At 43.6% G+C, this 144179-nt stretch overlaps 1 protein-coding gene across 3 annotated transcripts; it reads right to left on the reverse strand.

Moving 5' to 3' along the window:
• Positions 1-10412: 10412 nt before the first annotated feature.
• BASP1 (brain abundant membrane attached signal protein 1) lies at positions 10413-66311 on the reverse strand. 3 transcript variants are annotated; one of them, XM_047870805.1, is made up of 2 exons: positions 66099-66311; positions 10413-12003 (listed from the first exon to the last, which is right to left on the reverse strand). In XM_047870805.1, exon 2 carries the CDS (start codon positions 11992-11994, stop codon positions 11323-11325), a length of 672 nt encoding a protein of 223 aa, XP_047726761.1. In that variant the 5' UTR covers positions 11995-12003; positions 66099-66311; the 3' UTR covers positions 10413-11322. The 3 variants fall into 3 exon arrangements, with proteins under 3 accessions (XP_047726761.1, XP_047726771.1, XP_047726780.1); XM_047870815.1 differs by lacking the exon at positions 66099-66311 and adding an exon at positions 40598-40799; XM_047870824.1 differs by lacking the exon at positions 66099-66311 and adding an exon at positions 37776-37797.
• Positions 66312-144179: the final 77868 nt, after the last annotated feature.

Here is a 144179-nt window from a genome sequence, read left to right on the forward strand (position 1 = left end):
ATTAAAAAATTTGATCATCAAACATGCTGGAGTAAAATAGCAGTATTTTTTAGAATGCAACGTAAGTGAAGCATCTTTTGGTATGACTTAGGTAAATGAAGAATAGTAAGGATTTGTTTTGTAATTATGTCTAATTATGTCTAATTATTGACATATAATGGAGACATAGGTATTTGCTCAGGTATAGCATGCTAGTGCCTGCTATAACTGATGGCAATTGTGAACACATTTTTTTCCATTAAGGAAAAAAAGATAACATGGTTCATGAGGTCTCTAAGAGAATCATGTGTGTTTCCACTGGAAGTTTACTAAATCACTATGCACATCATATAAAAAAAAAAGATAATATTTATGTTACTTTACTGTAGGTTTTGCCAGAATAAGTTTACTCTCTACTTAATAACTTTAAGGTATTAACTTTAACTTAGTAACGTTAATGGACTGATTATAGACTTGGTATGTAAACTCCTAGTGCCTTGTTTTAACAAATGATAAAGCTATCCAATAATTATTAGTTGTCTTTAGAGAGACCTAGAGAATTAGGTAAGAAAACACCAGCTCCTCTAACCAGCATATAGCAGCTAACTCAACAACCTCCTATGGGACCTTCAGAAAAAGGCTGAAACTTAGATTCTGAAACAGATGTCAAATTTCCAAAACTCATGAAGAAACCAACAATCAATTACTTGGTCCAAAGAATATTAAGCAAATAAAGGCCTTTCTTCTTGCTTTTGTTTTCTCCAAATGTAAATGGAAAACCAGTATTTTTGGCGAGATCGCTCTGAGGATATCGGTTCAATTACTACCCGATCCCATGTGAAGACTATTGGGGATCCACTGGAATCTGTTCAGAGATAGGGAGCTTAGTGATTCAATTCCACTGAACATCTCCATAAAATAATAATGCTTGGCTTGAATCTGTGATTCGCAGATGATTTCATTTATAATATTTGAATTAGGACAAGCATTTACATCCTTCCTTCTCCAAATGCGATTTGTGTTTTAAATTCGTTAATAAGGTAATAAATTACATTGCTACCAAATACAGGGTTGGCCATATTAATTGAGAGAGTCAAAACTGGCCAGGCATGACACCGTTTCAGTGGTTCCAGGACGATCTTCCCTACTAATACTATCCTGCCCACCCAAAGTCACCTGACTCTCCCCCTAATAACTATTTCTCCTCTGCCTGACCATTTATCTGAAATGGGACAATTGAGAGTCATTTTTACTTAAAAACTTCGTCTCATTTTAAAAGGCAAATAGGTCTGAGAGAGGACGTTCGAAGTCATATCATGTAAATCATTTACGTCTCGACAAATATTCTTAAGATGCTTACTAAGTGTGAGGCAACATTCAAAGCACTAGAGACAAGGAAAGGGGAAGGAATGTCCCTGCCCTCAAGTTACTCAGTCTAGTGGGGAAGAATCACATGCCCATGAGTCAATGTAATGTAAGTTGATGTTGGCTATGAAGGAGCTGTCTGCCAGAAACAATGGGACCTCATGAGTTGTTACACTCCAGTCTTCTTGAGTCAGAAATGCTTCAGAATGACTGACAGCTGGAGAATAAGTAGAAACCTACAGACACTGAGTGATAGGGGGTGGTGAAGGCAAGAAACACACGGAGGCAGGGACTGTGAAGGCACAGAAATCTACAAACATCTAAGGACAGAGCGGTGAAAACAGGTGAATTTAAAGAAGGCCAGTAAACCTGGAGTTTGGGGAACATTTTGAGAAATAGGAAGAGACATAATGGCACATTTTCTTTGATCCCTTACTAGGTTCCAGGTCCTGTGCTTTAGATCCGTTATGTCACTTGATCTCGGTGACAACCCCATGAGTTATTATTCCAATTTTACAGATAAGGAGGATATAGCACTAAGAAGTTAAGTAGCTTGCCCAAGGTCGCTGTGCTTATAAAGTCTCAGAGGTCGCTGAGCTCCTAAAGTCTCAGAGACAAGCTTCAAACCTGGGGGTCTGCCAGCATCTTCTAAATGTAGGTTGCAAGAGAGGGAGGGTCGAGAAGCAGAAAGTCATCGGAGGTCTTCAGAGAGATTGCAGGTGATCAAAACAGTGTGCCGAGCCCAGGTGCAAAGAAGTTCACCCACCTGTGCTTTATTTGAAGTCTAACTTACAAGGTCGAGTCAAAGTGAGGGATAACTTAGAGAAAATGAAGCGCTTCCTCCTTTCTGCTCATTTGGGCAGCATCTACTTCCAAAAAGACACCACCCAGAGCTATTCAGGAGCAGAGTTAATCGCCTCCCTACCCATGGCTTGGAAGGACTTCACCCCACGTCTTATGAAACAAAACCTATGGCCATTAGGGCCAGAACTCACTGTCCTCAAAGGGAATGGTAGAGCCTAATCACTATCTCACATCTCCGGTCATCAGTCAACACCCAACTGTCAGCTATCATGGGCCCTCTCTTGCTTCAACACCATCACTCTCAGAATGCATTCTGCTTCCTTGCCCCAGACTTTGCTTGCCTTCCCCCCCGCCTCCCAAACTCTGCCGTTACATGCCCTGGAATCACAGCATCATAGCAAGAAAAATCCTTTTTGCTCTCACCCCTCGTCTTGGGGCACCCCTTCCATGTCCTTGCTTTAACTGAAGCATCTGAGCACATGATATGGTATATCCACAGAATGAATGTGAAGACCAAAGCAGACTTAATCCATAACAGATGATTTTCCTTCCAAAGATAAATTGATCATAAAAATCAGGGGAAGGGGAAGGATGAAATTGCCTCAATCTTGACTGTCCCTTGTTCCAGAGGGAAATGCAAATCCTCGTGGTACATCCATTCAATGAGCACTTACGTACTAGGCATGGCACTAAACATGACCTTCAACTCTCACCACAAGCCCCTGATACAGGAATATTCTCTGGGTCTCAGATGACCATTCCGAGACTCCAAAAAGTTAAATTTGTCCCCAGGTCACAGAGCCACCTGAGTATAGGGTTGGGACTCCAATGACTTCACCTGCCATGTCTTCCTGTTGCATTTTGCTGCATAGTTTAGGTAGGACCATCAGGCCAGAGCTTAAGGCCCTAGCCTTTTTAAGGAATAGAAGTATATCATGGATGTTCATGGAGTACATCACGAGCCAGTTTTTTCTAGGTCTTATTGAAAATAGTCACACCAACTCCATTGTTGTTTATTATTTCCTTTTTTTTTTTTTTCCCAAGGAGGTAAGTAAGCCTCACGATGTCAAGGGCGTTACTCAAGATGAGAGTATAATCCACAAACCCCAGACTTTAACCCAGTGTCTTTACAATCGTGTGACAATTACACTATCAAAGCAAAGCCCCAAAGAAGGGCTTTACAAAACTCTTCCTGTCCTTCCACCTTCCATCAGAACTGCTGAATCAAAGTCATGGCTGGCGGCCTGGGATGTTTGTATTTCAACATCCAAGAAGATATTACGTAGCCAGGTTGTATGGCATTCAGGAGCCACAGCCCTGCCCTCCGGGTCGGAGTTTCTGGTGGAGAGACATTCAAGATGCTCCTTTAATAAGCATTCTACATCAAAAACTATTTCGAATTATCTTGGATCCTGAACATCGCCTCCTATCCTTCCCGGATCCAGATAAATGGAGGCGGGGAGGAGACGAGTAAAAGACAGGTAAGTTCCAAGTAAACTATCTGTCTTCCTGAACACATGGATAAGAAGGGTTATGCAGAGTCAGAAGGAAGTGTATTTAAGAACTACACACTTAAAGGAAGGTGGAGGGGGACAAAATGGGTGAAGGGGAGTAAGAGGTACAGGCTTCCCGTTTGGGAATGAATGAAGCACAAAAGAGAACTACACATTTAAGATGTACGTAATTTTTATAGTTCTGGTCCAGTATGAGCATTTACGTCAAGGGAAGGAAATAAGGAGGGAAAGAGGCAGGGAAGGAGCGAGGGAGGGAAGACGGGGACATTATCACTTTAGAATTTAATTAGCTGGGCAAAAAAAAAAAAAAAAAAAAAGGTAGAAACCTTGACGGGAAAGACAAAATGCGGAGGAAACAGAATAAGGAAGAGAGGAAACAAAAGAGACAAAGTCATAATGAGGTTCGGACTAGCATCTGAAATGTAACCAGCTCTTTTTCTGATGTATTCTAATTAGCTTGTCTTCGACTTGCGTTATTTGGGGTTTTGTTGCTTTTACGGGTGTGTGTTTTATTTTGAAGACAGAGGCTTTGCTCTGAATGTCAAAGGCAATTTCAGCTCCTGCAGGAGAAGGCAGCTGAATAGGTAGCAAGCAAAATATAGTCTCCATTATACTCAGCTAAAAAAAAAAAAAAAAAAAAAAAGGAAAAGAAAAAGAACCCTCCGGGGAATTTGCATACTAGTCAGACTTTGGTGGCTGCAGTGGGTGGTTCCGGCTGAGAGGCAGCTCTATTCTTAGATGTCTGAGCAGGAGGATGGAACTCGGTCACTGCTGCTATAGGACCTTTAGTTAGTTCTTTTAATGGGGTACACCTGTCAGGTCAAATTTCCCCAAATTGCGTAAAAGACGATTGTAATCAGATATGTCATCCTGTTTTTTTTATGGTGAATCTCAAAACAGGGCTGTTTCTGTCGGTAAAGTACTAAAGCTGTGGCCTTTCCCTTTCCTTAATGAGTGTGGTTTTTTTTTTTTAAGGAGGAAGAATTTTTTTTTTTATTTTCCTCCCCATTCTTTTTGCCAATAAAAGTTTATTACAAGTGAATATATTTTCCTCAAGGTAAAATAAATAAATAAATAAATAAGATGCCTTTTTCCTTTCAGTAACAACATGATGGGGCTGGCTTTCCGGTGGTGTGACCCTTAAATACAATCTAAGCAACATGAAGGATTAATTTATTCTGTCCTAAGGCAGGTCTTTGGTGCCTATTCCAGCACATTTTGTACTTCGATACATTTGTAGCTTAAAAGCCCCAAAGAGGGGCGCCTGGGTGGCCCAGGCGGTTGAGCATCCGACTTCGGCTCAGGTCATGATCTCACAGTTTGGGGGTTCGAGCCCCGCATCGGGCTCTGTGCTGACAGCTTGCTCAGAGCCTGCAGCCTGCTTCAGATTCTGTGTCTCCTTCTCGCTCTCTGCCCCTCCCCCGCTCATGCTCTGTCTCTCAAAAATAAATAAATGTTAAAAAAATTAAAAAAAAAAAAAAAAACAGCCCAAAAGACAGTGAGGCTTCCAATAATAAGACTTTCCTACCAGGGATGGGAGCTCAGTCTTTAAAAATTTTTTAAAAAATTTATCAGAATATTTATGTGAGTGTTATAAAATAGATTTCTTTAGTTTTAAATTCTTTTAATGTTTATTTATTTATTTTTGAGAGACACAGAGCACAAGTGGGGGAGGCACAGAGAGAGAGGGGGACAGAATCCAAAGCAGGCTCCAGGCTCTGAGCTGGCAGCACAAAGCCCAACACAGGTTCGAACCCATGAACTGTGAGATCATGACTTGAGCGGAAATCAGATGCTTAACTGACTGAGCCACCCAGGCTCCCCCAAAATAGATTTCTTTTTTATGTTTTCATTTACGTTTCTACACCCACGGCTTCAGGAAAGCCTGCAGCCTAACAGGCTTTGCTTTCATTATCTGGAACTCTGGCTCAGAATTAGGAAAAGATGAGAAGTTCCCCAAACAGCACTTTTATTGAGGCCCCTTTACCCACACTCTCTTAAATCCTGGGATATCTAAGCAAAAACATATGTGAAGAGAGCAAATGAGCACATTCTCTAAATGATTCTAAATGGGTGCCCAGCTTCATCGTTTTGTCATTTGACAATTGAACACGTTGAATTAGCTCCTGGGGGAGCTAAAACAAAAGACTTGGATCCATTATATGAGGCCCAATTAATTTATAAATGAGTGATATTAAAAGCGAACTTTCTGGACTCAGAGAGCAGCTCAGGAGAAACATAAAACCGCCCTTTACAGGGAGAAAAATGAGGAACACGTGTGATATTTGGACCTTAAAAAATATGAAGGTCAAGTGTCCATGAGATGGAGATAGATGATATTGGTGTTTGATGGATTGTTTCAGTGTGCACAGTCACACTGAGTGTTCTTTTTAAAGATTCTAGTTGTTTTTCAAAAAGATACTCTGGGAATTTACTTAAGTATGTATATGAACAGAAGAATACAGATGGAGAAAGAAAATTACTCTTCATAAAATGAGGACTGAGAAAGACTCAGAAATGTATGAAAACAATGGTTTCGGAAGGTGGCTCAGTTGGTTGAAGGTCAGACTCGGGCCTCAGGTCTTGATCTCTGGGTCTGTGAGTTCGAGCCCCGCGTCGGGCTCTGTGCTGACGGCTCAGAGCCTGGAGCCCGCTTCGGATTCTGTGTCTCCCTCTCTCTGCCCCTCCCCAACTCGTGCTCTGTCTCTCTCTGTCTTTCAAAAATAAATAAAGGTTAAAAAAATTTTAAAGGACATAAAAAATAAAACAATGGTTTCTGGGACTTTGAGATTTCATACATTATTAAGAAAAATCTCTATCATTAAGAGGGCATGAAACATACAGGCTCAGGATAAGGAATAGTTTTTGTTGTTATTGTTGTTTTTAAACCAAAGGCATGTGTCTTCACGAAAAACTCCCTGCGTGGCCCTTTTCACTTTTCCACTAGCAGAGAGGGTAAAAGATAAAAATACATCAATAATAATAATAATAATAACAATAACACCCTGGCTAAATAGCAGTCCCTGAACTAAATGCTTAAAATATTAACTACTTGGCAGGCCGAAAACAGTGTCAGCTATTAATGAAGCAAATCTTGTCTCCTTTTATGAGGATGCATATAAGAGCTCATGTGACTAATATCACAACTGGTTAGCGATAGCATTTTTTGGTATATTCTTAAAATTATCTTCTGAGCATTCAGCTTTCAATATTGAGGAAATTGGTTACAAAGTAATGATCAAAATTACCCCACGGTTACTCTCAAAAAGCAGAATAGAAATCAAAAGAATGAAGATTAACCTCATCAATTTTGAGACAAGTTCGTCACCAAAATAGTAAATTTTACAAACAGCAAATTTTTCCCCATAAAATCTGAGTCCCCACTTGACTCAAATCAGCTGTGTGCCACAGCCTTCTACCTGTAAAGGAGTGTCCCAAAGCCAACTCTGACAGTGGACATTAAGCGGTAGGTTGGGTGAATCCTTCAATGAAGATAGGGTGTTTCATTATGCCTTGATGTTTCATGTGATGAAGATTAAGGATTTCGGATGCCCTATGAAAACAAACTTTGTGTAGCTGCTGGCACTTCCCAACTTACCCAATTCAGGCAGCTGAATGTCTGATCTTGCCAGCACCCAAGTTGACCACCAATTCCCTGTTGTATGCTAGACCCTGGGTCTTGACCCCACTGAAAGATAGGGGACTGTCCAAGAATGGGGAATGGTGTTCCTGTATCATGACCATGTGTGACCTCTGCCTCAATGGGCAGTCCCAGGCTGAAGACGGTCTTCTAGGGCTGAGGCCAGGTAGGGCCACTCCGGGATGCCTGGTGCTCCCCAGCTCTTGGGACTTGGCTCCGTTCCCATCATGCAGAGTCAGTGTCAGCTACTAAATAGGACCTTCAGGGTGGAGGGACATAGCTGGTAACCTCGGACTAGTTCATTTTGGTTCCTGTGTTTCCTCTTTGCAGTATGCACATAGGTCCCCAACAGGTATTAGACCCTGGAACCCTTCGTTCTTCAGAGGAGACGCTGTACTCGTGGGAGCTAGCGGGCCAAGTAGGTGGTGAGGTCCAAACAGTGCTAACTTGACTGCGAAGCACAGCCTGGGTATTGCATTCCCTTCATTTTATATTGTTCACGAGGAGGGAACAATCTAGGTTAATCCAAATTTAACATGGATTGCCCAATTGTTCCCTTCCTGGCTAGGCCAAATACTCCCACACATACGACACTTTCTGCTGAATATCTGATTTCAGACTACATCTTAGGCTTTCTTAAGAATGGTAAAATTTGATGTCATGAGCCATAGGTAGGTTAAAAGTCGGATTTAAATATTTTGGTGAGCACATTCCTGATGGTCTTTAATTGCTTGCACACAGTTTGAGTAGAGTCAGAAAAGAGAAAAAAAAAATGCATACTTGGTTCAGATTTTAATTCTTCTATACGTTACCCAACACATCTAAGTGTAAGAAAACTGAGAAAAAATGTCTCCTTAGTTTCACTTATCCCTGAACAGTGATTTATTGTAATAAACACTGATTCAGGAGGCTGATTTGATTATTCTAATCACCAAAAAACCTAGCGAATTTTTTAATTAAAAAAGGGGATGAATGGGGCGCCTGGGTGGCGCGGTCGTTTAGGCGTCCGACTTCAGCCAGGTCACGATCTCGTGGCCCGTGAGTTCGAGCCCCGCGTCAGGCTCTGGGCTGATGGCTCGGAGCCTGGAGCCTGTTTCCGATTCTGTGTCTCCCTCTCTCTCTGCCCCTCCCCCGTTCATGCTCTGTCTCTCTCTGTCCCAAAAATAAATAAACGTTGAAAAAAAAAATTAAAAAAGGGGATGAAGAGACAGTGAATATATAACATATTGCTTCCACCGATGACATTTATCTGTAAGAAATGCACAGTATTTAATATTAGTAACCGTATAAATGTCCCCCAAGGTTCACTGAATCTGTGATCTCCTCACCACCCCCTACCAACCTGCCCCCAAGCTATTTTATATATGCCCGGACACCTTGTAACAACGTGGGCATTCCTCTGCTTTTTTTCCTCCCTAAAAGAGTTGCTTGGTGGTTAAGGTGTTTACGTCTTTCTTGTATGCTGTGCTCTCAAGCATTAAGAATTCAAATTCATTTCACTATAGAAACAAGAACCAAAAGTCCCCAAAGGCGATCATAGGCATGAATTGAACCCAAGAGGTATAATATTTGCCCTGTATTCGGTTTCACCATTTCTTCTTCCAGAATTATCCTCTGACAACATCTTAGGTGTGGTACACACGACAGATCACTCAGAAGTTAACTGGGGCCAATTTCTTTAACCCGCAGGGACAGCACCAGGTTCGTCTGTATCTGCTGTATCACTTAAGTCTCTTTGAGAATTAACAATCCCAGTGTACTGGCCCTTCACAAGTCCCATAGAAATTTTCCTATGGTAGGGTGTGAAATCATATTTGTAACTCTGATTAATTACCACCCAATGCCACTCCTTGCCAAAACCTGTTGTTTAACTGATTCAATCATGAGAAATCTTTTTGTGGCTAGGGTTAAGTTCATTGTTAAGGGTTTTACATCTGAGATTTAGCTTCTAGAATCCAGTTGGAAAAGACCCAACTTACTACCAAGAGATTCAAGAGACAATTCCTTATTTTGTGTTACAGATGGATGAGCACACTCTAAAAGTCACTGCTTCTGCCAGTTCTCCAAGCCTTTCCCCATCTACAGAATATATGGAATCAGAGCAAGCTTTGGGGGAGAAATCAAGGATGAAGTTGACGTCACATACATTGATGGGTATCTATCCATCCTGTAACATTATTAGCAGGCATATACACAAACTACTAAATATTTCCGAAGTGACAAGGGTCTTTCCTTAGAGATCATAAAGCCTTCACCCTCTTGTAGGTAACACAGGGAGACCTGGAGGTTAAGAGACTGAAAAGTCATACAAGACATTAGCGGCAAAACCAACAGAGGAATCCGGTCACCATGAACTGTTCCACACTTGGCTTTCACAGAGCTGCTATCTCACTGCCTCCTCACAGCCCTTGGGTCCTCTGTCCAGGCTTTGTCATGAATACGATAAGTAAAGGGCTAAAATAATATGATCATCAGTGTTTTCACAACGTACATAATAGATGATATTTTTCCATAGGATCTTCTAATTCTCTTTCCCAGCCTTCAAGATCAACTCTGCTTACTGCTTCTTGTTTTATTCAAAAATACTTGTTCTGGGGGCACTTGGGTGGCTCTGTCAGTTGACTGCCCATCCCTTGATTTGGGCTCAGGTCACGATCTCATGGTTTGTGGGATGGAGCCCCGAGTCGTGCTCTGCGCTGACAGCGTGGAGTCTGCTTGGGATTCTGTCTCTCCCTCCCTCTCCGCCCCTCCCCTGCTCATGCTCTGTCTCTCACAATAAATAAACTTAATATATATATATTGGTAAATAAACTTAATAAACTTTATACATATATATATATATACATTTGTTCTAAGTAAATTAATAACACCCCATGTTATAAGGTATATATCCAGAGTCACTTTTTAGTTTAGCCTCTCCAAGATAATTTAGTGACACTGATCCACCAGCTAATTTTTTAAACAGATAATGTTCACCAAAGTGAGAACATACCGCTTTATACTTCTATCCAAATACCTCCAGGAAAATGCCCAAGAGAGCACTCTATTCTCTAATGAGGTAATAACCAAGGAGGAAGGGGCCATAAAAGAAAACCAATAGTCCTCATTACTTCTTTTTAATTGTTTAACTTTATTACTGTTGCACCATTTATACAATTACATATAATTTCAATGCATCCATTGTACATTTTTTTGTTTTTTTTTTTATTTTTATTTTTTTTTCCATTTTCCAATGAGCGGTGTGTTGGTGCCTGTGACACAGAATGGAAGAGAAACCAGAACTGCAATGAACGCAGACTTTTTTTTTTTTTTTTTCATTTCCACTGACCAATAAACAGAACTACAGGTGCACCCAACCACGGACATGCATTAACTCGTCATGAGAAATCTAGGGAGGCTAAGTAGGATGAGAGAATGTTTGTTACTCCCAAAAATACCTGGGGAGGAAGAATGGAGTCTTGGCATCGAGATACGTGTGGACAGGCTAAGAGGGCTGTCTGAAAGTTGGCATTCATCCACAACATTAAAAAAATATCAAAATAAGAAAAGCTGTAAATTAAAAAGAAAAACACAGAAAATACTGCTTTCCGAAAGATCTGATTGCCTTGGCCTAGGCCCTGTGGGCAGAATCAAACGCATCACTCCCAACCCCCTTGCAGAAGACAAGATATTCGGATCTTAGCGGCGGAGTGCCTGTGACAGCAGTTCAGGTACAAAAATTGTACTGTACTTTCAGACATTGATCTTTAAAATCCAGGACTGATTGGTAAAGTTGACTGAAGGTATATTAGATATTTCCCCACAAAAATACTATTTGGATTCTCCCCACCCCCTCCCTCCCTCGATGGGACAACATCCTTTTTTTTTTTTTTTTCTTTAATCTTGGGCAATACATATCATTACTTCGGATTTGAAACGAGTTAGTATAGGAGAGAGAGAGAGAGACAGAGAGAGAGAGAGAGACACAGAGAGAGAGAGACAGGCGGTGGAAGCAGACTCGGTTTCCATAGGCTGTCCTTGTTACTCCTTGACTGCTACGGTTTGCTCGGAGCTGGCGGGCGCCTCGGCCGCCTTGACCTCGTCCGCGGGGGCTGCGGGGGCCTGGGCCTTGGCCGTGGAACTGGGTGCTTCCGTGGCTGCGGGGCTCTCCTTGGACGACGGCGCAGCCTCGGTGCTGCTGGGTTTTGAGTCTGAAGCCGGGGCCCCGTCACTTTTCGTCTCCTGCGCGGCAGGAGCTGCGGGAGCCTCAGTCTTGGTGGGTTCCCCGGCCTCCTTGCCCTTGTCGTCGGCCTTGGCCTCCGCGGGCGCCTCGGGCTCCGCGGCCTTGGGGGCGTCGCCGGCCGCGGCCGCGGCCGCGGGCTCGGGCTCGGCGGCCTTCGGGGGCTCGGGCTTGCCCTCGGCCGCCGCCTCCGTCTGCTCGGGCTCCGCCTTCGGGGCGTCTTCCTTGGCCGCGGCCGTGTCTTTGTCGCCTTCCTTGTCTTCGGGCTTGCCGGCCGCGTCCTGGCCATCCTTGTCCGGCTTCTCCTCCTTGCCCTCCTTCACCTCTGTGGTCTCGGCGGCCGCCTGGGCCTCGTTCTCCTTCGGGGTTCCCTCCTCTTCGGTGCCTGCACCCTCGGCCTTCTTGTCTTTGTCCTTGGCCTTCTCATCATTCACATTGTACCCCTTCTTCTTCTTGCTCAGCTTGCCTCCCATCTTGGAGTTCTGTAACACAGCACAACACGACACAACACAGAAGCGTTACTGGTGGCTCCGGAGGGAATGGCTTTGCCCACCTCCCCACCCCTGACCTGGCAGGCTGAAATCCTAACCCCGTGCCCTGAGACGATAGCGCTACGAGGTGGGGCCTCCGGGAGGTGATTAGGACCCGAAGGTGGGGCCCTCCGGGTGGGACTGCAGATGAGGGACTCCCACGTGGCTCCCCAGCCTTTTCCCCACGTGAGGAGCAGCCAGGGGACCAATCACGACCAGTCAGAAGTGGGCTTTCCCTTCACCACACCTGCCTGCACCCCCAGCTGGGACTTCCCAGCCTGCACAACTCTGAGAAAGAACCTTCTATTTATGAGCCACCGGGTCTGACTGTTTAGCAGACAGCATGGACCAAGATGCTTCTCAGTAGGAAAACTAAAAGAAGCTTCCGTTTACAAAGGAAACAGCTCCGGACGCTACTGAACTGTGCACTTTATTCCTTCTTAAGTTTATTTATTTATTTTGAGAGAGACAGTGAGAGCGTGAGCAGTGGAGGGGCAGAGAGAGAGGGAGAGGGAAAATCCCTCGCCGTCAGGGCAGAGCCCAGCCCCGTCTGGAGCTCGAGCACGAACCATGAGATCGTGACCTGAGCCAGATGAAGAGTCCCACACTTAACTGCCTGAGCACTCCCCCCCCCCAAGCGCCCCAGAACTGTACCCTTTAAGACAGGTTACTGCAGTCAATTTCATATTTTGCCACAGTTAAAAATGACAAAAAAAATGAATCTGAAAAAGAGCCCAGTTAGAGAGTGTCTGGTTGCAGCAAGTAGAGGAAATAATAAACTGAGATCAAAGAATCCGTGATGAAATGCTAAGTGTGTCCATCGAAAAGAGAAGGGGCACAGTATTTGTTTCTTGTCTGCTTTCCGACGTCCAACGCAAACACTAGTGAACGCTTGTGTACAAAATGGCAGAGGCAGGCAATTTATCTTATTTTAATTTCTTTCTAATGTGTATTTATCATTGAGAGACAGAGAGACACAGAATCGGAAGCAGGCTCCAGGCTCTGAGCTGGCAGCACAGAGCCGGACCTGGGGCTCGAACTCCAGCTCACAAACCGGCAGATCGTGACCTGAGCCGAAGTCGGACCCTTAACCGACTGAGCCACCCGGGCGCCCCCAGAGGCAGCCGTTTTAGATCCATAGTGCTGCCCGGAAGAGGCTCCATAATCTTAAAATACTTGCCAGAGAAATGGTACAGCTGTAATCAAGCACAAATGACAAATTCCTAGAAAAGAATCTCAAACTACCAACTCTTCTCCAACTTAGCTATTCAGCTATATGCTCATATCGGCACACACATCTCCAAAGACAAGCAGCATGTGGCCTTTCTGGTTATCGAGCCGGACCGGTTAAAGGAAAACTACCACCCAAGAAATGAAAAGCCTACGCAGTGTCTCTAATTATATTTGCTTTTTCAGTTGTTCCAGACTTGTATTCATTGCCTTTCCAGGTATTTTTGGCTTACATACTTCCATAGCAATCTGAAAATGGCCTTCATTATCAATTATCATAATCAATAACCTGATTAGAATTCCAACTAACTCAATGGTCATTAACAGGCTTTTTCCACTCCGAGTGAAGTCCCCAACTTCCTAGAGGCTTTTGATTCTGGCCTCAGAAACTGTGATTGTACTTGAACCCTCAACTTTTCTTCCATAGTACGAAAGCAAATCCAAGTAAATAATAAATTATAAATTTATAAATAAATTCAGTCTAGAACCATTGCCAGAAATAAGCGGGCATGCTATTTTTTTCCAAGTGCATGTTTATGCCATCATATATCAGTGGGAACCCACTGACCTGTTGCTCTTTAGAGGAAATTTGGTTGCTTTTCCTTGATGAAGCATGGAGCAGATTGAATGTCCATGTATTCTTCAGTCCTCACCATTAGGAAAGTCCAGGAGAGAGAAGGCCTTGCCCTGGGCACCAGTGGAGGCAGAATTAGAACGTTCTTGTGGCCCAGTCACCTTTTTTTTTTTTTTTTTTGTCATTAATGTCATCCATTTAGAACAGAAAATTTTATTCCTTACACTTCTTGGAATCATAATTCATGACCGTGAAATAATCTACATTTATCTTATTTAAAAGCAGGGTGTTGGGTAGGAGAGTGCTATGCTTTGGTCAAAATTTGTCTCTGTCTGCTCATTTCCACTCTATATGTGAATTTCCTGTCTGGAATGCATTTAATGGTTGAAGGAGGAAAAAAGCAATAAGCTGAAAGATGACTAAAATAATGTTCCTAGTCTGAAGGAAGGCCTTTATTATGTTATGAAAGAAAGAATTAATCTTATGTAGCTTTAAAAAAAAAAAGAATGGCTTTTGGTCATGATCCACTTCGGATATCCAATGGGATCTATTTGACTTAATTTTTGGTTATTTCTCCCTCAGAAGTGGGGGCAAACATATAGGGTAAAAATACAATTAAACCCATTCTAATCTCCTAAACAACCACAAAGCAATAAGTGAAAACATAAAGAGATAAGTTGGACCAGTGTCTTAAGTTGTCGTTTACAACTCTTTCATTGAGTTCTCAATTAGCCAGTATGCAGGAATGTCAAAATAATTTCAGCTCTGCTATTTCAAGATATATTCTGGTTCATGAGGTTAGAGCTAAGAAACAGAAAACCTGACAGGCCTGCCTTTTCTATATATTCTCCAATTCTATCATAGAAACCTATACGCCAGTTTAGAAGTCACGGAATAGAAGACGAAGTGGAAATGTGGGGTGCATTCTGCCCATAACATAGGGGTGCCTCTTTGTGAATACACAGCATGAAATTCTATATAGCTATCCCCAGAGGCTTAAAGCTATGTTGGTCTACAAACCTAAAATCTGTGTTACTAAAATTGGTTTTCTGAAACACAGGGCCACTTTCTATTCTTTAAACCCAGCTGTGATTCATTTCTGGGCAGGAAATGAATGTACATAATCAAGTTGTAAGAAAGTCTCCAACCCTATTTGTTTTTTCAAACACAAAGTTAATAAATGCCCCTACATTTGGCTAATTTTCTTACATTAGTTATAGTGGGGTATCCGAGGGAGGCTTATAGAATCCACCAGAACCCTGGAAAAGCAGGGAAGTCCGGTTATTTCCCAAGACCACAGGGGTGAAAACCTTGCACATACCGAGGGGTAAATTAAAATTACAATTTAAAATCTAACGGTTTCCTGCGTGTCGAGCACAATCCTAATCCTAAACACATTACGAGATTCTTTCATTTAACCTTCTCAATAGTACCACAATGTAGTAAGTATACTGTTAGCATCCTCTTACCCATATGGAAATTCTAACTAACGGAGGTCATGGGGCAGGACTAGAAGCAAAAGCCAAATCCAGCATGTAAGGTGAGAAGGCACCATCCAAGAGGTCAGAGGGAAGTTCATGAGCAAGCTTCCCACAGGACAGAGCTCATCTCAGGAATGTTACCCTCCCTGGGTCACAAGGTTGGTGCCGACGTGGGGTGACTCAGAACTCAAGATGTTGTCAAGATAATGATGAAATTCTGAACTTCAGATACTCTCTGCCCATAAACTTTTCATCACCCCATTTGTCAGTGGGGCTTTGTATCAGTATCCTTAAAAAAAATGAGAGCAGTGGGTATGCGTTTTAATTACATCTCTCATAGTTTTACTTCTAATTTTGAGAGAAATCAGTTGGTGTAGCAGGTTGTGAGTTTAAACATCTAAGTTAAAAAAAAAAAAAGCAGTTAAAATCAAAAATCAGCAGCAAATAACCCCCCCTGGAAATGATTTAAACCTCAATCTGAGCTACAGTGAAGGCTAAGCCTACCTTCGCATTTCTCCACATCTGGAACATTCACTAGCCATTAAAAACTCAGACCCACGCTGATGCACTCAACTGACCTCATAGTGTGGATACAATAACCAGACACTTAAGTTGATCTCTTACCAGAGTTGTCCTTTAAAATTACAAGACAATTCGATGTCACCGGGGCCAAAACTACACAGTAACGGCTTCAACGTGGCGTAGAAGATAACTAGCGGTCAACAACAACCGAAGAGACTGTACTGTGTTAAATCTGGAAAATCCTGTACAAGAATTATTTCACGGAGTGCCCTCGTGTTGCGTCATGGGTGACTCCTAAGATGTTGCTAATGAATCCCAACTCCTCAGCACACCTGCCCTGAATCCTTGCAAGTCACTTAACCTCATTGTCCTTCCATTTCCTCTACAGAAAAAAAAAAAAAAAAAAATGTCAACCTTAGGGGAATTTCGTGGGAAGCATCGGTATAACGTTTGACATTTCACGGGCCTGCAAGAAACGTTAAATTCCCTTCCCCGTCATTTAATTTTGCGATTCCTAGGTAGGTCTGTGCTTGTAAACCCCATGAGAATAGTAGAACACGGGCTCCACACACACAGGCACAGTAATCAAAAGACGATTTAACAATATTTCGAAATGTCACCAAGAAGATTTTTGGTATGTGAGTTTCAAGCTTGCTCTTGCCGACTGGGTGGATGTGGAAAAGGAGTTGGTACACCTATCTGTTGTCATCATGTTGCTGAGAGTAAATTTGTCTACTCTTTGGATGTGAATGTTCTATGCACCTAAGATTCTCAAGAGGTTACAAGTCTTTTTTAAAAAGATCAACAGTCTGTGATAGCAAGAAATTATTTTCTAGACAGAAGTAAAAATTATAGACCGGTCACCAAATCTAATGACTCCTAATTTGAGCTGGGTACCAGAGCGACCACGGAAGAAATATTATTTCATCTTCCTACCATCTCTTCATCATTTGTTCCAAGGAAACAAGGGAAAATTCCGTTTCAGTCATCGGGATGAAGGCAGAACCCAAATTCTGCAGTTAAAATCCATTTATTGCCTATAATACACGTGGAAGGCCAAAAACTTGATCGACGCCTTAGCGCAGCTAATAAGCTAAACAAATTGCTTAGGAGAGAAGGTCACACTGTCAAATGCCCCCTTTTTTTCCCAGCATTCTGTGGAGGACTTTTTTTTCTTTTACCAAGTACCAACACGTTCATACTTTTAAGGTCCGAACATGGTGTTTTAAATCTCCCACAGCTGTCCTGTGACTTACTCCCCCAATAAAAGCAAACCTCTCTCTAGTTAATTAATCCCACGTGGCTATAAACAAATATTCCAGAGAATTCAAGTTCTGCTTGTTGGTGAAAAGAGGAGAGAAAGGGTCACTCTAGCACGGTTCGCCGATCAAAGCGACTGACACGTTTCTTTGTTGGCAGCTAATGACTTTTCCTAATAAGTAAGCGTGTATACTCATGAACTTTCATGACAATTCCAAAGGTGTGTTTCTCTAACGTCTTCAAGCGGATGAAGGCACGTGAAAGAACAACTCCCTAGCTAGGCAGGCAAGGTGAGATGATGGGTTCAGGCCTCAGAAATAGGTACATGAAGTAAAGTAATAAATGGCCTAAAAATTAGATTTTAATTCTTTCTCCAAACATCCTGTTGAATCTTGAAGCTGACAAGCCCTTTTTTTATAGAAAACAAAATCCTGCTTACAAGCTCATGTTCAACTATGAAGTTGAAGACTATACGTATCTATAAAGAAATGTGACCCCATATATCGCCACTATAACAAACCTTAAAAAAATGACTCTGGGGCGCCTGGGTGGCGCAGTGGGTTAAGCGTCCGACTTCAGCCAGGTCACGATCTCGCGGTCCGTGAGTTCGAGCCCCGCGTCGGGCTCTGGGCTGATGGCTCAGAGCCTGGAGCCTGTTTCCGATTCTGTGTCTCCCTCTCTCTCTGCCCCTCCCCCGTTCATGCTCTGTCTCTCTCTGTCCCAAAAATAAATAAACGTTGAAAAAAAAAATTTTTTTTTAAAATGACTCTGACTCTTGACAGCTTAAATTTTACATTAAAAAAAAATTTGTTTGGGGGATTAAGGGCAAGAAATAATTTGAAAGGTTATGTTGTAGTCAACATACTCTAATAGAGATGATCTCCCCTACAAGGTTCTCCCAAGTCTTTGTTCCTTTCACTCCAGAGAGCCTATCAGGGAACATGGAAGATGCTTCTTAGCCATTCAAATCACCTAAGTCATGTTTATTTTGTACACACAACCCGCAGGGCACACCGGGTCAAAATCACCTCTGTACAGAGCTGAATTATCACTTAATTTCATTAAGTAACAATTCTTACAAACGCTAATATGATCAGCGCATCCAGAACTTTCCTGATGGGCACTTACATTTTTTTCTTACCTTAAAACAAACCAATCCACCATCAGCACAGCCTCCTAGCCTCCTGAATTAAAATCTGGTCTTTCATTTTGAGACAATGAAGGGAGAAGGGCTGAGGACAAAATGTCACTTAGAAAAAGGTTAAGTAAATTATAAATCTTTTAAGACACATCAAAAACAAGCCCCCTCGCACTCAGTATGAAAGTTTGCTAAAAGTGGCAAGCATGCAGAGTGCTGGTCCCAGCTGTCAATAATTTGCTTAAGAGTCTGAGCAAATCACCTTCCCCTCTGGGTCTCAAATTTCCTATTCAGTAAAATGAAGATATTTAAAGTTTGTGCTCTTGGTGGGGAAGGTGGAAATGTGTGCATATATTTTATGAAGGCTTATGACACTAACAAAATGCTATGTGTGTGAAAAATGGGTTATGATCAGTGCTATGGTCGGAATGTTTGTGTCCTCCCCAAAATTCGTAAGGTGAAAGCTCATCTCTGAGGTGACGGTATTAGGAAGCAGGCCCTTTGGGAGGTCCTGGGCATGGAGCCTTCACGAATGGGATAGGTGCCCTTATAAGAGACCCCACAGAGCGCTTCAGCCCCTCCCACCACATGAGGACAGAGGAAGAAGTCGGCACTAGGCCCCAGAGCCCAATTATGCTACACCTTGACCTTGGAATTTTATTGCCTCTAGCACTGTGAGAAATAAATTCCTGTTGTTTATAAGTCACCCAGTCTATGATACTTTCTTATAGCAGCTTGAACAGATGAAAGCCATCAGTAAAGCTCTATATTCCTGCTAATTATTATCATAAAAACTTGCACACCACCTTGCACCCTGAAGATTGACATCCAGTTGGTTTCCTGCTATAGTTGGATTTCTTTGTAGATATAATTAATGTACGATAAATGTTCAGTACCTTCAACACACGTGAAACTTGTTAAAAGTTAGAAATAAAAACTTACAAGACAACATCCAAGTATTGACCAAAAAACATTTTCTGATGTTTTCAATTACACTTAGGATATGTTTTCAGAATAGTGCGTCAGCTCCGTAAGTAATGAGTGGGGGCAGAACTGAACCCTGAAAACACTTCAGATGAAGACGTAACTGTCAGAAAAATTACGCTTCGTTAGTTTTGCTCATGCAGAACTATTTCATAGCGTTGTGTTTATAGAAGACGCTCAGTTGTTTCCCTTGACCTACTTTTGATGGGTCAACTACCAACCCTTGGTGGTCCTGCTGGCCAAGATGTGCCCTATGCCAAACTCTAAGAAGAAGCACTTTCTAGAAACAATCAAACGCTAACCATCTCCCCTTTTATGCAATGCTAAAAATATTTTAAAACTATCTTTTCAATAGAATTTAAGTCAATCTATGGAAGATCCATCACAGGCTCCTGAAGCTAACGTGACTTGCAGTTGAGTGTTGGTTGAGGAAAACCATGTGGGAAGACTTCTTAGGTTCAATTTGCTAGAACAATATATCCACCTAAAACTCAAAAGCAAAAGTCAATAGTGACATAAAAGGATTACTAAGCCTCAGAAGCCAAATGAAAACAATTTCCTTGTCCCATCCTATATCCTGTGAGAATCATTTAAATATATAAGTCAAGGGCTCCTGGCTGGCTCAGTTGGTAGAGCATGAGACTCTTGATCTCAGGGTCTTGAGTTCAAGTCCCATGATGGGTATAGAGTTTACTTAAATAAATTATATATATATAATATATGTATATATTATATACATAAATTATATATATAATATATGTATACATCATATACATATATATGTGATAATAATATATTATGTATATTAAGTTTATATAAATATACATATATATTTTTAAATTCAGTTAGTTATGGAAGACTAAGTAACCAGTTTCCTGCATATAAAAAAAAGCATTTATAAAACAGAAACTTGCACCAGGTGGAAATTATTCTCTTGCCACCACCATGGGAAAAAAAGTAACTTGAATTTTATGGAAAAAGGTAGAATTCTTGAGACAGAATAAATATTAAGATAGTCCAGTACCACAAAAGTGGTCTGAATATTACTAAAGTTGAAGGTTTTAGCTGAGGACTCATTCTCTTTTCCTTCAGACTTGAGAAGTCTGAAGAGCTTAACACACAAACACTTACAATCACTTACACCACTTACTTTGGGTAGAACCATTTTTGTTTTGTGTTTGAGCACAGAAATAGGGGATATTTCTTTCAAGGAAAAAAAAATCCAATTTGTTTATAAAGGTCTGTATTTTTTCTGAATTTTCTTATGTGTTCAGAACCTCATTAAACAGTTTTATCTAAGAAATCTCTCATGAATTGTTTTTTTTTTTTTTATTTTTTTAATGTTATGTTGGGTTTTTTTTGAGACAGAGAGAGACAGAGCATGCGCAGGGAAGGGGCAGAGCGAGAGGGAGACAGAGAATCAGAAGCAGGCTCCAGGCTCTGAGCTGTCAGCATGGAGCCTGACACGGGGCTCGAACTCACGGACTGTGAGATCATGACCTGAGCCGAAGTCGGGCGCTTAACCGACTGAGCCACCCAGGCGCCCCAGGTGTTGTTTTGTTTTGTTTTGTTTTGTTAATCAAGCAGGAATTCATTTCTACATTTATTGTCAGGGGCAAATGACACAAAACAAAATTAGGACGCATCAACTTTTTACAAAGCTACAGAAAGCAACATTTTACAAGACTTTGTTGGGAGTTTGTAAGTTGAGAAAGAGTTCAGGCCAGTTACAGGTTTTAAATGCCAACTTTGCCTTGGGAGGTCATGGTCAGCACGAGGTCACGGTGACTTGAAAACAGTAAGGGCAAAGATTCACTATGTTCACATAAAAGAGAGAGCAAGGGCAAGAGTGAGGAGAATGAGATCAATGAGAAGAAGTTTCTTATTTTGAATCAAGTCTCTCCCCCCTCGCTACACCACTTCTTCTGAAAATCTACTCCTCCATCCGATCCAATCTTTATCTGCATCTTTTTTACTCATGGAAACGGTAGCCAGCTTTTCTAGCAAGATGCCCTCCGGGCACCCAAGAATGAGAGTATCTAGCTGTGTAAGGTTTCCACTTGGACTCCACGGTGAGTGGCATTTTGAATCAGGGAGCCCATGAAAATAGTTTCTCTGTTCTCCAGTGCTCAGAAAGGGGCTCAGTTTGGGTGCGTGAAGCCCTTGAGCTGACTTGCTGCTCAGTCCTCTCCATAGACAGAAGACATTCTCCCTCTTCTAGAACTGAGGCTCTCAAATCCTCTGGCTCCTACCACGCAAAAACACAGGCCCTGACCCCCTGCCTTTGGTTTTAGTAAAAAAAAAAAAAAAAAAAAAACTAGCAATGTTTTAAAACATAGGAAGGCACAGCCCTAGTTACCTGGATAGAACCTCATCGATATTTTCGCCATTATGGAAGTTGTTCCTATAGTAACCGTAGGGTTTCTGGGAGCTCTCATTTACCCTTTCCTTTCTTCAGACCCTGAAATAAAACACTTACTAAAGAGTCTGGTTGGGTGCAGATGAGAGAGGAAAGGAGAAATGTTGGATCAAAAGGGGTTCTGAGTGAGAGAAGCAAAGAAGCACTGTCATGACCGACTTTGAGATTTCAGTCCTTTGAGGCCACCGATTTTCGCTCGTCCCCCACTCCCTCCAAATAGCTTTCAAGAACCCGTCTGTATCTTGGTAGTGAGCAAAATTACTGGCAATTAAGTGTTAGTATTCACCTTAGCCCACGTATTGAATTTTCGATGTCTCGATTTGCACAGGGCCACCCCTTACAATTGTCGAATCTTCATTTCGGTAATCCTCGGTTGGTCGGTATCCATTAGTGTCGCCCCAGTCTTTGGAACAAAACTGCAAGCCCCAATTACAGCAGTGTCGCTCTTCAGAAAATGCAACCTTGCATAATGACATAGTTTCCAGGCATTCGCTACCCCCAAACCCCGGGGGATTACATGCACTGTATTCTCTCTCCAATCACTACATACTCCACAATGTCACCCACTTGCATTTCTTACTAATATGTTCACGTTTTTGTCACTACGTCAGTGAACACCACCACAAGTCTGTGACAAGGAAAATCACTGGCATACTTAACTGGTATATACAACCAGACCACACCAAACCAAAAAAAAAAAAAAAAGACTAATATAGAATTTCTCCCATATGATCTAAAAGTTACTATATTTACAACTTCACATGCTATTCCTATTTATGTCTTCTTTCTCTGTGCTAATAATATCTAGGCACCTCCTATACAGGACGTACAAAGGTCCCATCCATTGCCAAGATTTTTATTCTGAAAATGCAAATCTGGATTAATTAACTATTTCATCTCCAACCAGGAGAACCGAGTTTTTAAGGATGACATCAACCAGATTACAATGAGGATGACTCCACGCACGTAGCAAAACGCAACATGAATGAATATGCCACGGCAGGTGTCACAGGCTGGGGCATTATTCCCGGTTTGATTGCTGCTTCATGATATGATCAAGACCAACTAGAGTCTCCTTTTGATTCTGTTTCCATTTCAGAATCAGAAGAAAATACATCTGCTTCACACAAATGCTGAGAAAGAATCCGTGCTTCCTGACATGGTTAAATGTGTGGCCAGAGTATATTAACTGTACTCTTGAACAAGTAATTATCACTCTGAATTCAGGGCTGCAAAGCTCCCACAGGTTTATAAGCAACGCAATCCATGATTGATTTTAAGGTAACCTGCAAAGTTAGAACTCATGAATTGTATCTGCGGACAAACTCTTCACCAGACCAACTGGGTTTATAATTACTGCGGCCTAAAAAAATACCCAAGTTACTAGTTAGCTGAAGCAAATATTAGGGTAAGAGAAAAGGGGGTGAAATTACCTTTAAGAAAGAATTTACAAGAGCACCGGGGTGGCTTAGTCGGTTAAGTATCAAGACTCCATGATTTCAGCTCAGGTCATGATCTCCCAGTTCCAGAAGGGGCCTCACACTGGGGCAGAGCCTGCTTGGGATTCTCTCTCCCTCCCTCCCTCCCCACTGCTCATGTGTGTGCGCGCTCTCTCTCTCTCTCAAAATAAATAAACAAACATTAAAGAAAAAGAATTTATAAAGAATGAAGAAACACGACATGTTCAAAAACTATATTCGATAAGAACAGATATGCCCCAATATGCAGTGGGGCGCCTGGGTGGCTCAGTTGGTTGAGCATCCGACTTTGGCTCAGGTCATGATCTCCCAGTTCATGGGTTCAAGGCTCGCATGGGGCTCTCTGCTGTCAGCACAGGGCCCGCTTCGGATCTTCTGTCCCTGCTTCTCTCTGCCCCTCCTCTGCTCACACTTTCTCTCTCAAAAATAAATAAAACATTAACAAAAAAAAACAAAAAAAAAAAACTTAAAAAAGAATCCAACATGCAGAGTGGCCTCAAGAAGTTCAAATGTTCAGAAATTATTCTAGAAGAGACTTAATCTTAAGAAAAGAACTGTTTCGAGGTGGGTTCAAGTAGGAGCCATGCACAGAGACAAGTGAACCAAAAAACCTCCTCTCGTCTAGCAGGAGAGAGACGACATACAGAGACAATTAAAATGAGAGTAAGCTGAGTAAGCTAAGTGTTACAAGAGGGTGAAAAACCATACTTTTCCCAGAAGAGATAACCTTTAGTTGGAGTAAAGGCATCAGGAAAGTTTGATAGAGGAGATGGGGTCTGAGATAGTAGAAATATCAAAAGTATTTATACACATAGTACTTACTCTTACTGTATATTGACTCATTAACTGTCTCATCAATCCTATGGAGAAAGAATTATTATTACTACCCCCACTTTGCCCTGAGGAAACCAAGGCATGTTGCGGGTCAATAGCTCACCTAAGATCGTACAACTATTCCTCTGGAGGTGTTGGTGTGAACCCAAGCACGCTGGCACTTACGTGAGGTCTCGACCATCATGATAACCTCCCCGGACAGATAGCTACACTATCTATAGATGAAGACAGGAAAGCAGAAAGTCCAGTTAAGATTGTAAGAAAACCCTCTTGACATTGAGGAGATAGGTGAGGATGTATTTACCTGGAGGGAGGGATGATGGAATATAAATCTATAAGGGTCAACAGAAAAGAGCATTGCTACAGTAAAGGCAAAAGCCAAGACAAGAACTTGGAATGTTGTCAAGACAGAGTTTCTAAGGGTTTGGAAGCAGAGAAAATACATATGGGAAGAGAGGAAGAGACAAAGAAGGAAGAAAGAAACGAAAGGAGAAACAGGAAGGAGAAATCACTGATTATTCAAGGTTCCGGAAGACTCGCTCAGAAAGTAAGTCAAAATTGGGCTTGGTAAAGCTTACTTACTATACAGATGGGGAGGGAGAGAAAGGAGTGAGGGCAAGTCCAAGGCCAGTGGCGTGCCCAAACTCAGCATCCACATCCCTCTCTTTCAAGTGAACACGGTCAACTCCGACTTATTCTGGAACAAAGATTCACTACGATCTCAAAAGGATCTCTCTGCAGGGCACGTTAACTCATGAGCATTTGAAATAGTTGTTTACCTTTTAGTATTCCAGGTCTTTATTTTTCTAGTTATTTACCGTATCACTTAGCTTCTTTCATATTACAACACTTAGGATTTCTCAAGCACACAGAGAAAAAAGGACACCCATTTCATCAATTAAAGTGTTAAAGGATGAACACAGTGACCAATAAACCTGGAGAGGTCTTACTGGAAAACAATTTGATGTGCCCAAGTTAAAGCAAATAGGTTCATCACATTATATATAAAAGGCTTGGAAATAAGGGAAGGCACATTTGGTCTCTAGACCCTTATTCTCAATGTAAATATAAAAAGGACATTCAATCTTAAGAACTACTTTGCTACACTTACTCTTTCCTGATCATGCAATCTGGTCTTGATCTTTAATAAGCCATCCATCTGTCTCATCCTTGCTTAGCCCTTTTATATTCTGTTGTATTGGGCAGGGACCTTTAACAGTAACACAGATCTAGTCTTACTGGAGCATTGACCTAAAGCCCTTCTTCAAATTTCTTCAACACGTATCTGAAACCTCAAGAACAAAGGTTTTGTTTTACGGTTGTGAATCCACGATGGGTGCTCCATAAACATGGCAGGCTTACTCCACACTGAGAAATGCAATTTTCAAATTATAAACGTATAAAATGAAAGAACCAGGAGTATAAATTTGGTTACATAAGCTCAGCTGTTACACAGCAGTAGAAATAAGTATGCTAAATTACAACCGAAATCCCCATTCCATTAAATGAGACATGGCCAAGTTCCAGAGATCATCCACGGTGGCGAATTCTACAGCATTAGGGCCCATCACGTAATTAAGAGGAGGACGCACAAATCACTGCGAGACTTTTGAAGTTACTAAATGCATATTGTAGAAACCAATTTTTCAAAGTATATCTCCAGTTGGCTCTACAACTTTTAACCATACAACTGAATTTATGTGCTGCTATAAATATGACAGAGGACATTAAGCATGGCTTTGAATAGGAGGTTGACCGAACGCAGACCTTATGCAGAGGGTTTTTTTTTCCCCTCCCGTTTAAAACATCCTGCCACACGCAGCAGACCATCAGAAAACATGTATTATTCATTCTCATCAATAGCCTAATATGCTTTCTTTCAGAGTCTGCTGTGCATTTGCATCATTATTTATGTGCACTTAAGGAGTGGTCCTTTCAAGAGTCTTGGCTGCGACATTCTAACATTTGACTCCATATGAATCACCTGTTCTTTTCGCCAATAAAGCTAGTAAGTGAACCACAACCAACCCACGAAAGGCAAGCTAAGATCACTCCTGAACCACTCCTCCCATCCACTACCGACCTGGGAAACTAATATGTCCTATGACTGCCACTAACTGAAAGCTCTCAAGACAGAATTAAACAAAGCCCAGGGAAAAACAAAACAGAACAGAACAAAACAAAGCAACAACTTCCAGAAGCTGAGATATTCTGGGGGCTTACTGGTCAACTAGACAGATCATCCTAGGCTTGGAGCCGTAACAGATGCGCTCAATGTAGTCCCCTGGACAAAGTCTGACTAGTAGCCAGGGAGAAGGGAGGAGACCCGGCGGTGCAGGGAAAAACCACAGTTTTATTTCCAGTATTTTCTGTACCTAATCACGAAGGGCTGGTTCACACGTTTTATGACCACTTAAAATTGTCACATATTGACATTTTAATGTACCTTTTTGTTCTGGCACCAATAGTAAATGTAGTCGTATTTCCAGTCCTGCTGCTATTTCATAGTTTGATCATTTTCAAAGAAAACCATTCTATATATTTTGAGAGAGTGTGTGTGTGCCCGCACGTGAGCGGGGCAGAGAGGGAGACACAGCATCTGAAGCAGGCTTCAGGCTCCCAGCTGTCAGCACAGAGCCCGACATGGAGCTTGAACTCACGAGCCACGAGATCGCGACCTGAGCCAAAATGGGATGCTCAACCAACTAAGCCAGGCAGGCGCCCCTACAGGTCCTTGATGTTTAAGCAACGAATTTGCCCCTTTTCCCCCCCTTGGTGCTATGCTTAGCGCAAAACAAAGAAGAGTTTAGGAAACATGGGCTGAATTAAGGAAGAATACATTGAATCCACAGGCGAACAGTAAAAGCTGTCTCTTTTCAAGAGGCTACTGCAATGGTGAGCTTAAATAACACAAGGTCACCTCTAATGTCACTCGTAATGCGGCCCCCTACTCTTACAAGTGGAGTAGATCTCTCAATATTTCCCATCCAAGCATTCCCTCTCCACACTTGCCTTCTTCAGGTTTGAGTCTCCTGGCCACTTAATGAGCCATTGAATAATAAGAAAACATTGAAAGTCTGAGTCCCAGAGTGCTGTGAGATTGCAAAACATAACTGAGGGGTATTTGTTCCCAACCGGGAACTCCGAAAGCAAGACTCCGAAAGCAAGACTCCGAAAGCAAGACTTTTATCTCCACACCCGCTATGATAAAAATTCAATCCATATCTCCTCGCGGAATGAATGAATAGGAACGATTTCTAATTGAAGCAACTGGAATTCAGTACCAACTTGCCCCTCATGTCGACGTCATTCAAAATCTTTTTATTCGGTGAAATTTAAAAACAACATGTCAAATAAAAGTAGTGAAATTGGAGAACAGCGGAATCACGCCAGGACCTTGTTAATGATGCAGACCAAGGGGTCTTTTTCCAGATTCGCTCATGGGTCTAGCGTGGGTCCTAAGAATCGTATTTCTTAAGAAGCTAACGTGGTAGAAGTGAAGCCAGTGGCTCAGGGGACACTCACTGAGGAGTTTGCAGCCACACGGGAGTCGGCTAATGGTTTTGCCTCATCTATAAAAACTGAAACACGAAAATTCCAAAGACCGGTATGATTATTGGTAGCCATGAAGCAGAAAACGAGCATAGAAGAACACCTAGCTGGGTCTAACCCCGAGGTAAGGGGGGACAGAACAGGGTGGCGTCAGCCCCAATAAAATCTCGTCACCTACGGGGCCATCTTTGAGTTCTCTTTGCTGTCAGAATCACAAATACATTAGCATTATCGCGACTTCTCTCCCTCCCAGAACCTCTCCAGCAGCCATATCCCCCCCCCCACCTCCCTACCCCCCTGCTCTCCCCCCCCCCCAGCCCCATCATTAGTGCCACTGTTTAGCCACAGAAGGGGCACCACGCGAGCAGTCTGCAGAGAAGAGGAAGGTTCCAGACAGAAGAGCAGTGTTATATCAGCTGCAGAGAAGCACCCCCGCACCTACATCAGGCCTTAGGTGGTCCTTTGTTACTGCAGCAACTTTTCACACTGGGGGGACACACAGTAGGGCTCTGTAAACTCCCTTCTTACAGAACCAAAGCTTCAATTGTTGCTCTGGGTTTACAGCTCTCCCTGAGACAATATGCTTTTCCGGGAGCATCCATTTTATAGAATTAGACAACAGATTTTCCTCTTCTACTTCAAATGGAGCTTTGACGGCTGGCCAGTGAGTTTTGAGCCCCCATCCAATACACCCTGTGGGGAGAAAGCCCTTGGGCAATGAGGTCAGCAGGCCGAGTTCGGCTGTGTGAACTTGGGCGGGGAAGTTCACCTCAGCAAACTCGGTCTCACCTACAAAAGAAAAAAAAGTGGGGGGGGGGTGGGTAGGAGCGAGGTTGTTAATAGCATTAACTGCAGTACTGGCACGAGAGAGCAAAGTTCAGCTCATGACACACAGTAGGTATTCAGGAAATTTTCATTCACCTTTCTTTACCTCGTGAAAGAGAACACCACAGGCCCAAAATGGAGTCATGTATGCTAGGCCACGTCACCAAACCAGGGCTCAAGACCTAACCTACCTGCAGCTTCAACCTCCCCTTAGAAATGGAGGCTTACCCGGGCCAGTAAGGAATGTTCTCATCCGTGCTAATGAAGTAATCTGTCACATGGGCCCCCTCTATGCCCCTGAGGAAGATGAAGTCATCCACAAAACAGGAGCCCTTCTCTGCCCACTAAAGGAAGAGGACCTTGCCCGAAACAATCCTTTCTTTTCTTTTGCTAGTAACATCCTTGCCCTACCGGCCTTCCTACAAAAACCTTCCATTTTGTACAATTCCTGGGAGCTCCCCTCTACTGGCTAGATGGGATGCTGCCTGATTCACAAATGGGTTGATACAGCCAATTAGATCTCTAAACTTTACTCGATTAGATTTGTGTTTAACAACCTGAAACCTTTTCTCAGCCCTGTTAGCAGGTAATTGGTGGTGACCTTGAATTTCAAGATTAGGTAAAATAGAGGGGGAATAAATCACTGTATTCAAAACAGGCAAACAAATGGAAATTGATTCAATTATGGTCAAAAACAATCATTTTCCTTCACATTTAAATCCTAGCCTAAAGCCTGCAATACTCATCATATAATGAGTAGGTTTTAAGAGCAAGTGAATGTTACTAAATGTGCAAAATCTTACAATGATAAGAACAGTCGCCTCGTGTTGAGAAAAGATGAATGCCAACAGGGAACACCAAATGACTAAGGGAGCCCAGTACGTACGGGAGAAAGTGCCAGAAAAAAAAAAAAAAATCAAACGGGAGAATGTGTCTTAAAATGTGCTTGAAAGCAACTTTGGGAAAGAGTATTTTCCAACTGCATATCCACCTCCCTTGTTTTAGGTAGATCGGGAGGTTGTGGCAAAGGGCCATGCATAATACTCAGTTTTGCCCATCTTACCTGTTTGGAGTTCAGTAAAAGTTTTAAAATGGAAATATCAATAGTCCCTTTTCCTAGGAATATTTTATTTTCCATGTATAAAATAATACATTCAAACACAGAGTACAAGAAAGAGTTACCAGAAATCTTTCCTTGCTGTTAGTATAAAATTCAGGCAAGAAGTCGGCCATTTCTCTTTTTTTTCCTATAGGCTTAGAAAAAGCAAGTTAAGAAAATAGATTACCCAAATCCGTGAGCAGTCTTCTTGGAATCAGAGAGCCACCAGGGAACGAGACATTGGATTCCAAGCCACATGAGTATCATCACAGTTGGGACTCGCCTGCTGGCCAAGTGCTAAATATCATCCCAGCACGTGAACTTAAAACCGAGCACCTATTTAATGCCTCAGCAGTGTCCCTCTTGAGGGGTTCAAGCCATGCAAAACTCACCTTAGAAAAGGAACTCTCCTTAGAAAAGGAACTAACACCATTAATTGCACATGATCGCGTGAACTGGAATCAACAACGTTCTGTTCAACTTGGGTTTCAATCTCATTATGGCTGACGTGGAGAACAAAGGTAAAAGAAATGTAGAACAATTAAACTTCCTTACAACTTGCAACTTACAGCCCATTGACAAGGACTTGGGACCGGCAGAGTGACCTTCCTGCAGGAACTCAGGTGCCTGGAGGTTAACACTTGGTAAGGGCAAAGGGCAACCTTTGCTTGACATGAGCCTGACCTCCAGGATCCTGTACGGTTTCTTTAACATAATCCCATTTGGAAGCTTCCTTTATCTCTATCCCCTCAAGATATATGTTAGCAACTGGCCCACTGATACACATCTGAAGTGTCTCATGACTAAGGTTTTACTAGGCAATAGTAAATGACTCCTCAAGGTCCTGGAACAAATTCCCTAGAGACTTAAACTATCCCTAACCCCTTCCTTCCCAGCTTGAAGTGTATAATCAGTCACTCCTCACAACTTTTTCCGCCCACGGGTCCTGTCCCCATGCTTTAACATCACCTTTGTGGCACTGAAGACATCTCAAGAATTCTTTCCTGTTTGCTCCCAGACCCCCAACATTTCACATCAATGGTCACTACTAGAGATTTACGTTAAACAAGCCGCTTTTTAATTCTCCAAGGCTTGGTCATTTCGTTTGTGCTCTTAAGTGACTATCACTGTATCCCTTAGGTCTATAATTTTTGGTCTTTGCACAGATGTACAATAATCATGTGTGGATTGGATTAGATTGTATTGAGGACTCAAATCCACTTCCACGTTTCTTTCGGAAACGCCACAAATGTCCAGGCACTGTCCTTGGTTGCCTCGGAACTCCCATCCATAGGTCCGTCAAAGTCTAGACCCCAGGAAGATTACACCTTGTCAATTGGTCAAAGGCAGCAAGCAGATAAATAGTAGCTCGGGTGGGGGGGGGGGGGGTCTGGATTCTGACAGTGTGGCTTAGGCAATTTTAACAAGTACACTACGATGAAAAGTCAATTATTTGGCAAGAGTTAGAGGAGAAAATACATAGTCGGTGGCCCACATCTTTCCTAATGAGGCTTTCTAGGCTCTCCTAGGGATGTCTTTCAAAGTTCTGGTGCACCATCTGAGATGCAGAACAGGGCGGGTTGTTAAGGCAAGGGTGGGAAGTCAGGCTGCTATCAGACAACTGATGATTCACTCAGTCTGACACAAATTCCTTCTGATGAACAGACCAAGGATCCTATCTACACTCAACCCAAGTCTCCTATGTGGGTGTCTGGAGTTCCCCGTCTATAAGCCTACTCTGGTCTGGAGGACGGTGCTAAACAGAATGCACCATTGGCGGTGTGAGTCTTAAGCGATCTTTAGTTTTGACAGACGTGTTTGAGGAGAGGGGTACTGTCTTAATGAGAAAGTCAAAGGCACATATATTGTCCACTTCAAACAGAAGATGGGGATGATAGAGAAGACGTATTTAACGTGACAAAATCGACCCGATTTCACAAGCTGGCAAAACTCAGCCTCGGTCAAGATTCTGAGAGTTCCACTACTCCTTCCTGTCACCAACCTTGCAGCCCCACAACTTCTGAACCTGTAACACGGAGAGCAGCGGGTTAGAAGTCACATTTCCTGACTGACACTAGGCATGGGCATGGGGTGAGGGATTAGAAAACGCAGAGCAGCTTTGCACTGCCACGGTAACGGTCACCAGGTTCCAGGTGACTGTTAGGTATAAGGAGAATACAGAAGAAAGGCTGGGAAGGGAATATTCACCTCTGACTCATGAGTCGGTTTCAATGGAGAAAATCCCAGCAGACTTACGATAGTATTAGGTGGGCAGATTAGTTTACTATGTCAAGAACGCGAGACCAAAAATGGATTCAGTTGAATCAAAGGGAAGGAGAATCTTTGTTAGGATGGCTTCCCCTAGCCCTGGTGACCGGACACTTGTCCCTCACATCTCTGGACCTGCAACGTTCTTCTGTAAAACAAAGGGACTGAGCCAATTCGTCTCTAACACGTGAGACGTCTAAGACACTAATTCGGTAAATACCAAAGAGAGAAAAAATTTTCGTGTCCAGAATTACCGATGTGTTTAGAGCAATGGGTCCAAATAAATAAACGTGTAAGTAGGAGCACTGCAGGTTACGATAAATTACCATGTACAACTTAAAAAAAAAAAACAAAAAAACAAAGCTATGCCGTCAGTCAGTTGGAAGAGAGTGAATTAAAATTTCCTAAGACCACCCATAAAAGAGGGGGCACCCGTTAAAATAAAGACCAGTTGTCAGAACACCATTACTTTTTTTTAGTGTCGACTGATAGACCGGTCGACGTGGCATATATGAAACAAAGACATCCGGCATAGATAGTGTGTTAAGCTTTATCCGCTCCACTTTTTTTTTTTTTTTTAATTTTTTTTTTCAACGTTTATTTATTTTTGGGACAGAGAGAGACAGAGCATGAACGGGCGAGGGGCAGAGAGAGAGGGAGACACAGAATCGGAAACAGGCTCCAGGCTCTGAGCCATCAGCCCAGAGCCGGACGCAGGGCTCAAACTCACGGACCGCGAGACCGTGACCTGGCTGAAGTCGGACGCTTAACCGACTGCGCCACCCAGGCGCCCCGATCCTCTCCACTTTTATATTGGAACTCTCATCTAATTTAAGCCTAAAATGTCTTAGGAATCAGTACCAGGCACGACATATAGGAGAAAGTCATGATTCTGGATCACGTGACTCGCACTCTGCGACGACTCGGATGTGGGATTTGCAATTCTTCATCAAATGAAACTCGGAGAAATAATTGTAGTTCTTCAAAACGGTCACTGAGCTCTTCACTATTCACTGAAGATTCATGGCAATGAACGCCCATTGAATTGAATGTTTTTATCAAATTACTTCATTTAACTGATTCACACAGATTTATTCCACTTGTAATGTAACTCTGAAAAGTAGACTATGCTGAGATCCAAACCATCCTCTATGGCAGGCACGACGGACTCTTTATTTAGAATTAGCGGAACTTGACTGTGATGTGTGATTACAGCGGACTCTCGGGATTCCCCAAACCCAGCCTTTCCGCTCCTCCAGTCACCACAACTTTAGGAGAACTTTCGCACAAGGAGAAAATATTTTCTTTCCTATAAGTCATGAAGAGAGCCAAAGGTCAAACAGATACATAATAGCACTCAAAGGCAATGAGCGTGCAGGTGCTCAAGGTGTATCCTGAACCATGCAATGCCTGCGATGAAAAGGAACACACAAAAGGTGAATTACAATTATTTTAGCAAACATTTGCTCTGTCTCTTACAAATCAATGAGAACCAACAGCTAGAAAGAACAGAGAATCTGCTTATGACTCTCCTACAAATTAATTACGCTCACTGGTCATAATCGGCACTTATTTGCACACAAAATACTAAAGTCCTCTTGGTGTGTTCTTCTAGAAGAGATTGCCCTTAAAATCATCTAGTTGAAATTACTAAAAACTCTCCACTGCAGGACAAATACAGATTTGAACAGATTGTAAAACCACCAACAAGCCAATTCCACCTTACAAAGCTTTTTCCATGATAGCTGTGTACGTCGGCATTATACAAAGAAAAAAACACTAGATGAAGCAACTAAGTTGAAGGATTTTTCTGTTCCTTGAAGACTCCTGAGGTGGTCTTCTTACCGCCCGGGAGTAAAATGCATGCAAATATGCCAACAGTGTGAGGACCCACGACTCCTCTCATCTACAGATTCCAGTCTATCCCAGTGTGGCTATCAGGATACACCCTGATGGTGATCAGAGAAACTCAGAAGTCTGTTTGGTGGTCAAGGTCCTCTGTGACTTAGGGGTTGACGTGGAAGCGACAGATGACATTGAGACATTTGGAAGGACCTTGGTAACTCAGAATCCCATCAAGACTACACACAGGAAAATAAAATAGAGAACAAAACGGGGACTCCAATTTCACCCTTTTCATTTGTCCTCTCAGAACGGTCATCACACTTAGAAAAGATCGTTCTAGAGATAAGGTCAAGTTTAAGAACAAAATCAGCTACGTATTTTTCAAGGTCTGGAAACAAAGGGGAATAATTCACTACTTTCACAATTTTGTCAGATGATTTTACTTGCGGGCTTAAAAGCGGAAATTCTAGGGGCGCCTGGGTGGTTCAGTCGGTTAAGCGTCCGACTTCGGCTCAGGTCATGATCTCACGGCTCGTGAGTTCGAGCCCCGCGTCGGGCTCTGGGCTGACAGCTCAGAGCCTGGAGCCTGTTTCAGATTCTGTGTCTCCCTCTCTCTCTCTGACCCTCCCCCGTTCATGCTCTGTCTCTCTCTGTCTCAAAAGTAAATAAACGTTAAAAAAATTTTTTTTTTTAAAAAAGCAGAAATTCTAAAATTCACCTTTCTTCTAGAGCAGGGGCCAGCAAATGGGGCCACCCCCTTGCTTTTTCAAATAAAGTTTCATTAGAACACAGCCATGCCCATGGAGGAGGGCACTTGTTGGGATGAGCACTGGGTGTTGTATAGAAGTCAATTTGGCAATAAATTATATTAAAGAAAGAAAGATAAAAATAAAGAGACCTTCCATTTTTCACACATGACAAAAAGAAGAGTAGGAAATAAGGTGTTGGAAGCCAATGGTGTCAGATCTAAAGAGGATCCTTTCGGGGCACCTGGGTGGCGCAGTCGGTTAAGCGTCCGACTTCAGCTCAGGTCACGATCTCGCGGTCTGCGAGTTCGAGCCCCGCGTCGGGCTCTGGGCTGATGGCTCAGAGCCTGGAGCCTGCTTCCGATTCTGTGTCTCCCTCTCTCTGCCCCTCCCCCGTTCATGCTGTGTCTCTCTCTGTCTCAAAAATAAATAAATGTTAAAAAAAAATTTTAAAGAGGATCCTTTCATGCTCATGCTATCGCCATGCTGGACGGGTTAGGGACTTCTGACTAGTCGCTTAGTCTTGAAGGGCCAAAGTCTTCTAATTTTCAAAATAAAGATGGTATATCCTCATCGGGCGGCCGCATCCGGCGGTTTTTTGTTTGGTTATTTTTGTTCGTTCATTTTAAAAATGCCAATGAGCTAATCCGCATGGGTAACGTCAAGACAAACTATGAAGTTATATAGAATAAAGTTATATATATGTACACATAAATGGCTATTTTCAAAACAAAAAACAAACAAACACAGCCATGCCCATTCATTGTCGCACCCCCTCTGTTCTCAGGCTGCAAAAGCAGACTTGAGTAGTGGTGACAGAAATCACACGGCCGGCGGAGCCTAAAATGTTTGCTCTCTGGTCCCTTGAGGAAAAGTTGGCAGATTCCGGTCTAATCTAGTCTTAGATGAACATATTTAGCCAGTGCGAACAAGATAGTCCTTTTTTTTTTTTTTTTTAAATTTTCAAATTTTGTTTTTAATTTTTCAGAAATTAAAAAAAATTTTTTTTTTTTTTTTTTTAATTCTTTGAGAGCAAAGGGACTTGGGTTGTTAGCAACAGCACAGCTCTTACCAAGTCAAAACCTCCTGACAAGTCAACTTCTCAGGAGTCAGGGTACTGAGGCACAAAATCCAGAGCGGAACCAATAAATGCGCTTGGTTTCCAAGCCAGGGATCTAATCCCTTTCTGCGCCATGGCATGGAGTGAACTGCCGAGCCTCGGCAAGCCTGCTTTTCATAAGCATAAAATGGGGATAATAACACCTTGATGTGAGAAAAGATTTATTCAGAGGATCTTTTAATGATGAAATGAGACAACAAGGACCTCCGTGCTTTTCTTGAGCTGGCGGCATAGTCTTGTGTGCCCTTCAGATTATATCACACCTAGCCTTTTCTGAAGTTAAAATGTTCATCTTTGTGACGCGTCCATTATATCAAACAACAGTCCAACGGGAAAAATGAAGCTAAAATAAAAACACACCTATTGCTTCCCTCTAATTTCCCACACACCTGTCTTTCTCACCTTTAAGCCTCAACCTAAGTTTCTCTCTTCTGTCCGTGACTTCCTTCAAATGTTCACGGAGGCATCACCTTTGGTCCTTCGTCAACTCAGCTGTCTTGCTTTTCCTGAGAGATTCACCCACGTGCACAGTCTCAAGAGCCTTCTGGAATGCTAAGGTTCCTTTGTCTAGTGTCTACAGCTTACCGACTATTATTTCCTGAGCTACAGACTCGAGCACGCTGTGGTATACCACTGACCCAACACGGACATCCCTTGAGTACTTCAAACTCAAGATTTCCCCAAGTGAGCTCCTTACCACCTTTCCCACCTACCTGAATCTACTCCTTTTCTGTGTTCCCATCCAAGAGACTAAAACCATCCACCCACCCCCACTGCCACGGCAGAAATATGGGGGTTTTGTGGACCAACGCACACGACCACTATCACAACCGCTCTGGTATCCAATTACTTGTGTCCTTCTCCTATGTAAAATAAGTTCAGCTCCTCTACTAAGTGCTGGCAAACAAAATATGATCTAAAAAGTGTTGTACGTGCTTCTGAAGAAAGAGAGCTTGGCATTCCAGCCGCCATTTTGAACCACGAGGGCAGAAATCAACACTGAGAATGGAAGCTGAAAGACAGGACCCTGGTATCTTGAAAACACCACCGAACTACCACATCAGCCCTGGAGCCCATCGTTGGAATTTTATGTAAAAGAAAATTAAACTTCTCTCTCATTTAAGCCATTATAATTTTAAATTTTCTGTTCTATCTATGCAAAAAAAAAAAAATCTAATTCTAAGAGTAAATTTCTCAAACCCACTCCTTAAGTGCCAAAAATTCAGGTTAAAAATATCTCAACACATTTGGCAATAAATTATTCATAAGACTCCCTCCTCCCCATGACCATCTCTTAAACACATACATTTCTTAACAATTAGTGGTCAGAGTCTGGAATCACCCGAAAATAGCAAGCCTGCTCAATGAATTCACTGTGAAAAATAAATAGTAACAAAAATTAGGTTGATTCTTAATACTTACTGTAAAGTCAGTGCAGCTAAAAACAGACAAGTGAATCAAAAATACATCTCCTATAAAATACAAAGTTTCTATACAGAACAAAGTGACTTTTTATAGTCAAGTGGAACAAAAACCATCACATGGAAATTGGTGTATTTTAGTATGGATGGACCAAAGCACACCAGCAAGGGTCTTAGCAATAAGTAAAAGTAAAAGAGAACCCTAAAAAAACACATGCAAATGAGAAGCCTTAGGGATGGTCCAAAAAGAAAAAAAAAAAAAAAAGAGAGAGAGAGAGAGCTCAAGTTGTGGGTTTCAGAAAAATTAAGGAAATAGGAAGGCACAAAGCCGGCAAAGAGGCAGAAATGTTAGCATGGGGGAAAAAAAGAGCCATTTATAGAAAACATGAGAAAGTCTACACTGAAGGTTTAAAAAGGTGAAGCAGCTGTGTGTCAAGTGATTTTTAAGTAGGGGTTAAAAAAAATACTGGTGGGGGATGGGGAGGTGGGGGACAGCAAGGGGCACCTGGGTGGCTCAGTCAGTTAAGCGTCCGGACTCTTGATTTGGGCTCAGGTCGTGATCTCACGGTTGTGGGATTGAGCCCACATCTGACTCCCAGCTCATCTGGCTCCCAGCTCGGAGCCTGCTTAGGATTCCCTCTCTGGCCCTCACCCCCCCAACTCTCATTCTCAAAAGAAAGAAAGAAACACGAAAGAAAATGCTGGCAACTGCCTTACCACTGACCGAACAGGACCGAAAAGGTCTCATGGATCTAGTGACTGAATTTGGCTTTTCAAATTCCAGGCCGATTAATCACATCTATCTAGACTTTGGCCAGTGCCGCAGCTCAGGGGGGAGCAACCATGCAAAAGACCCCCAACACCGCAACCCAAGGAGATTAAAACTCCGACTCGCTGCCAAGCACACAGTCAGGGAGGAGCTTCTTACCTTTGGATTTGCTTCCGGCTGGAAAACCAGGCTTTGCCAGAGGGACGGCCGTGCCTCACCCAGGTCAGACCCACCCACCAGGAGGTTAGGCAATGCAAGGCCAGCGACGAGGACAGGCCCTGCGGACGTGGGACAAAGGTGTCAGCTCTCAAAGGCCCTGTAAAGTCTGCAAGGTTGAGATCTCAAGGAAAGAAAAATAAAGCCTCCAAAATTCAAAAGAGAGAGTTTAACAAATAAGTACGTAACTATTGCTATAGACCAAATGCCGATGCGCCCCACCAAATTCCTATGTTGGAACCGAACCCTCAGTGTGACGGTATGCAGGGGCAGGGCCTTTGTGAGGTACGTGGGTGTTGGGTCATGCGGGGGAAGCCTTGATGAAGGGAATCAGTGCTCTTTGCCAACAGGCCCCAGAGAGTTCCCCCCGCCCCCTCACCATGAGAGACGATGGTAAGAACACAGTCCCCTACCAACCAGGAAGAGGACTCTCACCAGACACCCCATCTGTTGGTACCTTGATCCTGGACTTCCCCAGCATCAAGCTGAGTGAAATTAATATTTAGTGTTTAAGCCACTCACTCTAGGGTATTTTGTCAGGGCTGCCTGAACAGGCGAAGACAAATGTTCACAGTAATAGTTACGCCATCAAGCCTCTACAGATCGACACACACAGATTTATAGTTAAGGCAAAGCGTATTTAATTTGAGGTGTGAACATGTTTAAAGTTTCATACGATGTGGTACAGGCCCTCCATAATTAAGAGATGCTGGGACTTGTGCAATGGTGGCGTGTGATTAGAAAAAAAGGTAATCGAGGAGACCTAACACCGTACATAAAAGCACTTTGAAAGCTATGAAAAAAAGCACAATTGCAACGCGGCGTGTATTTTTATCAAGACGGGAGGGTGTTGAGCCGTCCAGTGCCCCCTTGTTTAATGGTAGGCAACCATAAACACGCTTGTTGTAGGAAGCCGGGCCGTACTATGGGCTGGAAGTAGCTCACGTCCCACAGTGGAAAACACATTGCCTCCTTCCTTCCGAGTTTGAAAGGACACCTCAGTGACAGAGCTTGGTCAACGTCTCAGCTTGGTTTTATTCATCCTCAAGTGTACGCAACGAGAATGTTCAGCCAGAGAATAAACATCGCACTGTCCGTGCGGTAACGATCACACAAACACCACCATATCCCACGGTCACATTCAACTGCCTCCGGAGCAGATACTGTTTAACGATTCCGCTTATGTGACCCTTCCCCCCATGTAGATTCACACCGCGGGAGGCCACTATAGAATTAATGCCACAGACGCACCGAAGTTCAACGCTTTGTCGCCTTATCACACACAGCAACAGCACATGATAAAATAATAATAATAATAATAATAATAATAATAAGCTTTTAATTTAAGTATGGTATGGCTGGGGTGCCTGGGTGATTCAGGCGGTTGGGCATCCAACTCTTGATTTTGGCTCAGGTCATGACCTCACAGTCATGAGATCGAGCCCCCAGTTGGGCTCTGCACTGAGTGTGGACCCTGCCTGGGATTTTCTCTCTCTCTCTCTCTCTCCCTCTGCACTTCCCCCATCCCCACTTGCACACACACTCTCTCTCAAAAGAAATAGGTAAGTAAAATATGGCATTCTTGTTTTCACTTCAACGGATTCAGTTCACAACAGAGGCTGCTCTCATAGGCACAATTATCGGTCAATTGTCAATCGGACAATTGTCTCCAGGTAACAAACATGAGATACGAACATGGTCTTTTCATCCCACGAGTTTACAAACAGTGGCTAAATTTGTGTGTGTCTCAGAGAGACTGTTGCGTTTATAGCTGAGGTGACAATTCTAGCCCTAGGACTGCACACAACCATCTAAAAGATATTTACCAGAATATTACTTTTATTTATTTTTAGTGAGTTCAACATCCAAGGTGGCGTTTAAACTCATGACCCCAAGATCAAGACTCATGTGCTCTTCTGACTGAGCCAGCCAGGCGCCCCATATGTACCAGAATATCAACCAGCATGAAACCATCCGTTCACTCCCCCAGGTCTGGACTATCTCAGATCGGTTTGAACAGAAATAATCACAAGCAACTGAGAACAAGACACAGGCAGACCCATGACCCCGGGGTACTAGCCAGCCCATGCCTAAGAAAGCTCCACGGTGGCCCAGATGCAGAGATTCACAATTTCTCTGATCACTAATGCCCTTGCCCCAGGAAACAGTGGGGCACTGTTAAAGAGACCACAAAAATGCTAAATATTTTCCAAATCCTCTGCAGCACATTTATCCCTTGATTCTTTTAACACAAAGTCTACCAATTCTTTTAAGTTAAATCTGGGACATATGAGGATTTAGGCAGCCATTCTCACACTCTCCGTTCCTGCCGCTGTCTTATACGGAAAGAGATACAATTTCTTAAAATTGACTGAGGAGTTATTCCACCAACGGCCAGCTTAAGTGCTGGGCCAGGCACTTTAGAGGCCACATCAAAGCTGATTCCCAACCACAGGTACCTTTTGAAGAAGGAACACTCCAGATAAGAGTTACAACTGACAAACCGAAGTACATGGAACACACATCCAGTGGGCAGTCTGGTATTCAACGGACTTCTTCCATCGTTGAACTGAAGACACAGTAACATTTAGGTGTTTTAATCCTCTGCACCAAATAAAAACATTATCATCACTCAGCCATATGTACGAAGTCAAGATCCACATCTTTAGAGTGCCAATGGACTCTATTCAGTCCGAGGGGCACTGGGTCAAAGCCTCTCAGATTCATGTTCAGAACTTTAATCCGAGGAAAAACCCAACACTCACTGAAATGACTTTTATAAGGTGATACAAGATGACCGATAGAAGATTAGGTGCTTCTCCTCGACGGTCACAGCCAGAGTTCAGATCTCCAGAGATCCAGAGGGAGCAAGAAAGCAATCTTGAAAAAGATCTCTCATGGAAGGGTTTGTAAAGCAAATTGGTGAAATGGCCAATTGGGGAATGAGGCCCCTCTTTCTCACTGGCCCCCTACTGCCATCACGGGGGCTCAGTTTTCAACCTAGTTTTCAGGGTTGTCATGGCCCCTGTGATCTAGAATTTCCAGCTTCCCAAAGGTCTTTTATGGGGAGGGCTCTATTCTTGTCAACACAATGGAGAACATCCTCTGAAGAGTTGAAGCCAATTCTCAAAGCTGGGACAAGTTGTGGCCGTCATTTCTGGCTGAAAGACCCTCTCCAAATACCTTTGAGTACAACAGGACTCTACTATGAAGCCATCTCCAAGAATTCTAGAAAGGTTTTAGAAAACCTGTATCCCCTTCCTTTTTTAGGCTCTTCCTGACATTTATTTCTCTATCCACACATTTCGCTGATACAATTCAACCTATCCTAATTCACTACACTTCCCAGTTTTACGTTTTGACTCTACGAAAGCAAATACACAAGCTTGAGCATCATACACCCATCACTCTGAATCCTGCCGCTTCCAAATAATCTATCCTGATGCTGGCTGAGCTACCCTACACAATTAATTTCTCTCCTTTTTTTCCTTCCCTCACCCTCTTCTTCATTTTTGTCTTTCCCACCCCAGCAAGTTTTCTCTGTGTTTTTTCTAATAGTAAAGACTGAGGAGATTCTCTACCTAGAGAGAGAAAGAAAAAGAAAAAAGTGATGTAACTTTCTGTGCAGTGCCTAGTAATTTCTAAAAGCCTATAAAATTACAGTTTTTTTTATCATTAATCTCAGAATTTCATACATTAAATCGCTGAGGTGAGAATGTTTACCAAAACAATGGAATTACTCACAGAGGCAAAGTGGTATTTATAGATTTGTATAGATGTATACACAAAACATCATATATCTAGCATTTAGATGTAGCACTTATGCAATGTCTCTTAACAAGGAGAATAGAATAGGGAGGCCAGACGGTATTAATGGAAAAGCTCCAGGGAGAAGAAATAGCATCAACAATGACAAAAGACACTTTATCTTCAAAGTGACAGCAAAACACAATGTTTTGAAAACTAAAGTTTAACTGTAAAATAACTTTAGCATTTTTTAAATGTTAAATGTGAAAAAAACCTTAACAAAACGTATCTGATAGCCACCACAGGGGAAAATGTCTTATTTCAACATTGGCACTTAAGTATGTTTGAAAAAACTGTAATTAAGGTACCTTCAATGTACTTCGGCGCAAAAATATATCCAATGACGTATTTCCACTAAGCTGTACTTAGGTTAAAATCTCACTTTAGGATCTGACGGTGCATTCGATCGTAGTGTCTGTGTGGGTAACTCGGAGTCTTTCTACCTTGCCTTCCCACCTCCCTAAAATAGGGGTTGAAGACGCAAGTCCCAGGATTCGATGTCAGACCCCCGCGTGGCAAGAGTTACTAACTACAACACAGGTCCCCAGGTATTCGTGGATAATGTACTCCCAAGCCAGAATGTGTTCTCCCAACATGATGACACTCTTACATTTTATTCACATTGAAAGCTCAGTACAATTTTCACCTATACACACAAAGCAAACAGTAGCGACAACTCTACCAAATGCGCTCTGAAGTTAAAGCAGATGACTCATAAGCATAAATCCAATTATATATTATCACGAATTAAATTACTAGTTACACACACACACACACACACACACACACGATGATAGACCAACCTTTCACCTAATTATTCTGTCCTGCAGACCCTGGGAATGTGTAATGTACATATTCTCAATCTTTTTTAATGTTGATTTATTTTTGAGAGAGAGAGAGAGACAGAGAGACAGAGAGACACAGTGTGAGTGGGGGAGGGGCAGAAAGAGAGGGAGACACAGAACCGCAAGCAGGCTCCAGGCTCCGAGCTGTCAGCACAGAGCCTGACACGGGGCTCGAACCCACAAGCTGTGAGATCATGACCTGAGCCGAAGTTGGACGCTTAACTGACTGAGCCACCCAGGCGCCCCAGTAATGTACATATTCTTATCAAGAAGGCATATATTGGCAATATTTAACATGTAGATTCCCACAGAATAGGAAGCGATATTCTACTATTTGAGAACCTAAAATATCAATTAGAAATCTTGAACCCTGTTTTTACAGTTTATGGTGTCAATATATATTTGCAAAGAACGAACTCTAGCTGATTTCACATCGTCCCCAGCACATACTGCCCTGGAGAACAGGTGCCTGATGAGCGTTTTGGCAAGAGCGCTACTGCTTGGTTTTCAGTTGGCGGTAGATGAATATTCCTTGAAGAGATACAAGGTGCAGGACGCTGGAAACAGAGCCGGGCACAGAACGCCTGGGGGCTGGTAGCACAAAGCTGCCATAAGCCAATGAGGGAGATAGTTAAGAGTTACAGAGTCACAAGCAAAATAATTACAATTTGTCAAAAACGCTCTAAGGAAATGAAGATCTAGATAAGACAGGGAAGGGAATGATGGAAAAGACCACCCCTTCCTTCTTTTTTCTTTTTTTTTTTTAGTTTTTTAAAATATAATTTATTGTCAAATTGGCCTCCATACCACACCAGGGCTCATCCCAACAAGTGCCCTCCTCCCTGCCCACACTCACTTTCCCCTCTCCCTCACCCCCATCTGCCCTTACTTAGTTTGTTCTCAGTCCTTAGGAGTCTCTTAGGGTTTGCCTCCCTCCTTCTCTGTAACTTTTTGTTTTATTTTTTATTTTTTAAAACTTACAGCCAAATTAGTTAGCATCTAGTGCAACAACGATTTCAGGAGCAGATTCCTTAGTGCCCCTCACCCATTTAGCCCATCCCCCCCTCCCCCAACCCCTCCAGCAACCCTCAGTTTGTTCTCCATATTTAAGAGTCTCTTCTGTTTTGTCCCCCTCCCTGGTTTTATATTATTTTTGTTTCCCTTCCCTTATGTTCATCTGTTTTGTCTCTCAAAGTCCTCACAGGAGTGAAGTCATATGATTTTTGTCTTTCTCTGACTGACGAATTTCACTTAGCATCATACCCTCCCAGTTCCATCCACGTAGTTGCAAATGGCAAGATTTCATTCTTTTTGATTGCCGAGTAATACTCCGTTGTATATATATACCACATCTTCTTTATCCATTCATCCATCCATGGACATTTGGGCTCTTTCCATACTTTGGCTACTGTTGATCGTGCCGCTATAAACATGGGGGTGCATGTGTCCCTTTGAAACAGCACACCTGTATCCCGTGGATAAATGCCTAGTGGTGCAATTGCTGGGTCGTAGGGTAGTTCTAGTTTTAGTTTTTTGAGGCACCTCCATCCTGTTTTCCAGAGTGGCTGCACCAGCCTGCATTCCCACCACCCCTTCCTTCTTCAGGTGTGTTCCCTGCCTGGCTGATCCTTACAATAACGAGAAGCAGACCTCCTTCATGTCAAATTAGACACAAAAGGAATGGAAGCTAAGAAGGTTGGAGGAACTGGATCCAGCCAGTGTGGACATAAATAAGGTGTGAAATGAGGACTTAAGTCCAGGTGCATCTATCATGACACCCTTTCATGATGCAGTCACAGGGACCAGGGGAGGGGGTGCCTGGGACACCAGTGGCCCTCAGGGGGTTCACAGGCACAGCGATGGCTGCTCCACTTCCGGGATAAACCTATGAGAGCCTCGGAATCTAGCTCATTGCCAACGACGGCAGCTAACGTACAGCACTTACTTAAAGAGGTCACATTAAAGTTACCCAAATCGGAAGCAGCAAAGTAAGTTTTTCTACCGACTAGGAAAGCACGGAATATAGACCAAGAAGGGCGAAGTCACACTGGCCGCATGATCTCTTACTTAATTTCTCTGTGTCAAAATTCCATCATTTGTACAATGGGATGACAACAGTACCTCCCTCGTTAGGTTGCTCTGTCTTAGAATGTCAGTCTTTGTAAGGCTTGGCACATGGTACCTCCTGTGTTCCGTAGACCAAAAGGCTTCATTTTATTATACTGTAATCAAAAGAGATTATAAAATGTTGCAAAATAACCGCTGAAAAAATGAATCGTGGGGCGCCTGGCTGGCTCAGTTGGTTAAGCATCTGACTTTGGCTCAGGTCAGATCTCATGGGTCGTGGGTTCGAGCCCTGCCTCAGAGCCTGGAGCCTGCGTCGAATTCCGTGTCTCCCACTCTCTCTGCCCCTCACCCGCTCTGGTTACCAGTAAAACGGATTCTGAACAAGCACCAATTCACAGATTCAGGGGGAACCCAGACTAAAACAGTTTTGTCTCCCTGATTGAAGCTTGTATTTTCAACCATAAAAGGACATTATAAGATGCAAATATGCCACACGTATCTGCAATCCTAACAGGGCCTTAATGAGGATCAGCCTTGCGTCGCAAGGCCTTGGAAGGGAGACAAATGAAGCTATAATTTAGATGGATAGCCTGGGCTGTCTGAACATGCCCTTTGGGACACCAACGCCCATCCCAAGAGGCATGTGGGGTCAACAGCTATCACCAAATATACAGCCTTCTGTTACATGTACCAACACTGACCTATCTATGTGGACCCTGAATTTGGTGGCTTCAAAAATCGTTTATCAAGAGAAAATGAGAGGACTTATCGTGCATGCCATACCTTCTTCCGGAAAGAGCTAAAGGCAATGTGTGATATTCAGGCAAGTATCGATGGGTTACCTGGGTAAGGGGTTGCATGGTTTTATCCACCAACACATTTGTATATTCTGTTGGATGAAGCCAACTTCATTGGCTTCTTTTAAAAAAAAAAAAATTTTTTTTTAAGTTTATTTTTGAAGAGAGAATGGGCACAACTGGGGTAAGGGCAGAGAGAGAGGGAGAGAGAGAGAATCCCAAGCAGGCTCCACAACATCAGTTACGGCACCCGACGCAGGGCTCAAATGGACAAACCGTGCGATCATGACCTGAGCTGCAACCAAGAGTGAGACACTTAACTGACTGAGCCACCCAGGTTCCCCTTCCTCGGCTTCTTCTATGGCTAAAGGAGCAAGCACTAAACCCAATCCTCCTTTCCTAGGCATTTATCAGACCTGGACAGTCCTCAATTCAGCGGAAACATACTTAAAAGTTTACCAAAGATAACCGAAGTTGAACAGAAAGCTGGTGATGAAGAGCTTACGCTCCAACAGAAATTTCCACATACTCTTCGAGAAGTCACTGTCACAGCAATATTTGAATGCAGTTCATAACGAGTCATGTTTCCATCGCAATATCGTGTATACCACACTTCAGATATTCATCAGAAATGGCAAACAGTTCCTGGTGCTAGAAAAGAGGATGACAAACTGGAGACAGTGTGAGGCAGGCAGAGAGATGGCAGGGAGGAAGAGGAAAAGGTGAGCCGAGGTCGGATAGGAAATGGCTGTGACTCCCCTCCAGCACATTCCGAGGAGACCACGTGGGGGCCAGGCAGGCATTTTTAACTCCTCGCTTTCAAGGGTGCCATAGAAACCCCTGACCACAGAGCATCAAATGCTCAACACAGAATCTTAAGAGGTTTCTGCGCACCGTTCTGAAGCCCGACATCCATGGCCATTAACACCTAACTACACGTTTCATCAAATAAACATCAAATTATTCCCAAGATAAACATCGGTAGGTGTTAATTGAAAGGGAAAGATGGGAGGCTCCAGCGTCTTCAGTTGCTTTGAAGTTTTATTTTGGCTTCCATAAAAACCTGGATAGCCAGCTAGGTAAATCGAGTTGGTTGAAAACAGTGATCGCTTTTCCTGTATAAGAAAGTTGGAACATGGAGAAGAACCAAATGAATGTTAAGATTTTATGGAGAAGGAAAAGTCTGGTGCGGTTATTTAAAAAAAAAAAAAAAAGAAAGAAAAGATTTCAATAAAGAGAAAAAAGAAAGGCACCTAAACTACAGAATAGGTATAATCACAAAAAAATTTTAAGTCAAAAACCAAATAAAAGTGTCAACGGAAGCGCCCAACTGCAAAGACAAGGACCCCCCACAAATAAGCATTTATGTAACTAAACAGTCTCTTCTCACATACACATCGTGTTGTGCACGGGTTTGGAGACACGCATGCTGACTTTAGAAAGTAACACCAGGGGACACCTAGCAAGAGTTAAGTGACAGAATCCTCACTGAAATACTTCCTTCCCCCAGGTCCACACCTGTGACGTCCGCAAGTTCAACCACGGGCTTCGGCAGTTTTCCTTCTCCATAACGAAAGCTATCCAAGTCACCGATGTTAAGACCTTTAGTTTTAATTCAGAAAACCTTCCAGATGAGCTCACGGAAGGCTCTTCGTGTCCGTAATCAGACAGCCTTATCAGTCTTTATTACAACACTTCCGATGCAGAATACTTGGCTGTTTACTGCAGTGTGGGCTGGAAGATTCCATGAACAAACTTTCAAGGTACACAGAAAAATTTCAGCTTTTGAAAATTTCAGGGGAACTACACGTAACACAGCAGTTTTTCTGATTCACAGAATTGTGATTTATTTATATCAAGACGGGGTGTTACGGATTTTTCTTAGAATATGATCTAATTAAAAGTATGCATTATTCACCACATTTGAACTACTACTCAACTTTTACCTATCAGAGTCTGTGAAGACTTAATATAAATCTTTAATTCCTATTATTAATTTTTTTTAATAATGACATGAAAATTAAACTTGTAAGACAGAATCTATTTCAGAGTATATTCAGGAGTCATAATAAGTCATTTTTGCTTTTCCTCCCCAAGGCAGAATAATCCCGAGGATTAATACATTGATTCACATGGAGGAAATACTCTGGACCACCTACTGTCTGAAGCTCTAGGAAAACCACAAGTAAGCAGACAGGGCTCCCACGTCCTGTGAAGTTAAGAAATAATCATTTGTCAATCAGCCATTAGAGATTACAAGGTAGTAAAAATCAGACTGGAAACTAAAGGCTCGAGGAATGAGAAAATAATTGGTTACCAACCTTGCCCTACGTTTGTTAAGATATTAAAAAAAAAAATCATGTTCAAGAGTCTCAGCTACTTCTGTAAACTATTGGCAACTTAGGAGTCAAGAGAAAGCAACACATTAGGGCAAAAGGGCCTAGATATGGAGGAAAATATTCTTATAACAAAACATTAACGGAAAAATGATCTGATATGAACGGCACTGCAAACTTACCCAATCCACGAAGAAACTCTGGAAATTAACATTTTCCAAAGTAGATGTTATCAAAACAAAAGGTTTTCTTTGTGTAGAGATACCCCTTTTCATCATATGCCACATGTAATTTCAGAGTCATTTTCAATGCGGTCCCCGCCCCCCCAACTTGTGTTCCTAGAGATCACATCTCTCTCTGGAACGAAGGACAAACAGCACTTATACTCTGGATTCAAGAAGTTAGCATCACCAGTATACAGATTTGCTGGGTCCTACAAACCAGCGTGAGTTTTTCTTAGAATCTTGAATGCGGGAGCAACAGCAATCCTTCCCTCATTCTCTCAAGAGGACTATCCTGTCCCTGCTGCAAGGCTGGCAGGAGAGGGCACCTGCTGGGGACATTTCCCCAAGAGGTCCTTCAGTGACCGTATGCTAGAGATATAAAGTATATTCTTCCTGTGTTTTAAGAACTATTTTTGGAAGGCTTTTCCTTCCACTTCTAATCCTTAAAGTACTTTGTTTTTGATGGGAATATAAGATATCTAAATGTCTTCTCTATCTGGTAATTAAGACCTTTAAATGAAACAAAATCAATCCCGAAATTCATATTCTCAAAAGTGATATTCACATAACTCGTTAAATGGTAACCAATTGACCCCGGAATATCTCACGTGGCGTGGTCAGGTGAAGGAGGTGGGTCAAGTGACATACAGTAGGACAGAGAAAGGACAGAAGTAATGACCGAGGGGTGTCTGGGTGGCTCAGTCAAGTTAAGCGTCCGACTTTTGATTTTGGCTCAGGTCATGATCCCAGGGCTCATGGGTTCAAGGCCCACATTGGGCTGTGCTGACAGCACATTCTCATTCTCTCTCTCTCTCTCTCTCTCTCTCTCTCTCATAAATAAATAAATAAGCAAATAAATAAATAAATATTAAAAAAAAAGAGTAATGATTCATCCGTGTAGTTAATTTAAAGGCTATCTTCTGGCCAGTGTCTCTACCCCCCACATCTACAGACCAACACTTGTCTCATTCTAATTACTGGTGCACCTCTTTGCCTTCATCAACCGTGAGCTCCTTAAAGGAAGGAAACCGGTCTTTGCATCTCCCAGCTCATCCAATAAACAAACATTAATCCTGCAAGAGTTTAATGTGGTTTTGCCTTTTCCCACGTTGCATTTGACAGAGCAGAAAAATCCCACACGGGCTGCTCATCTGGACTGCCGTTAAAAAGCTTGGTCTTGGGGCGCCTGGGTGGCTCAGTCGGTTGAGTGTCCGGCTTCCACTCAGGTCACGGTCTCACGGTTTGGAAGTTCGAGCCCCACGTTGGGCTCTGTGCCCGGAGCCTGCTTCGGATTCTGTGTGTGTCTCTCTCTCTCCTTCTGCCCCTCCCCCACTCCTGCTGTCTCTGTCTCTGTCTCTGTCTCTCTCTCTCTCTCTCCTTCAAAAATAAACAGCCATTAAAAAAAAAATTAAATAAAGGATAAATTCATCGCAAAAGCAATAGCTATATCTTTTAGCTGCATTGTTTTTTGTTTTTTGTTTTTTTTTACTTCTGGCTGCAAATATGTGAGACTACATCATGTGCATCTGCCCCAGTAACATATTTATAAAACAGAAATAGGACAATCTTCACAACTGAAGAGGGGGAGGCGAGGCCTATACCCACAACAGCAGAAGACTGAGGGCCACATGCATGTTCCCTGGAGTTCAAAGACTTGATGGAATCCAAACATCTACAGCACTACTGCTGACTTCCTTCACGCGGGTCACATCAGAGGGTTTAAGAAGAAAATACAGGATGAAAAATATCATCTAGTAAACTGCTTGGAAATACACATCAAAAGGCATATCGATCATCCAGTCTGTGTCGTAAATTCCTGCCCCACCATTCCTACCATGTCATTCCAGCTAATTACATATTCCAAGGACAGAACCTGCAACCTGGCCTGGGCTTCCCAAGAGAACGTGAAGTTAGGGAGACTTAACAGTGCATCAGATAAAAAAGTACCCGCAAAAAGTTGGCCCTGCTCTTTCTGGTCTGCTAACCGATTTAAATCAAACTGGCTCAACCCTATGAGCTAGAGCTGTCCTCTCCCTTTCCCTGAAGGCTGGCTCCTTTAGATGGATAAGGAGTGCCGTTCTGTACGCAGGGGTGAGGGGCGTTACGGGGAGGAGCTCACAGCTGCAGACAATGCTGCTGGCTGATCCATAACCTGAATTTATTTAAAATGAGACCATTTTCGGGGCGCCTGGGTGGCTCAGTGGGTTAAGCATCCGACTCTGGATTTCAGCTCAGGTCATGATCTCAGGGTCATGGGATCCAGCCCTGGGATGGGCTCCACACTGAGCTTGGCACTTGCTTCTGATTCATTCTCTCTCTCTCTCTCTCTCTCTCCCTCCCTCCCCCCTCTCTGCCCCTCCCCTGCATGCATATGAGCTCGTGCGTGCTCTCTCTCAAAAACAGAAGTTTAAAATGAGATAATTTCAAGATGAAATATTGATCTCATAGTATAAGTAGCAAGTGTTTAGGGTGTAAATCATGTAGGTGATACGTCTCCTCTCCCAGCTCAGCTCACAAATGTAGGCAAGAAAGATGGTCATCAACTCAACGGTAACTACACTTTTAATATGTTAGAAAAAAACCTATTACAATAAAAATTTTGCAAGTAAAATATCAATATCTAGGAACATTTTTAGAAGGAGCAAATTGTATTGTCAGATAGTTTCCTGAAACCCTGCATCATTGTTCCCTAAATACGGTTTGCTTTGGAAATCCATTTCGCGTCGTTATAAAAAACTACAAACATCGTCTTTTAATTCAGTGAGAATCCCATGAAGAAGAGTCAGTTTTAGGAAACTAGACACAGATCCGTGAGAGATCTCAGACTTGACAAGAGGGTTTTTAACTCTCTAACCATCTCAGTTCAAAGTAAAGCATGACGCTCAGGGAGGAGACAGTGACAGTTGAACGCTGGCCATCGAGGAGTGTATGAAATGAGGAGAGAGGAGGAGTAAATCACAAATGCTGTCTTAATTGTGTACCCCCAACCCCTAAAGGAAACACTATGATGTTAACTAAAGGTTCTTTGCCAGCTGGTTCCTGGACGTGAAGGTAAAATAAATTAACATTCTGGCATATGCCTTATGGCCCTGAAACATGCCCGTCTGTGCATCCGGCCCTTTACTGGACCACAGGTTCTGAGCTAGAAACTGACATCCAATGATGAATGGAAGCAAGTTCCTGGCTTGGCAGAGTGCACGCGTTAGAATGAGTGGTTACAGCACAGAACCAGGGCTAAACTCATTTTTATTTGTTATCATCAACTAATGTGTAAAGATTTAAAACTGCACGCTCCTCTGGGGGCCTAACACATGACACTTCCCAAAGGCGGTTATGAAAATGGATTAGTCAAGCTGTTCAATAATGATGGATTCACTGCAAACCCTCGATATTCAGTGACTTGGAGGAAGGGATGAGAAATGTACCTGTAATGAGCCCCAGCTTCCACTCACTGTGGTTTATTTCTGAAAAGACTCCATAACAGAATACGATTTGTTTCCCACAAATAACACAGTTTCATTCTTCCTCGGAGCCTCTACCTAGGGAGGAAGCTTAGATGCATAAGCCATTAGTACTAATTATTCGTAATGTCTCAGGGCTTTAGAACAATTACTACCAAAGTTACTGCCTGGAAACAGAATAATTACACTAATTGGAGTTCATCAGATATTCATCTTCATAGTAAGCACAACAGATGAGGGGAAATTTACAGTGTCCATAAATGGAAGTCATTTCAACTACCAAAGGTGATTTTCATTTCAACTACCAAAGGTGATTTTCAGAAGACATGGGCCCTCCATATAATGTACGGTAGGCAACCTCATCCACTGCACAAATGCGGAGGGCTAGGTTATGTATCAGAACTGTCACAGAACACTGGTATGGGTCAACAAAACCAGTACACTCCCGCCTTCTGGTCTTCTCATCGAGAGGGGTGGAAACCTGAAATAATGCCCTCAGTTTTGATAAATGCAAAAATACAAAAATGCTAAGGGCTACAAGAGGTATGGGGACAGACAGGAAAGGCATCTCTGTGAAAGTGGTAACTGAAGACTACTTGGGTGGTGGGAGAAAGTATATTCCAGGCAGAAGGAACAGCCGGCCAGGGCCTGCATACAGCACTAAGAGAACAGAAAGGCGGGCCATGTGGCTGGAGAACAGAGGGTAGATGAGAGAGGACGAAGGAGTTTAAACAGAAAACTAGTGCAGGAACTTGCAGATCAGTAGGATTTTCGTATTTTATTGTCGGTGGACCAGAAAATCAGGATATAAAGTCTTAGGCAGCAGGATGTCATGCTCAGATATACAAGAGTATTAGGGCGGTAATCAAGGAGAGGGATAGAAGCTTCTATGAGGTTCATGGCTTAGAGTAGAGGGCAATGAACATAGTGAGATAACGACAAGGTACACCAGTCACCAGAAAGAGCCCAGTTTTCCAGAATGAGTGGAAAAAGGTGATGCTGACCAAGAAAGTGAGCCACTAAATGCGAACAATGGACATTAGCTTGAAAATAAATGTTGCATAGGGACGCCTGCGTGGCTCAGTTGGTTAAGTGGCCAACTTCGGCTCAGGTCATGATCTCGCAGCCCGTGAGTTCGAGCCCTGCATCGGGCTCTGTGCTGACAGCTCAGAATCTGGAGCCTGCTTCTGTTTCTGTGTCTCCCTCTCTCTCTGCCCCTCCCCCATTTGCACTCTGTCTCTCTCTCTGCCTTTCAAAAATGAATCAATGTTAAAAAAAAATTAAAAAAAAAAAAAGAAAATAGATGTTGCATAAGTTAAAGAGTTAAAATTAAAAATTCTATCACTTACAGCAATTTTATGCAGAAAGTAATTTACCACTTATAATCCTTTATAAAAATATTAAATAGTACCAACTCTCAATTATTTTAGGACCTGTGGTTTATCTGGTGTAGTAAAACTGAATTGTTATACTCAATTTAGTGGTGGATCAACGAGGTAATATTTTATTGCTGCCGTTAACACAACATGACGTGACCTGAAAGTTGAAACAGAAAAAGCAGTAGTTGAACTACTTGATGGGGCACCCTCAAAAGTTGCAAAATTGGTTTTTTAGAAAGAGTCTCTCAAAAACGTTAAGCATAGGCATATACCCACATGCACATGTGCTGAAAATGCCCCTCAAGAAAATCCCTTAAGTATCACTACCTTGTTTTGTTGCTTGGAGAGACCTCGAAATGTATTAGGCTTGATGTCTGCAGTCATCAAAGACATCATATGATTCCTGACACTTGCTACTTTCCACTCCCCAGTGTCCCACTATAAGGCAAACTTTCCAGCAAAACTCTAATGGCCCCGCCCACACTTGCCTTTGTGTGGAAACTCCCATCTCCTAACGTCTCCATCCATTAAACCTGCCCCTTGGTGACACTGTGTGTGGTGAATTCCTACCAATAAGTCTTGATGACAGTGGAGGATTTTCAACTAGCCTAGACATCCCGTCTACTCTTTCGTCTAGAACAAGGTCTCTGCCATTGCCACTGTTGGTAGATTTTATAAAGGGGGGGGGGGGAATCATGGGAGGGGCAGAGGGAGAGAGAATCCCAACCAGGCTCCGTGCTCAGCCTGGAGCCTGATGAGGAGCTTGATCCCACAATGCTGGGCTCAGGACCTGAGCCAAAATCGAGAGTTGGATGCTCAACTGACACCCAGGTGCCCTCAGGATTGGCAGATTTTAAAGAGGGCCTTCTGAAAATAACTCCATCTTCACCTACTCGACACTAGCTAGTTCTTCACACCGTACTCACTAAGTGAATCTTTCTCTCACTCCCTTTGTTCACTGTCTTGTGATATTTGGGTATGTGGCTACCCAAATAGGAAAGCCTTCGGGCAGAGGGAAAGAAGCAGAATATAATGCTAGAATGAAAACCGGGCTTCACCACATATCGATGCTTACTGGTTGACGGCAACTGCCTAGAGACTGTGTTGAGAGGGATTCCAAGGCCTCTCGTACCCGTGTCCGTCATGAGCACAACAGAGGGAACAGTACCTGCACTCACTCTTGGCCATCCCCCGTACAAGGGAGCCACAGAAACCTGACTCTGAATCTCATGCCAGGCTTGATCGTTTCCAGTGATGTGAATCCTGGGGAAATTAACTTCTCTGCATCTCATATCAAATGGAGGCACTTATGCTTGCCCCACGTGGATTGGTGGGGACCAAGCCAGGGGCTCAAGTACCATTGATTCTCTCCACACTCTTCTTGGGGGCAGGGACAAGTGAAAAACCTTTTCGCCCAGGACTTTCCGAAGTTCCTCACTATAAACCACCTTTCCTAATATCAAGCATGAGTTGTTAGGGGTTGAGTTGTGTTCCCACAAAATGCACACGTTGAAGCCCTAACCTCCAGTACCTGAAAATGTGACTATGTTCGGAGACGGGGCCCTTAAAGGGGTCATTATATGAAAATGAGGCCATTAGGGTGGACCTTGTGCTTACAGATCAGGAAGAGACGTCAGGGATGCCTGTGTGCACAGATACGAGACCACATGAGGACACAGCAAGAAGGTGGCTGGCTATGTGCAAGCCAAGGAGAGACTTCAGAAGGAACCAAACATGCCAACACCTTGGTCTTATCCTTCGAGCCTCCATAGTTACGAGAAAATCAATTTCTGTTGTTAAAGCCACGTAGTCTGTGGTATTGTGTAATGGCAGCCCGAGCAGACCAAGACGGGAACAAGGCATTGGTGTCTTCCACCGCTTCTATTACTACATATTTGTTTCCCCACCTGTCCTGTCCCTTCTCTTCCTCCTCTCATGCACTATTCCCCTCCCCCCAACACTAGGAGGAAGCAGCAGGGCTCAATGACAAGAGGTCGTTGACCGTTGACCTACAAGACAGTTTCGCGTACTTTTTGTACAAGGGGAATCCAGAGACTCCTAGAAACAGAAAGGAGTGGTGTTCCCCTCTCTCCAACCAGAAACATGGCTGCCAAACGACCGTACAAAAACTCCAAGTATAATCATCGCCTCCTTTTCGGAAGCATTTTACAAACCTCAAGATTTAACAAGTTAACGCCACTGCCCACAAATGCCACCCCCACGCCCTCAAGATTGGACTGTTTAATTAGGTAGGGAGATAGTTCGGTATGTTCTCAGAATCAGATTTAGATGCAAATGCCAATTAAACCTCGCACTAACCACTGTGCCTTCCGGTGTTCTAAAACATTTGTGTCAGCAGTTGGGTCATTTCTCTGCCAGGTAAACTAGGCAAACAGTGGCTAACATGCCAGGGCCTGCTGGGTTTGCCACGCTCCGTGCAGCTAATGCAAACACTGTCTAAATGCCCTAAGGGTTTGGGTTGGGTTTTACAGATCTATCTCCCCCAGGTTACACCCTCTTCCAATAGGAATCATGCCCTGCTCAAAACTGCCTTGAGCTTTTTTGACTCCCCTTAGAAACAGCAGCAACATTTTTTGTAATATTACATCATTCTGGACTCCTTTGCCCTTTATCTGAGATTCTTGGCTACCTCACTAGGCAGAAAGCCCAGCCAATGGGGATCAATACAGGCAAGGGGACTGCAAATAGTAGCTCCTGGACTGAAGAAGGCAAGTTAAAGGGGAGGCACGAGTCCATTTGTCCTAATTGGCCAACCGCTCCCTTGAACGATTACCTGTTCTCCTTAACCCTGCTGTAGTATTTGTTGCTGGAAGCAAGGATGCAGTCAGAGACTGTGTTACTATTCGCTGCACTAAAGTTCAAAGTGCACCAAAGTGATAGTTTGTAAGCAGGAAGGGCTCATCAACAGGGTTGTTTCGGTGACTGAGGGGGGGCAATGTGAAGCCTACTGACATTTAGATAGACTTTTTTTTAAAAACATCACCTCTTGTTACATCCCCTGCACCCAGAATTGGTAGAAAGTTGAATGTAAGATCCTAGCAATATTCAAGAGAACTCTTTTCCCACTGAGTTTATTCCACTTAAACCTACCACTCTTACCTTAGTGAAATCATGGGTTATAATTCCACTGTATAGTGACTTCTCTCTTCGTGGTGGCCAGTTGGGGTCTCCTAAGATGACCGCCAACCCAGGAGACTTTAGGACAGATGGAATCAAACCTAAGCTCTCTGCCTGGTGGAAACAAAACTAGTTAGAATCAAAAGGGTGAAAGGGAATGGAGCGAGCCATTAATGTTTTCGACTCTTGCACCCATGAGACCTTCAATGAGACTTTCCGTTCATTAGTCAGCCATTGGATTGGATGAGGGAGAAGAGGAACATTCAGATGTGAGTCACATGAAGAAACACACACCTGGGAAACCATTCCTAATCACGTATTAACAACCTGGTGGTGAATATTGCTACAAACACCTGTTACTATTTGTCTGAAAACCAAACACTGGAAATTCTAGAACGAGGTTTCCAAAGTCCAGTTGGGTGAGCCCTGGGAATTCAAGTCTTGAGGTCTCAACAAAAGATCACCAGGGTTACTGAGGAAACCCTGGGTGCTACAGGAAACCTCCAGTCAACAGGGTGTTATTCACTGGGGTTAGGTGATCACGAGAAGCCCCAGGAGCTATTGTCACCACCAACTGCTGAGATTCTTTCTTTTTTTCCTTAGGAAAACGAGTCATTCAGAGATTCCAGACCACCTTACTTAACCATATTATGTCTTCAGTAAATTCCCAAGTGGTCACGTCACCTTATCCTACCTTCCTGATGAAATAAATGCAGGATAAAGGAGGAAAGAAAGTGATCTCCCCCTTCCCACCTACAGATCACGGATTTCTCTAGATTGTTCTTTCCCAGAATCATCTCAAATATGCCTGAGACAAATACAGACGCTGTTATTCTGTACTGACACAGCTGAGAACATAGGTAAAGGTCAAAGACAGCAAACATTCCTCCAGCCCCTACTGTTTTCAGGACAAGCTCAGAGAAGCTTATGACAGTACAGACACAAGACCTTTCTTCTAAATATCCTTAAGAAATAGTGATGTTCTTATAGTTGCTACCTGGTTGCTGTTGCTTTCCTTTTTGATACATTATTTCCCCCAATTAGATTTGTTACTGCTTAACTTGGCTGTTGAATTAGTCTCTGTGGTAATGGTGGTTTAAAGACCTGTCAACAGGTAATCAAATTCACTTTGCCAAGCAATCCAGGAAACTTGTAATTTAGAAAGCTCAACCAGGAAAGGCTGTTCTCTACCATCTATCTCTTCATAACCTTCAAGAAGAAATTTTAATTTGGATTTATTTGAGGACCAGGTTTCTGACCTACAGGACTATAAGACTTAAAAGCCGTCTAAAAACTGTGAAGTCACTTATTTACTGCAGGCTTCCCTGGAGAAATATAAACTCATCAGGCTCATTCTCCACTCACGGAAATGTCCAAATAGATCACTTTAAATATGAAATGAAAACCGTATCTCACCAAAACTAAGCTTACCGGCTTCTCCGCGTGCAAACGCACATACAGCATTTACACTGCTCAAGTAAGTTTCAAGTCTGGCCAAAGTGTTTTCACAACCTCAGTACTTAATTACATTCCACTTTTAATGACTGCTGCAGAAACTTGCCTCGCTTTGAAATCCTCTAAATCGGCCCAAACACTGTTAATGGCGATTGTAAAGAAAAAAGATGAAACCTCCTGCTTTATGCAGCTCTCAAACCAATAAGCCAGATAAAACTAGTAATCAGCATGAAGGCTGCTGTCCATCCGTTCTCCACAGCACTGCTCACTGGAGCTTCCAAGAGACTCCTGAGTGAGTCTTGCTTGACTGTTCCACTCACTCTGCAGCCCCCAAGTTAGTGCAGAGCCAACTGGCTTTCTTCTCAAAGGAAACAAAATACCCCCAACCCTGCACCACTGCTCATTTCAGGAGGAAAACGCAGATACGACACCAACATTTCATTTTACGAGTCAAGTTATTTTAATGCATGCCATAAATGCTTTGGCATGTGAAGGAAGTCACGTCCTATAATGCAAGAAGAGAGAGAAGTTGAGGGGGAAAGATGGCACGTAGAGAAAGCAGGTGGTACCTGAAGACAAGGGGCTCACGTGGTCTGTCGAAGGCGTAAGAGGTTCCTTCTGCAGAGGAGGGGAGAGAGGGCAGCAGCGAGAGACATACAGGATGCAGAGTACACTTTCACAAAATGGTACCAGGTTAAAAGAATGGCAGGAATTTAAGTTGCAGACATTGAGTAAGAGTTTGACTCAATTCCACATAAGGGAGAGGCGGCAGGAGTGAGGCTTTATTGGGAAATAACCTGGTTTTCCACTCGGCCACTAACCAGCTCATGAGACCTTGAGTAAGCCACTGACTTTTCTAAGATCCTCTCGAGTTCCAAAATAAGTGTTTTTGGTCATGAGCTTTCAAACCTTCTGTTGGAATGACACAAGTTATTTACAGAAGACTGAGGTTGTGGTTAGGATGGTATTTAAAAGCAGCCACCAATTTTCTGTAAATGAATCCTGCCTGGAGGCAGAACGAAAATGGGTTGGCAACGTTAGGACTTTAGTTTGTCTCTAATCAGGCAACCAACAACACAGCAGGAAGGGGGTCGAGTAGCATCGCTGATTAGTACCACGAAGGTAGGATTACAGGTAAGGCATCTGAGTGATTACTTTCACTTGTGAAGTGCAATGAGGAAAGTGAAGGGGCCAACCAAAGCCACATTCATTCAGAGTCCTCATTAGGGGCAGTTGCCATCCCCCTCCCCCTCCTCCCCCCTCCTCCCCCTTCCCCACCCCCTCGAAAAGGATGGCTTGAGGATATCAGTCCATATTCACTAGGATAAGAAGCACTTCTAATCTATAGGTCGCTTAAGGTATTACTGATTAAAACATTTATTCCACATTGTATCTCTATGCTAAACAACTTTTCATTGCAGAACTTAGTACAACTCTCTCTATTCTCTCTATATGAACACTGAAGATATTAATATGTTAGAAGGCTACCCATGTTATCCCATGTCCATTGGACATAAGATAAAATGGCCAAGGCTTATGGGAAATATAGTGTAGTGCTGGACAGAACAGGGCCATCAGGCATGGATCTGGAATATAGGACTTCCTATTAGCTCTACAATCTTTTCTCTTTTTTAATGTTTATTTATTTTTGAGAGAGAGCATGAGTGGGAGAGAGGGGAGAGAGGGGGACAGAGGATCTGAAGCAGGCCCCGCACTGACAGCAGACAGCCCCATTCAGGGCTCGAACTCATGAACTGTGACATATGACCGGCACCGAAAATCGGGTGTTCAACTGACTGAGCCACCCAGGTGTCCCTAGCTCTGCAATCTTATGTGTATTATTCAACCCTCCATTTTTCATTTATTCATAGGCAAAATGCATCCTACAGTTTGTCTGAGGGGATAAAATTCAGTTAGAGTATAGGATGTACAAGAAATATTCACAAATGTCCAATCTCATCCTGTAGCGTCTCTAGATTAAACCAAAACAAATCAAAACAAGCCTTCACAGAGGCAAGTTTTCAAAAGCTACAACACCCATATCCAAAACCTCTTGGTAAAGTAAAATATAATTTCCCTCCTAAATCCATAAGATTCAAAAAGCTGTTAAAAAAAAAAAAAAAAGCTATTTAGAAAAGGATTTAACCAAAATGGAAATGACTTTACCTTCACCCAACAGCAAAACTCAGTCTCCAGAAGGTAAAACACAAATCACCTTGGGCAGATCTTTGAATTAAATGCCTAAAAGGTTCAAACTGAATCTAGGACTGACCCCTCAAACCCAAATATCTGAAACTCCAAAGAACTTCCTTTTTTGTTTTTAAGAAGCCAGGCTGACTAAGGTGTCTACGGGGATAATTACATAATTCGGTCAACAGGTAACAATACCTTTATAGTCCCGCATAATTGAAGCTTCGGTTTTACTCCTGGCAACGGGGTGGTGGGGATGTGGTTAAGTGTATACCTTAGAATTTTAAATATCGAGATTGGTTTATACTAATCTTAGTACCAATGATTAAGACGCTCCTTTCAACTGCAAACGAAGGCGTCTTGATTCAGGACACAACAAAACTGCGTGCTTTCAGGAATCTGAATGAATTATGTCTATTCCCCAGGTGATACAGTTTTGCCCTAATCTGAACATATCTAAACAGTAAGCCTTTCTTTGAAGGTCTCTGAAATCCCAAGGACTTTCTCCCCCCCCCCCCCCCCCCATTTTAATACCAGTTGTGGAGGCTGGGGTTGTGCTGATTTACCCACTCTGGGCTTTTGAAACCAGTTACGTGTCCTGGCAACATGTTCAAGGTATCATAGCTATACCTGGAGGATGTTTCTAAACCACATATTTCTGTGTTCTACCAACTCCTGTCCAAGGCGCCACCGTCAGCTTGTTTTGCCATGATGGCCTCTTTGAAACAAGCGTGTAAGTCACTAACACCGAGCATGAAGTAAAGAAACCTGGTTCTTTCACCACTTTATGGTGAATGTGCTTTACAAAGACTTGCAGAAGCGCCTCGGTGGCTGAGTTGGTTAAGTTCCCGACTCTTGATTTCAGCTCAGGTCATGACCTCACAGTTCCTGAGTTCGAGCCATGCTGGGGCTGTGCAATGACAGTGTGGAGCCTGCTTGAGATTCTCTCTCTCTCTCTCTCTCTCTCTCTCTCTCTCTCTCTCTCACTGCCTTCCTCCCCCACTCGTGCTATCTAAATAAATAAATAAAACGGATTTTAAAAAAAGACATGCAGAATATGTGAGGCCGTGTTGTAAGTGTCTGACAATTTCACTTAATCCTTACAAAAACTCTAGATTGTAATCCCCATCGTAGAGATTGACGTACAGAAGCGAAGCAATTTGCCAAAGGCCACACAGCTCGTAAAACGGTTGAGACAAGATTCTTCAGCCAGGGAATCTGGCCCCGAAGTCCAATTCTACCACACCTAGCCCCCCAAATCATGCTTTTCTAAACACCATAGTCCCTACACAAGGTACAAACAATGGCTGAAATCTATTTATTTCAAAGAGAAGTTTAAAAAACACACCAATGAAACCCAGTCCTCTCTAAAATGAAGGGGAAAAGTCAATTCAGAAACAAGTTCACAAAGTGTTTAAGTGATAAGAAGGAAATATTGCGTAAATGCTTTGCCTGCCCCACTAAACGCCATTTTTCTCTATTATCTTGAGAGGTTTCCTTATGCCCTGGGCCCCTGTTTGTGCTTGCAGATGGTTTCTATTTCTAAATCTCTAAAGCTTTCAGGAATTTATTCCTAGACTTTGAAACCTGCCCACTTGCAAACCTCCCCTCACCAACGGCCTTGGCACGTCAAAAAACTCTCTACTGCCTTTGGAAAGCCTGATTTTTAAAGCTATTTAAGTTCTCAGGTTGCAGAAGAAGGAAAAGGCACTATGAGTCTCTCTGTGTCCATGCCACCCCATTCCCGACTTCCAGAGGGAAAGACAGAATGCGGTTTAATCAATGTCAAGGCTTGTGTCTTCTCATATTTACACTTTAACTGTATCCTGGTAAGAATTTGATTCTATGTGGTCACCTCTTACTCTTGATAAGGTTCGCTGGACAATCTTCTCATAGGACACTTACCTAGATGTCTGTCTTTAATAGTGGTGTAGGGAATGGTATTTAGCAAAAAACCTTCCTTTGGCTGGCTGGGAGCTTCCGTGGGTTTTAGAACTACCCCTGTATTTTCTCAAAAGAATTTAAATGCCACCTCTTGAGTTATATAAGCAGCCATGGGAAATTCAATGAGCGTGGCTACCCTGGCTTAATTCAATCCACTTTGGGGCAAATTCCCAGGGCCTCATTAAATCTCAAATATGTACATGTATGAAGACAGTAGTTGGGAATTATGGTATTTGAGCAACTTTGAAATTGAAATATCCAATTTCTAACTGAATACACTGAACCCCTCAGGTCTTGATTAATCAGCATGGAACAAAAATACAGCTCAATATACAGAAATTAATTAGGGACGTCAATCACACGGACTGTGTTGCAACTGCAGACTGCGAGGTCAAGAAGCCACAAAGAGCCAGCCACCGTGCCTGTGCGCTTTTTAGACTTACGCGTGGTCCTTATCGTGGCAAGAAAAATAAGAATTATCATCCCAATTTTACAATTGAAGAAAGTGAAATTCAGAGAGGCTTGAATAATTTGCCCACAGTGGTTTAACCAGTGTCTAGAGATTTTTCAAACCCAGTTACTTTCCGCTGTGTCAAAGCTATCTCCTGATTATTTATCTACCATAATTAAGCCAAAGAGTAAAGTTCATGTTGTATGGGGTTATCTAAAGAGCTGGGACAAATGGAAAGGATCCAGTTGAGTCGAGAAAACTTGACGAGATGAGAGATTCTGCACCCAATTTCCCAAGAACTTCAACTTGTCTATACACTCAGTGTTCCCTTAGCAGTTACCTGGCTTCCAGTTCACCAGCTAAAACGATCATGAAGAAGATGTTAACCTTTTGATAAAGAAAGTGTAAAATGAACAGGTCAACTACATGGAAGAAAGAGGAAGGCCCAAGCGAATCAGAGCCTTTCTTTCAACAGAACCAGACACCAAAAGCAATTACTTCTGACACACAATAGTTGGCAGGCCTTTGGGGGATGTTTTTCAAAACCAAATTGTACAAGAGATCAGAAAAAGAAGCCAGAACAAGTTTACAAGTCCTTTATTTAGTAAGCATTGGTTATTACAACTTTTAATGTTCACTAATGCTCCATGTGAGTCCGTAAGCCTGTAAATGAACATCTCAATTTAAGATGTTCAATGCAATTCATTGGTTTTACCCTGCTAGGCACTGGGAATGGGCTTCTTCGGACACTAGCTAGGCCCCCCCCTTTTACCTACGTATTTAGAAAGACCAAAAATGGATCATTTCCAAACGTCAGTATGAAGCACTGTACAATAACTAAACTAGTTTAGTTTCATTTAATAAGATTTTATTTATAGCACGTGTACATATATATACATATGTGTATATGTGTGTGTGTGTATATGCATATACAACGTGTGCATATACAGGACACCGCAACTGCTTTAAAAATTAGGTTTGGATTTGCAAGTTTTTGCAAAACGACAGTGAATAACACAGGCATCCATTTTACGGTGACCAAATCTGCCCCAAACGTAGTGAGTTTTTCATACTCTACTTATCGTGACAGTGGAATAAAAATGGTTTTAAATTGTTCTTAATGTGAATTTGTTTTCAAAAACACAAAAGCCAAGGAGAACACATCACATCTTAGACTATAACGTGGTTTGTTCTGGTAAATCCAGTAAGATTAGAAAGATGCCTCCAAGGACAGAGTGGAAGCCCTCAGGGCTCTCGCAGTGGACATGCAAATTAGGGTGACCCAGCAGGAGAGAAGGTTCTCCCCAGCATGCCATAATGAGAGGATGAGCAAAGTTAAAGACAAAAATGCTACTGTCTGCTATGGTTGTTGTTGGCGCATTTTGTCCAAAGGCCCATTAGCTCCTTTTCTCCACCTGCTAAGGACTGCCAAAAAAAACTAGCCGGATAAAAGAATAAGGTAACTGATTATTTTTTCAATTCAGCTTAAAAATGATCTCGCTGGAAAAACCCATGACTCACTGAATTGGGGCATACTGGAATACACTTGCTATCAAATCCCATCTATATTCTAACTCACCTCTCCCTCAAAAACATAACCTTAAGGAAAAAAGAAAAGGAAAAAAAAAAAAGATAGCCCTCTAAACCATAATAAGCCGCTCAATACTAAAGACTAGAGACAGTACCAGCCCTATCAAGTACACACCCTCATCTATTAAACGTGGTCAATATCAATATCCTTTTATTAAAAGGAACAAAAGAGAAGACTTCCATTTTCCTGCCACATGCTCTCCTATCAGGGTGTACTAAGAATACTTAAACATAAATTCTTTTAAGTATAACGGGCTATTGCAAAAATACGGTATTTAGCTATTTTATATCCATAAGCCACCTTTTGGATGGTAGAATAAAGAAGCCCAAAAGAAATCTAAATGACCATAATCTGGTTATTACATCATTGTTAAGAAAATCGGCACCAAAGGTATATGTATCATGCTTCTGCTGGAAATTGACCAAAAAAAAAAAAAAGGAAGCATTATGAATTCAATCGACCATCTTCACCCCTGCAGCCCCAGTAGCCTTCCTCCTTCTTCCTGCCCTATCAGTGATCTGCATCTCTGTGGGGTGGCCTTTTGGGGTCCCTAGTAAAACAATGAGGCAGGAATCAAGAGAAAACACAGGGTTAGGATTCTGACAAGGTAACCATTTTCTCTGCCTTGGGTTTTGTAGGCCATCTTGTTCCTATAAACGCCAGAATGTCTTAATTTCTCCCAAGTAGTGACACTAGGGGCAGATAGCCACTGTTAGTTTTGAGGCCAATGTCCCTTAATGAAAGGACCAGGAGCAAAAATCTGTCAAATGGTTAATTGATGCAAATCGAGGGCCACCATCACTGCGGTGCAATATGTTGCAGAAAAGAGAACAATGGACAGTACTAGAAAGGAAAAGAGCAGTATTCGGTCATTAAAATATTTAATCCACAGTTTGCTCTCATCACCAAGGATAATCTTTACTTTTCGTCAACTGAGATCGCTAAGAAAGCAAAAGATGAAAGATAACCTGGAAAAGAAGAAACATACACACAGAGAGGATAAAAGAAAAACTGTCATTTGGGTCCAAGGCTTTCACGCAACATTTAGGGCAAACGCCTTTGTTCCTCGGCTTCGGAAGGGAGTGGGTGGGTGGGTGATGGAGAGATCAGATGGGGCTGCCGGGGCCCTCCACACCCTGCTCTCCGGCGCATGCGCGAGGCCAAGACAAAGGAATAGGTAATTACAGTCCCGATTCATTCATTTTGCCCGCAGTACCAAGGATCTGCTAGCCCTGGCTGGAATCCCGGGAGGCCGATCCACACCCCGACAGCAAAACGACCACCTCGATGCTACTGTTGGATTTTAACCCGCGAGGTAGTGGCCTCGAGGGAGATCGAGGTGTGTCAACCCCGTTCAAAGGCACTAAAATTGCACCCCTGAGCGCTGTGCTGATTTCAGCAGGGTGAAAATTACACAGGCACAGGCTGTCCAAGGAGTTCGTTTCAAGGCGGAAATGTCTCCGGGGAAGCAGATAAGGAGCTCAGCCGAGCATTCGATGAATATTCATGAAAGAATGCGGTTTGTAGCCGCGCGCTGTGTGTGCGGTCGCATCCAGGGACTCCGCATTTTTTTTTTTTTTATTTGTCGGGGGAGGGGGAGGGGGGGCGTGGGGACGGAGACTGGAACCGGGCCGTCGGGTTTCAGCGTTAGCGCTTTCGCAAGACCTGCTGAACCCCCAAACCTTGGCTCACAGCGGAGCCGGGCCGTGGGGGGACCGCGCGCTGTCAGGTCCGCGCTCACACTCTCCCGGCCCGGGCCGCGAGGGTGGAGGCGAGGCGCCCCGGGCATCTCTGCACCGAAGCCTCGCAAAAAATAAAATGCTCCGAGATGGCCCACAGGTTAGCGGGAAGGCAGTTCGGCCACGTCCGAGGCGGGCGGGGGGGGGGGGGGGGGGGGCCTTTGATCCGCTCAGAGGTGCTTCGGCGGGCACGTTGTCGTGTGAACCTCGCATTCCTTGGCCACCGCAGGCCAGGATTCAGGAGTCCCCCGGGGTCAAGGAAACCCATTTGCTGAACCAAAGAGCCACCTCCTTCCTTGGGATCACACCAGATCCCCGTGTTCTTTCTCCCCCTACTCCCGCCCCACCCCACCCCCACCCTCCATCTCTCGCTGCTGCGCCCCTCTCTCCCAGCGCTCCCTCCCGGGCTGCGACTGGTTCCGATGACAGATACGCTCCCTTCCGCCCCACAAAACCGTCTCCTCGGGACTCGGTGCGTTTAAAGGGTTTCCCATTCGGCAATTTCCTCCTTCACGAGCAGCTGGCTCCCGCTCGCTACCCACCCCGCATCTCCCGTCTACCAGACTCGCCACCCCCGCACCTTCCCACCCCGCGAGAGGCTGAAGCCACCCACTTCGGGGGCCCCCCCCCATCACCCCACATCCCCGAAGTGCGACGGGAACCTCGCGGAGGGTCCCCCGCGTTGGGCGCCGTCTAACGAGGCCCGCGGCGCCCCACGCCCCCGGCCGCGGCGCCGAGAGAACAAAGGGCCTCGAGGTGGGGCGGGGGCGAACGGAGGCCCCCGGGCTGCCGGCGCCCCGGGTCCGCGGGGACGGCGGGGCCGCCGGGGCGCGCCTCCTTACCGGCTCTGGGTGCCTGTGCCGGCCCTGGGTGAGCGCGGTGCCGCCGAGGGGCCCGGGTCGCAGGCGTCGTCCGGCCGGTGCCTGGCCGCTGGCGGAGGCTCTCTCCCCGGCTCGACGGCGGAGCCCGGAGCGAGGAGCGAGTTGGAGCGCTGCCGCCGCCGCCGTCGCCGCTGCCGCTACTGCCGCCGCCGCCGCCGCTGCAGCCTCTGCATTTCTCGCGCTCGCGCTCCCCCTCCCCTTCCTGCCCAGCGCCCTCCCCCGGCGCGTCCGCCCGCCCAGCCTCCCTCCTCCCGCGTACCCCGCCCGCCTCCCTCCCCTCCCTTCCCCTCCATCCCGGGCCCCGCCCGCCTCCCCTCACCTCCCCTCCACCCCGTCCCCTCCCCGCGTCCCGGTGGTCCCCTTTCCCCTTCTCCTCCCCTCCATCCCGCTGTCCCTCCTGCCAGTCTCCATCTGCCCTGCACGCGGGCTTCCCACTCCCTCCCCACCTCCCTCACCCTACCCTACCCTCCTCTCCTTTGCCGCGCCCCCCCCCCAACTACCACACCCCGCGCCGCCTCCCCTCCCCCGCCGCGCTGGGGCTGTCTGCGGGCACCTCTCTCTCTCTTCTCCTCTTTTCTCCCTCTCTGTCTCTCTCAGTCCTTTGGAATGGGTGGATAGGAAGTGCTCGGGCTCTCGCTCAGACTTCAGGGGCTGCGTGGCGGTGGTGAATGACGCCCCCTGCCACCTGCTACCCTTCTCAGCACCCCAATCCCGCTCGCGCGCGACGTCCGCCTGGGATTCCGATACCTGGACGGGCAGTGAGGTTGGGGGTGACCTGCCGAACCCCCTCAGCCCATCGAGACAGAGGTCCTCGGGGTTGAGGGAGGCTGCCAACGGCAGGCAAGTCCGGGCGGCGCCCCCCGAGGACCAGGCGCGCTGGGCGAGGCGGCTCCTTCGCACGCTGGGCTGAGCCCGGAGCTCCGCGGCTGGGGACTAGCGACGCCGCCGAGGTCCGCCTTGGGGGGGTTGGGCAGCGTCGTCCCTGCGACCGTGCTCTCGGGACTTGGGAGAGGAAGGAGAAAGGACAAGAGCCCGAGGGAAGGAACCGTCGGTGTTTCATGTCTGTTCTTTAAAAGAGGCAACCGGTTCTCGGCAAGACTGGGTTAGCCGAGGCAACCGGTGCAGTGCTGCCTAGAAGCGCACAGGTCAAAGCCACGGCCAAGCCGTGTCGGGGTGCCCTGAGGCACCGCCACTTTCACACCGGGACATAAAATAACCACCAGCGTGGGGAGGTATGCCCACCTTGCTTCTCTGTTGGCCAGAAGCAAATGCAAAACATAACGGGACAACGCTTACAACCGCAGCTCTTTCATTAGACAAAAGCCAATTTTACCTTCCCGCAACCATCCGAACCTTTGGAACTTTTATTTGCGGCATTGTGGCGCCCTCTGGCTGTGCTCGGATTGCTTTCACGTTTGCCCACCTCCCGGTAGAGCGAAGGATGGAGCTGGGAGTTGTCCTTGAAGGTGGATCTGCCCTCCTGACCCGTGCCTGGATTTGGGGGTTGGGCTGTCCTCCAAAGTCGAGGCGACAAAATGCAACCGTATCTTCAAAGGGAGGACGCCAAAGGCAAGTGCATCTGCATTCCACTGGGGAAAGGTAAGTCCGGGTAACAGGGAAAAAACTTGTTAGAACTTTACTATATTTAAATTAAGCAGGGTGTCAATGTCAACCCAATACTATAGGTCGCTAGAGGCTATGCACGTAACCGCTAGACAACGGTACTGCACAGGTAGTTATGGTTCATACGCGGCCACAACAGATAAAACAGTGCAAGCTGGAAATGTTCGCATTTTAACCAAAGGGCGGTAAGAAAAAGTGGCAATTTTGTTTCTATGTGATTTTTTTTCCTTACTTTCCTTTTTTTTTTCTTTTTCTTTTCTTTTTTTTTCTTTTTTTTTTTTTTCTTGCCATTGAAGTGAAATAGCAAAGAAGTAACTATAGTTCAAGAACGGGGTGGAGCGAATTACAACTAGGGTTGCCTCCAAAGCATTTTATATATTTGAACATTTATGTTCAATAATTGAGTATGTTCAACCTATGCCCCTTATTCCAGAACATCATCTATGAGGCCGTATGCAGGGTTTCTCAACCTCCTGTTTGAGATGGGTAATTTTTTGTTTTGGATGGGGGACGGGGCTGTCCTGTGCTCTATTAGATGTTTAGCATTATTGCTGGCCTCTACCCACTAGTTACCAGTAGTGAGTGCACACACACACAAACACACACACACACACACACCCTCTACCACCACCACCAACATACCATCAGTTGTGACAACCAAAAATGTCTCCAGATGTCTCCAAATGTCCCCTGGGAGGCAAAAGTCACTCCAGGTTGAAAACTGTGTGGCCATGGAATTTCAAGTCCTCTTAAGCAAGCCTCTAAGTTTTCACTTTATCGAATCCGATGAGCATTTGCAATTTTACACTCAAGGCATTTGCTGAATGTATTTGTCAAGACATCTGAATAGTTATTTCATTAACATTCAGTTTTAACTCTGTGATCTTTCAGACATGTAAATAAGTCATCTGAAAATTAGTAAATATACGTTCCTATTGTGTTTGCGTGAGAGGCCTCTGAATGTTCCCTTCTTTCTGTTTTCTCTTTTTCCAATTTTTCCCAAAATAGACAACGCAGAAAATAACATTTGTTACCGTCAGTGCTTCTAGCTAAATTTTCATGATGGGAAAAAACAAGCCTTTCAAAGGTGCAATTGGAGAAAAGATCACAGGTTGCCATAGAAATGGGAGGCAGAGGGGCACCTGGGTGGCTCAGTGGGTTAAGCATCTGACTCTTGAATTAAGCTCAAGTCATGATCTCACTGTACATGGGATGGAGCCCCGAGTCGGGCTCTGTGCTGGCGAGTAGAGCCTGCTTGGGATTCTCTGTCCCTCCTCCCCTTGTGCATGCTGTCTCTCAAAATAAATAAATAAACATTAAAAGAAAAAAAAAGAAATAGGCAAAAACGTCCGCCAATGAGACTTTGGGTCTCCTCAATTTTGTCTTCCATTAAATCCAATTTGTTGATGTTTTTAGTTTGATTTTTAGTTGTTCATCTACCATCTGAACATTTTTAGGGTGCGTGCGCTTGAAAACGTTTTCAAAACACACGCTTCAGGAAGCTCTGGAGTTTAGAAAACTATTGTGGATGTCACTCGCTCCTTCGATTATAAACGAATGGATTTGGAGGCATATGTTAAAAGCACATTTTATGACAAATTTAATTACCTGCCAGCATTACGCTCGTGAAAACCAGCTTTACTCTCCAAATGGAGTGAATATCTTTTTAATAAACAAAGCTGAACTTCCCGGGGTTGTAAAATGAATCCTAGTGTCGTTTTCAATTGCCTGCATAATTTGCTTCAGTGAAGCATCGCCTGCATCATGAAATTACTCATCCAAAAGATAAATTATTTAGCGACGACTGATTTTTCCTAAAAGACTTACCAAGGAATTGCTTGCAGTGTAATGGACACATTGCCACCGAAATTACTAGTCCGTTTCCAAGAGCCTCAATGCGAGCTCAGCTTTTTCAACTGTATCTAGTGTGTCAGTTGAGGCATCTCCGATTGATTAGTATACAGACCTCATCTCACCTCCAAACCTCACCCACAGCTCCTCGCCCTGGACCCCCAAATCTCCACCTCCCCAGGCCTGACATCGGCCTCGCTTCCCCTTCCTTTTCTCTGGAATAGTGAAAAGGATTAAGATCCCAAATACGATGTGAACCAAGATGAGTGAAGCAAAAGCATGCTGACAGCCAGGCCTGTCACACCAGCTGCCTTTGCTTGACATCTTTTTGGCTAGCTCCTGTCCAAGGCCACGTGTTAACCCAGAGCCTTGGAGGAGAACCACGCGGAGAATTTGATAAATTCATTACTCATTAAGTAATGAGTACTACTCATTAAGCTATTGAACGGATAACCAAATTGCGGCAGGTGTTCACAAGTCCTGATCTACAAATTCCAAGCCAAAGGCCAGACAGAGCCAGATCCCATATGACATATGAAAGTGTACAGCTTCCCCCTACCCTGAAGTATATTTGTGACTTAAAAAAAAATGAATGCTTATTTATTTTTGAGAGAGAGAGAGAGAGAGAGCACAAGCCGGGGAGGGCAGAGAGAGAGGAATCCGAAGCAGGCTCCAGGCTCCGAGCTGTCAGCACCGAGCCCGAAGGCGGAGCTCGAACTCACGAACTGTGAGATCGTGACCCGAGCTGGAGTCGGACGCTTAACCCACCGAGCCACCCAGGCGCCCCAGTGTCGTTATGATTTTCGATCGAAGGAAAATATTGAAATCGGTACATTTATTTCGTCTTTCTCCCTGCCTCACTTCCCCCACCCTGCGATTATCACCACCTCAGCATTCACAGATCCAAGTGAAAAGACTTCCTTTGTTCCAATCGGTGGCTCTCAGGCAGGTGCTCTTTGACTTCCCAGGGCACAGCCTGCAACATCTAGAGGCATTTGGGGAAAGAAGATAGAAGTGGGGGGGGGGGGGAGTGCTACTGGCATCTAATGGGTAAAAATGAGCATTGCTGCTAAGCATCCTGCAGCACACACAGAACAGCCCTGCAGTCAGCAATTATCCAGTCTAAAATGCCCATAATAATGAGGTTGAGAAACCTTGGTGTAAAAGCGCATGAAGTCGGAAAAGATGTGTTTTGAGAGCACGTGCTGCCAGGGGAACTGCCTCTTGCCGTGTGTGTGGTTCAGGGTGTCTCGCAGGCAGTGGGTCTGGAGCTGTAAAATTCTGCTCTTAGCAGGGGCCCTGAGCCCTTCACCGACCCCCTTCCTTGACTATGACATGAGTCTGAGCGGTGACTTCAAGAGCGGCGCCAAAGATTGACATCAGGGATTTTTGAATTCCACCCTCTGTTACTACCTGCCGAGTAACTGGAAGAGAAACAGCTTAGCCTCACTTCCCAATTTCAGTTTCCTCTTTGTGTCCTGTAAAATGATAGCCAGGAAACCTGAGCAACCCTGGATGTGCTAACAAAGCATGGGACTCCAAGTGCAAGGAGCAAGCCGGCCTCGGCAAGACGCTAGGAACACGTTTGCCCGGGAGAAAAAGCAGGGCAAAACAACAACAACAACAAAAAACAATCTCATGCTCTGCCTGAACAGTTCCCCTTTTCAACTCCCTTCTCCCTTTCTTTCACTGTAATTTCCGCACCTCCCCGCCACCCCCCCCCCCCCGCCACATTGGCCCCCAAATACTTTTCTACTCACCAGCATTTTCTATTAAGGAAATACACCAAACCAACGATAAAGGGTGTGTGCCTCACTCACCAGCGAGGGCTTTTTCTAGCCGGTGCCTACCCCTTTCTATAGCCTTGAGGCCTGGGATTAAACACAGGGACCTCAAGTCTTAGGAAAACAGTCCTTAATTCTTTGGCTGCCCTTCCGCCCAAATCGCCTGTTAAACCCTTCAAAGAACAAGTTGCTTTTAAATGACATAAAGAATGGCGTAGAACAATTATTCGCATGGCTCCACTTTTGAATAAATGAGACTGAAGAGGTTCTGGTGTTAAATAACACGAGCTTGAAGTCTCGCCCATTCCTTGTTGCTACCTGCCTTTACTCTCAGATCAGCCCCTACTGGTAATTAAAATATTTTTGCTTTAACTCCGAAGCCAGGAATGGTGCCCAAAATAAATTGCTAAGTGCAACAGTAAATTGCCAAACAGAATGCAGAGGACGAACATTTTTTTGTTATAAATTAATTAAGGGATGCTGCCTCCCCTGCCTCTCCAAGCACAAATGCTGTCCAAATTCCAATATCTAGCCAACTCTGCTCTTTGGATACACACCCTAAGACCCCCAAATAGACGCCATGACCCTCCTGTGTCTCAAGCCCAGGAATCTCCTACTCAGATAAGGTCAGCTCCATGTCAGAAAGAATGATTTCAGAGCCAGAGTATTTGGCACAAAGCATCATGGTCCCCATCTGAAAGCATCCAAAAGGACTTGGAACAAAAAAGGAAATTTCATTGTAATCGAAATATTCATTTGATCAAAACCGAACACAAGGAAGAGTGTGAAAGATGCCAAGAACTACTTCTCAGGTGCCAAAGCAAGTTGCTGACTAGCACCTGTGGGGTTGTGCATTATGGTAGAAATAACTACATGGGGAAATGTCCACGGGGTTTTAGCCCAGACTGTTAGCAGTGGCTGTCACCGGGAATTGGTGTCATTCCAGAGGTGGGGTGGAGGGCTGCTTGGCTCTCTGACACCGTATTATCAAGTTCTATGTTGAATGAATATTTTTGCAATGACCGCTCATTATTTTGGGACTCAGAATATATAATTTTGACCGGTGCTCGAGAGACCTGTTCTGGGCTAAGACATCACCACTTGGAGACTGCCTTCCCATCAGCTTTCCTGCTGTATGCTTTTTAACCCCATACTTCTGCTGCTTGAATCTTCCTGTTTCTTACCTTTACATTGGTGGCCTAATTGACATGAAGCATGTGCCCTGGCACATTCTTAATAGCCCTGGCACTCCGCTTTCAGCTGCTGGGCCAGGTGTCTGGGCGACCTCACCCCAGCCCACCTCTAGGGCAAAAAACCCCCCTCCCCAGCTTTTGAGGTGATTGTAGGAAGATGTTCGCCTATAGTTCGCCTCCACTATGCCATCCACATATTAACTTACTTTGGGAGTTGATGGACCGATGATCACACGCAAAGCTCTGTTTTCTATATAATGTGTTTTCCTAAATGTCTTCCTTGGTATATCTGAGTGATTTTCTACTCAACAGCATTGCTGCGGATTCAAAAATCACCTTATGCATCATATCTTCTACTGGAGACCAGTTCTCTTCCTTTCTGTTTTTTATTCCCAATAATGCTGCGGTGACAGCTTTCAACACATGGTTCTCATATTTTGAAGTATTTTCCCAATTTACATTTCTAGAAATGGGATCCATCAATCACTGCTATGCTGATGTTTATGGTTTTGCCCTCCACATCCACAAGATTAAACAAAATCAGTGCAACCAAAATAAACTAAGAGAACTCGTTTCCCCAGAGATTCCAACCCCAACACATTCTACAACTTCTCAGAGGTGCCAATGTCTTTAAGTTGCATATATTTAATTACGGACCGGATCAGACTTTTTTTTTTTTCTAGTGCTGATTCACTGTATGGGTTTCACTTGATGTCACAGTCTGTCTCCTATGAAAAAGGGTTAATATCAATTCTACTGACTAAAGTCTTCTGTTCATCCCTTTGTCACTTTTTAATGGGAAAGTTGGTTCCATTCTTCGACGTTCTCTTCGAACCTGTTGAACTCTGCGGGACTAGCGCGGGCAGCACATCTTAGTGGCTCTGCAGACAAGCTTGATTTTTAGATACTAATGGTTTCAAGTCCCAACTGCCTCTGCTTTCTGGGTTTTAGCACAGATCTTCATCTCTTTTAGCCTTAGTCTTTTCATCTGGGAAATGGAAATATTTCCAGTTGCACTGGGTTGTGCTGAAGTTTATACAATTTTTTATTAATGTTTATTTTTTAATGTTTATTTATTTATTATTATTTTTAATATGAAATTTCTTGTCAAATTGGTTTCCAGACAACACCCAGTGCTCATCCCAACAGGTGCCCTCCTCAATGCCCATCACCCACTTTCCCCTCCCTCCCATCCCCCGAGAATAAATAAACCGAGAATAAATAAATAATAAATAAAAATAAACCGAGAATAAATCCTCGGTTTATTCTCAGTGTTTAAGAGTCTTTTATGGTTTGCTTCCCTTCCTCTCTTTTTGTTTTCCCCTTCCCCTCCACTGTGGACTTCCATTAAGTTTCTCAGGATCCACATAAGAGTGAAAACATATGGTATCTGTCTTTCTCTGGCTGACTTACTTCACTTAGCATAACACTCTCCAGTTCCATCCCCATGGCGACAAAAGGCCAGATTGCATTCTTTCTCATCGCCAAGTAGTATTCCGTTGCATATACAAACCACAACTTCTTTATACAAGAGACGTTAAATCCCTCAGGCAGTTCATAAAACACACTCAGAAAAATGTGTTCTAAAGGGGTTGATTTTATAGCGCCACCAAGAGGGCCATCAAGGAAGGGATAAAAAACAGGAGTCAACAGGATGGGAGGGCACACGTCACTGGAATGGGAAAACCTGTGGCACACGGTCTGTCGCTTTGTTTGCACGAGAAACTTAGCTGGAAGCTTCCTGGCAGCCAAGAAAAGAAGGTCAAGACGCCATGAACTATTAACTCTCCTCTAATAAAGGAAAGGTTTCCAGGGTGTGCGGAGCGACGGATCTTCCTAGCAAACGTTTCAGAGGAATGGATTGATGTATATCCCGCGACGGAAAGGCTCGTGGATTGTGTAAAGGACAATTTTGCAATAACGACGTTTACTAGAAACACAGACATTTTCTCATGAGGTCATTTATGACGTCAACCAGCAAACGCCACGAGCCATCAAATCCTAACTCTGGAAAGGAAGCTCGTGAGTTTTACAATTCATATCATACTTCTGGATCTGGAAAGCTATTATAATTATACAGCGATTTTACGAGAAGGGAAAAATAAGGTGGTGCAGGCAGACCATTTGGGCTGGAGCGTAGAGTGAGATTTTTCCACGCAGGCGGCGCCAGGAGGGAAGCAGCGGGACGCCTTTCCGTGGTCCCCCGGGGAGAGAAGGCCTACTGAAAACACACGGCCACCCCTCCCCCAGACTCTGCCGCAACCTCTTCCCGGGAGTCTGAAGCAGAGGTTTTGAACACGGAGACCCTAGAGTCCCAGGGGATTGGGGGCAGCCATCACGCAATTCTTCACCCCTCTCTCTAGCTGCTTCTGCATTTTGGTGTGAACTTTAAACACACACTGCGGCGCCAAAATTGACTTCTCCCGTATTGCATTGCCAGAAAAGTAATAAATATTTATATTCTGGGGCGCCTGGGTGGCTCCGTCAGCTAAGCGTCATACTCTTGGTTTGGGCTCAGGTCATGATCTCGCGGTCTGTGGGTTCGAGCCCCGCATCGGGCTCTGTGCTGACCGCTCAGAGCCTGGAGCCTGTTTCCGATTCTGTGTCTCCCTCTCTCTCAGCCCCTCCCCTGCTCATGCTCTGTCTCTCTCTGTCTCAAAAATAAATAAACGTTAAAAAAAATTTTTTTTTAATAAATAAATAAATAAATAAATAAATACAACCAAGAAATATTTATATTCTAAGGTTTCATCTTTCTTTTTTAGACTTAGCTTGTATTTTGACCCAGGCAAAGGGGTCTCCCATGTCCGCCAAAGGGGGCGCCTTGGGATTCTGGCAGAGGACGTGCCACATCTTGTTGGCAGCTGCTTAGAATGTGCTCAGGGGCCTGCAAAGTGTCAACCAGAAGCCCCCGAGGCCAAAAGTGCTGAGAGTGGGAGGCGCAACCAAGAGATTTTTGAGAGCAGCTGTTCCTCCATCAACCAGCTGGATGGACTCTAAGCTTTAAAAAACGGCCCCGGCCCCGGGGAAATAGTGGGAGATGCAGGTTGGAAGGGGGTGGGCCCGATATCCCGCCGTGCAGGCCCCCCTTCCGGGATGGGACCAGCGGCAGAACCCAGCGGAGGGCGGAGAAACAGCCAACAAAACTGTCCTCGGACTGGCCTAAACACATATAACTAGCGATGTAAAAAATTTTAAATATGCCCCACAGCATCAATCTGCGTTTCATACTGTATTTCTTCAAGTTGTTATTAACTAATCATCTCAAAGTTATGGATACTTTTCTAAGAGAAATTAAAGAGGAAGCTTAAACAAAGAGTTCCTGCCTTCAGAAACACACTACAATGGAGAAACTTACAAGGTAAGGCAGGAATCTGCAAACTGTACTTCTGAAAGGGCCAAATAGTGACCATTTCAGGTGTTGCAAGCGGGGAGGCTTCTGTTGCCACCGCAGACCCCTGCCGTGGTCTCGGGACAGCAGCCATAATTTGAAAACAAATGGACATGGCTGTGTTCCAATAAAGCTTTATTTGTAAAACCACGTGGCAGGTCAGCTTTGACCAGGGGGGGGGGGGGGGGGGGGCTGCAGTTCACCCACCCCTGCTAAATTCAAACCCCTAGGCTGTAGTAAAGTAAGTTTGAAGCTTCCTTTCAAAAATTCAAAAATTTCACATGCATTCTTTTATCTGCCTTGAAATATTATTCGGGAGCAACGAATAAATAAATGCAAGCAACCAAAAGGCGCGCTGAATTTTTTTCTTCACCCGCTGTATGCAGAGTTTCATGTGAATATTCTATATTCTCAAATCATTCCTCTTTCTTTTTCACTATGATACACTACATTCTTGAAATCCATTCGGATGTTTTTTTCATCGACTCAAAACATTTATGACCGACACATAAGGGGATGAAAATTTGCATTTAATCCTGATTTCCATTAAAAGGGGCTTACCGTCTATTCGGAGGTTTATTGTATTTAATCTCATTAACTTCGCATTGATTGTCCCAGAAATTGAAATATAGCTTGACATATTTGCCAGTCTGGTCTGGAATTACCTCCTTGTGGGGAAGCAAACTGGGGGAAAGAAGGCGATTGCAGTCAGCCGTCCAGCAGAGAAGGGAAATAATCCATTTAAATGAAAATAAAATATTAAGCATAAAAAATACTGACTTAGTGCAGGACATTTTTCTGAAAGGAACGTTTTAAAATATTATACAATAAAAAATAACTTTTCCTTCATGATATGAGATATCAGATGAACTCCAGTTAAATAAAATCGACGTAGGGGTGCCTGGGTGGCTCAGTCGGTTAAGCGTCCAACTTCGGCTCAGGTCATGATCTCGTGGTTCATGAGTTCAAGCCCCACTTCGGGCTCTGTGCTGACAGCTCAGAGCCTGGAGCCTGTTTCGGATTCTATGTTTTCCTCTCTCTCTGCCCCTCACCTGCTCATGCTCTGTCTCTCTCTCTCTTTCCCAAAAATAAATAGACATTTAAAAACAAGTAAAAAATAAAATAATAAAATAAAATAAAAGACAGATCCACTTTCACTTATCTGAGAATCACTCCTAGAGACTACAGTTTGCCATTTTGAGCCTGAGTTTAATTCTTAATTTATAATTAAATGTGGAGAACTGTTCAAAGTCTAGTTTAACTCTACCATGCAGCAACGTGTTGAGGTTCTGTCTTTTTAAATCATCCTTCACATTTAGAGCTGGAGGGAACCAAGTTGCCCAAGGATGTACAGTCAATGCCACGTCCTGCCTCCAGGATGGACATCACTAATAAGTCAATATCAATCAATCACAGAATTGTTTCCAGGGCCAAAACATTATTCGTAGTACTATACCCAGATACCACTGCCAGTTAGATCTCACCCCAAGGCTGACATGTAACTTTCACTTCCAAGATACTCCAATCCTGATTTTACAAATTTGGAGACCATAAGGTTAACAAATCTTCCCACGTTCTAAACAGGATTCTCTTCAACGTAACGCCCTTTCTGCTTCTGTTTTACGAATCCCCTATCGCCCAGGGACCAGGGCGGGGTGGGCGTTGCCATGATGACAATATGAATTCATACGCAAATTAATCATATTTATCAAGCACCTACTAAATAAACTATCCTTAGTGCTGGGAATTCAGCCATAAACAAGGCAGACAAGGTTCTCCTGGGCACCAGAGATAGAAACCAAACTTTTGAGAGCGTTACTGTGATGGGAAGCAGAGAAACGCAGCCTTAGCAGGAGAGAATTGGGGCTAAGAAAAGCCTTCTATTGGAAGCCATTGAACTTGGGTATATATACAGAAGGAGACATACAAGGAGAAGGCAGACTTTGAGAATGTAGGAGAAAGAGGGGGTAATGATAGATGCCAAGTCCCTGAGTCCTTGAGAAGCAAGGAAGAGCTGACCTTTATAGCAGCAGGGATGCGTGGCTCACAGATAACATATAGGAAAGATGAGCTTTACACGTAAGTAGGATATTCCATTAACTCGTAATAATGGTTGACCACAGGGGTGCCTGGGTGGCTCGGTCAATTAAGCATCTGACTCTTGATCTCAGCTCAGGTCATGATCTCATCGTTTGTAAGTTCGAGCCCTGCTTGGGATTCTCTCTTTCTCTCTCAAAATTAAAAAAAGAAAAAGAAAAGAAAAAGGAAAAAAAACCACCACCACCAACAGCAACAAAAAAATACATTTAAAAAAAAGGCATCTAAAAATGAATAAATAAATAAAGGTTGACCACATTTCCAAAGTTTAACTTATATACAATCCTTTGTATATAAGGATTATATGTACAATCCGTCTGCTCTAACACATAAAGTCCGGGAGGGCGGGGGTTCTTTTCCATCTCGTTCGCTGTTCTAAGCTCAGTACCCAGAACAGGGTTTGGTACACGTTAGGGGCTCAAAAATACTTACTAAGGGAAAAGGACTGCAGAGGGTTAGTGCTGCCGAGCCTGGTTTTCCAAATGACCACAAGGTGGCAGGCTCGTTCAAGAAAACAGTGTCACCTAGCTGGCTAACTTGTAGAGCAAATTAAATGCTAACACCAGAGAAGTGGTGACTTTTTGAAGAACTTTCTAATAAACTGGAAAACACATTATAGTGCTGGGATGTGTATGTACTAACTTCTCTTGTGACAGACAAGACTCGATGCAACCATAAGAAAGGAAATAAAATGCAAAGATTGGTTAAGTACCCAAGAGTCTAAGACATGCTTCTGGTGGGGTGAAATGATTTCCCCTTCAAACAATAACACTTACTGCCTCTCCGCTATTTCTTGCCTTTGGCAAGTCTGAGTCACACAATGAAAGTAAAACACTAGAGGATCCCCAAGGTGAACCAGAAGACTCTTTGAGACCACCTAAGCTGTCTGAAATCTGAATTTTGGAACCTGAATATTTGTGCAAATAACATTAGATCGGCCCTTATGGAAAGAAATCTCTTGGTGTTACTCTTTGTGGTAATATCTTAACATTTTATTTTTCTTTCCCAACTACCCCCTGGAATGATATCATTCAAGTAAAATTTAATTCTTTTTCTTTTTATTTATTTGTTTTTAGAAACAACATCTTTTTTTTTTTTAATTTTTTTCAATGTTTATTTATTTTTGAGAGGTAGAGAGAGACAGAGCATGAGCAGGGGAGGGGCAGAGAGAGAGGGAGACACAGAATCCGAACCAGGCTCCAGGCTCCGAGATGTCACCACAGAGCCCGACGTAGGGCTCGAACTCACGAATGGTGAGATCATGACCTGAGCTGAAGTCGGACGCTTAAGCGACTGAGCCACCCAGGTGCCCCCTTTCTCTGTTTAAAAAGTGGGATACGGGGTTCGATTCTGACATGTCTGCACAATTAAATCCTTGACATTGTAGGGTTTTTTCCGGTTTTGCTGATTTTGTTTTGTCTGTAGTAGATGGTATTATTCAAAATAGTTGCTGGCCTCCCTGGTAAAGGATTGTATTTCCTCACCCACTGATATCAGACAAGCCACATTTGAGCTACCCCTCCATGAAATACAGTAAATTCTCCCTGACTCATGAAGGCCAGGCGTAATCACGTTTCTTGCTTTGGCCCCTGAATTGAGGAGAGAAGTAACAAGCATTGCTCCTAACCGGAAGTTTTAAGAACCAGCTCATGGCTCACCATCTCTCCTATCCCTCCGCCTGAGACCACCCACTTTTCACCCAACTGCTGCTGCACCGTTTGGACCCCTGTTGTGCAGCCTCATCATGACCTGCTGTGTGGGTGAGGAGTAAATGTGTGTTGTCATAGGTCGTTGAGATCTGGGGGCTGTTTTTCCCTGCGGCACAACTTATGCAGCCTGAGTTGACTGACACGGTATCTTATATGGAGGTTGTAAGAATAAGTGAGCTAATACTTCTGTAATACTTAGTCCCATGGATGGCATATGTTAAGCAATGGAAAATATTAAGTTATTGGGGCGCCTGGGTGGCGCAGTCGGTTAAGCGTCCGACTTCAGCCAGGTCACGATCTCGCGGTCCGTGAGTTCGAGCCCCGCGTCAGGCTCTGGGCTGATGGCTCAGAGCCTGGAGCCTGTTTCCGATTCTGTGTCTCCTTCTATCTCTGCCCCTCCCCCGTTCATGCTCTGTCTCTCTCTGTCCCAAAAATAAATAAACGTTGAAAAAAAAATTAAAAAAAAAAAATTAAGTTATTAATATAATTGATCTTCATTCATTCATTCATTTTACCTGCCAGGTTCACGATAAAACACATTCGGGCTTCATCTAATTTGCATTATAACATGTTGGCATCATTGAGAAGTTTAAGATGAGATTCAGAGTCCAGCAGAGAGGCTAAGATCTCTCCTACATGGAAAGCAATGGAACGTATGGATGATTAAGTGCCATGCGTGGGATGGCATCCAAACTCAAGAATATTTATTGAACAACTAGTGTTAATTTCCCTGACACCCTGCTCTGTCTTTTAGCCTCATTACACCACAGGTACACATTTCCTCGACTGCTAAATACAACCAATGAAAGAAATTACTTAACCCAAAATATTCTAATTTTTGAGTTCCATTCCATTAAATAACTTTGGGCTCTCCACTTATGATAGTGAGCTCCTGGCGTCAAGGAAAAGAAAAGTGCTGGGTGCCTGGGTGGCTCAATCCGACTTCAACTTAGGTCACAATCTCACAAGTTCGTGAGTTTGAGCTCTCCACAGGGCTCTCGCTGCTGTCAGCGTAGAGCCCACTTCAGATCCTCTGTCCCCCTGTCTGTTTACCCCTTCCCCACTTGCGCTCTCTTTCTCAAAAGTAAAACAAAAACAAAAACAAAACAAAACAATCATTCAAAAAAAAAAAAGGAAACTGCACACTTCCCCACATGTCTTCGGTCAGAGTAACAAAGCAAAGCCTCTTTAGTGCCGAATTAAGGTTATTTTTATATCCCCTTTATATCCCCTGAGAGAATACATTCTCATATCCCAAACAATACGAACTTCCGTTCATAATGGTGACAACTTAGCGGTCTTAATACAGTTTGGAATGGTTGCCAGGTAACAGCCAACTTCCTGAGTGATGTAGCTTCTGACCTGTAGTTCCTGCCGAGTCTCTCAACCCAGATCAAGCATCACAGACCCCACTCCATCAGACAATTCACAGCAAGACTTCTATTATTGGTCTCTTTAATTGAAAAGAAAATGGTTTAAAAATTGTTTTTATTGTTTATTTGTTTTTGAGAGAGAGAGGGAGACACAGAATCCGAAGCAGGCTCCAGGCTCCGAGCTGTCAGCACAGAGCCCAGCGTGGGGCTCAAACTCATGAACCATGAGATCATGACCTGAGCCTACGTCAGACACTTAACCGACTGAGCACCCAGGTGCCCCCAAAACAAAAATGGTTTTAAACTGTAATTCTTTCATGGGAAGTTTAAAAGCCAGTTTTCCCTATAGAACCTTCAAAACTCCAACACTTGGAGGTGGGATCTACTCAAAACTGAGGACAGGGTGGGAGATTGGTTTAACATTCTTATGTAGATGAATGTACTCCCAGATTCCCTCCCAATCGTGCAATAGAGGCAGCTACCTCTATGCTTCCTGGTCCCTCCTCCCCCTTAACTAGAAATGTGCCCTAAAGAAACTGATTTCAAGAGGTGCCAGTGTAGTTGCTACTGATAAGTACAGAGAGAGGGTGAGGGGCAGGCCTGAAAATAGAGGAATTATTACTGAAAGCTGGCCTTCAACAGAGATGATAGATGGCCTTCGGCTGGTAGATTACCCAGCCCCTTTCCAAGACCCTCATGACCAAAGGTCACAGCCAGGAAAATCCTGCCCCCCAAATAAGAGATTGGCAATTTCTATGGGGAGCAGTGTCCCTAATGAAAAGTCAGTGGGCCCCTGGCCAAACTTTTGGTTTGACACCTATTATAAAGCCCACTTTTCCACAGTTCTGTCCACATACACACAGCTTGCAAATCACTATTTGGTCTTAGTGATAAAAGGATAACCAAGGATAATCAGGTATTTAAGAAAACTTGCAACAAGATTTGGAGACCGGTAGGAAGGACTCCAGAGAACATGGAGATGATGCAGGAAGAGACATGTGCGTGTGCTGCATGTACACTCAGAGCTATCAGGGAAGAAAGCTTAGTCATAAAATAAGAACAGAAAGGTAGATATGAAACAAGCATCAGAAAGCAAGAGAGATTTCTTGGGAATTAAAAATACGATAACCAAGATATAATTTCAACAGGTTAAAATATAACGGGAAAAATTCTGGAAAGTAAAATAAAAGTGTCAAGAAATAGAAAATAGGAAAGAAAAGGAAAGACAGAGTTTCAAAATAAGAAGTCCAACATTTCTGAAATTCCAGAAACAAATCAGAAAGGAAGAAATTATCAGTGACATTATACAACACTTTCCCCAGAACTGAGGATCACAAGCCTCCAAATTAAAAGGGTACACTGAATTCCTAGCAGAGTGAATGATAAGATCACAACAAACACACCATCTTGAAATACAGGAACCCCGGAGATAAAGAGAAGATGCTAGGACCTTCCAGAGGGGAAACCAACAAATGGAATCAGGAATCAGAATGAAAATCCTAGAAGTAAAAGGATAAAACTTTCCCAGTTCTAAAGGAAAATTATTGTCGATCTATGATTTCATACTCAGCCAATCTACCCACCAAAGTAAGGGTACAATAAAAATTTTCACACTTTTTTTATGATGCAAATTTTTATTACTTTATTTTTAATAGATAATCTGTATAATATGATACATTTAAAATATATAAAAAATGGTACAGTGAGAAGTCATTCTGCTTCCAACCTGTACACTTCAGTGCTCTAGCCCCTGCAACCCCTAGAGGTAACCACTATTCTTCTCTGTGTGTGTTTTTTAAAGATTTTATTTTTAAGAAATCTCTATGCCCAACGTGGGACTCGAACCTACAACCCCCCAGATCAAGAGTTGCATGCTATACCAACTGAGTCAGCCAGGGGTCCCCTTCTTCTGTGTGTTTTTTTTCTTTAATTTTATTTTTTAATTTATATCCAAATTAGTTAGCATATAGTGCAACAATGATTTCAGGAGTAGAGTTCTTAATGCCCCCAACCCATTTAGCCCGTCCCCCTTCCCACAACACCTCCAGTAACCCTCTGTTTCTTCTCCATATTTAAGAGTCTCTTATGTTTTGTCCCCCTCCTTGTTTTCATATTATTTTTGCTTCCCTTCCCTTGTGTTCATCTGTTCTGTGTCTTAAAGTCCTCATATGAGTGAAGTCATATGATATTTGTCTTTGACTAATTTCACTTAGCATAATACCCTCTAGTTCCATCCACGTAGTTGCAAATGGCAAGATTTCATTCTTTTTGACTGCTGAGTAATACTCCATTTTGTGTGTGTGTGTGTGTGTGTGTGTGTGTGTGTGTGTATCACATCTTCTTTATCCATTCATCCATCGATGGACATTTGGGCTCTTTCCATACTTTGGCTGTTGTTGATAGTGCTGCTATAAACATGGGAGTGCATGTGTCCCTTTGAAACAGCACACCTGTATCCCTTGGATAAATACCTAGTAATGCAATTGCTGGGTCATAGGGTAGTTCTATTTTTAATTTTTTGAGGAACCTCCACACTGTTTTCCAGAGTGGCTGCACCAGCTAGGGTTTCCACCAGCAATGCAAAAAAGATCCTCTTTCTCCACATCCTCACCAACATCTGTTGTTGCCTAAGTTGTTAATGTGAGCCATTCTGACAGGTGTAAGGTGGTATCTCATTGTGGCTTTGATTTGTATTTCCCTGATGATGAGTGACGTTGAGCATTTTTTCATGTGTCGGTTGGCCATCTGGATGTCTTCTTTGGAGAAGTGTCTATTCATGTCTTTTGCCCATTTCTTCACTGGATTATTTGTTTTTTGGGTGTTGAGTTTGATAAGTGCTTTATAGATTTTGGATACTAACCCTTTATCTGTTATGTCGTTTGCAAATATCTTCTCCCATTCTGTCGATTGCCTTTTAGTTTTGCTGATTGTTTCCTTTGCTGTGCAGAAGGTTTTTGTTTTGATGAGGTCCCAATAGTTCATTTTTGCTTTTGTTTCCCTTGCCTCTGGACACGTATTGAGTAAGAAGTTGCTGAGGCCAAGATCAAAGAGGTTTTTGCTTGCTTTCTCCTCGAGGATTTTGATGGCTTCCTGTCTTACATTTAGGTCTTTAATCCATTTTGAGTTTATTTTTGTGTCTGGTGTAAGAAAGTGATGCAGGTTTATTCTTCTACATGTCGCTGTCCAGTTTTCCCAGCACCACTTGCTGAAGAGATTGTCTTATTCCATTGGATATTCTTTCCTGTTTTGTCAAAGATTAGTTGGTCATACATTTGTGGGTCTATTTCTGGGTTATCTATTCTGTTCTATTGATCTGAGTGTCTGTTTCTGTGCCAAAAATTTTCAGACTTTTAAGGACCCCTTCAGAATGAGAGTTAAAACTCTCATTCTGGAGTGGGACATGGAATCCAAAAAGGAGGGTGTCTAACACAAGACAGTGTCAAAGGGAAGTCACAGAATAACAGCACTGCTGGATGCAGATATCTACTGACCCAGATTAGAGCAAGTGAACAAAATCTTTGGGAGGAAAGTCTCCCAGCAAAACTCGAATGGAAAGATTATAAGATACATTTGAGAATTTGGAAGACAATACTGACAAACACTTGGTTGTGATGTGAGACCATTTGGAAATAAAACAAGTAGTTTCAGAGACAATAAAACAAATGAGAAAATGTGGCAACTTCAGGAAAAACAAGTTTGTAAAAAGAAATGAACTCATCTACTTAGTTGGCTCAGTGATAAACCATATTTAGATGGCCATACTAATGTAAATGATGGCTAACAACAAATTGTGACATATTAGGAAAACACAAAGATGAAGAGGGCGAGGGGAAGATAGGAGAAGAGCTATCAGAACGCCCTATTATATCCCAGAGCAAGAATTTACTAGATAATGTCTATAAGTGACAACTCAAGAACTGGAGAAAGACCAATAAAATTTGGAGAAAATTTCCACAAGAACGAACTAATAATTGAAAAGGAATGTCTGTAAACAAAATGAAAATAGGGGCACCTGGGTGGCTCCGTCGGTTAAGCGTCCGACTTCAGCTCAGGTCATGATCTTACGGTCGGTGAGTTCGAGCCCCGCGTCAGGCTCTGCGCTGACAGCTCAGAGCCTGGAGCCTGCTTTGGATTCTGTGTCTCCCTCTCTCTCTGCCCCTCTCCCATTCATGCTGTGTCTCTCTCTGTCTCAAAAATAAATAAGCATCTAAAAAAAAAAAAGAAAATGAAAATAAAGATGGGAAGGAGTGAGTGGGAGAATGGTGTATTTCACACTAAGTCTTTTTGTACTGATAGCATTTTAAATTATGTGCACTTACTTTTTTAATTAAAAAAAAGAAAGACTGATACAACACAGGTTCATCTTCAAGGAATTACCAATCCAGAGGCAGCAATAAGACCCAAGCATATAAAAATAAAACAATAATAGTGAACATTTCAATAATAAAGTCAATGATAGAAGATACCCTCAACAAGGCAATTTGTCTAATTGCCAAAAAACGATTTCTGGAGTCAGAGACAGGAATACTCACTGAAGCCTTGATATCGGAAGGGCAGACATTGTAGAAAGGTGAGGTCCGTCCTAGATTTCTTGGAAAAGTAGAATTGTCTACTTGAACATGGGGAGGGCAGTCCAAGGACTCGTGAGAGGTAAAAAGTATGTGTGCTCATAGAGAATAGTGAACACTCTGTTGAGACCAAAGCCTGAGTGCATATACCCAGTTCGGGTCCCCTAGGAGCCATCCAACCATGAGACCAGGAAAGGCCAATGGAGACCAGGCTCTGGAGGGTATAGGAAAGCTGGCTAAAATATTTGGACTTTCTCTAAAGACACTGGTCCCCCATGGGATACACATCCACTCTGAAGGAGCACAAAATGAGAGGCGACAGAACACATGAAGTCTTCTCTTTGGTCAGTATTAACTATGCGAGTTGACACTGATGTTCTCACTCAGCCCGGATGCGTGTCAGATGGCCCGTGAGCGTGTCAGTTTATCCCAAAGTGATGCGAGTGACAGAGGGGGGGGTTCCTCCCCATTGCTTCGCTGCCTGTTTGTTGTGTTTTGCAGCACAGATGGCTCGTGTTTTTGAACTTAATTAACCCTCAATAAAAGGACAAGCAGCTTAACAAGATTCCTGGAAAGAAACAGCATGTTGAACACCATATTGATAAAGCAACACACACAAGCAGCCGACCCTGACAGCAGACACACCCACCCTTGAGCATACGGTAAAAGCAACAATAATCCAGTCGCCTGTGACAATAAGCTGGACAAGAGGTTTTAAACGACCTGGAAGATGTATTGTCTCAAGGGTTTGTACTCACTAGTATTAAAGAGGAACCTCGTCCTAAATGCAAAACATGCCTCTGGACGGCGGCTAGTGGCAAAATTCAGCACCGTGATTAGCAAGATAATCTAAATATACTTTCTATTGCAACTCCCAACTCATCTTTTAAAAGTTTCTATGGTTGCGTATTTTGTCACATAGATATGGTTAGCCTGATAATATTTGCATGTTATTTATATGGCATGTTTATCCCCCCCCCCCCCCGCCCCGATTGTGTGTAAGATCCAAAGGGCTCGGAGCCCGCTGCTATGGATGATGGACATTCATAAGGATTCGGGATCCTAGGATGCTGTGCTCAAAATTCTGCTGGAGGGAAAAGAGTCATATGGGAAGGGATTCCATAAATATTTAGGAAACTGCAGGCATAAAGCAATAGGGAGCTAACTGAGAATAATCTACTAACCCTTGAACTGAAATGATGGAATAAACTTGAGAGATACTGCAAAAGGTCAAGAAAAGAGACAGACGGGCTGGTTTCATAAGAGAGGCCATTTGTCATTACGCCGGCTGCTAAATATAGCCATCAACAGCATAAGGCACAAGAATTAATGCTAACTTTCCAAGTATATTGTCCCTTGTTCTTCCTTAGATGAATACATACAATTCTGCTTAAAACCTGTTTTCCGGGTCACACAGGGTTATGACCCTAGGAACACTTTCTTCATGCTCTTACCCTGAGGGGATAATTTAAGGTTATTAACTTATTAATAACCTCCCTACTTAGTCCCTCCCTATTTTTAAGGTGCTTTCCCACTAATTAGATGTTTAAAGCATAAACACATGGACAATAATTAACACTTCCAAGGTGCTCAAAATGCTCCTGGTGTTGTTCTAAGAAATTGACACATATTCCCTCCCTTCACGCTCATCAAAACTTGGTACGACTATTGGACCCATTTCACAGATGGGGAGATCGAGGCCCAGAGAAGATATATAACTTTCTCACAATTAATTGCTAAAGCTGGCCTCCAACCCAGGGAGTCTAGCTCCAAACCCCATATTAGCTGCTACTAGAGTATAATTAGTGTAATTGCTCTAAAACACCTTCACATGATTCATATTTTCTTTTGAGATGTCAAACCATTCAGTTCTGTAGGTTTTCCATGCTTTTGCTCCCGAACTAATTTATTTTCTGTTTACTAGTCGAGAAATAGACACCTCCAATTCTAGACACAACCCATAAATTGACAAGTAAAATGCAGTGATTAGAATACACAAAATGCCTGGGATCCATGACCTAAGAGGGGTAGTAAAACATTGACAGTTAGGAAATTACATTAAATGTAGGAATAATGGCTGGCTAGCACCATACAGGAAATGTGTCAAGTATATTCTTAGAATATTGGAGGCTATATGAGTTTTCTGCGGCTACCTTAACAGATGACCACAAGTTTGGTGGCTTAAAACAACAAATATTTATTCTTCCCCAGTTCTAGACGTCAGAGGTTCAAAACCAAGGCATCATTGTGGCCACAGTCTCTAGAGGCTCTGAGGGAGAATTCATTCGTCGCCTCTTCCAGTTTTGGGCAGCTGTCGCTTCTTTTTGGCATCTCCTCTGTGTGTGTCTCTTATAAGGACACTTGTCGTTGGATTTAGAAAACCCATTGGATTGGGGCGCCTGGGTGGTTCAGTCAGTTGGGCATCCGACTTCGGCTCAGGTCATGATCTCACAGTCCGTGGGTTCGAGCCCCGCGTCGGGCTCTGTGCTGACAGCTCAGAGCCTGGAGCCTGCTTCAGATTCTGTGTCTCCCTCTCTCTCTGCCCCTCCCCTGCTCATGCTCTGTCTCTCTCTGTCTCAAAAGTAAATAGAAACAATAAAAAAAATTTTTTTTAATGAACCCATTGGATTAATTCAAGATGAGCTCCCCATCTCAAAAATCCATAACTTAATGTATATACAGCGTCCCCTTTTCCAAATAAGGTAAGATTCACGTGTTCTGGGGATTAGAATGTGAACAAACCTTTTTCAAGAACTGTCATATGGCTCACTACAGAGATACCACCCAAAACCAACAAACTAAGTTAAATAGTCAAAATATATAACTAATTCAAAGGTTGGGAAGACAAGACAAGGCCAACTGAAAGACACACAGCAAATAAAAATATGAGCAAGAATGTGTGGGGTCTAGACTCTCAAAATGCACAAAATACGAGAACACAAATCGTGGAAACGTGCAATGTCCATTTTGTATAGGATATTGTAGCCCCTTTGCAATAATACCTGAGAGAAAGGAACCAAATCTGAAAAAAAAAAATCAAACAATTAAATATTTGTAAAATAAATCCTTGAAAGAAGGGATAAAAAGTTGGAACGTGGACAGGACAAAGCCTGGAAGATAAAATCATCTGGCCCAGCAGCCAAAGGCTCTCAACAGAGTCTCTGGTGTTGGCTTTCCTTTGGCTCACAGGGTTCTAGCAAAGTTAAGGGTGTATCTCAGGGGGTTGGGATTATCACCGGTGTGAGATCATGTGTCTGGAGACCCCAGCCCAGTCCTCCCACCGTTCCACGTTCAAGGCTACAGTGTTGGGCTGTGTGGAGCATACAGGGCAGTGTCGGCCTCCCCAAAGACAATTGGAGCAAATCTCTGCTTGTCTTTTGCCTCTTTCAGGTGAATTACTGACTTTGTAATAGGGAAGCAATCCACCTATATGATTTTCGGCCTCTTCTGCCTCTGAACTGCTGAGTCGAAAGTTCCGTGAACTCCCTTTTCGCGAGTGAGCGTTGGAAGGCAGTGTCCCGGGATGTTTTGGAATCCTTCCTCCGAGGGCCTGAACGTGAGCACATTCCCATCTGTCTGGAAGGATTCACGCTGGTTCTGCGCCAGGCAATGCGTTTAGGTCCTGTGGTCCCCAAGACTCTCTGAGGTCTGACATTCTCCCGTGCCCTCCACAGCAAGCAGAGGCCAGCAGGCAGTGAGTTCTGTGAGCCTCGAGGGCAGACTGTCCCTCGGAGTTAGTCTCTCCTCACTGCGACAATGGGTCCAGCGTCCCAATTTCAAAGAAATGTCAGTGTCATACCAACTTTCAGGGGCGAAGTATGCACGTCGTCCTCAACTTATGTCTTGTCTTTTGTATTAAATTATTTTTTTCTTTTATGAACTGATGGAGATGGTCGTTAATTTTTAATGAATTTATCGTTGACGCCATTATCTGGAAGCTTCTTTTGTAATCAGCAGTCTTTTTTCAGCCTCCGTTTCACTCTGTGGCTTGTTTGTAAGATCTAAAGGTCTGGGAATCTCTGCAATAGCTTTACCATCGCTTTGGAGCAGCCTTGAGAACTCTCCAAATCTGTGTCTCATACACAACAATCCTTACTGGAATCACCTGACTTTGCCGCCCTGCAGTCTTCCGGGAAGCTACAAAGCAAGGAAGTGAGGCCAGGGCCTTCATCCCTAGCCCACGTGTGGACCGGGATGACAAACGACGTACAGGGCAGTTGGACATCCTGGTCTTAGCTGAATTAACGGGGGATAAAGTCACAGGCAGGACATCTTTAGGCAGAGCGGTAAGAAAGTGGCCTTTACCTGGGGACCTGCTCTTTCCTCTCCCCTCCCCACTCCCCACGTGTCAGACTCTCGCTGAGTGAATTCATATTCTTATCCTGCTTTAAAAAAATTTGCAGTCATGGGTCACCTGGGTGGCTGAGTCGGTTGGGCCTCCGACTTTGCTCAGGTCACAATCTCACGGTTCGTAAGTTCAAGCCCCACATCAGGCAGTCTGCTGTCAGCACAGAGCCCACTTTGGATCCTCTGTCCCCCTCTCTCTCTGCCCCTTCCCCACTCATGCTCTCTCTCTCTCTCTCTCTCTCTCTCAAAATAAATACACGTTAACAAATAAATAAAAATAAAAACTTTCACGAGAATCTCAGTTTTAAAGCTTCACTATAGTTGCGTTTTCAGCATTTTAGTTTTCTAGACGTATATCATGCTACCAACCACAGTTCAAAATCCCTGCTGTGTGGTAATTTCCTTCTGCGCCTATTTTATTACATCTTCTCTCTTCTCCCCTCCTTCCTGAAACGACAAAGAGGGAACGTGCAGAAAATGTCATGTGGACAATCTGAAGATTATGCATATACACAATTTGGCCACGTATTGCAGTGAGCTTTAGTTGGGGAAAAGAAACAAAAAACAAACAAAACAAAACAAAATATGGACCCACTTGAGAGAACAATGAATTTGTTAAAATACATTCCTGGATTTCTGGGGAGTGATCAAACAGGAGAACCGTGTATGACACGGAAAATCCACTAGGGGGCACTGCAGTCAAAGCACACTGGAATGACCGCAAACCTTCAATCCACTCGGGGTCAACTCAGGTCGTTGCATTAATATTGCCCAAAGTGAATTGTTTTCACAAAATGAGAGGCCACTCTTTTTACTTTTGCTCGAAGGAAGAAAAAAATCATTTTCTGGTAGCAGAAGTCAAAAGTAGCTGACTGGGCGTCCAGAATTGGCCTTATACTGAGGTCAACACACACGTGTTCAGGAAACCTGAACCCGCAGGAGAACGTGAACCAAGAAGGTCAGGCCAGAGATAACATTCGGGTCCAGGAGATGGCCTGCTGGCTCGTTCTGCTTGCTAAAATGTCCTCTGCCCCCTCCCCCCCCACTCTCCCCTCACCCTACCCCTGCTGATTGTCATAGGCAAGAACATTTAGGTGTCTCAGAAGCTTTAAAATAAGATTCAGGAGGGGAAGGCATTTAATTTCATGATACATCTGATGTCACCAGCTGACTCCAGCTGAGCGAGGGATCTCCAGAGAGACGTGGTTGCTGTGCCAGGAAGGTCAAGAGGGGGCCTTCTTTGTGGCTGTATCACATGAACAGAAGGAAGCATGGAGTAGAGGACAAGAGGCCAGCAATGCACGTTCTTATCCATTTAAAAAAAAAAACATTGATGGGGCCCCCGGGTGGCTCAGCTGGTTAAGCGGCTGAGTCTTGATTTTGGCTCAAGTCGTTATCTCACTATTGTGAGATCGAGCCCCACAGTGGGGCTCCGTGCTAGGCATGTATCTTGATTAAGATTCTCTCTCTCTTGGGGCACCTGGGTGGCGCAGTCGGTTAAGCGTCCGACTTCAGCCAGGTCACGATCTTGTGGTCCGTGAGTTCGAGCCCCGCGTCAGGCTCTGGGCTGATGGCTCAGAGCCTGGAGCCTGTTTCCGATTCTGTGTCTCCCTCTCTCTCTGCCCCTCCCCTGTTCATGCTCTGTCTCTCTCTGTCCCCAAAATAAATAAACGTTGAAAAAAAAAATTTAAAAAAAAAAAGATTCTCTCTCTCTCCCTCTCCCTCTCCCTCTGCTCCTCCCCAGCTTGTGCTGTCCCTCAAAAAAATTAATTGAAGAAAGAAATAAATAAACATTTGAATTTTTCATTAAACTAACTCCATTTCTAAAAAGGATTTGGTTGATTTTAAACTAAACATACATTTCTTAGACTAAGAGTCGGAGGACTGAGGACAGTGGCAGTGGGCGGAGAGGGTACAAAGGGGGCCCCCGGGAATGAAAACTCAGCAAAGGCACCTTAAGGATACTTACAGCACAGTTCAGGCCCCCACAGCGCTGTCCTGACTGAGCTCCCTGCCTGCCCTACAAGGCTACGAGTAAGAGACCTTACCCACACAAAGAAGTTGCCAGTGGCCAGGTCACCGAGGGAAAATTATTATTATTTTTACTTGGTCAGTGTTGCAGTTTGAATTGCGTTCCCCCCCAAATAGGCTGACGTCCAATCCCCCTACGTGTGAATGCGCCCTTGTTTGGAAAGGTCTTTGCAGGGGTGTTCAAGTGAAAATGGGATTCTGAGGGTGGGCCCTAATCCAGTATGTCTGTTGTCCTTAAAAGAAGAGGTGATTTCAACCCCTGGACACACGCGGGATGCCAGAGACTTTGATCGGGGTGATAGGTCAGCACGCCAAGGAACCCCCAGCATTGCCGACCGCCAAAAGGAGAGAAGGATGGACCAGATTCCCCCACAGAGCCCTGTTCACACCCTGACTTCGGATTTCCAGTGTCCAGAGTTGTGAGAAGATACAATACTGTTGTTTTAAACCACCCAGTCCGTGGCACTCTGTTACCGCATCTCTAGGAAATTATGTAATTATTTCTGGCCAAATTCAGAAACGGTAGGATAGGGGATTTCGGGAGTGGCAATGAGGAGATACTTAACTGACTAAGCATAAGGTTTTAAAGAATTACTCATTTTCCCTGTTGATCCTTATAATGGAAAAATTACGAAAATATAACCATAGAATAAACACGACCTTCCTACAAGACGAATGACATATACACGTCATGGCCCTTGTAGTCTGCAGGGGAAATACACCACGTGGCCAAGGCTGAGGGTTCCCTGCTGGTGATCCAGAAAGACAAGGATATGATGGATAAGAAGGAAGTGACGGTGGCAGCAAAGAGCACAGGGAGAGCACGCGGGGCAGGAGGTTGTCAAAGAAAGTGCGACAGATACGCAGGGGACCTGTGTGTCCCAAGTTGAGGCAGTCAGGGGTCTCTGGTGGGGAACAGTTGTGTGGTTCTGAAGAACAGTGGTTTCCTCAAACGATGGTGGGATTTGGGAAGGAGAACAAGCAAGTCGAATCCAATAATAGTTCCCAGTTACCAACTTATGCTGGAAACATGCCAATGCTGTTTATGGATCTGTTCATCTCCTTATGGCCCAATGCTATAAGAAATCCTTTACCCGTATCTTATAGAAGACCTAACAACCCTAGAAATATTCAATAACTTAGCCAAAGTCACGCCAATGGGAGAGCATAAGGCCAAAATTGGAATCCATGTCATTGGCTATTACAGCCAAGGTCCTAACACTATATAGGTACACATACACACACACTCACATTCACATTCAAACACATACACCCATGTCTTAGCTGAATTGGAGAGGTGGGGGACAGCAGTCACCAGATCACATAAGAGACAGCAAGGCAGAAAGGGAGAGGAATCACAAAATGTCCAGGACTCAACAGAGAGGGCATATTGTTCAAAGGGAAGACCAATGGATTGCAAGTGACCATGGACCACTGGCATACTGCCGAATCCCCAACCCATGGGGAAAGTGGAAAACCAGATTAATCTGGAGAAAGCCATTTTTTAGCGAGGGTTAGCATCCTTTGAAGACTCTTGACACAGAAGGGATCACCGACAATGGAACAAGGACCCCGCACAACCCAGTGGAAGGAGTCGGCATTGGAACAGAAGAGGAGTCGGGAATCCATGGGAAAGACCCACAGAGCAATATGGTGCATGACTATGAAAAAGATACAGATTACCCGAGGGGCTGGAACTTGGGTGATCCCTGGAGACGACAGAATGACAGCCAGGATGGGACTCGCCAGCCTCCAGGACCCACAGAGGCCAGGGTTGTTTCTGTCCTCTGAGCTGCCAGGGCTGTGGTCAGCTGGTCGACACCCTCAGTAGAACAGCGACCTTTGGGACCACGGAGACGGTGGAGGACGAAGGAGTTCAGCTTCACCCGGCTGACTGCCCAGCACTGCCAGTCTCGCAGGAGAAGAATTAGCTGGTCTAGGAGGCTTCCTCTGGCATGACAGAGGGAAGGTGAAATAATCTGCCTGATAGACATTCCTCTTTCCCACTGGAAAATCTGAAACAGAAAACAGTTTGCCCTGAGTGTGGCTGTACCTTCTGCTTGTCTGGAAGGGGTGGGAGAGGGACTCACTCAAAAGAGCAAGACTTATAGTGTTGATTATGATGAAGAACACCCAAAACTGAAGCTCCATATTCTGGCCCCCAGGTAAAGTCGAAGACACGTGGCAGTCACGTGATGGATCTCAGGATTCCTGGTTACAGGCTCTTTTTCTAATCTGCTGGGCGTAATTCTATTTGGAAATGATCTCAACCAGCTGCAAACTGGACGTCATAGGCTTTCTCAACCGTCTTGCACCACTGCCATCTCTGACCCCCCGCCAGACCAGACCAGGGGGAAATAGCTTTTGAGTGTGTTTTTAAGATTCCAGGAAAACACTTAAAAAAAAAAAAATCTCCTTCGAAAATGCATTTGAACTAATGCTTTTCGGCTACTATTTAGCTCTCCTCGATGGCTCTTGCAAGCTGAGAACAGCCCAGAACTTCAGCCATGACAGTTGCCCCCACTCTTTCCTCTTCCTTCTCTCTCTCTCTCTCTCTCTCTCTCTCTCTCTCTCTCTGTTTTGGGTTTTTTGTTTGTTGTTTGTTTGTTTTTATTAAGGAAAGTGTTAAATATGCACAACAGCATGGAGGGAAAAGCAATGAAATCCCATGTGTCTATCACCCAGCTTCAACAAATATCAGCTTCTTTGGGCCACTGTATCAATAGACATGTTCCCAAAAACAATAATAATAAGGGGAAAATGCATTCAATGTTGCACACAAAATTTGGAGCACATTCCCCACTTCCTTCGTATTCCCTCCTACATTGGAAGCCAGACTGAGATAGTCCTCAGCATGAATGACATACAATCTGTTTTTTGCAGACTCTCCCCAGATTCTGAATTTCAATTACATTTCAGGGATATCATTGAGTTATAGGAAGTAGGAGCCTCCTTAAAAAGGAATTTATCTCATTTTCACTCACTCTTCCAAATGCGACTCTAAAACAAAAGTGATGATTAACGCCAAGCTCACAATTCACTTGTTGGGGATTTAGCCACATTGAGCAAATTCCAGTAAGAAGCTTAAGGACTTTCCCAGCGAAAGCAATGGTGGGGTGGCGGTGGGACCCAGGGAAGACACGTGGTACAAACAGCCCTGGATTTCCAAAAGCTGCAGTCAGGTCGTGCAAATTCAGTTTCAGACCTGCTGCAACACGGCCCACCCAAGATCATTTTCGTGTGAGTCAACGGAGACTATTCTAGAGGGAGTCAGAACTGTCCACCACTCTTGAGGAAGGAAGAGATGGGCGTCTGTAAAAAGTTTTGCAAAAGTAGCTTGTGATTCCTCCCCCTCCCCCCTCTCTCTCCCATCTCTCCCTCCCTCCCTCCCTCCCTCCCTTCCTTTCTTTCCTCCCTCCCTGCTTTCCTCCATCCCTCCTTCTTTCTTTTTCTTTAATAAGAGCATATGCCTTATGAAGAAAAAGAGAACATATATCAATACTGGCAGCCGCACAGTCACTTGCCAAGATCTTCTGTTTTCTGTCAGCAGGGGAAAGGGAAAGGAAAAATATGAGCGGTGGGTACCAATAATGGCCCAAGGTCACATTGTCTATCACCAGAGTCATCTGACACCTCCATTGTGGGATTTGATGAACTCAAATGATTGCCCCCCAAATACTGACAAAGTCTGTGAAAAAGCTAACAATACATTTGGCATAAATAGATCAGGGCCCGATGTCTTGGCCAGAGGCATCTCCACGTCTACAGGTATTACTCCCAGACACAAAATGCTTAAGGCAGATACGTGTCTACCATGAACACAGTCCCACAGAGGAGGGCAGAGCTATTACACACACACACACACACACACACACACACACACGATACACAACAGAAATGAGGAGACCCATTTTCTTGGGGCTTAAATGCCCCGGTAGGCCCCTTGCCAAGAGTCAAACATTCTGGAATGGAAGAGTTTCCTCAAGGGCCCCAGAGATGGCCTTCATCCTCGTCAGACAACTTTCCCCATCCTTGACCCTTGCAAAAGAGATAGGGAAAAGAACACCCTCCAGAGTTGGTGGCCTGAGTTCCATCTCTACTCCATCAAGGATGGGCAAGGACTTTAAGTTTTAGGACCTCACTTACTTCAGTTCTAACATGGGGAGGAAAGGGCCAGCTGGTTTCTGAAGGTCTAGAGGTCGCTCTTTAGTGAACTGTGAACGACGTGAACCACAAATACAGTTGGGCTCAGCACCCACCAGTGTGGATTCAGACCTTAGCTCCACCCAAGCCATGTGGCCACGGAAATGTCTCTTGATTTCTTTGGTAACTTAGAGGATTGCTTATGTCACAGGTTCTTGCGAGGACTGAATTCCTTAAACATATGTGAAGTTCGTGATTTGTGGACTATGTAAGGCTCGTACCCTGTCTCTAAAATGCTGTGACTTCAAACACCAAGGAATCTGGGAAGTTTGCCTCTCTGGACCACAACTAGATAATTTAGTCCAAGATATTTCTCGCCCTAACTTATTACTCATTGGAGCATAAGAAATACACAAAGCTGGGTCAGTACTGCTGGAAAATATTCATGAGATAGACCATATTGCACACTTCATGTCTTACGTGAGTTATTTTACATATTTTTTGTCCTTATTTGTTCCAAGTCACTTAGACATAAAAGAAATGGTATAGGTTAAACCAAGCTGGGAAAGTGAAGTCTTCACAAAGTTTATATTGCTAATGAAATTAAGGTTTCCAGCAGATCAAGAACAAATGACTGAGTTTAACAAAATATTTCCTTTGATCTTAAGATTTTTTTTTTTAACTTCAAAGAATAACCAGCAGGATCATGCAGGCAATACCAACCCTCTTCCCTGCAATGTGGGGCTCTTGGTCAAAGAACTTGCAAGGGTCTGCTTCAGAACTGTGGGTGGCCCTGACCCGGCCAGGGGAAAATAAGTGAACAGAAGATGTGGGGTTGAGGCTTGGTCCGCCATTTACCCACATCCCATGAGAAAGTCATTTGACCTCAGTCCCCATGCTCTCTTCTGTGAAACGAGACAGTAATACCTAACTCATTAACTCACAAGTTTCATACAGAGATAACGTTGGGTCTTTGGATTCACCAAATTCTAAAACAGGATTAAGAAACAAAACCCCAGAGGGATCCTACAGCAGTTTCCTTTCTTTCCCCGGGGAGTACCTTTCCACCATTGTATGTCTTGTACTTAGTAGTAAGTAATAGGTTCTCCATCATTCTTTGCTGGATGAGTGAAGGGCCAGATGAAGACAATGGTGAGGGCTGGGCCCAGGGACTCTGGGGTACTTAGACTTGTTCTTCCCTCCTCTTGGATCAGCCCATTCATTCTGCCACTGCAGTCATGGTTCAACTTAATTCTAGGTGTGGTGACAACAGCACAGAAGTGCTTAATTCTAGGTGTGGTGAACTAGCAGAGAGGGAGGGAGCGATGGAAAAGGTGAGGGAGAGAGAGGGGGCCACCCAGCAGCAACCAAGGAAGGATAGCTTTGAGGGTGGAGGGAGATTTCCTGTGACACCTGGGGATGGGGGGCCACTCTGTCCCCTATTCAACGTGTCACGTGCTGACATGGGCAAGTGATTTTCAGCATTATCCTCTTAAACCCGTGTTTACTTCTGACTGAGTAGATGAACCATTCATATATCTCCAAGTTTCCGTCAGCCTGGAAGGACAAACACCTACTTACCAGTGATACAGCTTCAAGTCAGCCTGAATTCTTAGTCACAAAAGAGGGTTTGCAAGATGGGGAAACCCAGATGTTGACTCCATGATGAGGACATAATGAATAATTAGAGTAAAACTTGAAGAATGTGCCTTGCAGCCTTTCATAGATGTTTTTCAAGTCTCCCTATTCGTGGAGCTTGTCATTCCCCTAATACCTTGGGACAAACTTTATCGATCAGAAACAGAAAATAAAGGGCAGAAGCCAAAAGACAGAACTTTGCTGTCAGCTCTAGGCTGGGGCAGGGACAGAGAGCCCTGTGGCGTCTCCTTCTAGGTATTTCAACATCGGCGCCCCCATGCCTTAGACGGTGCTGGTTTCCTAATCCATGTCTGCTGTGACTCAGCCCTTGGTAGTGGAGTGACTCAGTAGGCTAGCACAGTCCGGTACTCTGGGTGGAGAAGACCCACTCAAAGATATGCCATTAGTTAGGATATTTGAGGCTGCAAATCACGGGACACCCAAGCTAACGTGGCTTTAAGCATAAGGACTTGTGTCCATCTCATGTAACAAGAAGTCCAAAGGTTCTGGAACTAGGCAGCCGTGTCTGCAATGCTCTTGGTTCTAGCGAGGCGGGGTGGTGCGGTGACGAGGGGCACAGCCTCTGTCCTCGGTTTCCCTGGGTTCAAGTCTCAGCTTTGGTGCTATCCGGTGGTGGAATTTCTGGCAAGTTACTGCACTTCTCTGAGTCTCGGTTCCCACCTTTGTAGAATTGGAGAGAACAATAGTACATCCCCTTCAGGGTTGTTGTTAGCATTAAGTTAGTATACGTAAACTGCTTAGCCAGGGCCTGGCTCATAATAAGCACTGTGTACATGTTAGTTACCACTTTCTTTATAGTTACATCATCCTCGCCTTTGCCGCCAACAGGCTTCCCAAGGCACCAAACTTCACGCTGCCCAAGACAACATGCAGGATGGGAAGGAAAGTGTGGGGGCTGGACAGGGCAGAGCATGAAAAGGACATGAGCTTCCTACTAACTCTTTCCCTTTTAGCAGGAATAAAAGTCTTTCCCAAAGAGCTTCATCCTTTAACAGCGGAGCCTGCGGGTCAGGACTGGGCCACATGGTGAGTGTGGCAATACCTGGCAAAGAGGACTGCATTGGCATGGGTTCGATTCTTTGCGCTATCTAACATGGTAGCCACTAGCCACGTGAAGGAATCTAGAGTTAAATTAAAATTGATGAAAATTGGCAATTCAGTTGTTCAGCCACACGGGCCACATTTCAAGTGCTCAATAGCCAAAGCTACTGGTCTCCGTAACAGATACAGACCGTTTCCACCCCCACAGAAAGTTCTGTTGGACAGTGCTGGGACCAGAGTTTGTGTGTCGGGGACCAACTCTCCCTGGACAAAATCAAGGCTGTGTTCACAAGGAAGAAGTGGAGGTGGCTGTTGGGTTGATAATCAACAAGAAACGAGGAACAGGAAGGAAGATCAGCACAGACGCTCGTAAGATCAGAACTATGGGTGTGAGCGTGATAGCTAGGGAGGTTCAGGAAGCTTCATTGGGCTTCAAGTTTACCACGCTGGCCTTTCTGCTCCCTGGGATCTCTTACACACAGGAGGCCAGCCATTTGACTGTGGTAGAAATTGGAATTATCAGGAAGGATTTGTTAGACCCCACCCCCCATCACTGTAGTTTCAGTTGCTGAAAGACAAAAACCAACCTCCAGGCTGCATACATCCTGGACCCCAACCTAGCGTTACAACAGGGGTCTACAAATCACCATGCTAATCTTGGCGATTTTTGTGATTGTCACGTAGAATGGGGTAATACCAACCATTTTCCACTTTATAGAATCACTATGAGGCACAACAGATAATATGGCAAAGTCCCCAGGAAAATCCAACCACTCTACCTACAATAGGATCATTGCTGACTTACTCTGGGGACTGGAGGAGCAATAAAAGTCCTTGGACCTCCTCTAACTGTTGGAGACAGTGTCATTTGACTGTAGCAGGAATGCAGCAAGAGAAATAATAATACCTAATGTGCACTTATGCTTAACTATATGCCAGGCATTTGCCTAAGGTCAGGAAGTGGCAGAATGAGATTCATGCCCAGATATTACACTACCAAAGTCCAGGAGCTCTGCCACACTTCCTTTCCAGAACTCCATATGACTAAGCTCTTGGGGGATCGGTTGGAGCAATGGTTCTCAAATTCCAACATGCAGCATTCAGAATCATTTGGAAAACTTGTTAAAACACAGATCTCCAGGTGAGCACTGGTTTGGAGCCGGTCAGCGCAAAAGAGCCAATTGTGGGCATCTTTTCCTAACTCCGTGTTCAATAACGTCACGTTGGTAGCCTCAAATCAGTCATAGTGGGAGAATTTAAATCACAAGAATCAGCAAACTCTGGAGCATTTTTTCCCCCACTGGATAGCTAGTTGTTGTAGCTTTACCAGCACACCATTGGCTGGTCTCCATCCCCAGAGTCTCTAATACAGTAAATCTCGAATGGGGCCTGAGAATTTACATTTCTAACTAATTTCCAGGTGATACTGATTCTGTTGTCCAGGGACCACACTTTAAGAACTGCTTGGAAAAGCATTTCAGGGAGCCCTGAAATGGAGAACATATTCATATCCTAAGTCATCATTGGCAAGAAGAATGCTGATGGTCTCATCAAGGAACGTTGGCTATAGATGATCCTGTATCAGATTGGTACTAATAAGAGCTGCTGGTTACAGAGTGTTGACTGTAGGCAGCTACTGTCTTAGTCATCTCATGTATGAATGCATTGGATCCTCCTAAAATGTTAGACAGCATGTTGTAGTATTACAGTTGAGGCCAAAGCACAGAATATTCAAATGACTGCTGAAGGTTGTACAGGGGGCTGGTAGAGTTGTTGAGGCAGCGACTTGGGCTTTGTGGCTCCAGAGCCCGTGACTTTAGCCTCTAAACCACAAATCACAGAAGAGACCTGACTGTTGCTCTGCCAAATATAAATCTACTAACAGTTCCCTAAAAATAAAGAAAGAAGAAAGATGGAAAGAAAGAAAGAAAGAAAGAAAGAAAGAAAGAAAGAAAGAAAAGAAAAAAAAAGAAAAAACAGCTTCAAAGAATAGACATACAAAGGGGAATTTGAATTTGTTTTTCCCAACTAGACTTTCCTGACTTAAAAGAAAATGGATAGACAGCAAAACTGAAAGGCAACTGACAGAATGGGAGAAGATATTTGCAAATAACATATCAGACAAAGGGTTAGTATCCAAAATCTATAAAGCACTTATCAAACTCAACACCCAAAAAACAATCCAGTGAAGAAATGGGCAAAAGACATGAATAGACACTTCTCCAAAGAAGACATCCAGATGGCCAACCCACACATGAAAAAACGCTCCACATCATTCATCATCACGGAAATACAAATCAAAACCACACTGAGATACCACCTCACATCAATCAAAGTGGCTGACATTAACAACTCAGGCAACGACAGATATTGGCGAGGATGTGGACAAAGAGGATCTCTTTTACATTGTTGATGGGAATGCAAACTGGTGCAGCCACTCTGGAAATCAGTGTGGAGGTTCCTCAAAAAATTAAAAATAGAACTACCCAACAATTGCACTACTAGGTATTTATCCAAGGGATACAGGTGTGCTGTTTCAAAGGGACATGTGCACCCCAATGTTTATGTTTATAGCAGCACTATCAACAATAGTCAAAGTATGGAAAGAGCCCAGATGTCCATCGATGGATGAATGGATAAAGAAGATGTACACACAATGGAGTGTTACTTGGCAATCAAAAAGAATGAAATCTTTCCGTTTGCAACTACATGGATGGAACTAGAGGGTATTATGGTAAGCAAAATTAGTCAGAGAAAGAAAAATATCGTATAACTTCACTCATATGAGGACTTTAAGACACAGAACAGATGAACACAAGGGAAGGGAAGCAAAAATAATATAAAAAACAGGGAAGGAGACAAAACATAAGAGACTCTTAAATTTAGAAAACAAACAGAGGGTTGCTGGAGGGGTTGTGGGAGGGGGGATGGACTAAATGGGTAAGGGGCATTAAGGAATCTACTCCTGAAATCATTGTTGCACTATATGCTAATTTGATGTAAATTTAAAAAATAAATTAAATTAAAAAAAAAGAAAATGGATAGAGAAGTTTTCATTCCTCACATTGTCCTTACACCAATATCATGTGCGGACTGTACCCCCAGGTAATGAGAAAGTCATTCTCCTAGTTCGGGGGTCAAGAAAATTCTGTAAAGGACAGGAGAGTGAATACTTCAGGCTTGGCAGGCCATAGAGTCTCTGTTGCAGCTGCTCCAACTCTGCCCTTGTAGTTTGAAAACAGCCATAGGAAGGATGTAAGAATGAGTTGACCATCCCAATAAAAGTTTGCTTATACAGGCACCTGGGTGGCTCAGTTGGTTGGGCGGCCGACTTGAGCTCAGGTCATGATCTCACAGTCCGTGGGTTTGAGCCCCGCGTCAGGCTCTGTGCTCACAGCTCAGAGCCTGGAGCCTGCTTCCAATTCTGTGTCTCCCTCTCTCTGCCCCTCCCCTGCTTGCTCTCTCTCTCTCTCTCTCTCTCTCACTCAAATAGTAAACATTTAAAACAATTTTAAAAAAACCTTTGCTTATAAAAAAAAATAGGCATTGGGTCCTATTCAGTTATGCACTGTAATTTTATGACCTGTCCTAAATTCATCTAGAAGTCACTCCTCGTTCCTAAATAAGTTGGAATTATACCTTTACTAAATTGAGCAGAATTTTACAAAAGCAAAACAAAACAAAAAACAAGCAAACAAAAAACCACCAGTATAATAACTTGATAGATACCAATGGAAATATCCTCAGAAGACAATCTATTTCTCTGGTTCTGATTTGATTATAGAAGCTCTTCCTTGCTTTTAGATTATCATCATAGGCTCAGTGGGCTGGGAAATCATGCTACATAGATAAATGTCCACACAGCCAAAGCTTAGCTTAGCTTTATTCATCTTGGTCAAGAGGGAAATGAGACAAATGGAGGAATATGACCTCATTTGACCACTTCATATACATTATGACTGACTTGGAATCAATTTATGGTGTAGCTTATAAGTCAACAATATAGTCCTGCTTCTTAGAAGATAGAATGTTGATTCCATTTTATAATCCAACACCACTGCCCAGGAGTGTGGTGATGGTCTGTAAGGGATTTGAAAATAAGGTGTCCTAGATTCATCTTCTCCTTAACACTGAGATTGCCACCATCTTGGTAAATGCTTCCAAGATAGATAGAGCTGAACTACTGGCAAATAACGTGCAGATGTGACATTCGACCAGAGTAATGGATTATCTTCTGAGGAGATTTTCCATTGGTATTTATCAAGTTATTATTCAGATATACTGGTGGCTTTGTGTTTGCTTGCTTGTTTTTTGTTGTTGTTGTTTTGTTTCATTTTTGTTATTTGTAGCATTCTGCCTAAATTTAATAAAGGTATAGTTTCAACTGGTTATTTAGGAATAAGGAGTGACTTCCAGATGAATTTAGGACAGGTCATCAAATTACAGGACATAACTGAATAGGGCCCAATGCCTGTTTTTTTGTAAGTAAATTTTTCTCCTAGTCCCTAACTTGTTCTTCTTGCCTCCAGGCTTCGTTGCTTCTGATTAGCTTTCACGATGCACATCCTTAGTCCTTTTGCACTCATGAGCAAGAACCTCTCTGGACAACCATTGCATACTGACTTAAGGTCAAACTCCTCAGTCTAACATCCAGGACCTGGGATGACCTAGGCTCATTTTTCTCTCTCCCACTGTATCTTAACATATCCAGTTTCCATTCCCACATCATCATGTCTTAAGGAAGGAAGTTCCAAGGGCTTAGACAAGTGTTTCAACTAAAACAACAAAACCACATAGCCATGGGAGAACCACAGTCACGGCCAAGAGAAAGACAAAGCTGGAAGCAGCAAGAAAATCAAGAAATCAAAGAGAGGAACAAGAACAAAGCTTCAGAAATAAAGCAAGAGAATGTGACATTTCCCCTTGTCTACGGTGTCTGATGCTTGGTGTCTGGACAGATCTGGGGCTGATGCCCTAGGCCCGTGCTTTCCAAACTTACTTTCCAGAATGTCCGAGTGCACATCTCAAGACCCAGGAAAAGGGCCAGGGAATCTTAATTTTAATGAATATTTAGGATACTTCTTATGATTATTAGAGTTGGTCAAATGCTGCTTCACGTTAAAATCACCTGCAGGCCACATAGAGAAAGCACATGGGGAGGCCACATGGAGGTGCGCTGGCCGACAGCCCGGCTAAGATTCCAGCCAACAGCCAGGCTCAACTGCCAGGCACGCGTGTGAAGATACATCCAGATGACCCCAACCCCGGGCTCCAGGACACCCTGTTTGAGGCTCCAGACATTGTGGAACAGAGACAAGGCACCCCCGTCTTTCCCTGTCTGAATTCCTGACCAACAGAATCCAGAGTCCAATAAAAATGGTCTTTTTATTTTTTTCAAACGATCATCTGGAGAGCTTTTTAAAAATGCTGTAGCTTAGGTCCTGTCCCCAAGACATCCTGATTTTTTTAGTCTGGAGTAGGATCTGGTATTAATTTTCCCCCTACTTTTTGCCATAAAAATTTTGAATATCAAGAAGAGTTGAATAAATAATAAATGGAAATCTGTGGATTCATCACAATTGTGAATATTTTGCAATATGGTAGATAGATAAATACATAATAGATAGATAGATAGATAGAGCTGAACTATTGGAAAATAATGCGCAGACATGACATTTGACCTCTAAGTACTTAAGCATGGAACTATCCAAAAATAAGAGCGTTGTCTTACATGAACACAGTATCATTTTCATGTCTAAGACAATAACAATTCCTTAACATCCAGTCCATATTTAAATCTCCTCAGTGGGCTCAAAAATCTCTTCCTTTGCTTTTTTTTTTTTTAATAAGAACCCAATCAATTTCATACATTTCATTTGCATGTTAAGATACTTTGGTCTACTGTTCTCCCTTTTAGTTATTTATTTCTTAAGTCAGACTGACTTTAAAACAACCAGGCCAGTGGTCTTGTGGAATCGTCTACAATATTCTGGTCTGAACGTCTCTTCTTGATGTCATTTCACTTATACGTGTCTATTCCCAGCAGGTTATAAACTGAAATCTGAGTCCATAGAAACTAGATTTGGACCAAACCTTTGGGACAAGTACAGTTCTTAAGAGATGTATGCTTTATATCACACGAGGTGGCGCACAATGTCAGGTTTTCATACTCTTAGTGATGCTGACTTTGAACCATTGATTAAGGGCATGACCACCTTACCTCTCCATTAAAACACTTTTTACCACCTCTTTGCAATTAGCAATGAATCTGTGAGGTGATACCCAGGCACATGAATGACCTGTTCTCCCAACAAAATTTCATCTAGTACTTTTAGCGTGCATTGATGCCCCTGGCCTGGATGAACTCTTCAGTTGTGAGTTGCAAAATGGTATTTTTTCCCATTTTTGTATTAAGGTATAATTCACATAAGATAAAAATTCATCTTTTTGAGGGGTGCCTGGGTGGCTCAGTCAGTTGAGCGTCCGACTTCAGCTCAGGTCATGATCCCATGGTTCGTGGGTTCGAGCCCCGTGTTGAGCTCTGTGCTGACATCTCAGAGCCTGGAGGCTGCTTCTGATTCTGTGTCTCCCTCTCTCTCTGCCCTTCCCCTGCTCAAGCTGTGTCTCTCTCTGTCTCTCAAAAATAAATAAATGTAAGAAAAAAAACATTTAAAAAATTCATCTTTTTTTTCTGTATAGTTTTGCAATTCTTGACAAGTGTATATACACTAATCTGTAACTACCACAATCATTAAGATAATAAATAGTTCCCCTGCCCCCCACCACCACCAAATTCACCCACATCAAGGATTATGGTCAGCGCCTCCTCAACTGTATCTCTCGGTGCCCCCTAATATATACTTTGTCCCTTTAGATTTCCTTTTTCCAGAGTGTCATATACAAGGGATCATACATTGTGTAGCTTAACTGACTGAACCACCCAGGTGCCCCAAGGGTAGGATTTCTGAGCTATTTACTAACTGTATATGTAACTATATAAGAAACTGCCAAGTTCTTTTCCACAGTAGCCGGTACCCTCTTACATACCCCCCACAATGCAGGAGAGTCAAATGGTCCCTATTTAAGGACCGTCATTCTTTAAATTTCATGGGTGTTCTCCCATGGAGGGGGGGGAAAGCATTGTCTCATCCACTTGACATGGATTACAGTTCTTATTATTAAAACAGAGTAAATGCTAATTATTGTCACGTAATTATCAATTTTCAGGGTAAAGAGCTCTGATAGTCACTTCCAGTGATGGCAAGTGAGGGTTTTTTTTTTTCCTTCCTCTGTTTCTCTCCTCTCTTTCTTCTCCGTACTACAGACTTATGAATTTTTATTTATTCCATAGTTTACATCGATACCATTTATCATTCTTTTTAATTCTCACAGTGCCCCAAATTTGCCTAATGGGAATGCTGTCAAGTTGCTCTTAGGGCCTTTTGATATGACTTCATTAATTTCAGATACTTCTTCACTTTCTGGAACGAGAAGATTCCCACTCTTACCTTGAACTTTCCTTGAACCAGGCCTGGAATCAGCCATTTCTCCAAGATGACTGGTTCCTTTAAGTGATCCTTAGAAACCACGTCGCGACAGCAGACATCTCATGGTTTTAAGTTCTTTCCATGGAAATACACACACACACACACACACACACACACACTTTAAATCAAGAACTAAGATATATGCATGCATATAAATCATGAGTTCATACCAATATTTCCAATTAAAGTTTGATCTTCTTAACTTCTTTGACTTTTTAATTCGTGCCTTCTTTTTCTTACACCAGAAATCTTGATTCTTAATAAAATAAAAGCTAATGAAATAAAAACCAATTTGGTTTATCTCCTACTACAAATAAGATCGTGTCAAAATCACAATGCCCATAGTACTACCACTAATAATAAAACTGCTGAAGAAAGTCTAAGACTGTTTTGCAGTTTCCTTCTGTCCTTACATGTTTCCCATTAGGGATGTCCAGCAGGAGTACTCAGTTCAAAAATCTCTTGAAATAATTCTTTCTCTGTGTGATTATGTTTCTAATTCGGTGTACGTTTAAGTGCATTTGTTCCCATTTGTTTTGAAATTTAGGGTCTGGCCTTCATATATTTTACAAGCTCTCCAGAAGATTCCAGACATGGTTTGAGAGGCACTGACCTGATTGCTCTCTTCACTCCTTCCCTCCCCTTGAAATGGCTTCTCTTCCATTTCCTTTTATTGAAACTCCATCCTTTCTCTAAGGCTCACCTCCCCCATCCACAACCTTCCCCATGATCCCGTTAGTCAAGAGTAACATCTCCTTCCTCTGGACTCCAACACCCTCAGACCATTCCCCATATAATTTTAAATGTTCTACTCTGGGGGCGCCTGGGTGGGCTCAGTCATTTCAGCATCTGACTTCGGCTCAGTTCATGATCTCATGGTTCATGGGATCGAGCCCCGAGTCAGGCTCTGTGCTGACAGCTCGGAGCCTGGAGCCTGTTTCGGATTCTGTGTCTCCCTCGCTCTCCGTCCCTCCCCCACTCATGCTCTGTTTCTCTCTGTCTCAAAAATAAACAAACATAAAAAAAAATTTTAATGTTCTACTTTGTATTACAGTCCGTGTCAAAGATCTGCATACTTTTGCCGCAAGAGTCCAGATAGTAAATATTTTAGGCTCTGTAAGTCATTCACATCTCTGTCACATACTGTTTTTCTTCTTTATAATTCGTCACATTCTGAGGACGCACAGCTGGCAAAAAGAGTGGTACCTTGAGACTTCGCCCTTCAATAGTTTGCCATCACCTTCCTATGTCATCTTGTCATTCGAGTGCCTTGGGGGCAGGAGAAGACGTACTTGTCCCTTACCGGCCCCACTTACAGCAGAGCACGTGGGAAGGGGTGCTCACCAAATATTTACTAAATTCATGAATATACGATATTGTGATATGGCTTACTTACAAGAACCCGTTATTAACCCAGAAAATTGAGGTATTCAGAATAAAAACACTACGTATAAACACAGAGCATCGGTCACAGACAGTAGCCTCTAGATGATAACACCCCACATGTTCGGTCACTTGCCAAGCCTCCTTCGGTAGTACGTGGATGCTGACCATCATGGGTGTGAAAGTTCTTGGGACGACACACAAGGGTCAGAGAGAGAAAGAGAGAAAGAGAGAGAGAGAGAGAGAGAGAGAGAGAGAGAGAGCGTTAATGGTTAGAAATGCACAGGAACAAACAAGATAGCGGAGGTGAGAGTAGTTAAACTTCCCTCCTTGTGACCAGAAAGTGGGTCCCAGTGCCTGTGACAATACTACCCCCTGCCCGGGAGAAGATGCCAACAAGATTAAGACGGGAGCTCTGGTTTCTCGGAGTCTGATTCCGTTTTCATGTGTGTCTGGAGGGAGGGAAAAGACGCATCGTTCCTATCCATCTCGGAGGCACTCTGAGTCTGTTAAGACTGAGGGAAACAGAGCAAGGCAGGATTACTGCTCTGGAGGTGTGAGCAAGGTGCTGATCTCCTCCTGGCCCACCTTCCTGTAACATCTCCCCGGTCTGCACCTTAATGCAAGATGCTAATTTTACCAGGAGGGAGGAAAAGATGGAAATGCTTTTTTATTTTTTTATTTCATTTTATTTTATTGTAATATGAAACGTGTTGTCAAAGTGGTTTCCATACAACACCCAGTGCTCATCCCAACAGGTGCCCTCCTCAATGCCCATCACCCACCCCCCTTCCCCCCCATCCCAACCCTCAGTTTATTCTGTTTTTAAGAGTCTCTTATGGTTGGGAAATGCTTTTTTTTTTAATGCGTTTTCTTATGTTTCAGGAGGTTTACACTGAGACTAAATTTCCGCCTCTGATCAGAACCCTGGTGTCCGGGGTGATGTTACTTCCTACCGCTGGGTCCTACACCCTAAGCGACTCACATCTCACATTAAAGAGTAGATGGGGGCGGCTGGGGGGGTCGGTCAGTTAAACATCCGACTCTTGGTTTCGGCTCAGGTCAGGATCTTGCAGTTCGTGAGACTGAGCCCCACCCTCGTCAGGCTCTGCGTTGACAGCATAGAGCCTGCTTTGGATTCTCTCTCTCTGACTCCCCCCTGCTCTCTCTTTCTCTCTCTCAAAATAAATTAATAAATACATTTTTTTTAAGTAGATGCCTTTGCGACTGCTGCCAAAGCATTTAAGAGCCCATTTGAAGCATGGTTATTCTAAGAAAATTTATATCCATATGTAGTTGGGATGAAATTTATATCCATATGTGAAATCCATTCAAAACAAAGGTGCTTTAAAATAACACTGTTTGAAGTCAGGCTTCCGTGCCTTCCCTCGCCCTGCCATTTCTCAGGCCGTAGGTTGCCGTAAATTCAAAGGGCATTTAAACAAATCGGTTTCTGCGAATAGCCTCTACCTGGTCAAGAGTAGCTTGTGACAAAAACTAGAGATAGTGCTGATGCCTTTAAAGCACAACCAAGCCAAACATCTGAACTATTTCTGCCGCCTCTTAAAAATTAAGATGTAACACATTGGTGATATTTGTTGACATTTGTTATACTTTTGACGAACAATTAGTCTGCAAGACTATTAACAGGAAATTCCATTCGTGAGATAAGCAGCTGTTCGTGCAAAGCTTCATCCAGATCATGGGACCAAAATCTTCTTTATGCAACTACTGTTTCCTGAATAGTCAGCATTCCTTACGTATCCAAAAGGAAATGCTTGGAAAATAACTTTTTCTGGCTAATTTTGACTGTTGCATTTTCGTTAGGGGGAAAATCACTTTGCTGCTTCATCTGGCTTCTTACACTGGCCATTTGTAACATGTGAGCATTTAATAGTGTCCTGAACCACCACATACATTTCAAAGAGTAGGCATCGATTAGTGACCAAGTGCCGTCATTTCTAGGCTGTAATGAAGAATGACAAGGTCCGTCTTCACCCCGATTGCACGACATTCAATAGTGCATGATTATTTCGTTCTTGAAGCGAAAACCGACAGCCTGGCATCTCATGGGACACACTCTTGTTCAAAAATACGTATCTCTTCCATTTTCGAGCTACTAAAACACTGAATGTAAAATTCACACTGCAACATTTACTTAGTACCCTCTAAATTGCTAGGAATACATGTCCAAAAGACCGAGAGGAAAATGAGTGGTAAATAACTAGTTAGGTTACGATGCCATCACGGACATGATGGCAGTTCTGTGTACATTCTAGAAAGGCAAGACATTCCTCACTGCGGGGCAAGAGGTTTATCAAGGATTCACTCACAAACCATCCATCAATCACCGAAGCCTAAATACCATTCACATCTGCCTCTCCCTTTTTAGCCCAACTGCCTCGCGTCCTCCTCTTTTCTCCCCCGTAATGGACAAAAAAGGAAACGCAGAAAGGCCTTGGGTTTATTTTAAAGTAAAAGCAGAAGACCATAATTTTATCCCCATCAGTAAAATATTTCCGAGCAGGCCTTCTCACTCTGTGCACGCTTATTTATAAATGACACACATGCACTACTTTGAAGTAGCGTATTAAATAGCAGCAGAGTTTAGCGTCTTTCTTTTTCCAGATTAAAGACTACCTCTGCACCCAGTTTGATTCTACTGTTTTCTTGCATACATTTTGAGGTACGAGCGTCCCCTGCAGATTGTGAGACCACTGCTCAAAAGGGCCTCCAGAGCAAACGTGCTGAAATAATATCAGATCACAATTACGACCCCGTCTAACGTCCCGCAATCACGGTCTTTAGTTGTTACTTGAACATGAACCCAAGGCCCTTCCGGGTATTCTTTTCAGCCCATTAGGGCTTCGGCTCTGGTTATAAAGATAAACAGGTATCTGCTCAGATAAACAGACCCCACACTTCCATCTCATCGACAGTCCCCGCCTCTCGAGCCCTTTGCTCCAGTCTTGCCGAATTTTTGGCGGCGAAGGAGTTAAGACAGAAAATGCACAGCCTACTCATGGTGGTTCTTGACGGCCAGATGCCACGCTGGTCTCCAGTGGAGAACACCCCTTAAGCCTGAACTGGCCAGAAGTCTGAACCACAACTTCGCAAGAGGATTAAGCGTCCTTTTTAGGGGTGCCTGGGTGGCTCAGTCAGTCAAGTGTTCAACTCTTGATTTCGGCTCAGGTCACGATCTCATGGGTTGTGTGTTCCGATTCCCGCTCTCCGTCTCTCTCTCTGCCTTTCCCCTGCTCACGCTCTCTCACTGTCTCAAAATAAATAAATAAACTTAAAAAACAAAAAGCTGAAGTTTTTTTTTGTTTTGTTTTGTTTTGTTTTGTTTTTTTTAGCGAAGATGGTCAAAGAGCACAAACGTCCAGTTATCAGATAAAGAAGTTATGGGGATGTAACATGCGGCACAGTGACTCGAGTCAACGGTACTGTGCTGTGTATTTGAAAGCTGCTAAAAGAGGGAATCTTAAAAGCGCTCGTCAGAAAAGAAAAGAAAAAAAATTACGCAGAAAAGAAAAAAAATTGCGACTATGTATGCTGATGAATACCAGCTAAACTTACGGAGGTCATCATTTGGAATATGTACAAATATCAGATCGTTATGCTGTACACCTGAAATGAATACAATATTATATGTCAACTATATCTCTTATTTACTAGAAACAAATATAAAATGATAATAATAATGAAAAAAAAGAAGTGTCCCTTTTAAAACATTTTTTAAATCCTGGAATGCGAGGTAAGTCCTGTTACAGGACAAATAGGAAATGGGGCCGGGTACCTTCTAACTGGCTCCAACTTTGATAAGTTACAAATCCAAAAGGTAACCCAGATATGCACCCCAAGAGCCTCACGGCTCCACGTCATTCACATTAGTTCGTAGAATCGACTTGGACTCGTCATCCCCAAGCCCCCTAGCCTAGCCACCGCTTTGGCCGTCAAGTTCCCCACCCGTGGGATCACCGTCAACCCTGCCTCCCATGCAGCAAACCCAACGCCTATGGTCGATGTGTCTGCCCGGGTCCATTTACGAACACCTCCCCTCCCCAGAGAAGTCTCGTAAATCCGGCCCTTCTCCTCTGCCATTCATGAATCCAGGCCTCCAGCATTTCTCCCTGAGTAATTACAACGGTCTCTGGTGCGATGCACTGACCTCCAGGGTCTCTGCTGACCAGTTATCTTCTTTAAAAACACAAAAAAATCAGTTTATAACGTTTTTCTCAACTAAAAACTTTTTGTTAAGTTTATTTATTTTGAGAGAGAGTGGACGCACGTGAGTGTGGGAGGGGCAGAGAGAGAGAGAGAGAGAGGGAGAGAGGGAGAGAGAGAATCCCAAGGAGGCTCTGCACCATCAGCGTGCCAATGTGGGGCTCGAACACACAAACCCTGAGACCATGACCTGAGCTGAAACCAAGAGTTGGATGCTTAACCCACTGAGCCACCCAGGAGCCCCCAGTTAAAAACTTTTATTACTACTCTCAGTAGAGGCTGTCCCCAAACCCTTTTGTTCACACACTTTCCTTGTCCTGATTTTAGTGACGGTTACATACACACATACGTTTAACAATCATGTGTTAAAACCCAGAGATCCGTACGCCAATAAAAAGTCAATTTTACTGCTTGTAAATTTAAAAATTAAATTTTAGGGGTGCCTGGGTGGCGCAGTCGGTTAAGCGTCCGACTTCAGCCAGGTCACGATCTCGCGGTCTGTGAGTTCGAGCCCCGCATCAGGCTCTGGGCTGATGGCTCGGAGCCTGGAGCCTCTTTCCGATTCTGTGTCTCCCTCTCTCTCTGCCCCTCCCCCGTTCATGCTCTGTCTCTCTCTGTCCCAAAAATAAATAAAAAACGTTGAAAAAAAAATTTTTTTTTTAAAAACAAAAATTAAATTTTAGAAAAGTATGAGAGAAAAACTAAAAATAAATCATTTTAATACGTTTGCCCACTCCCGATGGGATTACCTTTTATATCTTCTGAGCACATGCACACCGTTGGAGGATCACAGCATTGAATTCAGACGATTCAGATGGTCATTTCGGCTGCCTTTGAACAAACAGCAGGAAAATCCTCAAATCACTGGAGGTCCTTTTCCTCTCGTTTTGTCACGGCTACTCCTTCACTTGCATGGTACGGAAACATTGACAATAAATATGGATCGGTGTGTATAACCACTAAATCATAGAAGGCTATTTGTGTTATTCTTCTAGAACACATAATGGGTCTAAATTCACATTTGTGTTGGGGCACCTGGGTGGCTCAGTCGGTTAAGCATCCCACTTGGGCTCAGGTCATGATCTCACGGTTGGTGAGTTTGAGTCCCACATCGGGCTCTGTGCTGACAGTTCAGAGCCTGGAGCCTGCTTCGGATTCTGTGTCTCCCTCTCTCTCTGCCCCTCCCCTGCTCACACTCTGTCTCTATCTCTCAAAACTAAATAAACATGGAAAAAAAAAAGAGAAAGAGACACTTAACTAAGCCACCCAGGTGCCCCTAAAACTTTCCCTTTAATGCCGAGAACCCAGGAAAGTCTCCGAGACTTGTCACATCATGAGAAAGTATATCCTCATGACAGACAAGCGAGGGACCAAAGAAATTTTCCCTCTGGTCATCTCTCTGTTCTCTGAGTAGAGGTGCTGCGGTTAGGGGTGGAGAGGCTTCGGCTGCCTCCGGCTTTTGTTCTCTGTAGAAGGCCCTCGCAGAAAATTCTCCGCTACAGGTGAAACAAATAAAACTTTTAATTGAAACTTGTACCTTCAAATCTGCCACAAGCTCTCAGAAATTTGGGCCCAGCCTCTCCCTTCCCTTCCTTTCCCAGCCCTCCACCTCTAGGATCCTCTGCTCGGCCACACGGAGTGTTCCCTTTGCCCCTTATGCTCCCGGCCTGTAGAATGGGGGGGGGGGGGGGGATACTCTTTCTTTCACCCCTGATGACCCTGTTAAAGTCACCTCCTTCTGGGGCACCTGGGTGGCGCAGTCGGTTAAGCGTCCGACTTCAGCCAGGTCACGATCTCGCGGTCCGTGAGTTCGAGCCCCGCGTCGGGCTCTGGGCTGATGGCTCGGAGCCTGGAACCTGTTTCCGATTCTGTGTCTCCCTCTCTCTCTGCCCCTCCCCCATTCATGCTCTGTCTTTCTCTGTCCCCAAAATAAATAAACGTTAAAAAAATTTATAAAAAATAAGTCACCTCCTTCTGTGACAAGTTTCAAACACTTGCAGGCACGGCTACTTACATCTTTTCCCAATTTTTCACAAAATGGCACAAATCTCTACAGCTTAGATGCGAACACTTCATCTGTTTCCATCAATATCAAATTAAGAAAATCCGCTATTCACACATTGCTCTAAGGTTCACGCGGAGGGTGGAATCGCGTTTGTGTAAGAAAACACTAGATGCCCCGTGGGAGTAGAAGGTGACCCTGAGGGTGTAATTTAGAAGCAAATTACAGAAAAAAATAGTTAAGCCGCTCTGCCTAATCAGTGACAGAGAGCTGGGTGAATGGTATGAGCGAGGTGGGGGAGAGCCAAGAAGGGAGGCAGAGGAAGAGAGAAGAAAGGAGAAGGGAGGAGGAAGAATGGAATTAGAGCCGGTGGAAATGCTCAAGGAACATTCTGAAGGCTAGGGAGTCTGTTATTCAATTTCAAATTAATTGCTCTATGGCTCTGCAATGTAACCTTCCTTGTCATCGACTCACCGGCAGAAATTTACCACATGCAGGCGCATCGTGTGCGTTGTATTTTTAGTGGGAGGAGCAAATAATCAAGGGTTATGTCCCATGTGTGGGTTGAATCCAAGGAAAAGATCAAGGACCGGTTAGCAGTAAGACATAGAGTGGAGGACGAAAATTCAGCAGAAGCTAGAAGCTGAAAACATAAGCGGCTGGGAGTATGACACCAGGCATGTGCAGAAGTTCTGGAGACAGCATTGAACTTCCCGTTGTCTGGCGGGAGGGAGTTTGAGCAAAGCTGCTGACCTTGATCTAAGAAGGCTGTGTGTGGGTAGCCCAGCTGATCCCTGACTTACTCAGATCCATGACCCAGTGCATCTGGAATCTTTGATATTTGAGAGTAGAAACTCCTCGAGGACAGGAAAATACAACAGTCCTTTGCTCCAAGCGGAGCAAAGTGCCTGCTTCATAATGGGTGAGGAAGGACTAATGCATCACGATACAAATATGAACTAATTGCTAGGTACTGAAATGCCACTTGTCCTAGCTTGTGGTCTAAGACGCTGTAATTGCTAATCTAAACGATCATCTAAAGGCACTCCAGGTACTTATATTTATTATACAATAATATACACATTATATACTATACAATAATAATTATATTATATATTATAATATATAATTATTATTATTATATTATATATTTTATTATATATATTATATTATATATTATATAATAATTATATACTATAATATATAATATAATTATTATAATAATTATATTGCATAGTATGCACTAATAATATCATGGTATTATATTTATATTGTTATATTTATTTTTCTCTGGGATTAAAGCACTCCACATTCTTTGGTGGTATCGAGCAGCGTGTCAACCCCTTGAGGCCACTATCGGTCTTCAGTGTAATAATAATAAAGATTCTGAAGATGTTCAGGCCCCACGTTCCCGAAGATACTGGGTTCTATAGGAACTGTTAGGGGCCGAACTGTGTCGTCCTCCCCAGATTCACGCGTTGAGGTTCTAGCCCCCAGTACCTCAGAATGCGACAGTGTTTGGAGACAGGGCCCTTAAAGAGGTCATCCAAGTGACACGAGGTCATATGGCTGGGCCCCAATCCATCCTTACTGGTACCCTTATAAGAAGAGGAACGAGGACACAGACGTGCACGTGCACAGAGGAGAAGCCGCGCGAGGCCATCTCGAAAAGGTAGGCATCTGCAAGCCAAGGGGAGAGGGAGGCCTCAGAAGAAAGCGGATGTGCCAACACCTTGATCTTGGACGTTCAGCTTCCAGAACCGTGAGAAAATAAATTTCTGTGGTTTACACCAGCCAGTCTGTGCTAGTTTTTTATGTCAGGACTAGAAAACAAACTACAGGGACCGTGTTTTCCAGAGTAAAACTTGGGACACATGGCCTGACAAATACCAATGGTTTACAGTCAGCTGACCGGCTAGAATACCCTGTATTTGAAATCTAGCCACACCTCATCCATAGTGTTACTTCCAAATAGGGCTTGGCTTAATCCTAGAAAAATACTTTGACTCAGTTCTCTATAAAATCTTTTCAAAGGGCGTTCAGTTGCGTCCGACGTTCAGTTGGAAAGCCACGGGGTCCCCATTCGGAAACTGAAGTTTTACCACCACGCATCATTTTGACGTCATTTAAAAACCAAACCAAATGCAAGTTAGAGAGAATTAAGGGCAGAAATCCGTGGGCTTTTTGTCCTCCACATGTGAGGTAGACTAAATTATTACACGGGCACCCTGTTCTATATTTAAGAGAGAGGAAATCCAAGACCACTGAATGCCTTCAAGAAGACAAATCCTCTAAGAAGGCAGCCTAGGCCAGCATTTGCAGACTCTTAGGCCGATAAGCTACATAATTAGAAAACACCTGGGGGGTGGGGATGGGAAGGAATTATTTTAAACAAAATATCTTTTAAGATTGAAATCAAAGAATGAATTGGAATCTGGCCGTGGCTGTCGACGCCGTGCGTATTAAACACAATGCCTGTTTTCTCCCTTAGAGCTAGAATTAAAAAAAAAAAAAAAATCAAAGCTTTTATTTTTTAATACATGCTACACAAAAATGCTAACATATATGTTGAAAAACCCGTTGGGGATCCAAAAAAAAAAAAAAAATGAAGCCTGTGGAATCCTTGTCAAATACAAGCCAGGTGTGAATTTTGTTTTTTCCCTTTTTCCTTTTGCCAGAAAGCTTCAGACTCACAGACCTCACATTGTTAACTGTGCATTTCCATTTTCTCCACAGGTTAGAGAAATACAGCTGAGTAGAAAGGAAAATTAAATTATGACTATTACTGGAAGAAAAGCAATTACTTGACTCCTGGGGTAAGATGAAAAAGTGGAACCAAATTGCAAAGTTACTTCATTCACAACAACCAGTGGAGAAAGTAAGAAAAAAGCAAAACAGCATAGCTAGAGAAAAAGAAATTGTGTCAACTGTCCATTAAGAGGAGGGAAAACCCATATTAAATCCTCGGAAAATGTTGCCTAGAAAAAGCTGTGTGTTTCCAAAGATGGGGAGGTGGCTGTTAGTAGCCTCATATCCCCAGAACCATTACTGACACAAAAAGATGAGCAGGTCAAGGTCAGGAGAAAATCTCCCTAAGTTCTCCCCCACTTTATTATTATTTTTAAATGTTTTATTTATTTTTGACTAAGAGAGAGAGAGAGAGAGAGACAGAGAGAGAGAGAGAGAGAGAGAGAGCATGAGTAGAGGAGGGTCAGGGACAGAGCGGGACAGAGGATCCAAAGCAGGCTCTGGGCTCTGGGATCTGGGCTCTGGGCTACCAGCTCCACGCTGACAGCAGTGAGCCCCCTGTAGGGCTCGAACTCATGAACTGTGACACTCAACAAACTGAGCCACCCAGGGGCCCTTTCCCCACTTTAAAGGGAAGCAGCCTAAGGGGGTAGCTATGTAGCCTAAGGGACAGGATTGGAATGTCTTCCTGAAATAGAAGTTTCAACCCATCTGCCCACTGACTCACCCACCAGGACTATTAAGGGAAAAGAGATTGTGAAAGCCCGTAATAGTCTCTATTAACAGCTAGGGGTTTCTAAGGATGAGGGACAAAAAGAGAAAAGAAATAAGACAAAATGCACGGCTTTTTTGTAAATCGAATAATTTTACAATTCGGTTCTACGTTGTCATCCTACCCCAGAAGTCAAATAATTGTGGGGGAAGGGCACAAGGCTGCAACTAAGCCTCATTTAAAATCCTTGACCTCTCGGGCCACCCCGTGGCTGTCGGTTAAGTGTCTGACTCTTGGTTGTGGCTCAGATCATGGACACGCCAGCTTGTGAGTTCGAGCCCTGCGTGGGGCTCTGTGCTGACCGTGCAGAGAGCTTGGGATTCTCTGTCTCTCTGCCCCTCCCCCGCTTGCCCTCTCTGTCTCTCTCTCTCAAAATAAATAGATAAATTCAAAAAATTAAAACAAATAAATAAATAAAATCCTTAACCTCTCTTCAGATCAAAATTGCCATCACAATTTATGTTACATTTACAAAATTGCCATTTACAATTTACATTGCCTGGGTGACAGGCATGGACAGGTTACTCAACATCTCTTAGCATCAGTTTCCTCATCTGTAAAATGAGAATTATTATGACAGCTACATATAAAGATAAAATGAGTTAATATACATAAAGCCCTTAGAAAAGTGCTGGGCATATAGTAAACACCATACTAGTTTCGACTCTAATTATTATTGTTCCTTTTATTGCCGAAGCCTGTAAGCCTCCCTTCTCTTTTCCCTCTCGGCTAGGACAGGTGTGGGTGGGCCCATTAAGGACCAGAGATCGTCTAAGATACTGGTGATTTTTTTTTAAATCAAAAGATTCAATACCGGGTTTAATGAAGCTCTCAGTCCACTGGGAGAGGAGGTGGGGGGCAAACATAAAAACACACGACCCGCCCAAGCCCCAGTGACTCCCCCAGCCTGTCCACAGCAGAGTAATCACAGCCCTCAGGAGCTATATCTGAGAGAGCCCGACTGCCAACACCACCCCATCAGCTCTGTGAAGATACAGGAGAATCCCCACTCCTCTCTCAGCGGCCACTTGTGTTTTGGTCATTCTTAAATACTCTGTTTATGACCTTCCAGCTCTTCCTTCTCCGATGTCATGCATGAAAATCACCACCCTGAGCCAGCCCCTTCTTGTCATACCTCTTGCACAATTTGCCATTGGGGCAGGGTACATCAAAGCGCCACAAAACTCATCTCTTAAGCTCTTGCGTTACAGACATAAGCCCCCTGACAACATGTACCCATGTTCTCGTCCTTCATTCCTCTTGAGTTAACGCAGCAATCCAACACATGTATATTTCACATCCTACGGTGTTCTTAATCTTTTTATTCCTTCTTCCCCATTCCTGTGATCCTTAAGAACAAAGAATGGAAAAACAGCTCAGAAGCAGCATTGCGATGTATGACTGCGCTAATTGTGCCCCATTTTGTGAACAAAGCCCCAAGAGTTGTGCAGTCCACAACCTGAACAATCCCATGCAGCAGCTCCACCAGCATGAGTTCTAATGGAATGAGTCCGTGGCACCTGGGGAGCATGGTGCGCAGTGTCCAAGTGTAGTTGAGAAGGTCGAGGAAAGCTGTACAAAACAAGTAATTGACCTGGGCCTTGAAGCATGAGTAGGGGTTTCCTACTCTTCCAAAGGTCTGGGGAGGGTGTTGTAGGGAGACGAGTGTGTGATAAGTCATGGAAGCATAAAACAGTGCAACATCCTATCACTGCAAGATTAGCAAGGGCCGGGGAGTGCCTACGGCTAGGAGATAACGGAAGCAATGTCTGGAGGTAAAGCTGAAGACATAATCACGTGGGGACTTTCATGCTATACCACTACATCTGAGAGTATGGGGAACCTGGGGCAGGGAGGATCTAGGACCCATGTCCTTGGTTGTTGCAGAGAGCAAGATGGAGTCACTCATGCTAAGCAGGGGCCTGTGTCAAGCAATGACACAAGCAGTTAAGAACACTGCAGCCATGAGATATCGCCCAGACCAGCATCAGCTGACACCCCAGAACTGATAAGAAGCAGAAGCAGAGGAGGTCTGCCCAAGACTGAGGAAATCCCTTTAAAAAGGGAGGATTTTTACAGCAAACTGTCAGACTCTTCAGACACGTCCCCTCTATGCCTGACCACTTAAAAAAGCCAGATGCCGCCAAAGGCTTTGCCGGATTGATCTCCGAACAGCACCGAGATCCTTCAGTGCATGAACATAACAGGCTGTAAGTGCCCAGAGCTGACCCGGACCGGACCGAGGCCTGATTTCAACTGTGCCCCCACAGATTGACTTTGTGTTTGGTTCATTAACATCCTACCCGCTCTGTTATCTTGTTTGTTGTGGGGTCTGTCTTATGTTCTGCTTTGTGCGCCCTGTAAAAAGCCAAGTTAATCACGTGGTGAAATGTCATTGAGTTTGGCATCCTGAACCTGCCTTATAATCATGTTAACCTTGCTTTATGACTGAACAAAGCTGACAGACGCTGTGGAAAGACACAACTCGTGTGTGCCTTCACAGCATGTTATACATGATCAGATTTGTGCTTTAGAAAGACCACTAGAGCGGTGTAGAGCCCAGACTACAGTGGGGCTAGACTGATCTGAGCGATCATTCAAAAGGTCTCTTCCTAGTCTGAGAACAAAAGCTGAATGTCAATGCTAATGAATGCAGAGCTTCCAGAAACATTTAAGAAACACAAAAGACAAGACATGTTGACTAACTGAAATAGTGAGTGGATGGAGACTAGGATAGAACGAAAGATGGCACTTTGTACCAGTTTGAAAGTAGGACAGCAGGTCTGAAAGGGTTGAAATAGATTGAATTCAATGAACCCATGAGCTGTGTGGATAAATATATGAGTCACCAGTTGGAAATGTGGGTCTGGAGTTCAAGAGACAGATTTGAGTTCTATTTCAAAGTCGTGAGAGATGACAGCACATGAAAATGAGAAGTGGAGGGGCACCTAGGTGGCTCAGGTGGTTGGGTGTCCAACTCTTGATTTTGGCTCAGGTCATGATCTCATGGTTCATGGGATCGAGCCCTACATAGGGCTCTGTGCTGGCAGCACACAGAGGGAGATTCTCTCCCTCTCTCTCTGCCTTTCCCCCATTCTCTCTCTCCCTCTTTCTCTCTCTCTCTCTCTCGAAATAAATAAATAAACTTAAAAAAAAATAGGAAGTGAAAATAGCTAGTGTGGGTTATTGTCCAGGGACTTGGTAAAAGAAAACAGACAACATGCAAGTTTGAGGAGGGTTTTTTTTTTTTTCCCCTAATGGAGCTTGAAAATATTAGTGGATGTGAGAGATTGAAGAATGAGAAACAGAGTGTCACTGAAACCAGATCAGGAAGAACGTTGAAGAGCACAGTTGCAAGAGTCCATACAGAAGGGGGATTTCACTAAACAGTTCCTCCTCAGCACCTGGGCAACACAATAGGCATCATTCTTGTCCTCTTAGAGCTTAAAATCTGCTGGGGTGGCAGGCATGAATCAAACACTTGTAGAAATCAATGTAAAACTGCAACTGTGATAGATGCCCTGAAGATTTACAGGGTGCAGCAAGAGTTTATAATAAAGACTTGATCTACTAAGGTACCGGTGAAGCCTTCCTTGCCAAGGTAACACAAGTCAGACATACAGCTTGATGAAGAGATGTGACTCCAACCCACAAGTCAGAGTCAACTAAAGAAGAGACAAGAGGAGGATTCAGTATGTGCAAAGAACGCTGCAAAATTGGGGAGTATTTGAAGAGCCTGGATGAAAAGATAGGCAGTGTGGCAGAGTAGAGAGTGTGGGGTAGAGTGTGGTAAAAGATGGAGCTAGAGATGTAAGTAGGACCAGACCAAGTAGAACCTTGTAGGACATGTCTGGGAGGGCCATCTTAATTCATAAAAAAACTAGGAAGCCATTGAAAAAAATTAAGGACAGCTGGGGGCACAGGTCATAATGATAACATTTGTATTTCACAAAGGTGACTTTAACTGTAGCCCAGAGAATGGGTGAGAGGTGTCAGGGGAGGACAAGGTAGACCCATTTCTGTAATCCTGGGAAGAAATGTCTACAGCTTGGGAAAAGATGGTAGTGACAGAAATTGAGAGAGTAGATAATTTCAAAACATCTTTATGAAGTGAAACTCAATAAGGTAAGGTCAAAGAGTGTTGAGGCTGCTTCATAGATTTCCAGTCTACACAGACTGGGTGGATGGCTGAAGTGAAGTACACTGGAAGTGGGCTGTGTTTGGAGGAACAATCATGAGTTTCACATAGATACAGTGATTTTTCATGTGTCTCTGAGGCATTCAAGAGTAGATACCAAGTAGACTGCTGGACATGTGGGCCTAGATCTTGAAGGACATGTCTAAACTATAGAGTAGGCATCAGTAGACTAAGACTGTTGATGGCTAGAATATGGAGGACAAGATAAGCTGGGCCTAAGAAGGCATCATGAGGAGCTCAAACCTTCAGTGGATAGATGGAAGATGGTGAAACTAAGAGAGGAAAGGAATGGCCAGAAAGATAAGAAAACTAAGACTGATTCATGGTACAGAAAATAAGCAGGTGAGACAGGTCCAGAAAGAGGAAATATTCAAGAATGTTGCTAAGAAGAAAGACAAGATTACAAATCTCTGTTGACACAGAGGTCAAGCAAAAACTGTCTCCATGTGGTAATGGAGCCAGAAATCACACTGGGGCAGGTTGAAGAATGAGCAAGAGAAGGACAAAATGGAGGCAGTAAATATAGACAGTTCCACCAAGGACTTGGGCTGAGTCATTGACTGGGAATGAAAGGGACAGAAGCGGAAAAGGTGCCTTGAGGAGAGAAGGGGAGTTCAGACCAGCAGCTGAGAGTTATTAAAGAGACAGATGGCTTCAAACCAGTAACAAAATAGGGGAGACAGACTTCCATTAATTTGAAGTGGCACCAGTTTGCCTGGGTGGGCAATTCTCTCTAGCTATCATAGTCTGAACTTAGTTGAGAAACACCAAATTGTGGTCAAAAAAGAAAAAGAACAAAGAAAAACAACAACACCAAGGAGACAATGAAGTTGAGACGCTTGAGAGAAAGAAGCTCAAATTGTCCCTGGAGCCCAGGCTCCATATGGAAGGAATTGTGGTTCTCAGGAGGCTGATCATTTCACTGAAAATGAATGAGTCCAGGGATTAGGGACCTCGGTAGAGACGAAAGGCATGTTTAGGGGAAATGCCGCGGGTTCTTGGGAAGCAGAAGTGGTAGGTGAAGCAGATGTTCTCAGTGTCCCCCAGTATCTTTGCAACAATCCTGATTTCTATGCTCTCTACTCTGGCCAGACCATTTGACTTGCTTTTGGCTCAGTGCCTTCTCAGGCTAGAAACACCAAGTCATTGATGTCCCCTGGAAGCAACCTCAGCCAAAGACTAATGGGAGTCAGTGAATAACTACCCAGCTCCTTTACCTTTCCCCAGATGAGATAATTTCTTTCCCTTTCTTGTCCTTGTCCTCCAACTCTCCTACTGGGAGTAACTCCCCGTAAGTGACTTGTGCTGGAATCTCTTTTCAGGGTCAGCTTCTTGTGAGACTAAACCCAAAACGGTAGGCTATTGCTGTCGAAGTTTTCAGAGGTGACACTGTTTGGGGGTAAAAGGGTGCAAGATATGCCAGTGAAACAGGGTTGCCAGAATGCTGCGGAGGTGAATGCTATTGATTCTAAGACCAGAGAGGCTTAGAGGCCACCATGTTTGGGGTTATCTATGCGATGTCAAATTGTCATTGATAGCCAGCTAGAAGAGACCCTGAACCAAGCACCATAGTTATCCATAATGTGGGAGAGAGGATGGAAGGCCAGAGATAACAGTGATCCATGGCAGCGTAGGGTAGGTTTTGGTAGATACCATGACCCAAAACAAAGAGGATTTTTAGCCAAAAGAAATGGACCAATTATCTAGGCACAGAAAAGGAGATGGGGGCAACGTTGACCTTCTCTCTCCCAGATTCAAGATGCATAGACTGTAGGGGAAGGAGCAGTCCCCACTGGAGGGGACCTAATTCAAGGAAAACAGCGTCCATGTGGGAGGATGACAGATTAGTCTACAACAGGTTGAAGAAATGGAGAAAGTCTGTACAATGGACAGGTCGGGAGGTTCTGGGTAGTACAAGAGGGAACGAGTGAAAGAAGATGAACTTGAGAAGGCTATGATTTAGAAAGAGAAACATCAACTGGAGGTTGTACACTTTGAGCAGTGACTTGGAGTCAAACTCTCCAACCACCTTCCAAGGCTGGATCCTGGGAATCTGAGGCCCATGGTCACACAGCCCACATGAGTAGAACTGGAGAAACTGAACCAGACAGTCTGGCTCTTGAGGCCACTGGGCGCTATTCTGTGCTGTCCCTGAGGTTCAGGGCTCCAAGGACTCTCTCAAAGGCAGGGACAGGAATTTGTACTTGTATTACACAATACTTAAAAAATAGGGCACAAAACATGATTGTGTGGGAATACACAACATAGCGAAACAATAAAAAATTACCATGCCCATGTTCTGGCACCATCATGGTCATCTTTCTCTTTTAAAAAGATTGAGGTCTTTTTTTTACTGCCGTTTCTATCAAAGTAAACAGCATTAGCATCCGGCAGACTGACATTAAAAGGCTTATTATTATCTGTCCTGGATTCATTTTTAAAAGGAATCTGCTATGTAGCAATTTCTGGTTTAGTCCGTGTTCTTTGATGCGCTACAGAAGTTAGTGCAGAATAGCTTAATCTAATAATCTCCTGCCTAGAGGAAGTAAAGCTCTGGAGGGAAAATATGGGGTGAGTCATGTGGTGTGCCCTGTGAGGCCCGGCACAGATTCCCCCCTTCCAGAATGAAAGCCTACTTCCTCAGCTTCTGTCAGTGCTGCAGGCCCCAAACCGGCCATGTGTCGTCCTCTGTGGGGATTGCTGCAGCCAGAAGGAGTTTCTCCACTCAGGGTTGCCTCTCCATCTTGAGATGTCCACATCTAGTGACAGGTCTCAGGAATATAAAGGCCAAGCCCTTTGCCTCCTGACGAATCCACTTGGTAGCGCCATCTTGGTTTCAGAGCTCCTCAAGGGTCAGCCGAGGTCTTTGTCATCACAGCTCAACCTCCCTCACTTAATCTTGCCCCCCTCTCCCTCCCTTCTACAGGTGTCCATCTCAAAAACACTCCTTAATAAACATCCTGTATTTAATCTCCATCACAGAGTTCTGACGTAGTTCCTGCAAGAGTAAAACTTCCAGAAAACTAATGCGATACCCTGACACTGACTTGCAGAAAATACAACACCATTTGCTGGGTATTGAAAAGGGGAAGGCAAAGAGCTTGTGCTAACCCCCGTGGACTTGGGACTGAATCCTCACCTTGTATTTTCTCAGGGAAAGTAATATCCCGGAGAATATCGAGATGAGATACGAGGAGAATTCATGGAATGAAGATTCAGGTGAGATAGGTTCTGGTCTCCATCCTGACAAGACAGACAACCTCATCTTCTTGGGCTTGATTTTACTCATCTAGGTGGATGACCCAGAGCCACCTGGTTCAATTAATAAGGTAACCCTCGTCGCCATTTTTTGAGCAGATACCAGATTCTAACATCCTGAAATTCTAAGAGGTTGTACGTGCACTTCTCAGAAGACTGAAACACCAAATCAAATAGAACTATTTCAGGTGGAGAATTTAAAGAGATGTATTAAGGTATAAAATCCAGACTCTTATTGGCAGTCTCTGGTTTGTCAACAAAATATGTTATAAATGTTTGTAATTCAAAATTAAGAGTGTGGAAGCAACTGGAAGCAAGAGTGTGAATGGAGGTGAGTTCAGTTCAGTAAAAATAGATGTGTGTGTCAATCCCTAGGCCAGACCCAAGGGGTACCAGCTCTTGTTCCTTGAGAGGCTACAAGTTTGTAGTGGGAAATCTCATAGGTCAAAGCACAAAAGCCTACTCAACTCATATATGGTTCTGGATATCTCTAACCATTGTTTCCGACACCTGGTTTGTTACTTAGGAAAAAGCACATTCTTAATTAGGACTTAGGATATCAGAACCACATCTCTCTCCCACACTTGCAGCATCTTCTAGGTACTTCCAGAAAGTTTGCTTAATGGAAACCATTACCCAACATGTTTATTACTGTACAAGATAAAAAGGAGTAACCTTAGAATTATTTTCCAAATTATGATCAACAGTGTTAAAGAGGTGTTGCCCAAGGGTCCCATGGCAAAATAAGTTAGGGAAACAGAAAGTTATGGCAGGGGTGTTTGCTGGAGAACTACTTAAATGTCTCAGTATGTTACGTCTTTTATATCTTAAAAGGTGAAAAATGATAAGAAATAGTTTCTAAAATTCTTTGACTATAGGACCATTTTGTGCTCAGTATTCGTCTTGAAGTTAGGGTAGCACAACCACCCTGATTTTCCCAGGGTTGGGTGAGGTTCCTAGCATGCGTAATTTTAGGACTAAAACTCAGATGGTTCTGGGAAAACCAAGACAAGTTGGCCAATTTCCCTAAAAAGGCCCTAAGCACAGCCTGGGAGCTATTGCTCAAGATCAGTAACGTTGGGGGTTCTTGGAATCGAGAAGCAAGAATTATTGTCTCCATGAAGGCAGAGAAAGGCTGCATTTGCTACTGCAACCCTGCTACCCCATCTTCACTGCCAGTTTCTGTGTGTGGACTGGTCTTTCATCAAGTGTCTATAAATTGGAATAAGTTGCGGTGCCTCCACTTACCATGTCTTACAATACCGATGAGTCTACGTGAGAAGGAAATCCGTATTTTTCCTCCAGATCAACTGAGTTGTAAAAAATCTTTGATCTACTCAAAGTTCAGAAAGAAGAATGCTAGAGTCAGAAATCGATGTTAAATTAGAAGAATTCTGGGGCGCCTGGGTGGCTCAGTCGGTTGAGTGTCCGACTTTAACTCAGGTCGTGATCTCACGGTTTGTGAGTTCGAGCCCCGCGTCAGGCTCTGTGCTGACAGCTTGGAGCCTGGAGCTTGCTTCCGATTCTGTGTCTCCCTCTCTCTCTGCCCCTCCCCCCCGCTCATGCTCTGTCTCTGTCTCTCTCTCTGTCAAAAATAAACATTTAAAAAAATTAGAAGAATTCTTTATTTCCCCAGTTAACTTCTATCTATCATAATGATTGAAGAATCTAGAAGACAGGGCCAAAGTAGGTAATAACTCTGTCTCAACCAGCTCATAATTGACCTCTACACCCCTCTTGGCCTCAGAAAGTGTCCCACTGTAAACTGGAGAGGGATTCCTTCCCACAGCAGTCCTTCCCACCCCCCTGTATGTGTCATGTCGTCATGTCTGGCATATCCCATTTGAATCCATTTGCACCAAGGACATCCCTAAATTGTTACTGCCATCCTCAAATAGGAGATTTTTAACACAGTGTGTAGATTTCATGAGCCACAGGCCCGCAGTTCTTTCACTTGGGTGCCTGGGTGCCCACGTCTGTGAGTGTATGCGAGGACACACCATCTTGAGAGGAACTTGGGTTCTGTGCACTTCACATTCAGGACCCAGGACAAAGCCACTCAAAAGGTGGGTGTGCAATCAGTGTCTTCTGAGGTGAGGACAGCTACGTGCTTCATTCTTGGGCTTGCAGTAACGGATGACTTCACAGATGTTTACGCGATCTTGTAGCTAGCTCCCAAAAATAGATTCAAATGGGGAACCGTAGACAGATTAAAAGGAGCGCTGGATCAGTGTATCCTGTGCTTCCTGTCTTCCAGCCCATACAGAAGTCCTTTAGTGGCTCTGAGGGTCCTAGGAACGTGGAGGAAACTCTGTGAAAAATCTCCCCAAATGAGTCATTCTATCAGGAGCACTGACCTCCTGCTACTTCGCTTTTTTAAAAGTCTACCTCCTAAAGTCGCCTTCTCTGGTTTCCAAAGCATTCACGTAGAAGATTCCATCCCCCTGGCAGATTCCTGTGCGGGTCTGCAACCAGCCTCGGTCAGAGCAAGGAGAGGCCTTTGGGCTGTGCTCCTGGGGCTTTCTCCCAAAGAGGGGAGGACTCGGTCTAAGTGACAGACTCAGGGGCAAACGTATCCTAGAGAAAGGACGAAGCACCATCATTCATGAGGCCACGACACAGAACCTGTTGGAAGCACTTCACCATCTGCTTGTTTTTATTTCCCTAAGCTGTGAGAAATGAAAAGGTAAGACAACAATGGGCACTCATTAGTCGAAATAAGTAATATTTTACATATATTGACCGTAGGCTTTCGGCAAGTGATATTTTACGTATACTGACCGTAGGCTTTCGGCAAGTGATATTTTACGTATACTGACCGTAGGCTTTCGGCAAGTGATATTTTACGTATACTGACCGTAGGCTTTCGGCAAGTGATATTTTACGTATACTGACCGTAGGCTTTCGGCAAGTGATATTTTACATATACTGACCGTTGTCCCATTACCCAAAAGGGCATAAATACACACAGACTGGGAACAAGCTTCACTTTATTTCCACTTAGCTGTGTAACGCTAACCATTCCCATTGCCGTCATTACAGTCATCTGACTGCCAGGAGGTGCTTCTAAAGCCATCCCTGGGCATCAGGTTTACGAATAAGTCATTAGTCATAACTCACGTGTCCCAAAAAATATGACAACTTAAAATAGGGTTTGGAAGAACGTTTACCTAAAGAATGAAAATGAGGAAAAAGCAGCATCTCACAGATGAGTTTACTAATCTGACGGTTTCTCTTTAATGGCATCGTTGACTCGATCCCTAATTCACTGTAAGACTTTGCTTATTTCCCTTGCTAAAGGGGCAGCATGAAAGAGTGTTTTTTTTTTTCAGCAGAATGCTTTGGGATATATATTCAAAGGTAATACACAACGCGTACCCACACAGAGTTATGGTAGTCTCCACAATAATACAAAATAGACTTGCGTGGGTATTTCGTGTGCTGCTTGTGAAACTGGCTTTTTTGGTTAGCATTTCAAAAACACATTTCAGTTCATATTTATATTCATATGGTTTTATGATGAGGAAATGAATACTGTCTATGTGGAAAGAGTCTCTACCCTGGCCAAAATAAATTGTTTTAACGTTCAAAAGAAAAGGGTGACATATTTTTCATTTTTGCCCCCAGGTTCGATGAAAATTAAAAGCAGACTTTACAAGCGGATACTATGAATTCATAACGGGGGCAACAGCATTCGCAATGAAAAAAACCCCTTGGGAAGCTCTTTGCACTTTCAAACAATGGTTTTGGGTGGAATTCATTTTTCTGCACATCAAATGTTTAAGAACAGCTGTTTTTTGTTTTGGGGTTTGTTTTTTTTCCTGAAAGACTCTTGTTCTCCCCAAATTTCCTGGCATTCGTAGTGGCCTTTGCCCATGCCAATAAGGAAATGCACCGCTGATTTCTCAATGTATTCATTTACTAAAAATTTCATAAATTTCGTGTCTGTAATTACTGCTACCTGATGATACAATGCTAAACCCTCATATCCTGGAGTAAGGAACAATACCCTAAAATACCTCTTTTTATGATTCTCCAGTAGAGCACTTAACAGGGTTGGGATAATTTCTCTTTAAGTGAATGAGAGACAATTACCTTTTCTGTTAAACTACTTAACCGTCGCCTCGGTAACATGTTTAGACAGGTAAAAGGTGAGGCCCTATGTTCTAGAATGCAATCCTTCTTTCTTACGGCTGTACGTCTTTCTCTGCATTTAAGCCTATAGGTTAAAAGCCTTGAATAAACCTGTCACAAGATCTTTTCAAGGCTTTGAATTTCAAGAGTTTGCTTTGGTGGCTCCTTGCTTTGGGCTCTTAAAAATCTAAGCCTTTTTATAACCAGATGTGGTTCTTAAGAGTAACACGCTAAAAAACGAGAACAAAACCTGGCCCCAGCTGGGAGGTTTGGAAAGTCATGTTGAGAGGTCAAAGGCTTCAAGTTCAAATTACAAAACGAGATAATTTACATACACTTACTGCATTGAAAAGTGTTTCATATAATGCGGCAAATTAAAGAGAAGGAAATTAGAGATGGTTGTCCGTTATCAGTTAAGTTTCTGCTGCACAACCAGTTATCTCAAAATGTGGTGTCGTCACATCTCAATTCTTTTTTTAGCTAACTATTGTGTGAGTCAGTAATCTGGATTGGGCTCAGCTGGGCGATCCTCCTGTGTTCTCTGTTCTGGTCACTGTATCTGTGATCAATTGCTGGCTGTGTGGTCAGTTGGCGGGCCCTCTGGCAGCTGGCTCATGCCTCTTGGCCTCACTCATGTATCTCACAGTTGGCTAGGTGTGGACTGAGGCACTCGGTTGTTTTACACATGGCATCTCACCTTGCTGGTGGCTAGCCCAGTCTGGCAGAGAGAGAGAGAGAGAGAGAGAGAGAGAGAGCGAGAGTGCGTGCGCACACAAAAGCTGTAAGGCCTCCTGGGGCTTAGGCTCAGAACTGACACAGATCATTTCCCTTGCATTCTATCGATCAATGAAAGTCCCAATCCAGCCCAGATTCAAGGAATGGAGGAAAAAACTCCATATCTTAATAGAAGGATCTTCACTGTCACATTGTGAGGGCACAGATGTAGAGAGGGACAGAATGTGTGGCCATTTTTATCATCTATCACTGTATCAGGTTGCTTGTTTGAGCCTAAGAAGAAGCAGCAGGACTTAGAATGTTGAGGGGGCTATGGTTGGAACCATTAAACTGCACTTGACTTTAGGCAAGATAGGAGACCTATTTTTGCTTTCATTTCTCTTTCTTTGTTTTCTTTTTTAAATTTACATCCAAGTTAGTTGGCATATAGTGCAACAATGATTTCAGGAGTAGATTCCTTAATGCCTCAGACCCATTTAGCCCATCCCCCCTCTCACAACCCCTCCAGTAACCCTCTGTTTGTTCTCCATATTTAACGGTCTCTTCTGTTTTGTCCCCCTCCCTGGTTTTGTGTTATTTTTGCTTTCCTTCCCTTGTGTCCATCTGTTTTGTCTCTTAAAGTCCTCATAGGAGTGAAGTCATATGATATTTGTCTTTCTCTGACTGACTAATTTCACTTAGCATAATACCCTCTAGTTCCATCCACGTATTTGCAAATGGCAAGATTTCATTCTTTCTGATTGCTAAGTAATATTCCATTGAATATATATACCACATCTTCTTTATCCATTCATCCATCGATGGACATTTGGGCTCTTTCCATACTTTGGCTACTGTTGATAGTGCTGCTATAAACATGGGGGTGCATGTGCCCCTTCGAAACAACACACCTGTATCCCTTGGATAAATATCTAGTAGTGCAATTGCTGGGTCGTAGGGTAGTTCTATTTTTAGTTTTCTGAGGAATCTCCATACTATTTTCCAGAGTGGCTGAACCAGCTTGCGTTCCCACCAACAATGCAAAAGAGATCCTCTTTCTCCACATCCTCACCAACATCTGTTGTTGCCTGAGTTGCTAATGGTAGCCATTCTGACAGGTGTGAGGTGGTATCCCATTGTGGTTTTGATTTGTTGGGTGATGTTGAGCTTTTTTTCATGTGTCGGTTGGCCATCTGGATGTCTTCTTTGGAGATTGTGTATTCACATCTTTTGCCCATTTCTTCACTGGATTATTTGTTTTTTGGGTGTTGAGTTTGATAAGTGCTTTATAGATTTTGAATACTAGCCCTTTATCTGCTGTGTCATTTGCAAATATCTTCTCCCATTTCATCGGTTGCCTTTTAGTTTTGCTGATTGTTTCCTTCGCTGTGCAGAAGCTTTTTATTTTGATGAGGTCCCAGTAGTTCATTTTTGCTTTTGTTTCCCTTGCCTCTGGAGACATGTTGAATAAGAAGTTGCTGTGGGCAAGATCAAAGACGTTTTTGCCTGCTTTCTCCTCGAGGATTTTGATGGCTTCTTGTCTTACCTTGAGGTCTTTCATCCATTTTGAGTTTCTTTTTGTGTCTGGTGTAAGAAAGCGGTCCAGGTTCATTCTTCTGCACGTCGCTGTCCAGCTTTCCCAGCACCACTTGCTGAAGAGACAGTCGTTATTCCATTGGATATTCTTTCCTGCTTTGTCAAAGATGAGTCGGCCATACGTTTGTGGGTCCATTTCTGGGTTCTTTATTCTGTTGCATTGATCTGAGTGTCTGCTCCTGTGCCAGTACCATACTGTTTTGATGATGACTGCTTTGTCATACAGCTTGAAGTCCATTCATTTATTTTTCTAAGTAGAAGCAGTCCTGCTGGTAGCTTTCATTCATGGCTCCTGCACAAACAAACTTCTAAAGAATCCAACTCTACACAACTGAGCAGGAAGAGCCTTTGTGTGTGGAAAGTGGTGCCCTAACTTGGGTTGAACACAGCAAAGCCTTTTCCTGGATGGAGGAGTGAAAGAATGAGGAGCTTGGGGTGACTCCAAGGCTTTAGCCTGGGTCCCTGGAAGGCTGACATTGTCATTGACTGAGATGGGAAGGATTGTGGGTAAATCAGCGGTTTTTTTTTTTTAGTTTATTTATTTATTTAAAGAAAGAGAGAGAGAGAGAGCATAAGCAGGGTAAAGGGAGAGAGACAGGGGATGGAGAGAATCCCAAGTAGGCTCTACACTGTCAGCACAGATCCTGGAGGCAGGGCCTGAATTTATGAACCATTAGTTCATGACCTGAGCTGAAACCAAGAGTTGGATGGTTAACCGACTGAGCCACCCAGGTGCCCAGTAAAGCAGGTTTGAGGCGAGTCTAGAAAGTCAGTTTCAAACTCCTTACATTCGAAATCTCAATTAAACACTCATGTGGAAATGCCAAGTAGGCAATTGAACACATGGGTCTGGAGTTGGGGACAGCAGTACAGGCTGAAGGTTTAAATCTGGGAACCATCAACTTTTAGAAGGTACTAAATCATGAGGCTAGATGATGCCACAAGAGAGTGATACGGGTAGAGATGAGAGCATTCAAGGACGCAACTCTGAGTGCCTCCAATCTAACAAGTCAGGGAGAAAAGAGGACACCAGCAATGAAGGCTAGGTAGGAAGGAAAGTGAGAAGAAAGTCAACATCCTAGAAACCAAAGAAGAAAGCCACAGAAAAGGAGAGGCCCCTGTATAAAATGCCACTGATAGGTAAGCCACATGAGAACTGAGTATTAATTGGGGGTCTAGGAGTGCAGAGGTGCTTGGAGAAGTGTTGGCGGACAACATGGAGTCTTGGTGGAGCGAGGACTTGACTAGCAAATTTTCTAGAATGGAGGGAGGAGAGAGATTGGAGATAGCAAGAGCAGACAGCCATCATAAGGACTTTTGCTGGAAAAGAAAATGGAAATGGGGTGACAGTTTGTAGGGTGCGTGGAGTCTAAATATGATGTAGAAATCAGCTGATGGAAAACTTGACGAGTAGAAGACAAAAGAAAGCACCCCTGAAGCATATCCATGACCGCTGAGAGAAGGTGGGTTCTTGTGCCCAAGGGGAGGGGCTGGCATTTGATAGGGACACAATTGACTGAGCCACCCAGGCACCCCAGAACTTCATTCCTTTTTACGATTGAAGGATATCTCACTGAATGAATATGCCACACTCTGTTCCCATTCATTCCGTTCATCAATGGGCAAAGCTATTTCCACTTTTTGGCTACTGGAAATAGCACGGCTGTGAACATTCGTGTACAGGCGTTTGTTTGAGTGCCTGTTTTCAATGGTTTGGAGTACACGCCCGAGAGCAGGCTTGCTGGGTCACGTGCCTGCAGTTCTGACAGCGCAAAACAAGACTTTGGAGAATTCGATTTTCTGCTACTTCCCTTGACGACCATCTCTTAAAGTCAAGGACCAGGTTTCACGGCTCTTTGAGTGCTTGGCTTTCAGGAGCAGGAGAACAGAAGGTACCAACTATTAGTGTTGCTCTCTCCTCAGTGTTTTTTTTCAATCATTTAAAACATGGAAAAGCCCTCAGATGGCACAAAACAAAGGAGCACCAGCTCAGCTCTCAAGCGGTAAGAGACCGGCCTCTTACCTACACCGTCCAGCACTGCCCTGTCCTGTCCTTGTGAGTGTTATAACGTTAGAACAAACTTCGGTTTCATCTCCATGAAAGGGATCAACATGTACATGTTTATAGAAAATATACCCGCAGGGGGTTCTGGGAGTCTCAGTCGGTTAAGCATCCGACTTCGGTTCAGGTCACGATCTCGCAGTTTGTGAGTTCGAGCCCCGCGTTGGACTCTGTGTTGACAGCTCAAACCTCGGAGCCTGCTTGGGATTCTGTGTCTCCCTCTCTCTCTGCCCGCCCCACCCCGGCCCCCCACTCATGCTCTGTAATCTCTCTCTCAAAAGTAAATAAACATTTTTGAAAAAAAATTTTACAAGAAAGAAAATAAACCTGGAAATGATTCCCAGGAATGCTGGCATCTAGATCATAAAGGGTAAATGCATATGCAATAGATGATCACAGAAGCTGTTAGGACATCCCTTGACTCGAAGGCCTAGAAATAGAAATAATAGGAGAGGAAACACATACATGCAACTCAGAGAGTTTCACGAATGAAGGGAAGAAACCAGTGACCCCGAGTGGAGATGTAGGGCTGAGTCCCAGGGGGACAGAACAGAGGGAGGAAGGAGAGAAGTCTGTTAGACATGAAAATCCGGGAGCAGTTTCGACAGGCAGGCCAGGCCTACAGGGGAGCCAGAGGAACAGCGGCCAGGACAAAATGGCTCCAGGAGAGACAGACTTGCTGAACATCCCAGACACCGGGGAGCGGATACCAGACAGTTGAGCTGAAAATAAGAGAACGGTATGATTTTTTCTCTAGCTTTTACAGTCTTGGCCCTGAGTGAGATCCAGAAGAATAACACACCCATTGGCCTGAAAGAGATTTCAGAAAGGAACGTCTTAATAACATACTTTTGTTTTTGTTTTCTGCGAACCTCCTGATGCCAACTCCCAGCCTCTCCTGGCAGTTCCCTGAAACAACAGTCTGGTCGCCAAGACTTTCGAGAACTTGCTGTGGACGTGAAATCCCTCCTCTTTAATTTAAGGCCACGCCCGCTCATTTGGTCCTCCACAAAACTGCTTGAAAACTGACGCACATTCCCCACATGAAGATCTTTCATTTGTCTGAAGATGGTCATCAAGCCCCCTTCTGCCTGCTGTCCTCTGGACCACACAACCCCAAGCCCTGTGACCCTTTCCCATGGAACTAATTGTCATCCTTGACATTTTTGTGACTTTAGACATTTTGGTGACTTTAGTTTCTTCACATCATTTTTTTTAACAGCGCAAACAAACAAATACCCCCCAACCACCGCCACCAAATGTGTTTTCTAGACAAGTGTGGACTACAGAGGAACACTTAAAGGAAGAATACGCAAAGGGAGAAGGATTTCCTAAACCATTCCTGTTTTATTTCTGGCATCTCAGTGTCATGCTGGCTTTTTCCCACAAGACGACTCCACTTCTGAAAAATATTCATTTGGTAAACTGAGTCCACTCCATCCAGGTCATTTTGCCACTAACCTTGTAATCATCCCAACAAGAGCAACCAAAATGGCGGCATCTAACCTTGTTGCCTTGTGCTAAGGCTCACAGCAGCCCTAAGTGGTAGGTCTGTCATTATCCAGGCTTGACAGCAAAGGACACGGACTGGGAGAGGTTCAGGAACTTGCCTGAGATGACCCCGTTCATGCGTGGTGAAGTCTGCACTGTAATACAGCAGCTGAATCCCTGGGGTTCCCATCTTGAGATATATCCAACGCTGTTTTCCCTTCTCAGTACCTATCTGTGGATCGTAATTGACACTAGGCTTTTTCATACCTATTTACTCAATTCATATTCTTTAGTAAATTGTTCCTCCGCAACTCTTTTCTGATTCATCAAGGTCATTTTCAAGTTTACACTTGCTGTCAGTCTCGAGAACCGGCAATTCCCTCTAACTCAGTAACAGCTAAGTGTGTTTGCATTATCTTCTTTCCTAATATGGAAGCTTAAAAGTTGAACTGTTAGATTATAGGTAGTAAAAGCCATGAGAGCCAACATCGTGTTTCAGGCACTGTTGTAGGCAGGTCACATACCTTCACCGAAGACCTAAAGGTGGATGCCATTGTTCCTTCCAGTGTTACAAACTGAGGCACAGAAAGGCTACATGACTTGCCCATGGTCACTCAGCTAAAAGTTTGCCTACATCTTTACAAGTAGCCTTAGATTAAAAAAAAAATACTCTACAGGGGCGCCTGGGTGGCTCAGTCGATTGAGCATCTGACTTCGGCTCAGGTCATGATTTCATGGTTTGTGAGTTCGAGCCCCGTGCCTCTGTGCTGACAGCTCAGAGCCTGGAACTTTCTTTGAATTCTATGTCTCCCTCTCTCTCTTTCTGCCCCTGCCCCCCCCCGCCTTGTGCTCTCACTCTCTCTCAAAACTAAATAAAGAAGCATTTAAAAATATACTCTCCATATATCTTGCTGCCAATTCACTTTTAAACAATCTTTTTCTAACCAGGAATTTTAGGGCAAAAAAAAAAAAATGGATCTTTACTAGATGGTTTTTATCCATCTTTCTAATGGTAATTTAGGTTTCTAGCTTTTTGCTGTTAGAAAAACAAGTTTCTCTAAAACCACTGTTTGTTTTTCATTGCGAGAGAGTGATGAGGGCTATGTACAATATGGTGCCATTTGTATATCTTAACCTATGTCGAACAATGTTTCACATTGTTTCAGGGAACATGTACCTGTGGTAAAGGAGGAAAACCAGCCAGTGCATCCCACAGGAAGCTTCAAGCACGTTTGTTATTTTTTCCTTAGGCTTGGTGATGGTAATATGCAGCCGATTTTTGCATTATTCTCCATCTCTTTTTGAATGTTTGAAATTTTCGTAAGCTTTAAAAAAGAAGAAAAGAAGGAAATTAAGTATGAATAAGTTTAATACTTCATATACCTATAATAGGAAAGCTTGCTGATCAGGATGTCTGATTTCTCGACCTTGTGCTGCAACAGACCAGCAGTTGAAATTGAGCAAGCTGCTTGATCCGGGCCTCTTTCCTCAGCTACAGAAGCAAAGCATTTCGCTAGAACAGGAATTGACAAACGATGGCCACCTGTTTTTGTAAATAAAGCTTTATTGGAATATACCCACACCCATTTGTTTATATACAGTCTGTGGCTGCTTTGGTTCTACAATGGCAGAGTTGAACAGGTACAACAAAGACAGGATGGCCTGCAAAGTTAAAATATTCCCCGTCCGAGGCCTTACATTCGTAGACCTTTGCAGTAGAAAGTCAGCTTCCTTCCACACTAATATTTGAGCATCCCAGACTTTTACACCAATGGTGGATTGTGGACACCAGTCTTAGGCACAGCAAATCACTTTAAATAAGGATGGAAATACAGAGAAGATCGAAGAAACTTTAGGACCTTGAAGTCATACAGCAAAACGACCCACTACTGTTCTGGGAGCATACAGGCACAGATATCTTACCCTAAATGGGATGCAAGGTAAGTCCATAGGTTCCAAGCACAGATTGTAAGGGCTCTGACGTAGCATGAATGATGAGATTACAATACAGTCCATAAATGGTTATGCTTTGTGGGTTTTACAGGGATGTTCTAGCATATAGGTACTTAATCTTTTCATAAAATTTCTCATGTGAATTGAAGACTCACTCCTCTATTCAAAGCAATTCAGGCACTAACAGAGCAATACGAAATGGTGGTCAAGATCAAGAATTCAAGAGTCAGATAGCAAGGACTAGAATTCTGGTATATGCCCTTTCTTTTACACCTTGGCAATTTATGTAATCTCACTAAACCTCCGTGTCATCATCTGTGAAATGGGACCATGTTAGTATGTAGCTCATTGGGTTGCTGTGGGAGCTAAAATGATATAATTCATGGTACAGTATTTAACATAATGCTGCATAACTGCTAGCCATTGTTAACTGGATATGCTTAGGACACAATACAAATTCTGCAATGGGTTTTAAGGCATAGCTTCTAGTATCTGCCTTCAGGACTAATGAAAGACATGGGGGGAAAGTGGAAGGCAGTTTCAACACATCTGTAGCAGGTGGAACATATGAAGCAAGGTCTCCTTGAGGTGGCCATATGGCAATAGCAACCAAGAGGCACAAAAGAAAACCATCTCGGTGCCACTCCATAACGAAGCCCACCATTAGACTGTCCCTGACTGTTCCATCAAGAGAAACACAAGGACGTCTTCCTGCCTTCGCAAGTTTAATGCAAAGTCGTGACATTGACATATAGCCAATTAGTGAGTCGTTGGGATGAAAACAAGCATCAGCAGATGACATCACACAAAGTGTCTATTTTGGGTAAGTTACTTACCTGCCATAGACCTTCATTTCCTCACCGGATATCACTCTCCACCAAACATATCATACAAGCCGCATACGTACAATAACCCCCCCTTATCTGGGGGGACATATTCCAAGCCCCCCAGTGGGTGCCTGAAACTGTGGATAGTACCAAACCCTACCCGTGCTATGTTATTTCCTACGCATACAAACCTATGATAAAGTTTAACTCACAAATGAGGCACAGGAAGAGATTAACAACTATAATAATAAAGTCCAACAATTATAATAATACACTGTAATACAAGTTATGTAAATGAGGATTCTCTCTCTTTCTCGCAAAATATCTTCTAATGTATTCAGAATTCTTCTTGCAATAATGAGAGATGATAAAATACCTGCATGATGAGATGACTGAGGTGAATGACGTAGGCCCTGTCATATAGTTAGGCTACTATCGACCTTCTGAGGATACATCAGAAGGAAAATCATCGGCTTCCAGACCAAGGTTGACCATGGGTAACTGAAACCGAGGAAAGCAAAATCACAAATAAGGGTGGGGGTGGGGTGGGGAGGACTGCTGGAGATTAGAGTCTTCTACTAGTCACATTAAAGAAAGTAAAAAGAGGTAGGTAAAATTAGTTTTAAAAACATACTTCAGTTAGCCCATTATAACCAAAGTAATATTTCAGCATGTAATTAATACAAAAATATACTAATGACATTTTTACATTCTTTTTTTTTTTCCCCAAATCTTCCAGCTTGGTGTGCATTTGACAGTTTCTACACATCTCACTTAAGAATACTGCACTCTGGGTGGCGCAGTCGGTTAAGCGCCCGACTTCAGCCAGGTCACGATCTCGCGGTCCGGGAGTTCGAGCCCCGCGTCGGGCTCTGGGCTGATGGCTCGGAGCCTGGAGCCTGTTTCCGATTCTGTGTCTCCCTCTCTCTCTGCCCCTCCCCCGTTCATGCTCTGTCTCTCTCTGTCCCAAAAATAAATAAACGTTGAAAAAAAAAAATTAAAAAAAAAAAAAAAAAAGAATACTGCACTCTCAGGGCTCCTGGGTGGTTCAGTTGCTTGAGCCGCCAACTTTGGCTCAGATCATGATCTCATGGTTCATGAGTTCAAGGCCCACAATAGGCTTCTGGTTGCTGTTGGCGCAGAGCCTGCTTCAGATCCTCTTTCCCCCTCTCTCCTTGCCCTTCTCCCGTTCACGAGCTCTCTCAAAAATAAATAAAAATTAAAAATTAAAAAATAACATAAATGCATTAAGCACTATCAAAAATGGTAAAAACCAGCACACAAACAAACAAAAAGAATACTGCAGTCTCAATAACCATGTGACAGTGACTGCCATATTGGACCTTGTTGGCCTAGGACACACTCAGCTCTTAGAAAACCATTGATCCTGGGGTGCCTGGGTGGCTCAGTCGGTTAAGCATCCGACTTCGGCTCAGGTCATGCTCTCCCGGTCTGTGGGTTCGAGCCCCGCGTCAGGCTCTGTGCTGACAGCTCAGAGCCTGGAGCCTGCTTCCGATTCTGTGTCTCCCTGCCTCTGCCCCTCCCCTGTTCACTCGCTGTCTCTCTCTCAGTAAATAAATAAATAGATAAATAAATAAATGTCAAAAAAATTTTTTTTCAAAGAAAACCATCAATCCTAAAACAGCACTTTAGCGATGGGAACAATGGCACGGATGAAATCTACATGCCATCAGTCCATATATGAAGATTTAAACCACACCAGTAAATGATATCTTATCTTGGCATATAATAAAAGAGTGGGAATTCAAGCTTAGAGCCCAGAATGACATCTGTCAGAAGGCAGGTCCCATAAAACGCCATCAAGAAAGGCTAATATCAGATCAATAAATGTAACTTTCAGGTGAAAAAATTGAGTTTGTTCTCCTTAAAGAAAGGGTTATTAGGTTTTCTTTTATTTCTTTCCTAAGCATTTTGTAATTTAACAAGAACCAGAATTTTTAAACAAAAAACAAGAATGTTTACAGCAGCTGTATTCTTAACAACCAAAAACAGATATTCTGAAACAACCCAAATGTATTTCAGTGTGTGGATGGTTAAGCCACGCTAGGGAATACAACTCAGCAACGAAAAAGAAGGATCACTTGAGACATGCAACGATTTGGATAGTTCTGAAGGGAAATAGGCTGAGTGAGAAAAGTCCATGTCTAGAAAATTGCGTGCTGTATGGTTCCTCATACACATTTTCAAAAGAACAAAATAATGGACATGGAGGACAGATTAGTTGTTGCCACGGGGTAGGGGTTGATGGAGAAGTTGGGTGTGAGTACAAAGGGTGGCATGAGAAAGTCTTGTGATAAGGGCACGCTTCGACATTTGGTCTGTACTTGTGCTAACACGAATATACATAGGTGGTAAAATTGCGTAGACCCTTACACACACGCGTGCGCACACCCACTCAATGAGTAATTGTAAAGCTGGTAAAAACTGAAGAAACCTCTCTGGGTTGTACCAATGACAATGTCCTGATTTTGATGGTTACATAAGGTGCAACCATTGAAGGAGACTACGTGAAGAGTCCATGAGATCTCCCTCTCCATTTGTGGGTTTTTTTCCCCACAACTTCCTATCCGTAATTACTTCATTTTTTTAAAAAAAAAAGTACATCCAACAAAAGAGAAAGAAAGATCCTTAGGAAAAGAAAGCAGCAGCCGGTTGGCAACACGAGGCCCTACAAACAGCAGGTCCAGTAGAAAAATCCAAGAACCAGGTTCTCAGAAGCCCAGGGAAAAAGGAGAGGTGTGCCAACATCCCTTTCTTAAATCCAGAAATCGACACAAGGGAACACGGAGAGAAATCACTGGTTTTGTGCAAACCAAGCCAATTCTGATCCCAGACCCTTCTGTCTTCCAGCTACAGGCGTTTACTGCCTTCCAAATCCACAGAGTATGTTTTATGGCCTCAAAGAGCCAAGTTGTACGCATCTCATCACATGATGATGCAGCATCTAATTTTGAAAACCCACAAGAAAGTCATGGCAGGCAGGGGCAGCTAAGAAACCCTTACAATGTGCTTGTTTTTCTGTTTTCATAAAAATTACAACATACAATTAAATTGCTCCTTTTTAGACACTCTGTTCTTTCAGAATATATGTTAAAACTATTCTTTTCCTAATGGTGGATAGAAACCGAATGTGAGGCTTAGAATGGGAGTAACTAAGCCTTCAAAAAAAAAATGAAAGAAAAGAAAAGGGAAAAAAAGAAAAGAAGAAGAAAACCAATGTAACCCCCGAAATTACACAAGTAACGCATTTTGCATTTTTTGATCTGTACACTTTCTACCCACAAGAGGGCTTCCTTTATTCCCAGCAGTAAAAACCAGCAGAAGAGTCTTTAATTTGGACGTTACAAACATCTCACAAAGGAAAAAGAACTGAAAACCAAATGCCCCCTCTAAATACCAAGACTTGAATGACGATCCAGTTTTGTAAAATGTGGAATTTATTGCAGGACTTCTGTGATATATACTTCAAAGCTCAGTTTCCTATTTTTAAATTTGGCATTCTACCTGATGGAAACGAGCCAACCACTTATAAGGCATTTTCGTGATTTCATTTCCCAGTTGGTGAATGAAGTAGGGCCAAGTGCCGTCTTTATTTTTGTTAGTTTTATTGTTAACATATAGAGCTCAGCATGTTGCTTGGGCTTGCAGTCAATGGCTCCTTATTCATTATTTAAGATAATTCTGGCATGCTAGAAAATGAATTTCCCTAAGTATACCCCCCCCCACTCCCGCGCCAAACTCTGCTTATAGATTTCCGTCCATTGGGTTGTACAGCAAATGTTTGGGAAGAAAGACTCTTATTCTTCTTGAGATGTAACCCAAGGTTTTAGAACAAAAGAGGTAGAGACCAGGTTTTGGAATATTGGAAGAGGACCCTCTGGACAGGATGTAGACTTTGCAGCATATTCTTGTTTTCAGGATTTGTTCATTTGCCCTCAGCCCTGCCTAGGGCTGCCCTCACTGCATATTTGGTGCTCCTAAAATTTAGGTCCTATTCTTCTATTATTTGACCTTTGCTGACGGTTAGTAGAGCTAGAACACAGTACCCCATGAAGCCGGAAGTTGCTATTATTCATGGAGTGCTTGCCCCTTTTATAGAACTTTCCACATTTTATTAAAGTTTTAAAAAGCATATGCAAAAGAGACAGAGCACTTTTTTTTTTTTTTGGTAGTCCTCAGTCCCAAGGTTTTCTGGTGAACCGACCTGAAGGAAGTTTCCATCAAATTCTTTCATTTTTTAAACTAGAAGATACAGTCGAAACCCAAATCGATGAATATTCTCCACTTACATCTTTTTGGAGAGGAACCTGGGGTTAACTGTCCCTGCCCCCGTGTTCACTTCTTTATGAGAAACGTGCAGCACCTGGAACTTTCTCTGTCTCTGCTCTGCCTCCCAATTATAAGAGAAAGGAAGGCATGAGGCGGAACGAGACAGAGAGTGGGGTGAGGCTTGCCTGGAGGTGCTGGTTTGTTTCCAACACTGTCCCCATCTTATCAGCTGTGAACTAAGGTGATCCCATGGGCTTCTGGGAAACATGACCACGCTTTGTTCTGGGGAAGCATGGTCAGATTAAAACACACAATTGCTGAAAATAAAACCTGGGCAAAGGACACCCAACCAGGATTCTTGAGCTCCAGGTCTGAAGTCCTCATCAGTCATCACATGGCTCTGGTACCTGACCTCTTTGCCATGTGGCTGCTCCGTGCTTTGTAAAATAAAGCCACCATATAAAATCTTGCCTGTATAATTTCTAAAGCTCATCTCGGTACTAACCTCAACCTAAGACTCAGTTTATGCTAAGCACAGCCCAACAATGACTAGACCTTCTGAGAAACAGAGTCCCAAAGCCAAATTCTCTTGCCATGTGATTAAAAGGAATAGTTTGCATGAAGACTGATCCGAGAACCTCGGCTAGAATTCACAGGATGTGATTTTTTTTTTTCACCATAAGCACATGACTAGCATAAATTTGCCAGGCAAGCCCCAGAAGGTACAAAGTTTGAGAGATGAGCCCCCAAAGAATGAACGTCTAGTGTTTGATATTTCCAAGAGAACGTTCGAGTTTCCCAACCGAGTCCAGTCCCGTATAAGTGAGAAAGGTTGGCATTTAATTTTTGGCCTGGCCTGGCCTGGCTTTCGTGGGGATTCAATGAGCATGTTTGTTTTATGTGTTCCTGTGGGTGATTTCTCAGAGCCCTGTTGAACTCTACCTCGAAAGAAAAAGCAGCAACCATTTAAGCACCGGCTGCAGGAATGCTGAACCCTGGATGAGCCACACTTGACGCATAAAATGAGATCACTGTGGGGCAGTGCTGGGATGTTGTGAGGTTGCTGTTGTTGGGGGCACGGGCCTCCCTGGCCTTGTCTTCTTGGCCAGGCCAGGCCCTGCATGGTGGGAAGCCAGGGTAGTGGGCATATCAATTAGTTTGTTCTGGACTGCTCGCTTTTCTTCCGCAAAATCTACAAGCAGCACGGGGCCCATTGGGCCCTTCAAATAGCAGACTCTCAGCATTGGAATGTCCTCAGGGTCATCCGAGGGACCACATGCCAGGCTGGTGCAGGACCTCAAAATTTTCCTGGAAGGTATTTAGATGGAGAAAGTACTTTGTATTTCCTCCGAGAGCTCTCGACTTGGCAAAAGAGATGGCCGTTTTTGTTCTGAGGGGTTCTTAAACAGGCACGGGAAGGTGAAACGACCTGCCAAAGATGACAGAAAATCTGCTAGAAATTCAAGTGTTTTTACCTTTTCACGTAGTTTATTTAAAAAATAAAGGGATCTGGTTTCTGTGCAGTACACTGTGGTTCATCATGCTTACGAGATTTATTTTCTTACTTGATCGAGAGTTTGCCGGGGATGGGGAAGAGGAGGCTTAGGGAATTTTTAAAACTCTACTTGAACAGTTAGGGTTATTAATTCTCATGAAGAGAAATATTTATTTAAAGAGTCGATTCATTATATTATAACCTTGTGAATAAACAGACCAAGGGCCTGAGTATGGAGAGGAAGTACATGGAATTAGTAATGAAAAGAGGGGCCGACAGTTACTAAACACCTAGTGTTGAGAGGCATTATTTCATTTGGTTCATCCAGCTAAATGCTGTATCTCCATTTCATGGATGTGGAAACTGAGGCCTGGACACAGGAAGCAAACCACTTTGAGTAACATGATAGATCAAGGATCAGAACCTAGGCTAGTTCAAGGAATGACTCTTCCTTACTTCATATTCTATCATAGAAAGAAAATGGGGCTTAGACATTGGGGGCTGGGGGAAGGGGGGCTGGTCAGAGTTTTAAACC

Source organism: Prionailurus viverrinus, chromosome A1 (genome assembly GCF_022837055.1).
Source record: "Prionailurus viverrinus isolate Anna chromosome A1, UM_Priviv_1.0, whole genome shotgun sequence".
In the NCBI taxonomy this organism is placed as follows: Eukaryota; Metazoa; Chordata; class Mammalia; order Carnivora; family Felidae; genus Prionailurus; species Prionailurus viverrinus.

Coding starts and splice junctions, on each gene's coding strand:
- BASP1 (XM_047870805.1), bottom strand. CDS start 11,994: ATGGGAGGCAAGCTGAGCAAGAAGAAGAAGGGGTACAATGTGAATGAT.